Source organism: Athene noctua, chromosome 1, assembly GCF_965140245.1.
Source record: "Athene noctua chromosome 1, bAthNoc1.hap1.1, whole genome shotgun sequence".
NCBI lineage: Eukaryota > Metazoa > Chordata > Aves > Strigiformes > Strigidae > Athene > Athene noctua.
This window is the reverse complement of record NC_134037.1, coordinates 76,991,750-77,114,013: the sequence shown is the minus strand read 5'-3', so window position 1 is coordinate 77,114,013 and position 122,264 is coordinate 76,991,750. Positions and strand designations below refer to the sequence as shown.

General features: G+C 39.1%; 1 protein-coding gene across 6 annotated transcripts; it reads right to left on the bottom strand.

Annotated features, from left to right (window-relative positions):
* Positions 1–821: 821 nt before the first annotated feature.
* MAP3K4 (mitogen-activated protein kinase kinase kinase 4) lies at positions 822–99,837 on the bottom strand. 6 transcript variants are annotated; one of them, XM_074896636.1, is made up of 27 exons: positions 99,742–99,830; positions 58,180–58,370; positions 52,739–54,120; positions 48,243–48,485; positions 43,124–43,270; positions 40,405–40,562; positions 39,891–40,007; positions 39,369–39,468; positions 39,196–39,279; positions 36,736–37,002; positions 34,697–34,846; positions 33,518–33,679; positions 32,363–32,496; positions 26,919–26,997; positions 24,791–24,869; positions 22,483–22,579; positions 21,483–21,599; positions 17,210–17,310; positions 15,997–16,077; positions 14,352–14,543; positions 13,618–13,688; positions 11,242–11,358; positions 9,582–9,741; positions 3,335–3,457; positions 2,706–2,812; positions 2,320–2,499; positions 822–1,358 (listed from the first exon to the last, which is right to left on the bottom strand). In XM_074896636.1, exons 1-27 carry the CDS (start codon positions 99,783–99,785, stop codon positions 1,338–1,340), a joined length of 4,704 nt encoding a protein of 1,567 aa, XP_074752737.1. In that variant the 5' UTR covers positions 99,786–99,830; the 3' UTR covers positions 822–1,337. The 6 variants fall into 6 exon arrangements, with proteins under 6 accessions (XP_074752737.1, XP_074752739.1, XP_074752738.1 ...); XM_074896638.1 differs by having other exon boundaries at positions 24,803–24,869; positions 99,742–99,829; XM_074896637.1 differs by lacking the exon at positions 99,742–99,830 and adding an exon at positions 78,071–78,514.
* Between the last annotated feature and the right edge of the window lie 22,427 nt (positions 99,838–122,264).

The window sequence follows — 122,264 nt, the reverse complement described above, 5'->3', positions numbered from 1 at the left end:
AGATTTAAATGTCCGATGTTGTGAGACCTTCTCAACAGCTCACCCAGCTGCTATAAGCTACTCCACACCTGTAGAAAACCAAGGATTTGTGGATGAAGAGGAGACAGGACTTTAGAATAAAGCCAAATGCTAAAAGCAAATTCTCTGCTTTGTAAGTAAGTTACCCATTTTAAGGTGTAAAGTTGTAACAGAAATATGTAAACTTGTGATAACAAAGCAACAGTTTTAAGTCATCTGTTTGTAACAGCAAGTCAAACAAAATAACTAGATCAGGTGTTGCAGACTGTTTCTTTTAACTGCTAACCACTTCTAATCTGTTGCTTTTCTGAGACTGATGACAATTGAGGGTGGGGAAATCAAAGTCCAGGATCAGATATCAGTTTTAAAAAGCTGAGAGTAGGTTCTTGGTTTTGCCGAACAGAACACAAGAGTAGTCATAATCAATTCTTCTCTTGGCCGCAGAAATGGCATGCAGGTTGCTCCTTGTTCGCAGTACTCACATTCAGGAAGCAAGTTACTTCAGACCATGGCTCTATCCCTTATGTAACTAGATAGCATCAGGGAACTGCACATCACCTTCTTTCCTCAGGAGGGGATAAAGGGGGGGACCTAAATTCTGTTACCACTTGTGCAAGAAGCATCTTGTGTAACTGCCCATCTTGAACTTGACAGACACTGACTATTGCAATATAAGAGGAGCTTATTCCAGTTAGGTTATTGCTTAGCAGTCTTAAACAAGCATTGAAAAAAGTTTTAAATGCAACACAACGCCACATACTTATTTTCAGAAGAAAAACCCTTCACCAACAACTCCTAAAATAAACCATTTATTGAGAAAAAACTTTTTTTAAAATTTCATTAATCAGCCTTGTGCATAACAAATCTGAAGCTTGCCAAAAACAAATAAACAAAAAACCAGTAAAAGTTCACAGTCAGTGCACTCAACAAACAGTTTAAAAAACAAGGTCCATAACGCCTGGTAACACTACAGCATTTTTCTGAACCTAAAGAGTTCAAAAATACTACGTATTAACATTACAGTTCTCAATCAAATGAGAAACGGGAGAAAGAACAAAAAAGGTATGGTCCATATACAGTAGTAATGGCACTTTCACTGAAACATGCAGCTTCTTCCAACTTGCAGACACTGTCACATGAGCAACATGTGGCAAGTAAAACATACAGGAGCAGCAGAGAAAGTGACGCTCGTCACTTGTGCAGTCTTCGTAAGTTCAACTTTTATACTGTTTCTCAGCACAGTCTTTATGTAAATATTACATACAGTAGTGATTAAAAGATATCTTGCCAGAATAAAAAAGGCCAGAGATTGAATAACTTCATTCTTCATCTGTGCAAACCTGTGGACAGAAGGGCAATTAATTCAATTGTCTCCCTACTGCAGCAAGAAGATGACAACTGATCCATTTCTTTTGCACCTTCACTGAACATCTCTGAAGCTTTCTTCTTTCTCCCATGTTAGACAGATAAGAAATGACAAGTGTTTATATGCGAATACTGATGTTTCCACTGTCACTGTGCAACTCTCAGGTGCCTAAAGCAGCATTCTGCCTCTGAGGGATGGGATGTGGCTGCAGTTGCACTGATAGAGGGATGGGTGTGATGATCCTAAACCACTGTTACTGAACCAGAATACCAAAATGAACAACTTTATGCTGGAAAATGGGACAGAATTCAATAACCTATTGTGCTCCTACTTCAAAAAAGAAGGTACTAATACACCTAAATTTGGAGCTGTGAATATTTGCTGTTCTTATGCAAAGAATCAAACCATAGTTCATGCAAGAACTGCAGATTGTTACACCAACTGCCAGATAAACATTCAGTATGAACTTAATGGGAAGTATGAACTTCCAAAGCAGACCCTCGCACTGAAGGATGGTGGAGTTCTCAAGCATGTGCTTATTTCACATTTAATGGAGAGGACCCTTATCTCTATCCTACAGAGGTCTGTACATACGTACTCGTTAAAACTTTAGGCACAGAGCCCTTCAGATCCAATTAACTACCACAGAATTTAAGCCTGACAAGTCTTTTTAACGTAAAGATAATGCATCTCAAAACAGCAGTGAAAGTTTATTGCATGCTGCACGCCAGGTTCTTTTAGTCAAATGCTCTCTAGCAACATCACATGTGCTTTGGAAAACTTGCCAAACCTTGTATTCTGGACAGTATTGGCTTGATACCAGCCTCCCACCGTGATACAAAGCCCTGCAGCACAGCTGCAAACGATGAAGCCAACTATAAAGTCTGTTTTCGACTCGCACCTACAGTCTTTGTAGCCAAAGCCATGAGACAAACCTTGACAAAAGGGTGATCGAGGAGCTGGCTGGCCGTCCACCTCATCTTTGGGTCGCTTTCCAGGCAGTGGCAAAGGAAGTCTTTCCCTTCTGGGCTCACTTTGTCAGGAATAGGAGGTTTATGACCCATCCCCACTTTATACATGATCTGGAAGTTGTGCTCATATTCGTGCCAAGGCCTCTGCAACAGGTAACAGCATTGCAAAGCGCAAGGTTTAGAGAGCAACTTGCTATCCCACAGAGCATACGTTTCCGTACCCCAGGAAGTTAAAAACCACCCCAGTACTTGCCGACTTAAGTGTGACAAATTGCTGGGAGTGGCACCAGAATTTGCAGGGAAACTGCTAAGAAGAGTTTGCATTCATTCAGTACATGAAACGTCCTTACCTTGCCAGTGACCATCTCTATAACAACACAGCCCAGGCTCCAGATGTCTGCTGCACGTCCGTGTCCTTCTCCTTTAGCTCTAGTAATTACTTCTGGAGCCATGTACGCTTTGAAACAACACATATGATGTCATCAGTTCATACAGCAGAAGGACCAGAATACATTAAGTGATTAATAGGGCAAACCAAATGCTTTTTAATATATCTGTAATGAAGTACCACTCAGCTTTTCTTGCTATGTTTTGTCATTTGCTGGCTGCTTGTTCTCTGACACATTTGCAGCATAACTGTCTTTCAGTTTGAAAAGTGATAGTGAAAATTTTGGTACAGTAATTTTCATTTATTAAAAATAGATGAAGCAGCTGTTCAGTAAGAGCAGTACTACTGCAGAAATACAGACCCAGAAAGCATAAGCTCCAGCATCTTTATAGTTACCTGACAAATACAATTTTCTCTCTCCAGCTGTGTCATTCATTGACTGTTTGGACTTCTGGATGTAAAGCATATCTAACTAGCCAAGGTAAAATCAAGTTTCCCTAAAACACTGTTTTACTCCAAGCCCAGACTTCTGGCAGAGGTATCTTCTTTTATGTAACTAGACAAGTATCTGCCTAGCACATGCCTCCTTACCTGCAGTCCCCAGAGTACTGTTCACTTCTCCAGGCATTGTCTGCATGTTGTTTTTAAGTTTCACTGAGCAGCCAAAGTCTCCTAGTTTAATCAGTCCAGATGAGGTAAGAAAGATGTTGGCTCCTAGGAAACACAACGAAAGACAGTAACATTTGTTAAATCAGTGCTGAATTAAGGAACAAGGGCTTCTCAATATACTCTTGGAAGTTACACAGTAGATGATAATAGCTGAATTCACACTTAGATCTCTACCTGTGGATTAAACGTGGAATATGATAGCATTAGATATGTTCCCCAAAGGGTACATTACCTTTAAACAACGGGATTTTTGATGGGCTTGTATTAACACTAAATGTACTGGAAGCTGACAACAAGTGTTCAAAACACAAGGCAGTATGGCGGGCAAACTCATCAGCTTTCCATACGTGCTCGTTACGAGGAATTACTCCTCCAGGAATTTATGAATTCCAGTGCTTATCCTTGTGAGCACTGCACTGCGAAAAAACACCCATCCTTAAGGAACTTCCCAGCAGAGGCCATTGCTGCATACCTCCCACTAGCCATCTTCTCAGTTCTGCTGAGTCAAGACAGATGATATCTTACAGCTGTGTCATCACTGCCAGCTTCCAAAATGGAGCTTATAGCATTTTATTACATGTACTACCCAATGCCTGCTATTGTGCTCTGCTTCCAGAAGAATTTTTGGAGGAGGGCTACTGTTATAATAGCTGGCTACACTGCCAGTTTGCACTATAAAAAAATTTCCCTAGAATGCTTGAAAATCTCCAAGGGGAATCTGTAGTTGGCTGCAAGTACACTTGCTCCACACAACACCGCAAAATAAGCCAAGTGGTTTTGATAACCAGTGGTTTTCTTTCATTCCAACATCCTGCTGAAACACATGTTGACAGCCAACAGAAAACAGGCAGAGCAGAAGGAGCTCACTATACACGTCAGGCCAAATCCTGGATTCTGCAAGTATCGCAACAAAACCACAAGTAGGTTGCAAGAGTCACCTGGCAGAAATACAGCTTCAGCTGTGATCTCTCTAGAGGAAAGGTGAATGGTTTGCACAAAACAAAACTGCCCACCTATTTTAGGAGTAGGCAAATGCTGGGGACTTTGTTATACATAGCCTTTCCCATGTTACACAGAGGATTCTTTAAAAAACAGCTCATCTGAATACAACCTTCGAAAATTTCTCACTTTGTTCCACCTTGAACATAGGTCAGCACAGGAATTCTTGGCTGCTCCTCCTTTGTGTTATGTTCTCTCAGTTAACAACTTTTTCCAGTTAGCTTGGCTGGGCGTCCCCAAGATATTCAAGGAAAATAAAAAGAATCCTCAAAAGCTCAAGTCAAAAAAAGGCAGTGCAGGTCAATGATGCCAAAACCCTGCCCATTTCTCAAAGGGCTTTTCTCTAACTACTATGAGAAAGCGCAATTTATTTACTCCAACAGGTGTTGCACAGAACTGCACTATAAAAGGGGGAGAGAAATCATTAACAGAAATAAATTCAAACCTTTAATTACTGTAAGCCTTTTACAAGTTCTGAAAGAAGAATTAACTGCCAGTGAATACAACTTTTCCGCACATTGTGTCTGTAAGCGTTCCGCACCTGGCATTCAGGTGCCTGCACATACTCAAGATCAGAATTCTTTGGCTGGGATCTGCAGTTTGCCCCCATAGGGACAGGTGTCCTGAGTCACCCTGCAACCACAGGCACGTGTAACGGAGCTGGGTAGACCATCCTTCAGCTCCCTGAATGAAAGAATCCAGAAACACGAAAGCAGTACAAAAAGGCAGCTCGATAGGACACTAAATATGGGCAATGCATTCAAAGAGCAGCACTTACTCTATCAGCAACTTTTTCCTTTGAACTACTGCCCACAGCTTTTCTGTTTTCAAGCAATTACTTATCACATAGAAAGTAGGTGCACTTAGCCCACACAAAGAGCTTAGGGAAAACTGCCATCACTAGCCAACACTTTTACAAGGATGTTTTGGAAACCTACGTTCCAATTCCTCAAGAAAGAACATGCAGAGTTCATGGAAGGCCGAAGAGTGGTTTCTGACTACTGCAGTGGGTTGAAACTGGCAGAGCTGAAGTACAACTATATCTCTTGTGACTGAATCTAAAGATACTGTGACAGTTTGGCTTAATACAGTTCAGAACCCACTTACAAGGCCTTTCAAACTAAAGTTTGTCCCTTTTCAAAAAAAAAAAAAAAAAAAGAAAAAAAAAATTTAGCATAAATGTTACTGTGAAAGCTCCTGTGAGCCTTTGTCCTGAAAGCACCTGGAACTGTCAAATGGAACAAAGCAATGAACCAGCTTCACCACAAAGAAAGAGCACTTGAAGACTTGTGTTGCTGACATCATCTGTCAGCTGATTAAGGCTTCCGCTGATGTGCTGTCCACTGGAATCTCTGTTCTGTAAGCTGCTTGGTCTCTGCTTCAGGGACCAAGACCAAACTCTAGAAGGAGTCTTTAAAAAGGGTCTCCTTGTTAGATGAAACCTGCACAGAATCCAGCAGGACCTGGGTAAAAGAAGAGGAGACACAAGGGCACTACTTTGAAGGTACTTGATGCTTTTTACCTGTGACAGTGCTGCTACTGGGAACAGAATTCCTACCATATCTACACGGTTAATAAGCAAAAGAAGAATACCGGAGACCACGGCTAAAACGGCAAAAAGGCACAATACATCCATCTATTCCTTCTCTCCTCCTAAACATACACTATCAAAAGCATCTTTATTGGATTTACTTGGCAGAGGCAAGAGGTAGCCTGGTTCTGCACAGCCCTACTGCCATTTATACCACAAGATCTTCTGGGCAGACTGCAAACAAAGAGCAAATGTCAAAAGCCATATCCTTGCTAGAGAAAACTACAGCTATGACCTAAAGCATTTAAACTGAAGTTTCATGCCCTGTATTTCTGTGCCAAGTCAGCCACATATTAAGTGCAGTGAAAACTGCACTAGCATGATATTCCAAAGGCGCTGGTATAAATACTGTGTCTCCAAGGAGCAGTACCAAAAGCCCCACTAAACACTGTGGCATAAATCCACAAAGAGAGAGGCAGCTCGCAGACATTCCTCAGCCGGTACTTAAGCAGTGCAGCAGCCGAATTCACTCAAGAAACAAGCAGGCCAAGTGCTACCATTTGATGAGAAAAATCAGCTTTAGCATCCTCTTTTACTTTAGAAAGTGTGACACATGCTCGTATTCTCCTGTTGAACTGGCTTCTGTCTCTTGTTGAATGGCCTTCCTTCCCCTGTGCTCATCATGAAGGCAGAAATTTTGGGAGAGCTAACAACACAGTTAACAAGAGTTAAGACTTTGATGAAGACTTCCAGCCTTGAGCGTCTCATTCACAGGTTTCTGATTTACTGAAACTTCAGATACAGTTTTCAGCATTCATTCTGAAAATGCAACCTGAGCACTCTTCAGGAGTATGCCCTTCTCTCCCAGAGAGAAAGCACCAAGCACGACCTCAGTGATTAATTCTTGTCAGTGCAGCACTCGCGAGCCCACTCCTGGAGTGCTGTGTCTTGGTTTGGGGCTCCCCAATACAAGACAGACCAAGGGCATCAAGACGGTCAGAGGGCTGAGAGATGGGTTTATTTAGCTTGAAGAAGAGAAGACTGGAGGGGGAGGGGGGATTTACTGATGGGAGGATATCAAGACAACAGAAACAGATTTTTTCCTCAAAGGCACCCTGTGAAAGGATATGGAGCAATGGGCACAAATAGCAACATCTGCAAATTCCGGGGAGGTATCAGGAAAAAGTTTTTCACAATGAGGATAGGTCAGTCAGTGGGACAGGGGCCTGGAGACATGGGAATTCATAATTCAAGTGAACAAGGTCCTGAGCAGTCTGATCTAATTTGACATTTGGTCCGATACTGAGGTCAGCCCTGTTTTAAACAGAGGACTCAGAAATGCCCAGAGACTCCTTTCAGCATTACATATTCCATCATTCTCAATTATTGGGCACATTTTCCCTGAAAAAAAATGAAGTAATTGTAACTGAGGAATCTGGGCTTAGCTACAGGGGTTAAAATCCAATACCCAGGATAGAGATTAAAAAAAAAATAGTATCCCAAAAGACTTAATCACCTGCTACATACTGGACCAACTACTTTACACACTGATGCAGACTAAGCAAAACCAGCGCAGCCAAGTGTAACAACCAGCCAACAGCACTACCCTCAGTTTGCTCCCACAACCACAGTCTGAAAAAGGATTCAAGGCAGCTGTGTATTGCCTCATCTTTTACACTCACAGAACTGGATGCCATAATAGCATCTGAAGGACAACGGTGACACTAGTGGACGCTACTAACCGAAAGACTCCATTTTTGAGCACAAGGTATTTATCAGACACCAACTGTGGGACACGTATAAACAATTACTCTAAGAACTGGTTATCTGCTGCGGAAAGAAATAGATCCACAGTGATGTGCAGCAAACTGGCCACGAGAGTGTGATCTGACAGTGAGATCTGAAAGCAGTTTTAACAGTCTGAATGACATATTATCATTCTTCTCTATCAGAAGAGTACCTGACTACACAAGAGCTAAAAGTAAAACCAGTCTTCTGTACTGCTGTTAGCCTGAAAACTTGTTGATGCAATGTTAGCATAAAAGGAGACAGAGAGCAAGAGACGTCCAATGTAACATCAGGCATCCTTTATAAAAATACTCTCTGCGGTTTGTCTTTATATTCTTTCATTAAGTTTTGGGAAGGTCTATACATAGATATATCTGCAGTGACCCTCTGTTTATAACTGCTGTTATTCTCAAGGAACACCCCAACATTTGGTATGAGGAACCTGTTGCAACAGAAATGCCCTCACATAACACAGCATTATGGTTCCATTAAACAGCTCTTCTCACTTCACTGCCTTTCCCTGACGAGAGGGAGACCTATTTGGAAACATATCTGGAAATAGGCAATGACATAGAGCACCACAAAAGAAACCCCTGTCAGCCAACCTTGGATTTTGATCACAACGCGCTTCCAGGAGAGCAGAATTCAGCTAAGCAGAACCTGGATATGGAATGATCAAGTAAAGGGCAAGGGCGGGGGGGCACTGTGAAAAGCATGGAGGGAAATCCACAACTGGAGAAAAACCTTTGGTCAGGAAGGAGAACCAGAAAAGGCAAGATTGCTGGGGAACGGGAGTGAGGGAAAGTGTTTTCTAGGAAAAAAAGCCAAAACTGACTCAAGAGTGGCCTACCTGGGTGGAAGGCCTCTGGATCGTAGATAGTTCTTTTCCCAAATGAGAAGCACGAGGCCAAAGGACCAAGAGCAACTGGGAACCTCCTACACTGCTGCGGTGATTCAAAACCCTGTGAGCAAGAGGGACATAGAAACCCAGCATCGTTGGGTTGCACTGCCTTGTCATAAAATGAGCATTCGCAGGGCATATTGTGTGCATTTTTTCCCCTACCTTCTGTTAAGTTTCTGCCATAGGTGAGCAAAATATGGCAGACTAACAAAAACAAGATAACTAGACATGGAGGATGTTCTTGGAAGGCGCAGGAAAAGAAAAATGAATGTGAAATGTGGACTGACACTGGGTGCCGTAAGCAAATGCCAAAACCAACCCCCCTTCAGTTACTGGAGTTCCAAGTCTGCTCATTTTGTAAGCAAAAGCTGAACGCCAGGCATGAGTAGATAAACGTATGGCAAAAACCCCACTAGATAAGTAATTTTACCATATCCCTTTAACTTCTTTTAACAAGGCTTTTACTGCTATGTTTAATCAACCATTCATCTGAAATCTTAGAAATCTTCTGGAAAATGGGAATCAAGGAAAAGTTCTGATGAACAACTCTAGCACTGTACACTGCTTGTCAGCTCCCAGAAAACGCCACTGTTTCTTGCATAGATGAGAAAAACAGCATTACATAACTCAGTACTAGAAACAAAAGGACCAAAATTTGAGATTGGATAAATCCCCAACAATCTTAACTTCTACAGAAACTATATAAATCATGGGCAGAATTTATGAGTTTGCAATGCCAACTGTTAATACTTTTTATGTTCTGCACTTAAAAAGGAGCACGTAACTAGCCAATAACTTGTAAATTGAGAATTGGAAAATGAGTGGAAGGCGTTATACACTTAATGGCTGTAGAGATAATGTGCGCTAAATCTGCAAATACGTCCCCCATCACTCCCCATCCCCAGCTACAACACTGAAACAACAACATTACCTTTTATGGTTAACATTACCTTTAATGTCTCGATGAACAATACCATGTTCATGTAGTACATTGATAGCAATCGTGATTTGCTTTGAGTAGAGCCTAATGACATGCTCCTGAAGGCCCAGTTTTGATACCTCCTCCAGAGTGCCCTCATCACAGTACTCCATGAAGATGTACATTTCTTCCTGTTGTGGGAACCAAACCGGATTGCATTTGTTTCATTTTTTTTCTTTAAGTTTTTTCCTTTAAACACTGAATTAGGATCAAGTTTTCCTTCCATTGTTCATTTGTTTGTGACAAGAGTAATGGAAGTACCATCTAACGTTTTAATGGAAGTCCTCTTACCATGGAATAGCTAATAAATCATCTCTTCAGAACTCTATTCTCTTGGGCATGCTTCAACCTAATATACTCTCTTGCACAGCTATGGAAAATTCTCTGCTACATGTCTTACCTGCATCATTTGTATGCAACCGATACTATCTGGTGGCATAAAATCCGTTAGTTTGGCATCAACCAAAAAGTACTTTGGAAATCTTGTAGGTATATTATGCAGAAATGCAAAAAGATCCTTTGCATATTTAGAAGAAAGGTAAAATGTTTGGGGCTTGCGGGTTTTCTTTCCTCTCCCAGTTCCTGCAACATCATGTGTTGATTTCTTGGGGAGGGCAAGTTTTTTGTGGCTGGCTGTGGCTTGAAGAAGCATGCCAACTCTAACTCACTTCAAGGAGAAGTTTGGTTCTTGTTCCCTTTTTCTGTTTCCAAGCCCAGCCAATTTCAGCTAGACTTAATTAATACAAAAAGATGACAAAGACATTAAGCTCTTAGAACTAGCTTGAGAAACCAATGACCCAGTGGCACAGACACTCAAAGTTGTGTCCCCAAGTAAAGAAATGCAGACAGAAAGCAGCCTTTGTCCCCTTCCAAACCAGCAAATGGGTCAGCAGATCAACTCATTCATATTGAGCAAATCAGTGAAAAACACACACCACTTTCCAGCCAGACACCAGACATCCTGCTCCCAGCCCACCTCACTGGGTAGAGGTACAGGAATGACTCGAGACTCACAGCGGGAGGTGGGGAGGGCACATGGGAAGCAGAGAGTAATAAAAAGCTGGTTATCTCAGCATGCAATTCTGGAATCCAACTCCATAAGAAAACCAGGATTCATTAGTTCTGCTGCTCAAGCAAGAAAATTCATTTTACCTTCTGAGGAAGATGCTAGCTGAACTCCAAAAGATCTGCTTCCTTAAGATTCTTGTCTGGCATCAAGATTTAAATGCCAACACAAAATTTTTCCAGGAATCAACAAGATACTCGTACAACCTTTGCTGCTAACAGTGAAGGGTTTTAGGCTGTCTAGTCTTTATCTACATGCAAAAGTCACCATACCATATATGATATAGCTTGGTTTTAGAGCAGTTGAATAGAGTAGCAGCATGGAACAGCTCCAGCATTACTTGCTCTATTCACTTATCACAAACCTTCCCTGTTTATGTACCAGTTCCAAAATATTTCTCCAATGTTTCAGAGACCTCAACATTCAGAGGAAAAAAGACACTACAATTCAGAGACATCCAGACAATTAAGCTGAACTAGAATGTTCTCAAGTAAAACCTCCATGATCCAAAGCTTCTTAAAATCTCAGCCCTATAAGAAAGCCCCCGTAATTTAGGTTTTCTTACCCTATGGAGCTCCACACCAAAATAACGAACAAGATTAGGGTGCTTGATGCCTTCAAAAATCTTCAGTTCATCAGCTGTTTCTTTGATGGTTTTGTGATCGTTAGGTTGAAATCTTATCTGCAAGAAAGATTTTTTTCATTATTTTGCCACTATTTCAAATTACTAAGGAAGAAAAAAAAAACAAAACAAAAAACCAAACAACCCATCCCAAACCCAAACCAAGAAAACAGCTGAAAAGCTGTTCTTTTTTTTTAAAACAGCATCATCACACAAAAAGCTCCAAAATCTCTCCACCCCCAAACTTAAACAGACCAAACTATTTTTGAAAATTACATACCAATATGATGATTTATAAACTATATAAGAGCAAAATGCTGTTACTTAAATGTATAAATACACAGGTGTGCACATATTTATCTCTTCTGAGCTTGCCTTCTAGCTTAAATGTGGTAGATACACACAGTAAAGAGAATCTGAACATAACATCAGTGAGAGCTATCATTCAAGAAAGACTAGTTGCCAGGTACTTCATCAGTGGAGATTCTAAGGGATTTCTCTGAGGGGTTTCTTCATTAAGAATGAGGCAGTTCTAAGGAAAAAGTCTGGTGTGGAACAAATACAGTCATAAAGGTTTTGATGAAAGAAATATATTTTCATTAGTTCTGCTATAATATGCTGTGATGGATTTTTCATGGAGGAAAAAATTATCAAGCCTTCTGAAAAACTGATTTAAAGCTTCCATTCACATAAACAAAATTCCTAGCAAGTTATGGAAAATGGTACCTTTGCCATACTGGTAGAAAGCAGAAACTTCATTAATTGAGTACAGGACAACTGCTAGAGAAACAAATGCACGTATTTTACCTTTGGTTGCTAGGATGCTATAATTGTTTTTGTTCTGTAGAGCAATTCCAGAACACAGTTTGTACTCAAACAGTGGTAAAATTAAATAAATGGAGATTTATTTATTTATAAATGGTGACAAATGACCTTCAAGTATTTTATGTATTTCCTAATGCTTCAAAATTGCAATACTATGTATTTGTAGTGAATCTTGTTCACTATAATTTGTAGAGATTTTAACAACACTGCTTAAGACAGTAAAGTCTGAAGAAGTGTCAGGGGGAATACAATGTTTTTAGCCTGTTTAAAAATAAGTAAATAAATCTTCTCCCAAGGTACTCTCAAGGAAATCCACAAAAGCCTTTATTTGGAAGATGCAAACATTTTGCCTTTAAGCCCACAGTGGGGAGGCAGGGAATGGTTCTTCGTGAAGTAATTCTGGAAGTTAAAAATACTACAGAAGGCGGCAGCATACTGTATATTTAGCCTACTAGTGAAACAACTGTCAAACAAGGTCCATTTAACTTATCCGAACTTCTGCTTAAGAGCACACATATGCTAATGTGTAAAAAGCACCTGCATCTAGAAAGCAACTTTGAGTTCCAGAAACAGAGTGCTACTGTTGGGGGGAAAAATGTTATTTCATCGGGAGAAAAAAACCAACATAAAACCAACAACCATAAAATTTCAAGCTTTGGTATTAGTTAGTCAGTGAATGAGTATAGTAGAAATAGTTAAGCACAAGCCCAGCCTTGCTTTTCCACACCTTTGAGATCACATATGTATTCTGTGTGTGGAAAAACTCGCTCTTAAAACATAACTGGTCTAGCATCAAATGGCTGGCAGGGTAACTGTTGTGAACAGTTATTGCTTGCAGTTGTCTGAAGATGCAGAAATGCAATAAAACTAAACACAAATATTGTAAAAACCAACGTGCTGTAGGGAAGATGGATCTCTACACCTACACAGCTTTACTTACTTCTATCCTGAAAATTAAATTTTCTGTACCCACCAGGTTAGTCAACAGTTTAGTGACTCAGCCTAGCTCACTTAAACTACAGGAGAAGCTGAAAAACCTCTGATGTGATACTTCCTATCTTTTTCTCCCAAGGAATGAACTAAGAAAGGAATAAAACAAGAGATTAAATACTGCAAAGTAAAAACTTAAGTTTGTGGTACAGTCTTCGCTAAACAGAAAACTCTTTCAAAAATAATTTACGATCTCTTAATGGGAGTTCATACATACTAAGCAAGCATTCATTAAGTTCACAGCATCCCTATGAGATGAGTAAAAAAAGTATTATCCGTTTTACATACATTTAAATTGCTTTATTTAAAATAAAGCTTAAGCAACTTAAGGAGGAACATGTCATAATAGCAGATTTGGCTAGAAGAAACAACTTGTCTTTCCATCCTTTCCCAGTTAGCAACAGTGTTCAGAAATCCTTAATGCCTGCTAAGTTATGCACATTTGGATTGGAAGAAAAAAACAAACCCGAGGACAGTAGTGATTCGTGTATACAGAGTACTCACTTCCTTCATAGCCATCAGCTCTCCAGTGTCAACACTGATACAAGTATAGACCTTTCCATACTGGCCTTCACCTACATAATTAAAATAAGAACAATTACACTACCTTCAATTAGCAAAATGTACATCAACTCCATTAAGAAAACATCACTGAAAACTGAGCTTGCCAAGGTTATTTAACCTTTATGTTAATTTAAAATTTCAAGTAGCTTTTAACCTGTAACACCTAATACTATATTCATAGTCCTGAATTCAAGCTGATTAAAAGTAAAACCACAACATTAACAGGCTGACCTGAAAGAAAACTTCTCATGAATATCAGAATTTTCCCCACAAATGCCAAACTAAAGAGGAAATAATGATCATATGGGGGAAAGGACAATAATACTGGTGAATTAAACAAATCACAAAGTTTGTGCTCATTTTCATTCATATTTCTGGTTCTTCCAAAAGCACAACTCATTTTATAGTGTTAAATGCATGCAGGAATCATAGGATCATACCCAAGTAACTATCCTAATCAAATCTTTCTCCTCATTTGCTTCTTGTTATTTGACCAGCGAAAACTTTACTGAAGTTCTACATAAAGGAGAACCTAGATGCAACAGTATTTTGTATTTTAACATTCTGATTTCAGTAAAGCTTATATTATCTATGCAGAGACCCGAGATTTCAAAAGACAGTCTTCAAAAATACTAAGCTTAGTATTCTGAGAAATGAAGGTATAACGAACATACCAATTTTGTTTCCTCTCTGCCACTTGAAAGTCACTTTTCTCAAACCTACATGCATGACATTATCATAAGATTTCGGTGTGTCACAAACTTGGCCAATGATGTTCTTCCTCCTCATCTCTCTGTATCTCCTTTCTTCAAACAACTGAACGGACTTTTGAACAGCTTCAATCGGTGCTTGCTTGGAAGCAGTGTCTGAAAAGAGTGATGAACAATTTCCCTGATTGAGAAATATTCACTGCATTTTTATTTTGTGACCTTTAAGTGACCTGAGTTAGAAGACAACTATTTTGTGAGTCCAATTTAAGATGTAGGAAAAGAATAAAACAATTTAGCAATCACATACAAAATTAAAGTAAAATGAAAATACTGGTACTTTTCTCATCATCTCTTATTTGATTCAAGGAAATTAAATGTATGAAATGCAACATATTTGTTTGCATTTGGCCTGTAACTAATCACTGATAGTGGAAATGTGTTAGGGTCATTAAGAGCATCAAGGAAAGGACAGCTAAGGTTTTGTTCTACAGATACGAGAGGTTTCTTGGAAAACTCATAGCATCTGTTATTTCAAAGATTTAGAAGTATTAGATAACTCCAGCTTTCAAGTCTTATCATGAAACAGAATCCTAGTGAGTGAGGCCAGAATAAATCTCAGGGCAGCATTAATTTATCCCCTCCTTGGAAAGCACAAAAATTACACATCCCTCACTGCTGACAGACAGCAATCTAACCTGTTACTAACAGCCTCCAATAGACGGAGATACCAATACTCTCAAACAATATATTCTACTGCACCTATAATTAATATCACTTCATCTACACTGAATCTACTTCACTGTAGTTTTAAACCAAAATCTTGGTCTTATTCACAGTGGACAGTAAAATCAGTTCCCATTGCAGCAGTATTCTAGAAATTTTGAATTTTTTGCTCATTCTTCTTTTCTAGTTTAAACAAACTCAATTCCTCCAGTTTATGTTCCGATCAAAAAAATAAGACTTCTGGATTTCAGAAAACAATTTTGCTGTTCTTCTGACCCACATAATGAGAGACAAGTTTTTATGTGACAGAAAACTTCCTTCTAATGTTTCATGAGGCTTCACCCTCTCAGAATATAGGCAAGCAAGCTACATGAATATATCTGGACAGTTACTTTAAGTTTCATGAAAATAAGCAGCAGGACAGAGAGAAAGGGGCCCCATAACAGCCTTGAATTTAGGAAACAGTATAGAATCACATGCTGTTAAGACACCCAAAATAAGAAAATCCCATGCTGGGGAGAGATCTTAAGAAGTGAGGAAGTGCATCCTACTATCTTGCAATTTATAACTGGGCACTGAATAGGGACAGCAAACTTCTGCAATTCTCATAGTAATAAATGTACTTATTTTGTAGAACACTGATAGTATCTTTTAGAAACTGAAAAGATGTAACTTTTATTTTTAAGTTTAATTACTCCTACTTCAGTGAGTACACCTAGTGATTTTCTTAGCAGTACCTTCTATCTGCAATCAGGACTTTTTTTTTTTCCCCCCTTCCTATATACGAAGCTGTGAAACACCTCTTCACAATCAGCATTAAGATTCAACCATTTACTGCAGCACTAGTTTAACAGACATTACATTATAGTGACTCCTAAACACCTACCTTTGGTCTGGTTGATTAAAGTTCTGAGCTCCCAGCTCCGTCGGGATGAGCCACTTGAATCTCCTTTTGGATACGATGGTTCTAGAGAAATAATACTGTGAGCATAGAAGTGGCTTTATCTCATATTAAGGATTATGGCACTATATTCAGCAGAGGCTGAGAGTTTACATAGCAAGATTAATACACCTTACAAGTATATAAGGCAACCGTATAGCAATGCATGCTCTTGAATTCAAAAATTACTTATCTTTAGAAAGCAAATTATGAAAGCTATTCTGAAACAGGATTTAATTTACACAGGAACAGAGATCTCCTTCCACAGCTGAGGAAAGCACTTCAAGTAAGGGCACTCAGAATCAAATATGTAAGAAATCTGTAGGAAAACAATCTTCTAAGGTTCCTTAGAAAAAAGATCTGTATTCATGCCAACCTAAGCCAGTTTCCTACCCATACAGATACATAAAAAAGGGAACAAGGCAGACAATATTTTCAACATCTGCTTAGAAAAAATAACCAAAAAATTCCCCCATACCTCTAGGCATTTTAAGGCATTTCTTTCTCTGAAATCCACTTCATTTTGCAGGATGACCACAATATCAACTCTACTTTGCTTAGGATTTTGTACTTAATTTTAATTTGCACAGAACACACTATCTTAATAATCAATGTTTGAAGGTATTTGCTGTAATAAATACCACATATACAGGGGCTGGGGAAACATGAAGGAGGAGCCCTGATCAGGACATCAAGTCACACACCCTGTCCCTTCTTTCAGGATTCAAATAACAGGAAGTATTTGTAAGATGAATACTGCAGTGGTAGTTAAAAAACTGGACAGAAAACCCTTCAGCGTCCTGATGGGCCCAGTTCATACCTCATTAACAGCATTTAGAAATTTACTATTGAATGGGGTATATAATTCAGCAATCGTATTACACATTTCATTTTGAACGCTGTAACTTTGTAAGACACCAGGAAATTCCTCCAGGTACAATTCAGAAACAATATGGAAGGCAAGAGAATAGTGGGTATGTTTGAAAACAGAAGAACCTACTCTAACAATATAAGCCTAAAAGTTAAATATCTAAGATATATGAATGGGAAAAGGTGAAAAAAAGTTTTTGAAAGGGTAAGAACTGGGAACAGAGTAAAATATATAAATGAAATAAATCATCGGCACATCCAGGTCACAATCTGTTACTGTGACAATCACCTTCTCGCTCTTCAGTGGGACTGGAGTGACGACTAAGGGATCTGAACTGCAACTCAGCTGCTATTGAAGCCAGTCGATCATTTTCAGGGACACTGGAACCCCTGTTAAAGAGAGCCATTGTACTAATTAACTTAGCATTGCACTAAACTTCTAGTGACAATTTAACTGAAGTTTTAAAGAGAAAGAACCTCTGAAGCCTAGGACATGAACCATGAAAATAACATGAAAGAAAAACTGATGCTGGGTAGACTGAAAACCTTTTCTATGCTATCTTTTTCCCCAAAATGAAGACTTTTTAATATAATTTTAGCTATGCCACTCTATGAAAAAAACCCTAGGCTTCAAAAGCATGAACTACTTGAAAATGTTACTTGCCCATATCAACAGATTTGATTTTAATGGCTTGTAATATACTACTAAGACAGGCTTCTGCTGGTGCCAGGTGATTCAGCTGGGTGGTAATGTGAACCACATTATCAGATGAAGAGTGGTAAGTGAATTCATATGCTCCTAGTGGGCTGCAAGTACAATCATAGTCCATAGTCATTAAGTCAAAACTAGTGGGAAGAGCCACAAGCCATCTGACAGGAAGAACGGTGTTGAATGCCAGCAGCTTGACTGCTGGAAAAGCCCTAGCTCCTTCAGACAGCACAGAGTAGAATCAGATACTTCATAATAAGACCCAGATGAAAAAGCATGCTGAACAGAATGGGAAACAATACTGAGAGAAATGAGTCTTAAATCTGTAAGTCTTCAGGCACCTTTCTCCAGCCCAAGACATTGAACAATCCACCCATGTTTTAGAGCCATAAATTCCTCATAGAATTCTTTCTACAGTAACTCCCTTTTGGAAAAGGCTCCCTTTCAATTTTTAAGACATGGTGGGAAAAAGCTGTTACTGATGCCTCCTTTAGCATAATGCTTTAGAGGTATGAGCTAAACGTTATTGGAAAGCAGGAAACATTGTTAAATCCTTCACAGAAAGCTAACAACTACAAACAGATGAAAGATAACCTGGCATCACAGAGTGCACACACCTATTAGAGGACTTCCCTACAGCCCTGAAGTTGCTTCCAAATTGTATCCAATTATTACCTAATAATAGTTTCTTTTTTTAAAAAAAAGATACAATATGCACAATCTTGAGAAGCCAAATAGGAGAATCCTATTCCCATGCAAATGTTCTCAATACGATGTTTGCTTTGCGCTCTGTACTAGTGCCAACTACATCTTTTAAGTTTGAAGAGGAACTCAAACTGAACTAGTGAAAATCCTCAGTATTCTTCAGGAAGTTGAGATTTCAATAAACAAGTGCTGAGGTTATTCTCAGCAAATACAGAGCAACAATTCTAGATGCACAAAGACCTTAAAAACAAGCAAAGCCAAACCACCTCAAACATGAAGCAGCAGCTGAACAAAGGACCTTAAGCATCACAGCTTTAAATGTAGATGTCTAAAAATCCCTTTCAGACCCATCTTAGGCAACCAGAACTTTTATTGTTTGTGTCCAGAAAGACTGTGTGCATGTTATCAGGCAAAGAAACAGAGTAAAAGAAAAGAAGCCTTGCTAAATTTCTGCTCCAGTCCTTGTTAAATATAAAATGATGAAAAATGACCCCAGCTAGCTCAGAAACTAAACATTTATAAAGGTCATCAGTACGAATACAGTGTAAACATATAACCATGAGGAAGCTTAGTGTAAACAACCAAGTATTGCTGCTTTGGATTTTACTTTCTAGTTATATTAAACTGAATTTTATTTTTTTTTAAAGAAAAACTTCAATAGAACTATGGTGGCATTTGTGCACTACGCACTGCCTAGTACAATTGATTTATCAAGTTTCTACATTCAAGTTCCTATATTCAACATTTTATAAATATTTAATGCTTTCAATCATGTCATAAATGTCTAAAGAGTTTCTGGAAAGTGTACAAAGATTGAGCTATTCCAACAGCTGGACCCCACACTTCTTGCATACAAACCCACAGAACACTTACTTGATCCAAGAGATTCCATTTCTCTTTTGGAGCACAAATAAATGAAATCCATAATTAAGACTGCAATGTGTTAAAAAGTTTGCAACTTTCTTTTAACTATATTAAAACCAGAAATTTACTATAAATATATTACGTTGTAATATTTTGCCTTTCTCAATTAAAAAACCCCCAAACCTAAAATAGCCCAGCCTCCAAAACTCTATCTCTGCTTCAATATTTTTTTTCTTCACATTCTTCTTAGGTAATACAGGGTGTTAAACAATATCATGGGATATTTTATTAACAACCATCAGAAAAGTAAAAACTGAGAGCTCGAGAAAAATACAAGTCTTTGAATAACATGCCTAGACAATTCGACTAAAACACTGCATTCACATCTGCTTTTATGTTACAACCCATGAAAGTATTATGCATTTGATTGCAAATAAGAAGTAGAATTCTCATTCCTTTTCTTCCCAGTGACTATTTTCTTGAACTAGAAGAAACTGTCAAAATTACAACCTTCACACTTGAATCAATATTCGTGCAGGACACACATGCAGAAAATGTTAAAAGAATATACTACTGTATTCAAGTGTGTCAATCTGATAGCGGCATCGAGTGTATAAAATCACAACAAAGCCTACAAGTATTAAAAATTAGCTTCCTATCTTCCTCTTGAAAAATTAACTAACTTCAAAGATATGCCTTGGCTCAAAGCATTGTACATATTCTACACAAAAATCACCTTCATATGCTGTGTAAAGACTAATTATAAAATAAACAAGTTCTGCATCTTCAAAACCATAAATACTAATTAACCATCACCCTGTCAGCTTATAAAGCTGTCAAAACCTCTCAGTGAAAATTCTCTAGAATGTTGTTTACTTGAAAAGGGCTTTTCAAGTGCATAGTGCTACAGACTACTGCCTACTCTGTCTTTTTCAACAGGGGGCTTAAACAGAAGCATGAAGGATACATGAATAAATACATGTAGTTTTAATGACAAAAATTCAGAATTAATTTTCAACCAAAAAAAAAAAGGCCCAGACTCACAAACTGTATATCTGGAGGCTACTGTAGTGTGCAAGTCACATCATAAAAACAAACTGAAAAGACTTGCAGGAAAGATTTTTTATATAAAGTGGCAACTTACTTCCTTCCCTCTTAATGCATGCTTCTGCTCTGGATCTGGTGACAAATCTATAAGCCATGATGGTTTGCTGGCTAACAAGAAAATTATTTATTAAAAAAAAAAAATCATAATCAAGTTGTATCCAAGTTCCTTTGGTTACCATCCATCTGTTGGTGCTTCACTACCTATTCTTTCTTTTCTCTATGGCTGTGTGATACAGACAAATCATGTGTCTCCATTCATACAAATCTCTTATACAAGAAAGCTTTTGGCACTCTGTGGTAGAAATAAAAAAGATTTTTAAAACTATTTATAAACCCTAAGAATATCACTGTATGAATAACAGGATTTTCACAGTCGGGATGCAGGGAAAAAAATTCTTAAAAAAATTTAAAAACCCCAAAACAGAACATGGGAGACATGTCAATGGTCTGACTGTGGTATGGGAGGAAGGTACACCAACAGTCTGAAACATAACAGCCAAATCAGAGGCCAAAAAGCAAGAAAGATACTACCATCCGTCTGCCAAAAAATTCACTTGTGACCTCTACAAACAGGTGATACAGGAGTGGTTTCCATTACATTTTCTGATATGGGTTGGGTTTCTTTCATACTGAGTTTATTCTCCACAACCCTAAGAAGACAAAGGTGTAGCAAGAAATAAAAAAAACCCTCCTCAAATCTTACATGTTTAATTCTGTGTTTGTCACTATATAGTACTTCAAAATACTTATGGCAGAAAATAACAATCTCAAAACTCTTACGTTAACATTAAAAATAAATCCTTGAGCTTATTTGCACATTACAGTCATCTTAGTGCAAAGTGTTAGTTACCAATACTGATTATTTAGTAAAGTTATACCGATGAACTGACTGGTATAGGTTAATTTAATGGACATTTTAACTGAGAAAATTTGTAATCTATGTCAGAACTGCATGCTTTAACTACCACATTGTTCAGACATTTTAAATCTGAAAGCAGTCTTATCTGTTTCTAAGACATCAGATTTTGCTCAAGTCAAACATGAATGAAGGAGCCGTGGAAGACACGATGGGACGAAAAAGCACGGTGCAAATGATCTACTAGGATGCAAGTATGCAGAAACAGTTATATGGGTGATATAAGTAGAATGAGGCTGCTATGTCATGGAGTGGAGCTACCTGGTATCATTTGCACTGCTGACAGGTTTGGCTTGAGCTGAGTCGCTACCGATGGGAGCGGGGCGACTGACAGCAACACTGCAATGGTTCCGTGCATCACAAGGGACATTCCGCGTGCTGTGGCAAGAAGAAAAACTTCAGGAAACGGTTTAAAAAGAAAAAAAATAGGTATGGATTTGAAAGTTTATTTTAAAAGTAAAATCTTCAAGTGTGCATAATGAGGCCCGGTTAGTTTTTCAAGTACGTAAAGACTTTTATGTGGAATATTTCTGGGTCTCAGGAGCTTCAGGGGCTGTCAATATGTACAATAATAATCATCATCAAAATAAAAATCTCCAGATCTTCAGAGTAGTACTAGTTTCTGCCAACAGCTAAGCAACTTCCAAAAAAAAGTGTAGAGTTTGACACTGTGTTGTTGTTCTTCATCTGGTTTGTGTACAAATATGTATAGCAAAGTTTATTTTGAAATTTTTTAAAATGGGTTTTGCATCAATTCTCATGTCAACTCTTTCAAAGGGAAGCAAAACCATCCAATGTTTTAAGCTTCTTCACAGCAGGTTGGTAATGACGCAGAAATGCCACCATATTCCAGAATGCTACATCTTTTAAGTCTTATCTATGCTAAACTACTGAAAACACTGTCATGGGCATGTATGCAGACTTTTGAAGTGGGAAACGAGATAAGAGTCTTGTTAATGAGCAGTTTTCACTGGATTAAAGCCTGTTACACTGAAACACTGTTTTCAGGAAAAACAAAGGGGATAAGAATGACTTCAAAGTGCGAAAGCATGCACCAATAAAAACTGTAAAATAAAGAGGGGGCACAGGGAGAAAAAGAAACTATATCCTCCTTAAAAGCACACTGATAAAATCCGGATCACTAACATGCTAATTTTTTCTACCTGCTTTGCCCTCAACAGAAAAGGTGTTCCACTTACTGGCAGTCAGCATAGCCAAGAGAGGATAAACCAGTTTAGAACTCTCTACTAACTCTAAATACCTGAAGCCTTCAGGCGTGGGGATGATAAGATGAGGATTTGGTGGATCACTATGGCACCGAGGTACTTTTACAGGACGGGGACTGTTTCGATGAATAGCTGCAAACATGAAAAAGGTAGCACATTTATTCAGATGTCAGAAAAAACTGTTAGGACCAACCAATTCAAGACACAAAATTAAAACAAATTCCTATTTTACAGTGTTAAGTGGCACATACTTTCTTAACCTTTAAGAAAAATCCAAATTATTTCAATTTTAAATAAATCATTGTATGTATTAATTGATTATATTTTTCTATCATGTAAGTCACCTATAAAGTAATAAAAAATTCTCCAGAGAATTAAAAACTAGCAATTAGAAGAGGTGTACTTACTTCACTAAAACTACATCTTCATTATTTCAACCTCACAGATTAAAGATGATTTATCTTATTGTAAAATAAATATTAATAAACCAAATAATAGTTTAAAAGCAAACAGTGTTAATATGTTCCTTTTGCATCAGAATTACTTTTGTCAGACAATAACAGAAAGCAAAAGGAGCTAGGAAAAAACCCCACATATGACTGCTTTACCCATACTACTGCCCCCATGACAGTCTGCGCCAAGAAGTGGTAAAAAGGGACAGGGTCAAACCTAAATGGGCCACCTTTGTCCTCATGCCTATCTCATTCAGTGCCTGTGAGAGTAGCTTGAAGCGTCTTCCCCTTCCCTCAACCCCTCCTTAATTAGCCAGAAAAATATTGTGGCAGTCACATCAAAAGACAGCTGATTGTCCATCAAAACACAAGTCAGTACTTTCTGCCAAGCTAGGTTAATCAGTGAGCTGCATTTTTGCCTTGTTTGCACTACCAGGACAAGTAAAAGATGCCAGGGCCAAGTGTTGGTTGTCCTGTTGTAACTCACAAAGACACTAGCAGAAGACCCAGAAGGCAGAACCTAACTCACTTGGGTGGACACAGGCAGTTTCACAAAGCAGAGATGGGATTAAACACCAGGAGACCCCCCCAGCCATGTGCCTACAGGCAGCAGCATGCACACAAATGGATCCTTCCCTTTCAGAAAAGGGATAAAGATAACAGTAGGTTTAAGTCCCTCAACATGATATGCAAATGGAACTAGGAATTCTTATTTTTCTCCTGATGATGAGATAGAAAGGGCTTATCTGCAATATCTGCAGCCAGGATACAGTTTATGTTTATTTCACATGTATTAAAGTTCCAGGCTGCTGTTCAAGTCTGTACCATGTGCCTCTGTCACCTCCTCTCCATGCCTCTCAGCCAAAAGCTGCCAAGCAATTTAGTTTGTGTGACCTGTTGTGTCTGTAATAGCTTTTATAAGAGTTTCAGTACTTTAGAATCATCATGTAGTGACTTCCTTAAAATGGGCTTTCCTCTGAACAACTGTATCAAAAGTGAATATACAGGTTTACATTACAGTACAGAACTTGGCTAAAATTTGTTTTGGACTATGCTTCTTTCCAAAGGATTGGACTGACTTTCATGGTGGAAGGTTTCTCAGCTATGAAGTTTTCTCATCAAAATTATATCAAAACTGAAACTTTCCTGAAATACTGGAAAAAACTCCTCCTTGCCTGAGTCAAATTATCCTCCCTTTATGTCTTCTGCCATAAAGCCTATCCAGGAAGTAGACATCAGGGGAAAGAAAAGACGACATGGTATTCTGAACATTAAACTAGTCAATGGACTTGGGAGAAGGAAGAAAGAAACAGTGCTGAGAAAGAGATACCTGAAAGGGAAACAGCTGAGAAAACATCCTCTTCTCAAGATAAACAACAAAATACACAGACTTCACTCTAATACCGAAGATATTTTTTAGACTGTAACAAATTTTGTGATACTGGAAAACTACTTCCCCACAGCTCTGTCATCAAGCTCCCAGTAATAATTCTTCTGTACCTCAATAATGTAAGTCTGTCAAAAGTGTAAATATCTGCAGTGCCACAATGAAATGCTAGGACAGGAAATTGAAACTGCCTCCTTAAAGGTATAATTGCTTCTTTACCCAACTTTTAAAAAGTCACAATCCTTTTCCAGAAGACCTTCAAGACTTCACAGGAATTAAAGGACAAAAATCAGAGGAAAGCATCTGTAAAGCTTTTAAATCTCTTGAGTAAAACCACCATGTATTTATACTTTGTCAGGCAATAATGGGTTTCACATCAACAGTCATGAAAAGCTTAAATATACTTTTATTGGTATTTCTAGCATTTTAAAATTACTTTACAAGCAAAATTCTGTAACAGCAGCGGCAAAGCTCCAGAACAAATGCCAGTAACTTCTGCCTTACCAAGGTACAAACCTGTAACAGGACTGTGAGGTTTTCCAATAACGTGGCCAATGCACTCGTTCATCAGAGCTTGTAAACTCTTTAGAAAAGACAAACAGAAAAAGTTGTGATATTTTATGTTACAAGAGAGTTGATAGTCATATGATAAAGGTCACAGTAATTAAATGACACTAGTTAAATACGTAATTTGTCAAGTAAGCACCCCTACATTCTATCAATTATATTAAATTTCTGGATCCACATTAGGGTTTTGACTGCATTGATTTTTTTTTTTTTAAGCTAGAAAGTCTTAGTCTTGTCTTGCCTTTTGACCTGCTCAAAATTACGTAACCGTAAGAACAGAACAATGATATCTCATAAAGAACACTTCATAACATAAAGCTAGTGAAACTGAAAAATATCCACTGTTAATAAAATTAAAAATCAAGCTTTCTGGAAAAAGCTGCAAGAACCTTCTCTGCCCTCCCTCTCCTCACTCCAAGAAGAAACATCCACAGAAATTGGGTGAGTATGATGGCCTGAATCACATGCCAAAAGTCTGCAAAACAACAAAATATGAAGCACTGCATGTTACAAGAAATCCACCTTCCTTATCTACCCATGAAAGGGTATTTAATAGTTAAAACACTGAACTGGGGCTCAGGTAATTTAAGCTTAGTTACTAGGTGTACTATTCACTGTGTATGTAACCTTGGACAAGTTATTAAATCTTCCTCTTGTTCAATTCATTTTTCAGAACATCAGGGACAAAATACGTCTTCACAATAAAGAATTGAAATTGTTCTTTGGCATAGCTGCTATGAAGGCTGCTTCTATACAAGCCATTCAGACTAGTCAAAGTTTCTTCCAGAAATTCAAAAAACCAGGAACCTGAAGTAAAGACCAGGAACCTGAAGCTAAACTAACAAAAAAAGAATTATTAAATAAAATTTTAAAAATTTAAAAAGGGAGTAGCCTGGATTGGCATATTTTACCAACCCAGACTGAGACAGCATCTCAGACTTAAATCTAGGCCGTCACTATTCTATGACATTAGGTACTACCTAAAGAAGGTATTAGGATTGACATAGGCATTTCTAGGTGAAATGCTGTGACCTGTGTTACACAGGAGTCAGATAAATCAAAGTGGCTTCAAGTGATGCTCTCCAAAACTGAAGTCTAGTTTAACAAAGCAAAAATTCAGAAATGCAGTTAAGATTTTGTGTTCCCTCCTTTTTCTCCCACTTGGTCAAAGTCTGTTTTAGAAGTTTTAAAAGCCAATAAAGTTGAGGGGCTACTTTAAAGCTAAAGTACCATGTATTTCAAATACAAGCTTAAATCTGTCATTTAGGCAGATGACCCTTTTTTCAGCAACACACATATGGGACTAAAACATAACCTGAGAGCTCTTGATAAAAACACATGTGAAAAAAAAAGATTGAACTATATAATTTCTGTATTACACAAGATAAATGTGGTCAGCATTTCAAAACATGTCTTGAAATTAATAAAAATCAGAGGTGCTGACACTCACAATCTGCTATTTTGTGGCAACTCTGCTTTCACTTCTCTGTAGTACTGTACCAAGATCAGAGAAATAAATTCTCAGAATTTTGTTTCAACAGGAAAAGGAGAAAGGCAGAGCACACAAAAAAGCCAATTTTAGTCTAGTCATTTTTTCCACAGTAAAAACAAAAGAAAGATGCTTTAAAGTCTGTTTCATGTTGGCAAAATTTGAAGAAATACCTTTAAATATCTGTGATTTCATATTCATACCCATGAAATAACTCTGGGTTCTAATTAAGCTTCAGAAGCTTATATTCAGAAATTTATTATGACAACTATAAATTGTACTTCTGTAGAAAGGCTGCTTCCCAAGAGACAAAGGGAAATAAGCCTCCCAAGACAGTATCAGCAACTTGTCAGCAATTTGAAAACATTAATGCCAATGGTCACATATATACTCTATTCAGTACTCTATTCAAATCTTACAAACTGAGGAGATATCAGCATCAACAGCTATATATAACAGCAATTGTTTCAGAACAGCACCTGTATTCAAACAATGTTTTATAAAAAATATCCCTAAAACATACTGATAGCTTCACAAGCATTTAGAAATAAACAAGCAGAATAACTTATTCCATACCAAGAAGTCATCTTCTGGGAGAGCTGAGATAAATGCTGGCTCAATAGCTTGAAGAAAATCAAAACCTTGAGTTGCCCACCTATCTCAAAAAGAAAAGACAGAAAATTAACTGCTCTCAACTAAAGCCATCGTAAGAGTTTCAGCAACATCCAAGAATAGTAAGTGGCAGTTAATTATTTTTCCTCTGGAAAATATGATAAAATCTTTGTAAGAAAATGGATTAATATACAAGAGGTAAAATATTTAACTTGTATTAATACATCTGTCCAGTTAATTTCAAATAAAGTCTGATTTCAGCAAAGCCTGCCACATAAAATGAGCAGGCCATGCTATACATCTCAACCCATATACGTGCTGTCTTTGAGAACAGTTACCATCAATTCACTCATAATATGTTTCAGAGCAATAAGTCAAACCAGTATGTTCTCTGCTTAAATTCTCCTCTCTGAAACAAGATCAAAACAGTACTAATGATTTAATGACTATCTGATCAGCAATAACTGGGCATCAGTGGTTTCAGGGCCTAGACAGGTGAAGTAAAACAAAGAATCACAAAATCATCTAGGTTGGAAAAGACCTTGAAGATCATCCAGTCCAACCATTAACCTAACACTGACAGTTCCCAACTACACCAGATCCCTCAGCGCTATGTCAACTCTACTCTTAAACACCTCCAGGGATGGGGACTCCACCACCTCCCTGGGCAGCCCATTCCAACGCCTAACAACCCCTTCTGGAAAGAAATGCTTCATAATATCCAGTCTAAACCTTCCCTGGCACAACTTGAGGCCATTCCCTCTTGTCCTATCGCTTGTTACTTGGTTAAAGAGGCTCATCCCCAGGTCTCTGCAACCTCCTTTCAGGGAGCTGTAGAGGGCGATGAGGTCTCCCCTCAGCCTCCTCTTCTCCAAACTAAACACTCCCAGTTCCCTCAGCCGCTCCTCGTACGACCTGTGCTCCAGACCCTGCACCAGCTTCGTTGCCCTTCTCTGGACACGCTCGAGTCATTCAATGTCCTTTTTGTAGTGAGGGGCCCAAAACTGAACACAGGAATCGAGGGGCGGCCTCACCAGTGCCCAGTACAGGGGTAAGATCCCTTCCCTGTCCCTGCTGGCCACGCTATTGCTGACACAAGCCAGGATGCCATTGGCCTTCTTGGCCACCTGGGCACACTGCTGGCCCCTGTTCAGCCGGCTGTCAGTCAGCACCCCCAGGTCCCTCTCTGACTGGCAAAGAAGAACTTGGCTAGAGCAAGTTGTTGTCTTCAGCCACCTGCTCTTCCCCGCTGCCTCCTCTTAGACCTACTAGAATTAGCAGCTGCAACCTCCAAAATGAAAGTAGAATCATGGGATGTCCTGAGTTGGAAGAGACTCACAAGGATCATAGGAGCCCAACTCCTGACAGGGCAACCTTAAAGTTAAACCCTATATTTAAGAGCACTGTCCAAACACTTCTTGAAAAACAGGCCTGGGGCCATGACCATTTCCTTGGGGAACTTGTTCCAGAGCTTGACCACACACACTCTCAGTGAAGAGCTTTTCCCTAATATCTAATCTGAACTTCCCCTAACACACCTTTAAGCTGTTCCCTCACATCCTATCACCAGACACCAAAGAGATCAGTGCTTCCCTCTTTACTTCCTTTCATAAGGAAGTTGTAGACAGCAGTGAGGTAACTACTCAGTCTCCTCTTCTCTAAGCTGAGTAAACCTAGTATCCTCAATCACTCCACATTAGTCTTGCCCTCTAGTCCTTTCATAGTCTTTGTTGCCCTTTTTTAGACACATCGTAATATTTTTTACATCTTTCTTATATTGTGGAGCCCAAAAGTGCACATAATATTCAAAGTGAGGCTGCATCAACACTAAGTATGGTAGGACAATCACTTCTTTCAACTGTTTAGCTATACTGTACCTAATGCACCTCAGGATATGGTTGGCCCTTTTCACCACCAGGGCACAGTGTTAATTCACATAGAGCTTTCCAACAACCAGAACACAGATACCTTTCTGCAGGGCTGCACTCCAATCTCTTGGCTCCCGATCTATACATATATTCAGGATTACACCACCACAGGTGCAAAATCTGGCATTTGTCCTTGTTAAAATTCACACAGTTGGTGGTTGCCCAGCACTCATAATCTATCATGTTCTCTCTGTAAGGCCTCTGTACCCTCAAGGGAATCAACGGCTCCTCCTAATTTAGTATTGTTGGCAAACTTAGTATGTACTCAACTCCTGTGTCTAGATCATTGATAAAAACACTGAAGAGAACTGGCCCTAAAATTGAGCCCTGGGAAACACCCTAGTGACTGGCTGCCAGCCAGATGTTACCGCATTTACTCCAATTCTTTAAGCCCAACCCTTCAGCCAATTGTTCACCCATCGTATTGTGCACATGTCTAGCTGTATGCTGGACATTTTGTCCAGAAGAATATTGTAAGAGACAGTATCAAAAGCTTTGCTAAAATAGTAATTTAATAATAATTTAAAAAAAACAAACACAAAAACCAACCACATCCACTGCCTTCTCTTCACGCACAAGGTGAGTAAATTTGTCATAAGGAGCTATTTAGTTAGTAAGGCATGGCTGGCCCTCCATGAAGTCCTGTTGACTTTGATCAATGACTACATTGTCTCTTAAGTGTTTTTTCAATAACTTCTGTGTTGCAGGAGGATATTGGACCTGCACAACTCTATGACAGTTATAACAAGCAAAGTCGTTTATTTTTCTAATAGTACATACTTACACTCTCACCAAAGCTCTTACTTCATAATTAGCAAATCAGCCATTAGACAGCTATCAACCTTTTCTCCTATCAGCATAAGGCCATTCTAACATGCACTGTGCAGACCAATCAACTTCTTGTTCACATGGCGGTAACTTCTCAGAGTTTAGGACTTTTCCAGTTCAGTGTTGCAGCTGTCCTTTGTTTTTCCCTGCCACCTTGGCACAACTCAGCAGTTTCTTTTCTTTCTCCCAAGGCCTGTTTCTCATCAAAGCCTAGCTGCTTTTCAGAGGCTGTGCAGGGCCGACAGGCCGATGCCTCCCACACTCCTGGAATAATCGTCTTCATAATTTTACCAGGAACTGAAGTGAGACTGACAGGCCTATAATACCAGGGTCCTCTTTCTTGCCCGTTCTTGAAAATTTGAGTAACATTTGCTAGCTTCCAGTCAAGAGGGAACTCTCCAGATTCCCAAGACCATTCCCAAGGTCTTGCAATAACATCAGCCAATTTCTTCAGTACTTTGGAATTAATTCCATCAGGCCCCATAGACTCACATCCATTCCAAACAGCTGCAAATTTTGTGCAAGTCAGAAGTCAACTGAGAGTTTAACACTCCCCTAGTCATGGTCCTCCATCCTAAGACTCCAGGGGTCCCAGGTCCCATCATTTGTGTTAAAGACAGAGGCAAAGGAAGAATTAAATGTCTCTACTTTATCGTCATCCCTATTTGTGAGGTGACCAATCTCATCAAGTAATAGACCAATGTTGTCTTAAATCTTTATTTTGCTGTTAACATAATTAGAAAAGCCTTAAGTTGTTTTGATTTTTTGATTCGTTTTGGTTGGTTGGTTTCTTCCTTTTGTTTAAGATTAGCACACTAAGCTGACTAGGCCTATCTACACATGGTTCAGCCCACCCACTCTCTCCTCCTCTTCTTCTAGCAAGCAGAACAAGCCACCTCCAGGACAGACCTATCAGCCCTATGCTCTAAGGAAAAAAAAACCTGTCACTGATGTGTGATCCGTGCTAGCACAGGTCAATATAAGGCACCTATTTTAATGCAAAATAATTATTTTAAATTTCTGATATACCAGCTGCAAAATGCTGCAAAACCACTTAAATAAATCAAGTAATGGAATCATTCCGCTTGGACTGGTTTCCCAGTTCCTCTGTTTATGTCCTCAAAGTGATGTAACTTTGTAAGTTTTTTCATTAGTGCTCAGGAGTAGAGTTTCATAGCACCAACTGTAAGCACAATTTGAGACACCACTAGGCACAACACTACTGTCAACAGACAGAAAGTACTTTGAACTACAACAAAACACATCCACATATGCATCCATTATTGCAATCATAAAGCTGAAGAATTTTCACCAGAGCGGAAACACTTCTTCATCTGTGGCTCATATATTGCTTTTAGAAAGGACTAATAGAAGGACAGGAGGCAAAAGCTTCCATATGTACATTGTTTCTGCAACTGACAAAACAATGCTGCTTTCTCTGTAGAATACCCAAAGAATGACTGTTGCATATTCTGCAATCTTTACTGACTCCTGATCACATAGCACTTTTGTTCCAACTTAATGACCCTTATCTAAAGCCTTTTAATTGTCTGGGTCCAACAATCTCCACTTTTTCTTCCCATTTTCCCTGGTTTGAGTGAGTGATGGGGTTTTCCTGGTAGCAGGGGAGGGGGCTACAGAGGCGGCCCTCTGTGAGAAGCTTCTCAGAGCTCCCCCGGCTTGAAGTCGGACCTGCCTTTGTACTAAGGCCAGCCCAATTAGCTGCACCTCTGCAATAATGTATTTAAGAGGAACCTGTGAGGAGTTGTGGGAGTTATGAGGAGGAGTAACAAGAACATCTGTGTGAACATCGAGGTCAGTGGAAGGAAGGAGGAGGAAGGGTGGGAGGTGTGCCAGAGCAGAGATTCCCCTGCAGCCTGTGGTGAGATGGCAGGGCTACCCCCCTGCCACTCATGAAGGTCTACAGTAAAGCAGATGCCTATTTACAGCCTGTGGAGGGCCCCACACTGACCCAGATGCCTTCGCCCAAAGGAGGCTAGGACCCCAAGGGAAAAAGGCACGGCTGTTGTAGCTTCCACCCGCCCAAGATGGAAGAAGCGGCAGGACTGAGCACACTTCCCATTCCCTGCTCCCTGCACTGCTGGCAAGGAGGAGGTAGAGATACTAGGAGCAAAGCTGAGCCTGTGAAGAAGGAGAGGGAGAGGGGCAGGAGGGGAGGTGTTTTCAAGATGTGGTAATGCTTCTTATGCTTCTGCTCTGTCTGTTACCTGGTGGTGGTGGTGGTGTCTATATTAAATTTTATGTTCTCTTCTTCCTCCCCTAACGAGTCTGGTTTTTGCCTCTATCTTAAAGAATGAGATCACCCCTTCCTGTCCTAATCTCACCTTCCTGGGTCTTTTGCTTTCCTCCTTCCCAGCACTGGGGGGAAGGGGGGAGTGAGCAGCTGTGGGGTGCTCAGGGGACCTCCAAGCTCAAACCATGACAACGTTCTACAAAATCTCCTGCTAAGCAACTGGAGTGTTCATTTTGTTTCATACATTTACTATTCAAATTACTTTCAAAATTTAAAAGCCAGAAACATCAATAGTTCAGAAGAACTACTTCTAAACAATAAAGTATTATTCACAATGTGAAAAGTCCTGCATGGTCTTTAAATACAAACTACTATGGCAGTAACAAGTTGGCTGTTACCTGGGTCGAGTGCCTCGGCCACTCTCACATTTTGTGAGCACATAATTCATCCATTTTCTGGCAAAGCTGATATACTTGTCTCCAATTTTCTGCCTGAATTCTCCAGACATCAGACGAACAACTTCTTTATGGTACTGTAAGAAACTAAAGATTACTTTTCACATATTAATACTAATAACAAAAATACCATTTGCAATATCTACTAGAGTATCTGAAGGCTAACAAAACTCTACAGTGTGGTAACAGTCACATGCTATTCTTAGACACAATTACTTTATGCAAGCAGCGCATATTTATAGAAAAAATAATGAAAAAATATATGCTATAAAAAGTGTTAGAATGAGAGGCAACACTTGAGCCATATTGCATTCTTGTGAGTATACGGGCATGTGCTGATGTTTAACAGTGTACACATCATTTAAGAAACATCCTACATAAATGCTCAGTTCCATAATCAGAGATTGAACCACAAAGTAGTGTTTATTTTTAGTTATACCGCAGGTAACATTGGGGATAAAGGAGCTATGTATGTACATTTTAAAAATTAAGCAGAAATACCAGCTGTTTTTTAGAAGACTATCCTTAGAAGTAAGTCAGGGTATGATACAATCTTAGAATTTCACAAAGCTCACAGGAATCAATTAGTGAAAACAGTATACTAAAAGCATCTGAACATGCTATTTCCTCATCAGCACTCTAAGGATGGCACTCAAAAGCTGTATGCACTGCATCAAAAAACTACCATAAACTTTGAAAGAATGGCTCATATTACAGTATTATGCTATTCTAGGCGAAAACTCTGAGAAGCCGTTACACAATTACATTCAATATCAAAGGATATTTGTGATTTCATCTAAAACGCTGACAAGTAGCAGAGCCTATAAGACTACACTTGAAATCACCAAGTTCTTAAAGCTTTTTAGAGTTCCAGGTACTGCTAACTGGAGTCTGAATTTAATAGATCTAGCTGTTCTTTTTCAATCTTTTGCACATAAGATTTCTGCAGCAACACATTTTTTACAAAGTTCTGCTAGAATTCTTCATACTTCCAGAGAGTTATTGTTACCTTATTTGCACCAATGCAAAACCAAAAATTTCAATTGGTTCTTACCGAAACTACAAGACAAACGTGTCATTAAGCTTTTGTCTCCTTACCTCAAACCCAAAATTATAACCCTGAATCATAGCTTCCCGGTAGTATTGCTGCAAAGTAGCAGATTCAGATTCATCAACTTCAGCATCAAATTCAGATGTGAACATGTGATCAACTCTATCAATGGCACTGCTTATCTTATTGCATAGTTGTAATGCATCACTCTGAGTAACAACAACAAAAAGGGATGGAGGGGCATCAAATGATTATTCATATTTTACAGTTGACAAGACTAAGGCAAACATGAATCTAACAGTTACATTACTTTAAATGGAATTGTACTTTAATGTCATCACAATTCATTTAGTCTTGGGAAAAAAAAAAAAATGCTTTCCAGCAGTCGCACTAAGCAAATATTATAATTAACCGAAGTGCTATAATTAAGTTTGTGTGCTTGAGTGAGATTCACTTTAAAAACAAAGGCAACGGGGGGGCAGGGAAAAACCCCCCACAGAACCAAAACCAGATAGAGAAGAAAAGAGAAAATTAGTTTTACTGTCTATAACATGACCAAGATTTTGGTTGTATTTTCACCCTGGTGTGTGGACACAGCTTCTATTGAACTCAAAGGGAAATGTAGGGACCTGATGTTGCAACTTCAACCTAACAAAACTTTGCTATTCTGGGTACTACAAAAAACCCAAGCAAACAAAAACAACCCCACCAAAGAAAACACTTATCCAACAAAAAAAGCACCCCACAACAAAAAAAACCCTCACACCAAAAACAAGAGCAAAAAACCAGACAGATCTACCCACTTTTACATCACAAAGCAGCCATCTTCCCCAAATATGGGGGGGGAAAAAAAAAAAGTTGTGTCTTGCAGATCATAGATTTTCATGGAGTTTATTTTTATGAAATCAAACATGTTCTTTCAATTCAATAGTGCTCTCATAGTAAAATATATGTATTCTGTTGCTACTAATATTTCTATTGCATTATGGACTTGTTTCCCACTTAGCCAGTGCAAAAATGATTATACCAATATTGCTCAAAAATACACTCACAAATCCTTTGCAAAAACTGAATGAAAATTGTACTGAATGTAAAGTCCATAGAGGTTGCATAAATTACAACTGCAAAATATACCATCAGCACTGCAATCAAGACTCCTTACATATTTTTACTTATCAGTGACAAAACACCATCAATCTTGACTGAGAATCTTGAAAACTGCTTACCTTTAGCTGTTGTAGAGCTTTGGCAATGACTGGTTGGCTGGATGTCTGCTCCTGGTGCAGAGATATGAGCCCTTCAATAGACTGCTGGAAAGCTTTTCTCTGACTCACAAGGTGGGCAGATTGAATGACTACAAGGAGGAGGTTATCGACCTAGGAATACAAGATATCACTAGTTTTTATAAACAAAATCCTCTATGAAAACATGTCCATACTAACAAATTCCAACTGGTTATTTTTCAAATTCTAAAATATGAAAAACAGCTCTTGTTGCTATTCATGAAAATCTTTAATTCACATAGAGAAGCTTGATGCTGGCAACTGACCTTGATAAACTCACCTTATGAGCAGAGCTCTGTTAGGACAAATGCCACAGCAAGTTTTCAAAGAGAATATACTCCTATTTACTTCAGAAAAGGTTTGGGAAATGCTATATTAAAATTACCTTCAGAATACTTATACAAAGAAAGGGCAGCACTTAAGAAAAACAATATTTTCTCAAAGCGGATGGAGGTAACAACCATCACATAAATACACACGTTTCATCCAAGTAATGTAATATACTTCAAGACAAAAACCTATTAGTGAACAGGGAAAGTCACATATTTACCATAAAGGAATTTCTCAGATTTTGAAAACTATTAAAATGTAAGGATACGTTTTGGAAACAAGAGCTCCGATATTGCAGAAGTCTATGAAAGTACACAGTCACAGATGGTGCTGCCTTTGCTGTGGCACTATGAGTCACATACTAATCTCTATTGATTTCCAACTACAGACAATGTATCTGCAACAAGTTACTCGCAAAACAAGACCTAGTTCATCCCAATTTTCAGTATCTCATACCTAAAGAGTAGTTTCACTCTGGACATTTTTTAAATATTGATGGGATTCTTCTATTTTATTAGTATTTTTTCAGTAACACGTTTTCTCTAGTTTGCAATCAAAACATGTTCATTTAAAAACATGGGACACAATCTTTCTGAAGGACTTTTTACTTCCTAATCTTTCAATATTGGATTTTAAAAAATTAATAAACAGTGTTATACACATACAAACAAATACAGAGTGTTTTATGTGTGCTTACATGTATCTGACAGAATACCAGCTGCAAAACAAATTCCATCTTTTGTTGTTTCCATTTTCTGAATGGAATGTTAACTTTGATAGAAGTACAATGAAATTCTAAGCACTGAATGAAAGGCTGGTTTTTTATTGTTCAGTCTGGACAACAGACAAAAAAGAAGTAACATGCTTGCATGTTAAAAACAGCAGTATGTACAGGAGTGACTTTTTCAACTGCCTTTAATTGCTAGAACCCTCTGAATGCTAGAGGCCAGGCACATTGACATGGAAAGTCACTCTGTCTGTGGACAGTAGAGTCCATTTATGGTAGGGATCTGAGGAACTGCGTGACATACCAAAAGGAAAATTCATTAGGTTAACACAGGATATGAGAACAGGAGGGGCAGGGAGCTGCAGCTGGCTCAGCTGCTAAAGCGTAACAGAACTGCTGGCAGGGAACTCCTGTTGGCTTGGGATGAAGGAAAGTATGACTGAAAAGATTTCTTCCAGAAGAATTGCTGAACATCCAGTAGCTTCCACAAAAATTTAAATGTCACAATTCATCCAAGATCAAAAGTAACTGGTTTCATGCCTCAGTGTGTGGAAAGCAGAATCACCACACGTTCCTGGGAGACGGGTGACTTCTTTATAAAATGTAGTCTTTTCAACTCCTGTCCACACTTCTGATATCAAAGACACATATTGAAACTATCTCTTTATTTTAAAGTCTAACCCTGAAAAATACACATTGTAGTGATTAATCTTTTTAAGAAATGCTAAAATCCATTGAATTTAATACTTGCATTAGCACAACCAAGAACCAACCCTATCCTTGAATTTAACGTTTTATTATCTGTAAAAGGACACATACCTCACTTAACTGTCATTAAGCTGAAAGAATAAGCATTCATAGAAGTATGGAAATCACATACACAGGGTTAAAAAACAAACCAAACCAAACAACAAACCAAACCCACCTGCATGGTGCGCAGTGTATCAACAGTCTCTACATGTGGCACTACTTTGACTGGCTGACCTGTCCATGCACTCCAGCTGTCATCTAATTCATGGTCTTTATCACTGTGTTTGGTCATTAGTAAATAGGCTTCATATGCAACCTCATCTGAATCCTTTGAGCAATCCTTTCCAGCAGCTGCATTGAGGAGCTGCAAAATCACAGATTTTTCCCCTGCAATACTATTTGGTACAAATACTTGTAAACTCTCAAGTCCAGGGATTTGTACCTGTAGAAAAAAAAGAGCAACAACTGAATGAGTGAATCTTACTGTCTTCTATGATATATAAAATAGATATGTGTCATCTCATTTAAGCAAAAGGGAGAGTTTCCATCTTAAACAGCTGTACAATATAAAAATTAAAACAATACATTCAGCCATTTTTGCACTAGAAGTCAACATGCATTATAAGAAATAATTTTCTTGAAATCGGCTAGATCACAAACTTCCAGTGACATCTTTCCTTGCACCTTCAGTTGATCCTTCTACATTTTCTTCTAAAGGAATCTTATTATTAAAAGTCCACTTTCACATATACACTATGTATGCGTGTATATGTATAAAATATATATATACACACATACTGAAAAAAGTAAATCAGTCAATGCTAATTTAACACTTATGAAGCATATGTTTTTAAGACTGGAATATTAGAAGAAGAAAAATTCCTGCAGGATCTCTAAGAATCCACCTAACATTTCTCAATGGCTACAAAACATAAGAGTAAGCAAAAATATGGCTAAAAAGTATGTTATTCTATTATTCATTAAAGATTAATTAAGTCCAGTAAGTGTGTTCTCTTTTAATAAAATACTACTTATACTACTTAAAAACTACTTCTGCATTGTATCTGTCACAAGGGTAACAATACTTTAACCAAGTCAGGCATCAGAATCAGACTATGAAAACAGTAAAACAGTTGATACCTGTGATTTGACACGAGGTAACTGACTTACAGTGAAGTTTAATTCTGTCTTTTCAGAGTCTGACATCATCAAGACAAGACAAAACACTGGTCTCAACATTTTTACCATTAGGCAGCCATATTTTATAATTAAAATCATTATGATCTAAAGTCAATGTAAAAACTAGATGGTTGTTACTGAAAGCTAAAATAGTTTCCCAAAACTAATGAGCATCTGATTGAAAAGGCTGTTTAAAATTTAAACTCACTACATGATATTAGAGGGCCAATATATGAAGTGTTAATCACCAAAATGTGTGTCATTTTGAGTGGTAAAAAAAGGGGAGAGGTAATACATCTTGAGATCTTGACATCCAAATAATCTACCTAGATTATTTAACCCATGTATTTACACAGATTTTTTTAAACTCGAGATTAAAATTTTTTTTCAAAACATGTGCCTAAGAACAATGATAATATCTTTACCTGAAAGGTCTACCTAATTTAATGTTGTGTTTTAAAACAGCCAAGAGTGGATACTTGGGGAAAAATATTTTTTAAAAGTAAACATCTACTGATTTCCCTAACTATTCTCCCACTCTTTAACAATTCACAGACCAGGGTCCTGCTGAGCCAGGTGTTTCATCCCTGTATTTAACAACATTTTATGAACTTCTCTCCTATGAGCCTGTCAGTCTCCCCTTGAACCAATTTCTACTTTTAGCAATCATTTATATAAATCTAACAAGAATTTTGTCATGTAGAAGTAATTATTTCCCAAGTGGGAATTGTACACATTAACTGTACGGAAGGACAAAAAAGAACAGCAGATCCAAATAAATTTAATCTGTTGAAGTAATTGATAACTTAAATTCGTTGATCTAGAAAGTTTTAAGGAATAAAGTGCAAAACCATAAATGTGGGAATTATATCAGTATCAAAACCATAAATGTGGGTATTTATAGCACAGTAAATATCAGGTACCCAGAGTTTAACACACTTTGGCTGTACAACGGTTTTCTAGGAACGGTTATTCTGAAACAGTACACAGTCCTTGTATTTCTCACATCCTTAGTACTCACAAGGAAGCTCACTAGAGCAGAGCTCCACTATAATATTTGTTGCTTTATAAAAGCACACAAAACAGGTCCATAGTCTGATTATCCACTTAAAACACACCCATTTTCTGATTTATCTGTTTACCTCTAACTTTACAGCATTTATTTTTCATAACACTCCCTACTAAGTGTTATTTCTCCACTCTCACAAATGAGTAAGTAGTGTTGAAGCAAAAAGGCTTTTCTTAAGTCACAAAGAGAACCTTTAAGACAACAAGGAACTAGACACTGATTTCCAAAAACACAGACTAGCATTCTCACACAAATAACAGGTACAGAAAATAATGACTGACACAATTTAATATTAAACACATGACACATTAAAAAAATCAAAAGTATGCCAATATATATCCTTTGATGCTTTGCTTAGCATCTCCACTCTCATGCCTCTAAACTTACCTTCACATACTCTTTCGTTTTCAGAGCATTCAGAAGATCTCGCACAGGAGCTGACAACGCAAATTCTGCTGCTATTTCAAGGTCCTACAAGTAATGACAAAACAAAAGAACACGCTTTCAAACTAAATTTCTTTAAAGCATATAAATAAGATGAGACTCTGCTGTTAACTTACCTTTCTCAGCATTTTAGCAAAACCAAGAGCTTTGGAGGCCCTTTCTCTAGCTTCATGAAACAGCTCTTTGAGTGCTCGGCTGGTCTCTATAACAGACCTCCTGAAAAATTGGTGACAACAAAGTGACAGTGCTTTAATAAATCATGTTGCATTTATATAGCTATGAGAAAATAAGAATTATTTACATATAGGTCAATAGAAAGAACATAGAAAAGATAAATATTTACAAGCAGCTGACTGAAATAAATCGAACATGTGCAGGCACACTTTGGTAAGGATATAAAAATTGCAATTAAAGATCATTACACAAACAATCTCTCATACCCTGAACTAAAAAGAAGGTTACTAGGCTTCAAACGAACAAAATGATGGTTCATTTTGCTGAAATGTCAGCAATAAAGTATATGGAGTCTTGCATTTAGGAGGTTTTCATTCTTAGAAATCAAATGCAGTATGTATCTGTCAGGGGTATAGAAACATAAGTAAGTGTGTTTGCTATTATTAAGCCGAATGGCTTAATACCTGATTTCATCTGATGCAGTACTGTCATCGGCACTGGCCCAAAATTCATCACAACTGTCTTGTAGTCCAGAATCTAAAAATATTCCTGTAGATTTCAGCAGCATTCCTGCAATATCACTGTAGCAACAGAAATGGTGGAACTTCAGAGTCTTATTCGGGTAGCATGGCACCTTAAACTTCTTCCTACTCTGTCCACTGCAAGAGAGCCGCGTTGCCAAGTCCGCCTGCAGAAACAAGCAGCATCTTGGGGGCCCTCAGTTACTCTACGTGCACAGGGCTAGCAGGAATGGGGACTTTCCACAGAGGTAGTATTCCTGTTATAGCTAGAGTTAAGAGCATTCTGCACTTATTGCATTCTATAGCTACAGTCATTGTAATAATCCATAAATTCACAAATATTATCAGCTGCTTACAGAAGCCTCAAGAAGCCCAATCTGGGAACCCAGAACAAGTGCTAACTTGAATATGTATCTGGATACAAAATAACACCATAAGCAGAGTAATTAAAGCCTACCAGAACAGTTTTCCAGCTTGAGCTTCACCTCCTCTTATATAAGGAGTTATTTCTTTGGTGAAATTCCATTCTTCCTCCAACAGATTTTTTAAACTATGAGATGCTTGAGGTAACTGCTGTAGCATTTGGATCCAGCTTCGCATATAATCAAAGTAAACCTGTATATGGAAAGAAATAACTTAGAGAAGTTGTTACACAATGTGTAACTAAGAACTAGTAAGTTCTCAAATCAACAATCTCAATATTTTACAATTAGCAGAAAATATTTCTACAACCATTTTTGTTTACTATGACTGAAAATGAGCTACATGTCTCCACGCAGGAAGTGCAATTTATGGCTTGGGAAGTAAAAAGTACCACTGAGTATTAAACACCATGTCTCCACAATATTTTTCTGAAAATATTGGCAGTATCACCACCTTGCTTGCTGTGCTGCAATCACCATTGTATCAGTGAATACCTACAGTGGCCAGTTTTTAAAGCTGAACTACTGAAAAACAGTCTCTAAACCTTTTATTAACTGGATTACTCCAAAACATTTTATTGAACATATCCTCCTGGACATAGATAAGTGCAGTAAAGAGGCTTCTCCAATTCTACACTATACCTTGTGTTCCTTTATATCATCTTATCTCTCACCTTTATTTATTCTTCTTGTAAACCAACATAAAAATCCAGGTAAGTACAATCCTTCAAACATCTGCCCTTCAGCATAGTACTGAATGCAAAAAATCAGCTGCAATTTGTCTTAGTTCAATAATCCATAACATCAGAGAACATCCCTGCTTAGAAATGGTTAAGACACTTCCTACTGGTTTTAAGTATTTTCGGACCGCACTGTAATAATGCCGAGATCATACAACCATAGAATGGTTGGGTTGGAAGGGACCTTAAAGATCATCTAGTCCCAACCCCCCTGCCATGGGCAGGGACACCTTCCACTAGACCAGGTTGCTCAAAGCCCCGTCCAGCCTGGCCTGGACACTGCCAGGGAGGGGGCAGCCACAGCTTCTCTGGGCAACCTGTTCCAGTGTCTCACCACTCTCACAGTAAAGAACTTCTTCCTTACATCTAATGTAAATCTGCCTTCTTACAGTTTAAAACCATTACTCCCCTGTTAAAGAGTCCCTCTCCATCTTTCCTGTAGCCCCCTTTAAGTACTGGGAGGCCACTATAAGGTCTCCCCACAGCCTTCTCTTCTCCAAGTTGAACAACCTCACTCTCTCATCCTGTCCTCCTACGGAAGCTGCTACAGCCCCCGATCTTCTTTGTGGCCCTCACAGGTCCATGTCCTTCTTATGTTGTGTAGCCTAGAGCTGGACATAGTACTCTAGGTGGTGTCTCAAGACAGCAGCATAGATATGGAAAACCTTAAAACTCTACGCTGGGTTAGGTAAGTACTGTGTTTTGATAGTCTCAGGCTATTTTCTTGACTTGAATTCACCTTTCACTCTCAGTGTAATTCATCTTTCAGTACTCTTCTGAGCTACCTGGCCTGCCTATAAACGGAGTCCACAGGAAGACAAAAAGTTCTACCCCCCCACCCCTCATTAATCCTGTCTTAACCTTCTGATTTCGTATGTATTTTCCCTATCCCTGTTTTCAGTCCAGATCACCTCTTCAGCTCCCTCTGCCCAGCTGTCCCAAACTTCTGACAATCCTGATCATTCATCCAACCTTTCTCCCCTGCTCCTGGCGCTACAGTAACCTGCAACTCTGAATAGGCATGAACTGTGATTCTCTGATGTCTTGATATATTTATTCCTATTTACACAGTTTTGTTACCATTCCTTTCAAGACCTACAAAAAGCAAAATCCTTATACAATTAAAACTTCTGACAAAGTTAAAACTCTTGCCTCAAAGCACAAGAACATTACAGCTACCTAAAAAAACAGGTAAGGAATTTCAAAATGGACAAGATGAACTATATTCCTGTCATCTAGTCAGGTCACTTCTGCTGGAAGTTTCTGGAAGTTTCAGATGGAGATGAAGGCAGGGGCACAGCATAAGAAATTTTACGTAAAACAGTACATTTTCATCATAGTAGGCAATGAAAAACATGTAATAGGAAAATCCATCCATATTCAACAATAGATGGTACCAACAGCTCTGCTGACAAAACATTAGTGATGAGGTATTGAGGTGTATCTTAGGTTGTTTTTTTTTTTTCCCCCAGAATAGTGAGGAGAAAGTTCAAACTCACAAAAGAATAAAAGCCAGTCACATCCAATGGAACAGTATTTTAAACTAAATTTACTAAAGAATATTTAATTTAGTATCTTTCAGAGGCCAAGTGTTTGTCTTGAAAATACTTCTTTGTATTTAAGTCACTGCAATAATGAATACACATTAAAAATAAGGTATCATATGAAGTTAGTCAAACGATTCGATTTATATTTTTACTCAACACTAAGAGGTTAGTAAAAGTTTAAACAAAACATATGGAATTTACAGTTCTATATATGAACCATTTTATTGTAAATACACGAAATTTTACAAGTATACCTTACCGCAGCCCAGTAAACAAAAATCACTATTGCTAAAATGGCAATGGCTACTGCATTACCTTTACAAGTCTATTAAAACAATAAAATTATGTTAAAGGAGTACAACAACAAAAAATTTAGCAAGACCAACAGGGACAATCGATTTCTATTAGCAGTATTCAGATTAATATACTTACTAAACTCCAAATATTTTCTCTCTTTTGAAGCTTACCATTAACATTTTATGCAGGTCTTCTTCAAAAGAATCAATGTTGCAATCAATCTTTTGCAAGTCATCTAACACCTCCCGTAACATAAACTGGTAGTATTGCTTCATTAACAGGCCACCTTTCAGAACCTCTTTACATTCTCTCACTAGCTGCAAGAGAAAAAACGCAAAATCTGACATCAGTCAAGATACTTCTTTCAATTCCTCTGGGAAGTGAAAGCTTAATTTGCCAGTCCAGTTTGTCTAAACATGTTAGTTTATCACTACATAATTTCTACAGCTTTTAGAAATGAATACAGTTGCTCTACATATCTGCAGGAAAGATGTGATTAGTTTTCCAGGGCTATTTAATTGCCATCATGCCATCTGCCACATAACTGTAAATGAAGGCAGACATTTCAGACTTCATTCCCTGCACAGAGCCACAGCAAGCAACGTACTGCATAGCTAAAAAGTTTGAAGTGGGCAAGAGGGCTCACAATCATCAGATCACCAGTTTAAGTGGAAGCAAGTTAGGAATAATATGCAATGAGTCTGACAGATGCTTGAGACGTAAGAGAAATGTTTTACTACAGGAAATTCACTGTCTATCTATTGGCCAGGTGTCCACAACTCTCAAACCAATACCAGAATTGAAAACAGCTAGTGTTTCTTCTGTTGCTTCCCTGGGCAAGGCTAACACAAGGAAAGTTACTCTTCTCAACCACAGAAGTGGTCATTTTTGGCCAAATAGCTGTCATCCCTTCTGGAAAGCTTACAGCTTTTATTGATTTGAAGAAATATGCACAACCACAGACACAGGAGTACACAAAGAGCAAGAACAGTTTCAAACCTACAATAACAAATGCCTTTCTTTCAGAAGCCCTTCCAGTGCTAAGTGTGCATTCTCCTGAAATTATCATCAGTCTCCAGGTCTGACAATCCCTGACCTTTTCTGAGCAAAAAGAGTCTGAGAGGAAGAGAGGGGTCAATTTGGAGGGTCAGAGTGAATGGAACTGTTGGTTGGTTAATCTGCATTTTAAAATCTTCTATAATGGTTATCCTTGCAAAATAATATATCAATCTAGTGGACTCAATGTATGAGAAATTATAATGGCATGAAAGCAAAAGCCATACAATAGTGTTACTAATACAACAAGTCTTTGGATTCTTTTACAGGTGAGAACATGTTATGTCATGCTCTCGCACATGCAGGGGAAACAAGGGTAATATTCTGAACTTTGTAGTTTAAAACTTATCAAGTTAGGTGAAGAAGAAAAATAAAAGAGTCATTTTTGGTAAGGTGGAAATCCAATAATTACACATTTATATCCCTAACATGTCATACATTTAAAAGTGAATGTGTATTCTTCACTCTCCACTCAATAACATCCATTGTACTCTGTCAAACTGTTTGGGTTTTTTTGCCCTTGGATCCACAAAGAGAAACGTAACTTATTCAAAGAATTTAAAATTGGTATTTAACTACTCATTATTCAGAGAGACAGATGGGACTTGGCAATATCACTTACCCATAAAACTTTACTATATAGTACGATATATCTTAGATACAAGCAAACTTCACTTCTAAAACTTGCAAAGAGTAGCATCTGTTCATTCCAAAATAAAACTCAAAACTTCATTAAAGTTTTGGGGTGTTTTTTAAATAACACTGCTATACAGTGATGTGCAGTGCTATTCAATAACAGAATATAGGATTTACAAAAAGCCCTGTAATGCTAATCTTAAATGTCAACTTTTGGAACTGAAACACATAAAGCAAACAAAAAATATAGTCTATAATGAGCACACTCAAGAATGTGCAAATTAAACTGAAAACATTATCACTGTTCTTAGTTTGATTGGGATTTTTTTTGTTGTTTAGGGAGTTTGTGCAAAAGATTATTTTCTGCAGAGCAGGTAGGGCAGGTCATACAGCCTCTAGGTTACTGTAGTTTGGAGCAAGAAAGTTTATATTAAGTTTTCTGGGGTTTTTGGTGGTTTGTGTCCCGTTCTCCCCATCCCAAGTCCCCTGCCCCCCCATTTACTTGACCTATAAAATAACAATCTGTCACCAAACATTTAAATTTTTCCAATAACTTCCAAAATTTACACCACAGCTATTTTGAATGACCTATAACTATACCCAATATACAAAACGTGATTAAGGAAAACACAGTAACTAGTCAGTACACTGTGGACTGGCTCCAAGTGGTGTCAGTCACTTATCAGAAACCAGGTAGGAGTGACAGTTCACTTTTCAAATAAGTCAGACTACCTTAGAGTTAATGCACTCAGCATGACAATAACAGACCATAAGGAGTCTGCACATGTTGATGGCTGACATAAGGACTGTTGACCCAAAAATTCCAGGAGGTACACCACATACCATTAAAGTCATCTAGACAGAGTGTTGATCACCAGATACAGTTCTCCCCATCCAAACACACATCCTTTAGCTGGCTTCTTTAATCATTAAAACACGTGTTCAAATACTACCTGGTTAACAGGTGTGTGGATAATAGAACTGCTAATTAAGAAATCAGCACATACATCAACATAAAATATGCTATTTTGCTTCTAGCTACAGACCTAAATGGGTGCTGATGAAGAAGAAATTACTTATTCGTAAACTGCATTTCTCTATTACAGTATCCTATAATCTGGAATTAAAAATCTTTTAGAAGTATTGACCTACTTCCTCCACTGATTTTTGTAAGGAAGAAGCTTTTATGAAATAACAGTATCATCTATTACCGTTCTGAAAATACAAACCGGTATGAAAGATCCAGAAAGATCTGATAGTTATTTTGCATGGTGCTGTAAGACACTCAACACAGGTTTTAACAATCAGTGTTTAACCACCTAACAGAAATAACCCAATGTACACTCGTGCACACACATATCCCTCCACTTCTCAGCACAAATGCATAACACTTCAGAACCTTCTTGTACTGTCCAAGAACTACACTGCCATCACATAATGGCAAATTGCCATTAAAAGAGAACAGTGCTCTCTGATAACACAGGGTCATGAGCATCACAAAACCTATTGTTGGAGGTGAAAGATGGACAAGATGGCTGAAAAAGGGGAAGCTAGAGAGAAAGGATGGGAGAAAGAGCACACTGCAGGAAGCATATAATCCATGTTGGGGTTTTTTTGTCTGTATTTTTTCTTGCAAATCATTTGGGGTTTTTTTAAATTGAATTGTCTTGCTAGGAATACAAAAATTTAACCTCACCTTGGAAAAGCTGAGTATCAGTATGCCCGTTACATTCAGTGCTGCTACACATTACAAATGGTACCAAAAAGTAGGAGATACTTAAAGGTCTTAGTGCCCCAAATGACACCCACTAGGTCAACCACTATAGAAACCAAACTGGACTGTGCTACATGCAGGCAAAGAACAATTCAAGGAATTGAATTTTTACAGATTAGAGAAGAGAATATGCAAGGGGAATCTGATCACAGTTTTCCAATGCCTTAGAGGTAGTTACAGAGAAAATGGGAGTATTCCTTTCACAAAGATGGAGGCAACCCAACAAGAGGCAACAGACACAAGTTGCTTCAGATAAATTCTCTTTGGATACAAGAAAAAAATGCTTAATGGACGAAAAAAAATACATGCTGGAACAGAATGGCTGAAGAAGCAGTGGAATCTCTCTCTCACTAAAAGTATTCATGATCTGGCCTAACAAGGCTCTGGATAACCTAATACAGGGCCCAGCTTACACTGCAGAAGGTTGGATGAGAGTATCTCACACCCAGACTTTGCTGTAATTTTGTAATAGTCTATGAACTTGAAGAACAAAACAGACCCCTATCTGAGCCTGCTCAAGATTTTAGGAATTATAATTCTTCAGGAAACAAAATACATCTATTTGTGAAATATCCTCCACAGCTCCTTTGCCTGTTCAGAAATACAATGTGGGACAGCAAGCATTTGCTGAGTGGAATTCATTTTTTCGATGTAATTAGCAAGACAGTATACACCATCAAAACAGTTTGTATAAACACATTGTTTTCCAGGAAGGAAGTATCATTTTTACTTCACTCAAAGTCCACAAGGAGAATACAAAACGTAAGGGCAAAGAAATAGCTCCAGTCTCTGAGAAAAAAGGATATACTGTGCTTTACAATACAGTATGCTATCCCATAACAACAGTTATAATGATAACAAAATTGAAACTGTTGGTACAGTACTTCTGGATATAAAGGCATCCAAAATCCTAGTATACAAGGTAAAGAAAAAAGGGAGCGAGTAAGAGGAATGGGCAGGCACAGGAAGAGAGAGGACTGAAATTTATTTGGGACCATAAAGTAACTTAGCAATTGATTTTGGAGCAGCAGATAACTGGAATGTGAAATCATAATCGGCCCAAGAGCTTATTTAACTGTCTACCCTTAACAACCACCTGATAAAACCCTGATCTGGTAATGCTTGCCAAGGAGCAGGGAGATATCTTCAGACAATTTTAGTATATCCTGGATTAGACTTTGAGAAATGGCATTGATCTAAACAGCCTTCATTGTATCAGATAACCACCAGAAAATAAATCCTCATACAGCATTCTTAACCAGTGACAGGACTGACAATCTTGGGCCACTACTCACAGAAAATATCAGATATTTATATAAAACAGTATGCTGGGAAAAAAATTTTTTTTTTTTTTCATTTTGTTTTTTCCTTAATCAACTTCCACTACTTGTCCACCATGTGTTTGCAGAGGTCTTACATTTGCAAAGAAAAAAGAATCAAATCAAAGAAAAAAAAAAATCTACAGACCCTTAAAACTGGTTACACTGCCTAAAAAAATAAAAAATGGAGGAAAATGTGCTGGGCAAGGTTATATAGCTTACAATGCAAATGGAACAAATACTGTTTACCTTTGCTGGCTGATAATTCTTTAATCACCAGTTTTGATTCCTGAAAGTCTAAATCAGAGAGGTATATATGACCAAGTGTTTACTATGCAAAAACCAGATCTTCATATGAAATACAAGACTATTTATAGAAGTTATTACATAATTATACATTGTCATCTCTTAAACTAATCCTCTTTAAACAAACAATCTTATCATAACCAAATGACAAAGTAATTTCAAATAGAAAATATAAAAAAAACCCCAGTTGTCGCAAACCTGTTTAATACTCAAGAGAGATGGTTCCCCAGCAGGTCTTTGTTCCAACCTTAGCTTGAGACATTCGTGGATAACATTGAGCAGGACTCGGCAGAGGACCAAGAATGCGGGTTCAAAAGATGGTAAATCCATGGATTTCAGCTCTTCCCATGATACAGTGCTGCATTTTTGCTCACAACAGGGTGGGGAATTTAGTAACTGCACGTAATCTGAACACAACATGGGATCTGGAAATTCTGAAAACTGTAACAAGAAATAGGTATCATGAAAAGGATCTTTAAATTCTTTAGGATTTAGCATTTGTTTAAAGCAACATGCACAAAAGTTTATTTTTAAAAGGTAAGAATCTATTAACTGGCAAATCAACCACAGAAGTTTCAATTTAGTTATTTTTTAAAAAGTTAACTTTTTTTTTTTTTTTTTTTTTTTAAATTTCAGGATCACCAGGCTGAGGAAAACAATTATGGACCTTGAGAGTGAACGAAACAATCTCTTACTTTATGTTTCTGCTTTAAAGTGATTAAGACATTCATTAAAGTTGGAGATCTGCTCACTACACAGGGATAAACCGCTGTTTGGGGATAATGACAAGCATACAAGTTAAGCCTAACATAATATATAAGAACATATATTCAGGTCATTGTTAAGATGATTGAAAATTTCAAAATATGATTTAAAAAACAAATAAATCAAAAGGTCTACACTAATAACCACATCTAGAAAAACAAGTTTGCACTTGGCTGTGTCAGGTAACTAACCTCGTTTCTTTTCAGATACATAGTGCATATATTATATAAAACTCCATATTGTAAAGTAATGCAATATTCAAGAAAGTGTCACTAGCGGAATTGAACAAAACTACTGAAAAAATAACTTACAAACTTTGGTAGATGTTAAGAAATTGAAACTGAAATTTAAAAAGGAAGGTAAAATATAGAGAGATCAAGGTGTTTTTTTCAATTAATAAACTTATTTTCCATTTAAATGAAAACTGCATTTAAATGAAGTGACATTTCTAATTAGAGAAAAATAATTGAAAGTATCCAAAATAGACATACAAGATATCTAAACTATATACCTTGTGATAACATTCTAAGCAAAGCTGCATATGGAGTCACTTTAGGATTTAATTTAGGAAGAAAATATGAACTACAATATTTGTGCAGCTCTTAAAGATAACAACACACTGTACATCATCTAAGGATAAGATTTGTTTCAGATTAAGTTTGTTTTATTCTAATTCTCATTTCACAGCTCTTAACTATGACACCTGAATATCCTTTACTCATATATTAGACATAACCAGCATTTTTTAGGTTTTTCTACAGTGCCAAAGTTATATAACATCCCTTCAGAGGAGGGGAAAACATTACCAGAAATTAGATCAAATGATAAAGTTCTGGCTAGAAAGTTAAAATTTAAGCCACTCTTAAGCAGAAGATTTAAAAAAAAAAATAAAGAAATTGTTTATTCCCTTACACCTACACACACATTTTTGACATTTGTGCCTACAGTGCTGTTCAACTCTGCTTTCTCAGAAGAGCCACACAAAGTTACAACCACTGACAAAGCCAGTTTTATTAGTTTGTTGGGTTCTTTTTTATATTGTGATGTTTCTCAACTGTCACAGGGGATGGAATAGCATATTCATTACTGTCTAACACTGACACAAAACATACTATACACTGCAGATTCTTAAGTGGTTTATAAAACCACTAGCTCATTATGCAGAGATAGCAAACATGCATGAGTGGGAATTTCCTTTATACCTAGTTTAGTTGAAGTTTAATCACAACTTGATCTACAGTATAACAACTTATCTTTTTAAGATGGTATACTAACATCACCTTTTTACTCTCTTTAAAGACATGTATAGCACCAGAGCTAAAGGCTTTTATACAAAAAGTTTCATTAATAATAGATCATGAAAATACATTTCTACAGCAAAATATTTATGAAATACAATCCTCATTGTAAGTATAGCGTTGAAAAATTCAGTTCTTATAAAAATATTAAAGAACTAATTTGCGAGCAAAAATAACATAACAAAATTGAATATATGTGTTATTTAATTTTCTAACATTAAGGATAATTACATTAGGGCTTAGCATCAGACACCTAAACTTCTACTGTTCAGTTCTGACTAATCTTAACCTTCCGTAGACCCAATCTGAAATGCTTCAAGTGACTACCACATACTTGTTAAAAACCCCCAAGAAAACAAATTCCAAGCCATTTATTGAGATCATATATAAAACTCATACTCAAAAGTGCAGCCAGCTAAATAAACCAACAAGCAGGGTACACAGGCTTAAATACTGTTCTACTAACACAACTCTGATTTTGTAAACTAAAATAAGAAACATTAGCCATTTTCTTTAAAAATCAAATCATACAGCTTCTATGCAAAACAGACTCTATAGTGCCTAGAGCCTTATTAAAGTATCAGAGCCTATGATGAATGAAACTTGTACTTTACAGCTATCTGTATAAACACATGCATATATTTAAGATGAAATGAGCATTAAATTGGATACAGAAAAAGAATCCAGAAAGCATATTTTAGATGAAAGATAGTGGTTTAAAGTAACAATAGAAATAAAAGTATGTCCAGAAATTTTAAGGTGTATGTACACACATAAACACAAAGTCAAGTTACAAAAATAACAGAACTAATAATGATTAACAAAACACTAACAGCTGTGGCTGCATACAAATATCAAACTGATCTGCACTAAAAAAACCCCAAGACACTACACTCAAAGTACTGTCAGGTGCAAAGACCAAGCAATTCAAAACCATCTCTTCTATTTTAGTCTAATGTCATCTTTTGCTGCAGTAGGCACCACACTTCTTAAACAGTTTGGGATTTTTTTTGACAGCATTCTTTTCATTTGGGGGGAGGAAAGAAGTTTACAGTTTTGTAACATCCACCCTTAGTGATGAAATAATTTCTCGAAGGAGGACCATATTCCAAGGAAAATGTAATAACTACTGAAAATGAACATTCAAAGAGGTTGCAAGGGTGGAAGAAGGACAAAAGATTAACCTTACATCTTAGAGAAGTCATCCAATGCTAAATCACCAAAAAGTTTAATTCTGTGAAGCTGCAGAGAGTCTAGCTACTAGTGTTTCATTAGCTTGTTATGAGAACCCTTACGAAGTCAAAACTTTTGAGGTATTCAGCATTTTCAAAAATACATTCAAAGTAGATTTCAGTATCCCCAAATTATGATTTATTTCCTTTGGGTTTTTAAAGGTATTCCTACCTATATATTAAGCTGAACTTTCTAAGCATATATGGTTTGGGGGTACATTTGGTGACTGTAACAGGTAACTGCAAGTTTTCTTTAGGCATGACTTTAGAAATATACAAAGATTTTCTTATCGCACAACTTCCTAGAACACGAGTTGAAACCAATTAGAGAATAAATAAGTACATTAACAACAGTACAAATAAAAATTTTCTCAAAATTAAGTAACTCTATAAAGTTATTATCCTAAAAAAAATAACCTCCAAGGGAGATAAACAAGTCTTGTTCCTTTTGCAAATGTGACAGTCAACACTAAGAGATTAGTAATGTGTCAAAGACCACATGTGGTGTCCATATTAGAATGGGCATGTTGGGTAAAAAATTCCTTCCTCCAAAATCCATTGTTAGCCGCCCCCCCCCCCCCCCCCCCCCCCCCCCCCCGTGCCACTTTATGGAGGAGGGCAAGTAATCCTTACTACTAGTTCTTCCTAATATAAAAATCCCTACTAGTTGGGTAACAGTTTATATTAAGAAACAATATTCTGCCTTGAAAGAATTAGTGACCACAACTTACCATATGGAACTTCAGCTACTGTCCTTAGTTTACTGCTTATTTCAAAATATTTTTATTAACTCACAATCGTTCTTAAATTAAATAAAATGACCCAAAGAAAAAAAAAAAAACTAAGAGCCAGCTGAAGAATGCAACATGCTAACATAACTTGCTTTCACAGATCATAGGTCAAGAGAGTCCATTCATTTATCCGATCTGGCCTCAAGCATAACATGCCACCACAGTACTTTAATTTAGATGAGGAAGAACCCCAAACAACAGTGACGTTTTCATAAAGGATGTCTTGCAGAGAAATACCCAGTTTTGAAGACAAGAAAAGGAAGAAGACCACTTTCATAGCTGATTTTTCTCATGATTCAACTTTTGTGCCTAATATTCCATTGTAATTTTCCAGACTTATGGTTTTAGACATTAGAAAATGCAATGAGCACAGATTTTATCATTAAAATGTTATTTCAATTACAAACACTTGTGCTTCACACAAATTCTAATTCGGGTCAAATGACAGACTCATTTCAGTGGAAGCAGAACTGGGCTCTTAATCATAACATACACTGTTTCAAAAAGCAACCAACATTTTCCTAAGATCCCAATTCCTCCAGTTTCACTTAGAAACAATACAGCAGAGGAGGCACTCCTGTTACCCATTTACACTAGTAGCAACCTACCTCCAGCTGGTGATCACTCCTTACCAACGCCATACGGGCCCTTTGCAATGAACCATGCATTAGCTTGTGCAGTCTTAAAATTAGCTTCCTCAACCCCATTTGCTTCAGTGCTTTATCTACAAATGGCCTGTAAATAGAGGTCAAACAGTGTTGGCTGCAGCTTGCCTCAGCACTGCATTCTGGAATAACCCAAGAGGCAGAGTCATCCTCAGATTCAAGCCTATCAAGCCTCCTTGAAATATGGTCCTGAAAGTCAAAATTTGGCTTATTAGTAAAATTGTTCTTGATGGCTTGTCTAAGTTCCTCCACATTCTCCTCAGAGATTTGTTCTTCACCATCACTCTCCTCTGTGCATGTTCCTGAGGATTCCTTTACTTCTGTCTCCCTATCAACTTCTTCATCCTCTGGATCATTGTCCTTAGATGGTCGGGGAGAAGGAATTTCAAACACTGGCCAGCCAATGTCAGAAAGATTTTTGATGCCCAATACAGTTCCCATAATCCTTAGTTTTTGATTTAAGTCTTTTGTAATATTTAACCATAGACAGAGTGCCTGCACTCTGTCTTGGAAGTCCTTTGCAGCATACTTTTCATAGTCCTTTTGAAGAGCCTGCAGAGATGGATAAAGTGCTTCTATATACTCTAGCAGCTCCATTATCCGCTTTACTTGCTCAAATGAGACACGCTGGCGATGGAGGTGTTCATGGTAACTTGAGTAACCCAAAGCACTAGTTCCATGTGTTGCTTTGCAAACCCCTTCTCCTGAAGTACCATTGAGACTGGCTCCATTTTTTACACAGGAGAAGCTTCCATAGTTCACTTTGAAAGTGAGGATTTCATTGATGATATCAGGGATAGCTTGACGGGCTGCATAGAGATAGAGGTCTTGGTCATTAATGCTCCGGCCAGCATGCCAAGCTTGCAACTCCAGCCAGATCAGTTCATTGGATCGGTTCAGCCAGACAGAAGAGGTGTTTTCCTGTCCTCTTTGCTCCCTGTCCTTTTTCTTTGAGACTGAGGTAAGTTTTAACAAAAGCCGCAGGGTTTCAAAGAATTTCAAGCGGTCTGCCGGGCAATCAGTCCTAGAAGTCTGGCGTGCAGTTCTGGGTATTGGCATGGGCACTGAGACTGGAAGCTTAGCATTGCTACAGCCAAGGCTGAGGTAAGGCTTATTGAGATCAACATCTGGAATTGTTTTTTTTGGCAGAGACCCACCAACTGAGTCTAACATAAATGAGCACTGAACATTTTTCTTGTGATCTCGTTCTGTTGTCCTTAGAGTGTCTCGGATCTTTTTTCCTTGCTTATAGCTGTGCTCCTCCACATTCTCAATGGTTTTCCCATTGTCTTTATGCACAGACTGAGTCGGCACACTCATTTTTTCTGTAAGGAAAAGAAAAAAGAAAGAATGTGACTACAGCAACAAAAAAAAGCATTATTCAATCCAGCTCCTGATCACAACATTGTTTAATACCAATAAAACAAAACAGGCATGGGTAGATGTAAAATGTAATCTTGGAAGTTACCATTAATATATCTAAGTCAACAGCAGCACCAAAGGAAATTTTTTTTCTCCTCTTGATTTACCTCTTGTGGAAAGTACCTCAGAGAATTCTCATTATCCTGAGTATGTCACCTACTGAGAATTGAGAACTGAGTATTATCAAAAGGGAAAGAATGGTTTCCAAGTTCATTTTCCATACATTTGGCACACAGCCTCCCAAACAAAAACTCAAAATGCAACACAGCATTATTAAAGTTTCCAAGTCAAACAGAATTAGAGAGACTCATTACACATGCAATTTCATAAAAACTGCAGCATGTATGGATTCTGAAATATAGCTTGAATGATCCAATTCTGGCTCTTGAGGGGCTTGATCTTAGTTATGGGAATGTCTTCATAGTCTTAATACACTGCCTTAACACCAGTAGCCTACTTCCCCACTCACCTAACACAAAAACACTTGCCTTCCCCCTCACCATATAACAGCAGCCCTTTCCTGCCTAATTGTGAAACCTCCTCTTCTCTTTCTGCTCTTTCCTCAGGAACAGCAGACCTTATCACTTTCTGTAGCACTAACAAAATCACTTCAGTCTAGGCTTTGCAGATCAGGACAGGAGGAACTGCTTGGTATTAAAACGGTGGTTCTCTCATGGAATTGGTGGCAGGCAGGAGAGAAACACCTGTATGCAGACCAGCTGTGGTCCAGGATCAGCAGTTAGAACACAACAAGCTACACAATCACAAGGCCCCTACTTATTCAAGAACAGAAAAGACTTTCTGAATGGTGGCTGAATACTTTGTCTTCTTTTCATGTTCACTGTGACTCTAAGGATTATCTGCTGCACATGGCTCATTCCCCACTCTAGAGGCAGTAATTTCCTTAAGAGTCTTTGCAACTGTACTCCTCACTATTACATCCATTAGTACCAGAAATACTAATAAGCTTATATGCAAAACAGACCTGCTTGATGGAAGAATATTACCTTTCTATATATAGAAAAACCATGATAAAGATTCGGTGTACTTTTGGGTGCCAAAAACGGGAATAGCTATTGCTCAACATTTCAGAACACTGAGCACTTCGTGTTCAATGATCCCTGACTTCAACTGCACCTCGAATTCTCAAAAATTTGCAAACCACAACCCAGAATGAGTATCAAAGTTATAAGTGTATGAGCTCCTATTATGAATTTTATTTCAGTGTTGTAATAAGCTTAAAATAATTTGTAAAACAAGTTCAGCTGTACTAGTAAATTATGATTTACAATTACCTTTAGTGCTACATAGGGCAGATAGATTTCATGACTAAGCAATGATCGATTGCTGAGAGGGGGCACATGGTAGAGTCTGAGATATCAAACAGCTCATTTAAAAAAAGACAAAAGGAACTTGAGGAACTTGATGGGGGTAAGTAAGTGGGGTGAACAGAGGCTCTCCTTCAAGTATGAAGTTACAGAAGTTTGATACTACAAAGCAGACAGGGGCACTTTTTTGCATAGTCCAAGAAGCTACCACTTCAGTAAGTAAGCAAGCATCGCTGGACTGACATTCCATACCCTTTGAGTCAAAAAAACAGTCAGGAGATACACATATGTCTTAGGAACAACTCTGAAATGCATTTAGCTTAGAAAACATGAATCCCATGGGTCCTGGACTACAGGAGAGACGGTTCAGAAACAAGTTTAAACAGATTATTGAATCAATTTAGTTTTTGATACTAAATGCAAGTTATAAGAAACTTGGCATGACAGAAACTAAACAAACATTGGAGATGAAAGTAAGCAAGCTCCTAAAGCCCAAAATTGTTGCAGTTGTCTAAATAAAGGGAAGATACATTTCATCTGCATTATATGTAAATGTCTGAAGAGTTATTTCAAGTTTACTTTTTAAACCAATTAGTTACATCAAACTAACCCCTGAATGAATTATCTTACCGAAGTAAAACTAATTCAATCTCAGTAACTGCATGTGCATACATTCAGAGTTAATCACTAAGTCCACTTCAAAGTTGTTGGCTTTGGGGCGGGGTTTTTTGTTTTGTTTCCCCCCTACCACCAATACAGAACAAATATTCCAAGATAGTACATATAGGCAAAGTTAAACAAAATGAACTATGGGCTTTCCAGAAAGAGATATTTTACACAATATACCACTATCCAATTCATTTAAAAACCCCACACCATATTTTAAAGATTCACTTACCGCAATCAAGAACAGGATATTTTTATTCCAGAAGTAAAAAACATTCCCCTCACAAGCAGAGAGAGAGAAAGACCTCACTCCAAAACTCATAATGTATTAGCAAGGATAAACAACAGCTCCTCATTTCTCATACAGGTATCAATACTTAGTATGTGCTCAGCACCAAATGGTCACCATGAAATACCATGCATTATAGTTGTTTAGTATCACAATTTCTCTGTTTAAAAACTAATTTTTTTTAAAGCACAGAAACAAACAAGAAAAATCACAGAAAGCAAGGAAAATTAATACATAACTACCATATACAGACTTAATAAGGTTAATGCTGCATTAAAATAAGTTTAACTTAGCCAAAAGGCACAATTAAAAGCAGTAAAAGCAGCTTAATAATTCCCATGCCTACACAGCTAGCTGGCAAGTATAAGGAGATTTCTCTCCAATTTAGCTCATGGAAGAGGTCTTTTGGCAAATGTTCTCTTTGCAGTGACATTATTCAGAGGCTGTATGAAACCAAAAGCTTTGGAAGATGCTTGGATGGGCCCTCCTTTTATTATGAACTTGCACTCCACAACTCTATGCAACTGAGGAACAGACTGTATTCCCTTACTCATGCTAAACCATTTACTTTCTTCTCTCCTACACTTTACCTTTAAAATGTAATCCCTTCAAGTAAATGTACTCTGTGACAACCTCTCCTGTTTCCTGCTACACAATTTTTAAAAATTGCTTCCAAAATATTAACTGGCAATAGTCAAGCTGCCATAACAACTCTGGCAAATGATCTTGTCTGAGTTGTTTGGGGTTTTTTTTAAGCAAGGAAGCAAAGTAAAACAACAAAAAACACCAAAACAAAAAATCTCCAAACCTAGATATATTCTGTATGAAAATACTGAACATACAATCTTAAAAAAAGGGCTTTTTTGCATCCATCAGAAGCTCAACAAAAAATTGCACATTTTTTCTTGGAAGAGCAGCTTGGAAAGATATAGCTACTGCATTTTTTTTTAAATTATCTGTTCAACAAGCAATTACCATATTCTATATCTGCTCAAAAATAAAGAAAGAAGAGCTTAAAATTTGTATTTTCACCTAAAAATGTTTTATTCAGTATTAGATATCATTACTTAGCAACATTAGGAAAAAACATATGTCAAGTATCTTCTTTTTTCCCAGTCATGACTTTATGACTAAAGCATCAACAGAAGTAAGTAGTGGTAACCATAATTTAATTGCTTCAGTGACACTGAAGAGTAAAGAATAATCGCTAAAAAGTCTATTTTTCTATAAAACAGATTGTGAAGTGCTTCAGAACATGAAATTTGGGCAGAGAAGCAACTCCTACATTACTAGAGACCATAGAATCGTGGAAAAAAAATGATTGGAAAATGAAGGTAATTTTTTCCAACCTCCTACTCAAAGCAGGGTTTATTTCAAAACTAGTTTGGTCTGCTCATGATGTTATCCAGTTGTGTTCTGGAAATCTCCAAAGACGGAGATTCAACAGCCCAACAACCTCTGTGGCAAACTGTTCACTGACCACTCTCATGGTAAAATTTTTCTTCTAATACACAAAAGACTTTTCCCTTGTCACAACTTATGACAGCTGCCTCCTGGCCTTTCACTGCATCTCAGTATCTGGCTCCATCTTCTTTACATCTCCTCTATCAAGTAATGATGGGCTACTACTATGATTTTTATGGTCATTTTAGGAAAATAAAACAAAACACCACACCCACCTTTCAAGGTGGAGCGGCTAGCAGGTCTCCCAACGTTATTTTTCTGATGCTTTGTTGACATACGCTTCATCTGGCGGGGTGTACTAGGAGGAGAAGTTCCATAAAAAGTATCAGCACTTGCTTCATCTGATAATTCCTCAGGGTCAGATTCAGAGATCTTGCAAGTAGCATCTTCTGATGTGCACTCTTTCCTGTAGAGAACGAGTTAAACCATGATGTTAAAGATAAATAATTTTTACTCTGTTTAGAAAGCTAATCCATCGATAAATCCCAACCAATCAAGCTTTTGTATTTTCCTGCCACAGATGTGTATATTTATCCCAAGTTTTTTCACACCCATAATGGCAATTTTTCCATCAAGCAAAGCATAAGCAACATACAAGAAAGAGGATGTACATACAGCCAGAGTGTCACTAGGAGAATACAGCGTAAACATACGTGTATATGTAATATATTTGTTTCTGAGAAAACTTGTGGCAAGCCTAAACTAAGAGGTACATGAAAAAAACACAGGTCCAGAAATACAAACATAATGCAAGATAGTTGATCTAATCAGCAGCAGAGACAATACCAGAGGTTTTCCCTTCCATCCTCCACCTCCTAACTTGTGCATAACCATGAAGGTAACTTCTAAGTTCATTGACAAGGCTCTCCACCTTTCACAAAATTTTTATCTAGCATAGGAGACCTCCATGTATTTTATGTATTTCCCACTGATTTTAAGTTCAGAACTTTGTTTTTTAGTACCAAAAGAAAACAGGGTCTCCATAGTAAATTTTTAGAGTCAATTACTTTGGTGCTTTGGAAAAAATACTGGTAACACTTAAAAAGAAGTCAGAACTCGTGCAAACACAAAATTAAGATAATGTATATATGTTCTTCAAACCCCAAATCAGCTTAGGCACTGGATGCTGTATCACTGAATTCAACAGAAAGCATGTATCTTTGCAGGATTAGTACCTGGGTCAGCACAGAGCCCAGCAAGATAGCTTTCCAACCCCAAGTACAACCCTTCACTGTTATTACGTCTAGCAGTATCTGCAAACATTGTAGTGTAGCATTACATACAGCATTAGAAAACATTTCATTATTTTAAAAATGTTGACTTGTCTTTGTCATTTTCCAAAGCTCTAAACTATTTTAATTTAAACTGGTCAAAGATAAAACTACAGAATAATATTTGTTTCCCTCAGTGAGGTATAGGCCTTTTCCAAAAAAAAAACCAAACCAAAACAACTGCATGGTACTACACAGATAACCCTAGCAATGGCACAACTCCATTGCAGAACAAGACAAAGTTCAGACTGCTATGATTTTGGTCTCCCTTTCTCCCCAGCCAAAAACTCCTATAGCCTTTCTTTTGAGTCTGTTCTAGCACTCATACAACTGCCCACTAAGCCAAGACCAGGAGCTGATCTATTTGTAAACTCACATGGGAAGGAAAAAGAAAGAAAAAAACCCAACAAAAACCAACCATTGGTTTTCATGTGTAATCTCTGGGCAAGCTCAAAGACATCTTCAGCTTCATCTCATAAGAGGTCAGATGTAAAACAGTTATGATGGAGGGCATGCATGCACTGTTATATTAGGGCTTGCTTTAAAAATAAAATATGACAAATACAATAAATAAGTAATCGTATCAGATACCCTTTCCTTCCTCTGAGACACTTGCTCTGTCCCACTAAATAGATTACTTCAGTAGAGTGGCAGTTGAGCACAATACCATGAATAGCTGGATCTCCTCTGCATGATCAAGTGACACACAGCAACAAAATTACTCTCAGACTGTGAACAACCAAACTTCAGTATATTTTAAGCTGCTGACATACTAGAAAATTTTAAATTCACACATAAACTCTTTTAAGACAATTTTTGAACTGTATCATTGCCCTACCAATAACGTATCATTTGAGTTCTTCACAATACTAAAAAAGTCCCACAAAATTATGAAATCCTCTGGTCAATTAAGGTTTCAGGGGAAAGTAGATGGCAGCAGGACAGGCTTTTAACTTGTCTCACTATCCCTATATACCCATCTGATGCTTATCTACCCAGGGTAAATAGAGAGAAGGGAGAAAAAGGGAAGGAGGACACCAAGGCCGAAACAAGTCCCTAACTTATTTCCGCCTTAGATGGACAGGCTGGAGCTCTAAGTGACACCAAGACCTCTGACTTCTCCCAGACTATAGGAACCATTATCCCAGCACAGTCCTCTCATTCCCACCACTCCTCACTGCTGCCATACATGCAACTCTCTTGCTTTATCACACATCTAGTAGAAGAACATCTACCACTCTAGCTTGGAGGAGTGAAAAAAATGCAATTTGCCTCCATCCCCTCAAATATTTTATGTCTGAAGTAGGCATGCAAATAACACAATCTCCACCCTGGTAAAAGACATGGAGGCAAAGAAACACTCAACCTAAATCAGAAAGTGCAAGACTAGCATTAGTACATGGTAACTTCAATTTCACTTGAATCACAGAGGACATTTTACTTGCTACTATTTTTGAGGCAGACAAGGAATGTTGCTCATGCTCTAATGGAGTGAGTCTGAGCATCTACAAGAAGAAATATGCCAGAATATTGACAGCTAGTAAAACAGCAGAAAGACTAACAAAAAGATCAGATAATGTACTTTTTCTTTGCCTTTAGCTATAAACAGAAACAAATCCCTTAACATGCAGAACAGTTATGTTCTCTGCAAAGCCATGGAAACATTTAGTGTCCGAAATTACTATTCTCACATTACAGCTTTGAGAAGGTGGCAGGCAAGTTCACCAACTATTGTACATAAACATTAGAGGCTATCTAAGAAAAACGACTCAGGTGGTACCTTAGCACCACCTGTAGTCAAAGGAGAACCCTACGGTGAATTTGGCCATGACAACAACCACACAAAATCACCAATACATTTAGCCTAGTTTCCTTGACTTGGGAAAACATGCTGTTTGTCTGCCTTCTAAAAATCTGATTTAATTAACCACTATTAGCCAAATATAACATAGAAGACTTAAATTGTTCCTACAGATCTTGTGAAAACAAGTGGATAAATAAGAGAAAAGGATCTTGTAAATGCAGAACTGGGAAAGCAGAACACACCAGAAAAATTGTATTCCTGAGAACTCCTGCAAACAGCCCTACCAAAGAAAAACTTAAGGCAGAGCACACCCTTCTCATTTTGCCAAAGACAAAACAAGCACAAGAGACTAAACCACATGAAACGAAGTCATTAGTTCCAGTGCTTATGGAACTATTTATTTTTTCAGTGATCTCACTGGCCTGGCAAGGATGAGGGTGGGGTGCTGATACTCTTGTTGGGCCTAGCTGAGTGGATCCTGCAGCATTCATATTAGGTCTCACTTCCAAGTCAGTTTTAAACCAGGACAAGTTACATTATAAAAGGCCAGTGAAAACACTATTTTCATAGAATTGTAGAACGGTTTAAGTTGGAAGGGACCTTAAAGATCATCTAGTCCCAACCCCCCTGCCATGGGCAGGGACACCTAACACCAGACCAGGTTGCTCAAAGCCCCGTCCAGCCTGGCCTGAACACTGCCAGGGAGGGGGCAGCCACAACTGCTCTGGGTAACCTGTTCCAGTGTCTCACCACCCTCACAGTAAAGAACTTCTTCCTTACATCTAATGTAAATCTGCCTTCTTACAGTTTAAAACCATTACTCCTCATTCTATCACTATACTCCCTGTTAAAGAGTCCTTCTCCATCTTTCCTGTAGCCCCCTTTCAGTACTAGAAAGCCACTGTAAGGTCTCCCCAGAGCCTTGTCTTCTCCAAGCTGAACAACCCCAACTCTTCCAGCCTGTCCCAGCTCCCTGATCATCTTCATGGGCCTCCTCTGGACCCGCTCAAGCAGGTCCATGTGCTTCTTATGTTGGGAGCCCCAGAGCTGGACAGGACTCCAGGCGGCATCTCACAAGAGCGGAGTCAAGAGAGAGAATCCCCTCCCTTGACCTGCTGGCTACACTCCTCTTGATGCAGCCCAGGATACGGTTGACGTTCTGGGCTGCAAGTGCACATTGATGGCTCATAGTCAGTTTTCCATCCACCAATACCCCCAAGTCCTTCTCTGCTGGGCTGCTCTCAATCCACTCATCACCCAGCCTGTATTTGTGCTTTGGACTGCCCTGACCCATGTGCAGGACCTTGCACTTGGACTCGTTGATCTTCATAAGGTTTGCAGGGACCCAGCTCTCAAGCCTGTCCAGGTCCCTCTGGATGGCACATCCCTTCCCTCCAGCGTGTCAACCACACCACACAGCTTGGTGTCATCGGCAAACTTGCTGAGGGTGCACTCAGTCCCACTGTCCATGTCACCAACACAGATGTGAAACAGCACCGGCGCCAACATCAACCCCTGAGGAACGCCACTCGTCACTGGTGTCCACTTGGACATCGAGGTTTTGAGTGCAATTCTTTGAGTGCAACCATCCAGCTAATTCCTTACCTACCACATGGTCCATTCATCAAATCCACATCTCTCCAATTTAGAGACAAGGATTTTGTGGGGAACAGCGTCAAATGCTTTGCACAAGTCCAGGTAGATGACGACAGTTGCTCTTCCCTTATCCACCAGTGCTGTAAGCCCATCGTTCAATGCCACCAAATTAATCAGGCATGATTTGCACCTAGTGAAGCCATGCTGGCTGTCACTAGTCACCCTCCTTGTTTTCCATGTGCCCTAGCATACTTTTGAGGAGGATTTGCTCCATGATCTTGCTGGGCACAGAGGCGAGACTGACTGGCCTACAGTTCCCCGGGGTCTTCCTTTTTAAAAATTTGGGCTCTGTTTCACCTTTTCCAGACAGCGGGAACTTCACTGGACTTCTCAAATAGCATGGACAGTGGCTTGTCCACTTCAACTTCCAGTTCCCTCAGGACCTGTAGACGCATCTCATTCCATGCACCTTCAGGTTCCCTAGATGGTCTCAAACCCAATCTCCTTCTACACTGGGCAGTTCGTTCTCCCAGTCCCCATCCTTAACTTCCCCAGCTTGGGCAGTGTGGCTGGAGCCCTTGACAGTCAAGACTGAGGCAAAAAGCTTGTTGAGTACCTCAGTCTTCTCCATATCCTGGATGACCAAGTCTCCCTTTTCCTTCCAGAGAGGGCCCACATTTTTCCAAGTCTTCTTTTTATCACTGAGGTACGTGTAAAAGCTTTTTTTGTTGCCTTGACATCCCTGGACAGACTTAATTCCATCGGGGCTTTGGCCTTCCTAACCTGATCCCTGGCTACATAGACAGTTTTTCTGTATTCCTCCCAGGCTACCTGTCCTTGCTTCTACCCTCTGTAGGCTTCTTTTTTATGTTTGAATCAGCTTGTCCAGGAGCTCCTTGTTCATCTATGCAGGCCTCTTGGCGGCCTTACCTGATTTCTTCTTTGTCGGGATGCATCGCTCCTGAGCTTGGAGATGATCTCTGAACATCAAATCAACTTTCTTGGGCCCCTCTCACCTCCAGTGCTTTATCCCATGTTGCTGGGCCAAGTAGATCCCTGAAGAGGCCAAAAGTCTGCTTTCCTGAAGTCCACGTTTTCCTCTTGTTTTTAAGTGAGTAACCTCTTCTAAGAGTATAACAATCAAACCTCTTCACCAGTCTGACTGAACAGATTAAAGACCATAAGCTGGTTCTTTCCTCAACAGTCACTACTTTATTTGTTTCTTGCTATGCCTGATGAGAGGGCATGAAGTCTGAAAGGATTCAAAACACCCTCCAATCTCACACCTGATTAATATACATACCTATACTGTGGGATCCAGTATGACTTACTTAACATTCAGATACTATTCTTTTTTCTGGGTAATTAGTAAGCTGATGATTTGTTAAAAAACATAGCAGATTTATCACAAAACATGCAGCACTAGAAGTCACATTACAAAAGAGCAATCATGCTCTACAGAACCAGTTTTGTTAGCAGCTGACATGATAACTGGAGCTGGCTGATTTGCTTAAAGGCAGGCATAGGTTGCAACTCAAGGTTAGAAATTCAGCATACTCAGTTTAGGGTTTGTGTGCAAAGACCATAATCTCAACTCGGAGTTCAAATCAATGACACTGAACACAAAGATCCAGTTTGACCAGTGAAAACCTTATTGTACAACAACACACTAGATATTTAGAGTCTGAACTAAAGCAACTACATCAGCTTAGTCATGCCAGTATCGATTTTTCTCATCCACACAACACCAGACATATATGATCAGCAAGAACCCTCTGGTATTAAAAGCAGTTATAGTTTTAACAGATTACTGACACAGCATTTGTAACATTTTTGTGCTATTTACTTCTATGAACTAACCAAAGACTAAATCTGCAATCCTGTAAAATGCACTGCTGGCAAACCTAAATCAGATTATAGTATTGGTTATTACACAGAATTATTGGTTCCTAAATACTGTTGCAAGTAGAGTTGGGAAACATTAGTCAAAGCTAATTTATTGTTTGCTACAAAGAACTGAAGGTTTTCTCCCCCACAGCCAGTGAAAATGATCCTAATCTTAATTAGGCATACACCCAAAAAGTGAAAGAAGTTTGACAACTGAAGCTCCTATTTGTCAAGGACACTTTAAACACAACAGTTACAAAGAAAACCGGAAGTGCATAGTTTTCACATCAGTCTGTTAACAGGCTGGTCCCAGCTTCAATTTTAATGAACAGAATGGTTCTCATCATTTTTTTTCCCTAGGAATATAGAAAAGGCTGTAGCCAGGATTCATCAATCAGGAATACTGGGGAAGCTGCAAGAGCAGTATGGTAAAAAAAACCCCAACAACAACTACAAAAAACAACTAAACACCTTGACACCTCTGAAATGCAACAAAAAACTAAATAACCAAGACTGCTTTCAACAACTACTTTATGTTACACCAGGGTGCACCTCAATCAGAATCTGAAGAGACAGAATACAGAACTTCTTCAATTTTTTTTTTTTAACAGAGTCAAAATGTTGGCAATGTATCTACAATTCCAGTTCAGTCATGAAAACAGAGATACATCTTCTAGATTTTCAAAGGCCTGCAAACAAAAATAGGAGAGAGGGAAAACAGATATAAAATTTGAAGCAGCAGGACAGGAAGCAAAAAGTCTGGCAATTGTTGCTGTTTATAAAAGCCATGAGCCTTTAGAAAAATATAGTCATTTATCATTAAAAAAAAGTGAATGCACAAAAAGACCACTGAAGATCACATGGGGACATGTTAAAATTAAGTAGGCTAACACTAAAGAGTATGATTTTTAACCAGTATAAATTTTTTGCACTTTACTGAAGCATTATTCAAACTCTCAAAGTTTGTAACAACCAATAATAAGAGGTCGTGCTAAAAATTGAGAGCTATGTGGAGAAAACATTTTTTTAATCTTCCCTTTATATCAGCTACCCTTGATCCTCATAAGCAGGAGTTCAAATGTATCAGGCTCTTACATAATTAACTCAGGTTCGGCCACTGCCTATCATCCCACGTGCAGCTTAAAAGCTTGCTGAGAATCAGAGCAGTAGAGGTCAACTGATCGGACTAGAAGCGCAGAGCAATACATTTGAGTTATGCAATTACAATGCAGTAGCCAGGATAATCACTCACCACTATACTTACCAAGCTGCACCCTCCACAGGCTGCTGTCGTAAACAGCTTCCTGCAGTTTCAAAGACATCACACCATTCACATATCAGTAACGTTCTTTCTCAACTCTTCCGATGGCGTCCTGCCATTCCCATACAGGGAGCTGCAAGGTCTGTACAAGGTCCACCACCGAATTACCAAGTACTTGTTCTTGACACTCAGTGCCTTTGTTTTAAAGGCAAAGTATCTATTTTTTAACTTATGTTCCTTAACAGGGATTCAGCTTGATAATTAAAGGATGTAGGAAGACAAAGCTTCATTAGCCTGTTCTTCATGATGTACACTGTCAATCAGCTAAGGTAGCAGAAAACACAGGCACTACATGTTGCCAATCAAGTCTTTTCAAAGCTAAGGGAGCTCTCCCTAAATGTAGTTGCAACCACTCTATTTCAAAGATAAACAATATCCTGACAACAACATAATTGCAAATTGTTATCGTCCCACTGCTGGCAATGCAAAAAGCAAATAGGATTTTTAGGTCACCATCTCTGCATCTGTTAAAACTGCAAAACAAATCCAGTTAAGAGCTGCTAAACACCACACACAACACAACTCTGGAATCAGCAGCTCTATGAAGCAGTACTGGGTTTTATCTGTATAGCACAGAACATGACAGTACTCCTGGACCAATAGCACTAGGAAGGACCTTCATTAATCAACCTGTAGCATTTTGGGAAATTCTGACTGAGGATGAGACAACCTAGTCAGGAAAACAAGATAAAATGAACTGAAGTTCTGCTCAAGTACAGGACTGCTATCTGGTAAACTCCTAGTGTATGTATGTTCCAACATTATGAATGCATCACACACTCCTATTTTTTAATCACCTTTAAAAGATTCCCCATTCCGAGGGAAGCTATAAGCTTAAATAAGTGGGCTTGGTTCTGAAAAGTTCCCGATCTGAAAGCAGAAAGGACTATAAATCCAATTTTGTATACAGTCTTCTCTTAGAAGGACCTGCTACATATTTGAATACTAAAAGTAAATGCTTGCAGCTGTTGCACTCAAAGCAGTTACTACAAACTGCTGTAAGGGCAGTAAAAGAAACAGTAACAAAAAAACTTGAAGGAAGGACTACAAGTGCAATTCCAAGGAAGCCTTCAGTAAAAAGCAAGAAAAAAATCTTGTGGGTTTTTTGGTGTGGTTTTTTTTTTTTTTTTTTTTTTTTTACAGAGCAGCAGGAATTTCCTCAAAGTTTGTGCAAATAAATCTGTATTTTTTTGCTAAATACACTCTGCGTAAATCTGTCACAGTGCTGGGGGGTGGGGGGTGGAGGTGCAAAATAGCCTGGTTAGCAAGATACAAAAATTCTGTGACTAGTGTGGACATTTAAATGATGTACATGTCACACATTCCTATTGTGACTCTACCTCCAGAGACACTAACAAAAAAAATCGTTCACATTAAAACCTAATGTGAACGAATCCTCCTTGGGGCTATCACAAGTCAAATGAGGCACATGGTTGGGAAAAGCCAGCATGGATTCACAAGGGGAAATTGTGCTTGATAAACCAGATCGCGTTCTACAACCAAGTAACCTCCTGAGTTGATGTGTGGCGAGCAGTGGACATTGCCTACCTGGATTTCTCCAAAGCTTTCAATATGATTCCCCACAGCCTCCTCACTGATACATCACAGAATGGACAAGTGGTCTGTGCAATGGGTAGGGAACTGGCTGACAGGTCGCACCCAGAGGGTGGTGGGAAATAGCTCCTTTTCAAACTGACAACCTGTCAGGATTGGGATCCCCAGGGAGCAATGCTGGGCCTAACACTGTTAAGTGATCTGGATGATGGGATCAAGTGTATCCAACAAAGTTTGCTGGCATGTGGGGAAGTTCGCCAACTGAGTGGGGAAGTGGACACCTTGGAACAGAGAGCCACCCTGCAGGAAGACCTGGAGAATCTGAAAGAGTGGGCTAACAAGAACTTTACAAAGTTCAACAAGGACAAGTGCAAGGTCTTGCACCTGGGAAAACATAATCCAGGAGTGCAGCACAGGCTGCAGAACAGCGTGCTGCTGCGGCAAAGAAAGCCAAGAAGATACTGGATTGCATCAACAAGGGTATCACCAGCAGAGATGAAGAAGCCATTACCCCACTCTACTCAGTGCTTGTCAGGCCACACCTGGAACGCTGTGTTCAGTTTTAGTCCACGCTATACAAAAAAGATGTGAACAGGCTGGAGAGGGTCCAGAAGAGAGCCACAGAGATGATCAAAGGACTGGGAAGCCTGCCATAAAAGGAAAGGCTGAGAGAATTGGGTTTGTTCAGCCCTGAGAAAAGAAGGCTTAGGGGGAAACCTTATCATCATGTTCCAGTATTTAAAGGGTGGCTACAAGGCAGACTCCCTTTTTACAAGAAGTCACAGGGAAAAGACGAGGGCTAACAGGTACAAGTTACTCCTGGGGAGATTCCGACTGGACACAAGAGAAGAATTTTTCACCATGAGAACCATCAGCCACTGGAATAATCTCCCAGGAAGTGGTGGATTCCCCAACACTGGACACACTTAAGATTCAGCTGGAGAGGGTACTGGGCCACATTGCCTAGACCATGATTTTGCCAAGAAAGGTTGGACCAGGTGATCCTTGAGGTCCCTTCCACCCTGGTATTCTATGATTCTAATACTGACATAGAGTAATGGAGATACTTGACCTTGTATTCACATTTGAATCTCATATGCCTCATCTTAGCATTTCTGAACAGTCAATGTTAAATCTTGGTTCCCAGTAACTTCTAATTGCTGCCAACATATTAATAGCTCTTACTGTTACACACTTGGTAATATACTTGGTAAGATTTTTAACAATACAATTGAATTTGACTTGAAACTAAAGTCATGCCTGGCTTTAACTTGGGCAAATTATAGGAAAACACCAAGTTTTTGGTGTTTGTGGTTTGTTTTTTTTTTTTTTAACAGGAATCACTATCACAAAGATAAGGTACAGATATAGTCCTTAAAGTTTTTCTGGTGTAAAAAAACTTACAAGAACAGAAAAGTCTTTAAATTATGAAGGGTGAATGCAAAAAGCACTGAGACTCCTCTATTAAGACCTAGATCACCTGTCTCCTGAGAAAAAACAAACAAACAAACAAACAAAACCTTTGTTACTTTTAGAAAATACCACTGCTCAGCAAATGAATACCCATGGTTTTCGGTAAGGAATTGGAAGGAGTATCCATTACCTGTCTGTCGCCTTCCAAAATTTGAGAGAGAACAAGAGCACACAGACCTATGCCACATCCCACCAGTAGAACAAAAAGCACTGAAAGCAACTTTGAGCTGGAGGGGAGAGCAGTAACAAAGTCTTTGGTGTTCCAAGCTTTCTGCTCACGAGGATCTTGTAGACATCACATTACTCTAGAAAAAAGGCATCTGAATAACTTAATTTACAATAAAACCTGGCAGAAAAACACCTAACAGCAATCTCACAGTGGCAAAGGGGAACTTCAGAATATCATCTCTTATGACATGAAGGCTGTTATCAAAAAAGGCAGGGAAGAAGGACAAAATAAAAACATTCTCTAAAGCCCTTGCAACTCTTCCTTCAGTTGGTAAGTAAAAAGAGTAATTACTAACTCCTTTCACTTCTCAGTACCTGTTTTTCAAGCGTGTGTTTCAAACTCAATCTGTGTATCCCTATGATCACCCTTACATCTGCACTATTCTTGCTTTCTACAGGTGGCTAATCCTATCTAGTTAAAGGCATCCATTTCCCATCTCTTCGGAAAGCTAAAATATAAATATTTATGAGGGTCACATTCAATCTCTCATCGATTTCTCTATTATGTAAGGCACACCAATGTCAAGCCTAAAATGAATGGGAAAAAAAACAACTTGAAACTTATCTTAAAATTAGAAGAAAGTTTGAAGGAGACAGAGATGCTAAATGACTGGAAGTAACCTGGGGAAATGAAAAAATATTTTGTCATGGTGTCATCTTAAAACAACATCCTAAGGCAAAAGTCTAGTGCTTTTCTGTACTCACTAATATTACAAAATAATGTTTTAAAGAAGAAATAGCATCGGCACAACAACTTCAGTTTTAAGGAATTTTCAAATTCAGCTGTACATAGCTACATTTTTCCTCCCAGAGGAATGAGAAGACAGTATATGTGAATAGTTGTCTAATAGTCTAGAAATGAAAAACCATCTTGCTGGGGAAAAGTGGCACCTGGAGGGTGGTGTTACTTACGAGATAATTTTACCATTTACTGCTGATGCTAACTGAAAAAAGCACTTGCATTTTTCAGCAAGTAAGTCTGCAGATGCAAATTTTACAGATTCTAAGTTTTCATTAGAACGGGTTACAGCAGAGAAGGTTTTATGAGCACAAAAAACATTAAGTAATATTAAAAAACTTTTAAAATCAAGTATAAAATGTAATGAAGTTTATTCACACAATTTTCTACTGGGATGAAGTAAAGAGCCTCAGAAATTACCAAGCCTATAGTTCAGCTGACAGCAAAAAGGGAACCTGTTCCAGTGCACCTTTTGTATCCCAGGTTGCACATCCCTGCCCTGTCTGCATAGACACCAACAATCATGTGAACTCTGTCACCAACTTGATGGGGAAAAGAAACAAATTAATTTTTTGGTGCATCAGTTACCCACCAGGTCAATAAGCTGAAGTGAAAACTCTACAGACATGTGACTGCTAGAACCAGAAAGAATGTAGTGGAGGATCTCGGCCTCCTCTTGGGGAGAGACCAGGTGGAAGAAAGCAACCTGATGCTCCAACACATTAAGTGTAATGTGAAGTTGTACCCTCAGTCACTCTCTTCTGGCTACAGCTGAAGCAACTGATAAGATGCCTGTCCTTTCTGCTTCCCACTGACACTTTGTCAGAAGTGATCAGCCCCCAAGACACACAGGTATAACTGAAAGTACAGACCCTAGTTCTTCACTCATCCTGCCAAAACAATCCAATTTAGCTGGAATGTCTTTGTTAGCAAGATTTTTGCAACTTCAACCACTTTCATTTTGATTAGGCAACCAAATGTACTTCATGTTACGCTAGCAAGTTTCACATGGCAGATATTCCTAGTTGAGGGGAGGGAGAGAGGGACGTTAGGATATGAGAATAATAATTTCTATTCTGGGACAGCTGCAAAACTAACATAGTATTTTTAATTCAGCAATTATTAAAGCAAAGTAATTGGGCAGGCAGATGCTTAAGGTAATACTTGTATTACTATCAAGAATTGCTTGAATTCTATAATTCCAGTATCTTATCTACAAATTAACCTGTGAACAAGGGTTCATCAACATAGAAATAATTACAGAAACACTAAAACTTCATTAGTAAATAAGCAGAATGTAATAGTAGCCCTGTAATAGCCACACTTTGTTCACTATTTGCACCTTCTTTATCTTTGAAGACTAACCTGTAGCATGGCTGCACAAATGCAAACACGAAATACTGCTAGGAAGCCCTGACCTACATCTTGCCACCTCCTTGCAAACTATGTGTTTACTCTACAACAGTTCTGCTAACAGTTAAGCACCAAGTACAATAAATCCCAGGTCAGCTGAGGCCTGAGAGCAGTACAAAGTAAGTATTTCTGCTGCAAGATGAACAGTGGTTTGTAGCAAGACTTCACTGTGACAGAACAACCACACTTTCTGTAGAAATCCACAAGGAAAAGAAGTCATTATTGGGAAAAAGACTAAGGTAAAGTTTAGAGCTAAACAGTTAATCTTTTACTAATTCCCAATGACATGTCTTCCCCCTTGGTTACTCTCAAGCTGTTTAACTAGAGCAGAAGGACCCAGCAAGTGTGAACACACTTCATTTCTACAGTAGACCTCAAGCACATGTCTGTAGACAGTTCCCCCCATTACAAAGTTTCTTACAACACTACTGTACTGATGAACAACATTTATTTTAAGAGAGAATTTCAAACAAAATCTTCTGTTTCTCAAGATCTGGAAACTATCACAGTCAGTTTTATAAATTACTAATACTTTAACACTTCTTCCAAAGTTCTCCTATATTCTTGTGCAGAAGTTTTAAAATACTTGATTATTTAGGACAGAAAGACCTAAGAGTCACAGAAAAATGTAGCAGCCTATTGAAACAGCAGAGAGGTGTTGAAGCACCTTTTGACTATAAAAATATGGTAAACTTCAAAACCACAGAAATTGTCAAACGCGTTAAAAATAAAGCAAAATGCAAATGAGTATTCATATCTTTTTATTGTAAGCAAAGGTAAGAGCTATTAAGACCTATTTAAATGACTTTTCTCCTACAAGTTACACCAACTAGAAATAAGTGTAAAAAAAATAAAACAGAGTTTTTATAACAGTTTTGGCAGTTCTTCATGTTCTCATCTCAGAAAAAATAATAATCAGAACCTCCTGTTATTTTTTACTAATAAATCTGGAAACAGAGAAAGGTTAATTAATTTTTCCATCTTGGATTATTGTAAATTTTCATGCAAATTTGGATTATGACATAACAGCATTTACAGAATCTGCATGTACATTAATCTCTGAGCTTTTTTTCCCCTGATTCACAAATAGATTTTTTGATTAAAACTATGCCGTATGTTATTTCAATAAGAAAGAACAATGGGCCTATTTAATTCTGACATTGTCTATAACATGTAAAAAAGTGTGAAAATGTTGATGGATTTGTCAGGTTTCCCCATCCACATTTAAGCCTACCAGGTGAAGCTGCAAATGGATCAAAGGTTAGAACTGTAGAAACAGGAGCTAAGAGAGCTTTACCCAGCCCAGCTAGTATCCAGCTCTCTTCAATGTCTCAGAACAAATAATGTCAAAATATTAATTGGTTTCAGTCACCATGCTTCATCCTTAGTGCTACTTTTTCAATCGCAACTATATCATAACTCATCTTTGGGAAAAAATAGTTTTTCAAACTGAAATTTTCAAGAACAGGACTTTTTTTTTTTTAAATTAGAAGCTCTGAAAAACATTTTCATCACTGAAGTAAAGATAGTTGATCGTTTCATTGCATAGTATAAATCCAAAGAGTAAGCGCTGCAGTTCAATTCTTGGCACCTGCATGATTCAGATCCCCAGGACTCAAGCTACACAGCCCAAAAAAGTACTTCATTAAGAAGTACTTATGAAAAATCTACACTAGCAAATCTGGATGATTTTCAGGAAAATTTAAGCCACACCAAGAAGAGTTACATACTACTGGGAAAAGAGATACTATGACAGAAAGCATTAAGCTGCTAGGCTTAACTATAAATATATCATATATAACACTGATAAATTGGGAGAGACACAGATCTAGGATAAAAGGTAACACTGATAAATTGGGAGAGACACAGATCTAGGATAAAAGGTAACAAGATCTGTAACTGCTATTCTTCCCCTACTCTCCCATGCAGAAATTGTACTCTTGTCAGAAAGTTCCATTGCTAGGTAAGAAAAAGCTACCAATTGGTTTTCATCCCAAAGTTTCAGTTCATCTTTTAGATGAAGTCGAAATCTACAAGTACCCTGAAGGTGAAGCTAAATATTTTTTAGTGGAAGCTGGTGCTTAAGCACTGAGTGCTGGACTACTAGTCCATGACCTTTGGAAAACCCAGGCAATGCAGTGGAGCTGTGGTACTCTGCACTATTTGGAGCATCCCAAATACTCAACGGACATACCCATGGAGAGTTCTACAGTGCAGCCAAGAAGTAACAGAGGTATATGTAACTGTGGCCTTGTTATCACTTACTGGATGGATGTCTCATAGCCAAAATGGTAAAAACCTTTACAAATACAGCTCTGAGAGAAGCCATCAGCAAGTAAACCAGCAGCACACATAAGCCAAGGGCAGAAAAAATCATACATGTCTACCACATTAGAAAGCAACACATGGCAGTCAATACCATTAAATGTTAGCAGGACACAGATGGGACAGAATTAATTTCCTCCTTCTACCCTGTGACAGCAGAAGACATTCATCAGAGCAATAAAGTTATATCCCATCTTGTCTGGATCCAGAATAAACTTGATCAAGGTTCATGGCACACTGATGTGATTTTACATAGAAGGTTCCTGGACTGGACAAGTGTGAACATTTCACAAACTCAAACTCGAGTGTTAAGAACAAACATACTGGTTTAGCTTCAAGTCTGCAGTTTGACAAGGACGAGCGTGGCACAATTATCAGCTCTTTAAATGAATAAACTTCTATTTTTAAAAATTAAAATATTGTTAATAGTTTACAGGCTAAACATAGCATCAACACAGTTAACAGTTGATAGCAGAAGAAAACTTAAGGGAAGTAATAGCCCTGCAAACAGAAATGGCATATACAACAGTAAATCCAACCACACAGGTAAAGAAATAACAGCCGAGATACCTGTATTTTCCTATGCTGACAGAGATCAACATACTACTTGACTAGCACCAGGTAGTATAAAAAAATGTCTTCTAAATCTATTTTAGATGCAGTTTAAAAGAACCGTTTGTATATAATTTAAGAAATGTGGTTGTCAAGGAAGACAAATCTTTATAAGCCTCTAAAAATCCAAGTTCGCTCCCTAAAATAAAAGTTACTGCATATCCCTTATCCTTTCCTTTAAATTCAGTAGATCTGTTTTTCATCACAGCACAGTTTGCATTCCACAAGGGCCAATATCACTATCTTACATAATAGTAAAACTAACCTTGACACAGACAGCACTAATTAACAGACATAAAAACAACTCAAGCAGCCACACAAGGCAGACTAATCCTTGCTGCTACAAATGCCAAAGACAACTAACACTTCATGTGTGTTTGTGCGTAGGTGGCGCAATCAGTCATTCATCCCGATCTTGCACATGTAAACAAGAAAATGCAATACATGAAGAATAGAGATTACATCTTACCTCATTTAAATGCATGAAAAAAAACCCAACAACAAAAAAGATGGTAAAACTCTATACACTTAAATAATTTTTCCCACTGAAGCTATAATTCTGAATTAATAAAATAATTTTAAACTCTTTCACTGCTTATACACTATCAGTCATACAGATAATTTGACAAACAGAAAAATAGATTGAGCACAATTCATGACATGACCTCAGGCTTCAAGCAACTGATGCTGCAGACTGACAGCCCAGTTCATTGTCATCATAGAGCCAACAAATCTGATAGACAGACCACTGAAAAATTCCCCTGCACAGAGGAAGCCTCCACATCATTCACAGTTCTGTCCTGCTTTATTCACAGCCTTGCTTCTTCCCTCAACCCTTGCACTGGATGTATGCCAGGAGAAAGAGGGCCACAAGCATCAAGGCATAAATTAGAGTAGCCCTATGGCTCTTCATGCCTTTGCAGTGCCACCAAAACTGGCATCCCAACAAAGGAAATGCTTAAGGCCTCATTTTTCTCTATAGTGGATTTTATGTCAGAAAATTATTGGGAAAGCCTAAAATTTGGCTCAGAAAATTTAAAGCTTAAAGGCCATAACCAAGAAGCACCAAACATGAACACGTTTTAATTATGGTGTTAAATTATCTAAATGGTAACATCTTGAAAACTATGTTTCCTTTGTTACAAGGATAAGATACTTAAATGTGAATTCTTCCCCAAACTTTTAAGTAGTATCTTTTCACTTATCCACAACCACTGCAGGATGCCAGTGTCCAACTGCAATCCTATCTCAAAAGCAGTATCTGCCCATATGTTCCCTGAGCATTTTTCAGTTTACAGCTGCCTCCCCTCTCTCCACCCTGAAGCATATATTTCAACAAAGAAAAGGAAGACCTGGAAAACCAGTCTGCTTTTGGAGAGAGAGTCTCAATTAAATGCTTTGGACTAACGACTGTGTAATTCAAAAAAAGTCATGAATATACCATATGTTTGTCTTCGATTTACAAAATATACTGTCACATATTTCTTCTGCAAAGACACAGAATCCTTACACAAACAGCTTTCCAACCCATAAGGCAGTCTCATGACAATAAATCAATAAACTGTTTTTTAAACAAAAGTAGGTATATTGCTAATGAGTACTTCTCCAACAGAAGTAAACTTAACTTAAAAGAATACATTATACCAGTGCACTTCAGTACTAGTGAGAACACTTTATGACAAGAACACATTCATACTCTACAAACAGAATTAAAAGCTATTTGCCACCAAATGGATTTCAAATTGCCAAGCGTGCACACAGACCCATCGATTTCAACAAGATTCTGACCTCACAGCCACAAGACTGAACATCTAATAACTCCAAAACTTAAATCAATTTTAATCATGTTGAAAATGCTTCACTCTACTCTTGCATTACTTTCAAGAAAAATCAAGTACCAGGTAAAGCCAGAGGAGCAGTTCTGTTCTAAAGCAGATGTGAAGTTGATACATACATGTGAAGTTCGACATAGCACTTAGGGATCTGGTGTAGTTGGGAACTGTCAATGTTACATAAATGGCTGGACTGGATGATCTTCAAGGTCTTTTCCAACCTAGACAATTCTGTGATTCTGTGATACACAAAGTACACACAGAAGTGAATCACAGTGGAGTACATACATTACCCTACACAAATTAAGGCTACCTAATTGTTTTGAGACATCTCCTTCCCACCCACCAGCTCACTCTGAAATAACTAATTCAATTTTCATTTGCTGGGTAAAGTTGCCACCGCACTATCCACACCCACATCCGACTCATATAAACTGTCTTTTAATAAGCAGAATCCAGCAGAGGTCAGAAATGGCCCTAGACAGGAAATGCCTGGGTGTTTTCCATTCAGGCACTGCAGATTACTTTTCTACACGAAGACAGCCCAGGTCTAGGGTCATGCTGTTGTACAAACTTAATTTTAAATCGTCTTCTGCTTAACCTGCACTATTACTCTTTGAAGAGACTGCAAAAGGGAACTTGGAAGCTTACGAATTCAGTTGCCCTACTGGCATTTGTGTTTCATAATATTTCTGTTAAATCTAATTAACTGTTATATACCTTCTGGTTTTGGTATTCTCATGACGTAAGAAAAACAAATCATTAAAATACATTAATGAAAATTCAAACCAGACATTGTTCAACACCATAGCCTCGATCCAAGCTGGAGTGCATCACCACTTCCCTTTTATTACATCAGTACAAAACAGCAACATGCAATATCCAAGACTGATCTCAGGAACGTGACAGCACGAAGCTTTTTTTGCACAGCACACCTGGAATACAATGTGCCTGACTACTGCCTTACAGTACTAATTGATCGTACAAGCATTTTAAAAAACGTTTCTTAAATGCCTGCTAGTGAGAAGTGAAGTGCATCAACAGGATGTTATTTTAAAAGGAGAAATAATTGCCAGGGAATTAATAACTTGGACTTATGCAACACTTCTACAGCCAGTTGGAAACACTAAACCATGAAGTAATTTGCATCCCCATCTCTCAGCAGGGCACAGATGGAGACTTGCAAAAAGCCAATCTGCAGGTCAGCACATTCAGGAGGTAACAGCAGTTGCAAAAAGCTTCAGGCATAACGCTAACCCTCTTTGTGGAAGATTTTTTTTTTTTTTCAAACTGCATCTTCTGACAAATATGGATTGCAACGTTGCCAGGAGCGATACTCCAAGATCCTGCTGTTTCATCGGCACGCCAGGGAGAGCCCAACTACCTGGTTTTAATCGCGGCTTCTATAAACACGAGAGACCCTCCTAGAAGGTGGTGTTTCCATCGCTGCTCTTCGCAAGTCAAGGCGCACAGCCCACCCTCTGTCAGCCTCGCGGGGGGCGCCGACAGCTACTCCCCCTCCTCTCCGCACTCCCCTTCACCACCGGCGCCGGCCCCAGCTGCCGGTAAAAGTTTTGCTCCCGGCGCCAGCCCTGCGAGTGCCCCACAACCACCCGTCTGCTCCTGCTGCTCAACTGGGGGGGAAGGAAACGGCTTGTTTTTAATTGCAAAGCGCCCACAAAACACTGCCTTACCCACCGCAGCCACTAGAGATTCCTTATCGAGGCGCTTTCTCACTCGGTGGGCGCTTTATAAAAGCGCTGAGGTAGCAACAGCAGCAGCCGGAGTTTTTGCATCGCCAAAGGACCGGAGGGGGGGGAGCGGAGGGAAGGAGGGTGGTTTTAAAAACGCACCCCCGGCAACGCAGCGCTCGGGCTGCCCTGCCCGGCCGTGCCCCGGCGGCCAGGGGCCAGGCAGGCTGCGCGGCGGGGCGGCTGCCGCTCGCAACCCCCGGCTCGGTGGCGGCCCCGGCTCGGCGCCACAATCTGGCAGCGGGCGGTCTGCGCCGCTCCCCGCGCACAGCCCCCTGTTTGGCAGCGCCGGGTACTGACCTCCCCGGCGGCGGCGGCGGCGGCTCCTCCATGGCGGCGGCGGGGGACACCAGCGCGGCGACGTCTCTCACGCACGCACCGAGGCCGGCATGGCGGCGGATCGCGGTGCACGGCCCGGCCCGGCCCGCTGCGGCGCCGAGGGTGCAGCGAGGAGAGGGAGGGGGGTCTCTACCCGGCTGCAGGAATCCGGCCGCGCAGAGCCGCCCGCGCGGCCGCCATCTTGGGAACAGCCTCCGAGGGCCGCGGAGCCGGGAGCATCGCTACGGCGCGCGAGGAGGGACCGGCCCAGCCAGAGGCGCGCGCTCCGCCGCGGCGGGACGGGCGGGCGGGGAGCGGCGCCTCCGGGCGTGGGCTCCCCCCGCCGCGCGCGCGGCCGCCCCTCACCCGCGCGACGGGGACGGGGCGCGCGGCGAAACTGCCGCGCTTCGCCTCCGGGGACGCGGGGGGTGTTTCCCCGCGGTTCTCCGGGAGGGGCCGCCGCCCGGGAGGGGCCGCGTTTATTCCGGCGCCAGGCGGTGATGGAGGCGCGGCGGGAGCTGCCGCCCCGCCAGCTGGCGCCCGCCTGCCTCCACACCCGTGACAGAGCTTTGGCCGTTAGCGACTGCCACTCGCTGCGGGTGCCGGGGTCTCACAACTTGAAAGTTTCCACAACGTTAGCAGCCAGAGGGAGAAGAAAGACCTAATTTCTGAGAGGAAGATGGTTAGTTCGGCAGGTACCAGCTCCCTGCAGCCCACCGGCGTGCTGAGGGTGGAGCTACCACGGATTTCAACTAGCTCGAAGGCATGAAAAGGCCCTCGAGTCCTCTTTGAGAGGGTACATGGAAGAGTTCCCAGGGGTGCTCACAGCTGTACAGGCAAAACAACAACAGAAAATGTAGGCATCATTTATTCTGCTGCTTGCCGAGTAACTTGTTTCATTTAATAAACCTGGTCTCTGAATCCTCCAGCAGCGCTGGTTATCGGCCTTGAACAGAGAACTGGAGCCACATTATCCATTTGGAAATACAGGGAGGAAAAAATGTAATTTCCTGAACTATAGCTTGGCTGGAATACCAACGTTAACGCCCTTTAAAGGCAGAAAAGCGCCATGAGTTATTTAATTGTCACGGTTGGTGAGAGTGAGCCTCATCTTTTGTTTTACAGGACTGGAAGTACAGCAGCAAACCCTGGCATCAGTAATGTGTATACAAACAGTATATTCTGAAGAGTGAAATTTGAACTTGGACTGGAATCAATACTAGATTCTCCTTTATGTGCAGTTCCTTCATTAAATTAACTGCACAAGAAACTTACACAGATTTCTTGCCTGATACTAAAGTTCAGTCCAAGTTTAAGAAACAAAGTTTCTTACAAATGGATTTTAACAGGCCTCTTGAAATAAGAGAATTTTTTTAAAGCTGAAATGCAGAAGATACTTCCACTATACATTTTATAATTTTAACAAATACATGCATTAAAATGGGGGACCAGATGAGTAACATTATGCAGGAAGTCAGTTCCTCATTTTCTATAGGTCAAGAAAAATAACTGGATCATCATGACCCTGATGGTCATGACATTTAAATATCAAGACATTCAGCATTTATGTGCAAAATTATTAATTGAGATTGCCTCATATAATGGAAAAAAAGCAGTATTTAGCATGTTAACGATTCTTGGTCAAATACTTGAGCCCAAACCCAAAAAGCAGTTCTAAAAGCAGCTATAATACATTCCTACTGATCTGTCATGGTGAACAAAACCTGGAAACTATAAATGAAGAAAGTCAACATTAGAAATTCTGAAGCATTAACCTAATAAATTACTTGTCGTCTCCATAAAAACATAAATTCTCTAAATCTAAAGCCAAGCTCCTTATTTCACAATCAACACTTTTTTTAGTACGATTGCAAATAACAATGTCATTAATGAAGTAATTGCATAGCAATGGCTTTTAGCATTCTTTTCAGCTATGTTATGGACCACTGTCTGACACCATCTCTTCAGCTATTTGCAGGGCAGAGAAGTATTTATGTTTAGCAATCACGGCAAAATTTTGCAGCTTCTTCAATCAAAACAGTCAGTGCAGTGGTATGCCAGAAGCACAGAGTTTTCATTAACAAGGAAAAATCAAAAGCCCATACTGCTTTTTGCCACAGATGTGATGGCATGATGGCATAGATGCACCAACATCCCAGGGGCCTTTGGCAAAGGAGGAAATGGGGAGTGCCCACTGCCACTACTTTCTGTACATAATAAGATGATTTACAGAAGCAAATTGGAGTTCACTGCAGCCTCTTAAACAAAGAGGTCCAGAATAAACTTCCCTGCATGCCTCTTCCCCTTTCTCTTTAGGGCAACCCAGCATATTGAGTTGCATCACATTCTTGTGGTATACCATCAAGAATATGCTAAAACTACAGATAACTGGCCAAGCAAAGCAAGGCTGTAAGTTTGATACAACGGCACTTATTTGTCTGCAAAAGGCCATAGTGAGCAACATAACTTCTGGCATCAAGGAGAAAACTGTAAGAGGAGAGGTTTATGAATGGCCTGCAGAGAACTTGGAAGGAAAGAAAAAGAGATGCAGGAATATATGGAGCTGGTAGTGCAGGAAACAGTGGATGATGTAAGACTATCAGAGCCTATATAGAGATAATATTTAGCAAAGACAAAATGTAAAGAAGTTACGGAGGTCTTACAAAAATTAATACACACAAAATTCTTATAATTAGTTCTGGCTTCTTTCAAGGAATGTCTTTTGATTTCAAAGACTCCCTGTCCACCAAGTTGTAAGTCTAAATATATCAACTTTGCACAGGTGCATGGAAATTGGTAAATGAAATTGTTCACTCTGGTTCCACTACTGGAACAGAAGATGGCACAAAATTAAAACAGATATGACAATAAACTGTGTCTTAATCTGTCAGAAAATTGAGTTAAAATATTAGTAATATTAATGCATTTTATTGTCTGATGTGGCAAAATCATGACCCCAAAATTCTAGGTTTTAAAAAAACCCAGGCAACTGTCAAAGTAGACAAACTTACTTCAGTTTAACTTCAGTTTTCTGACATTTTAAAATGAATTTTCTTCTTTTTTTCCAGCAACCATGTGGGTTTATATTTTTAGCAGATACTGTGATTTCTTAGGAATTGCTTTTTATTCCAGCAGCATGCCTTTTATTTCATAAGCAGTCCTAGAACTTGCAATACAAGTTTAATGGCAATAGCATCCTAGAAACAAAAATAGATCTTTCAAATAGCTTTTTAAAATTTCTACTGAAACTATCCTTTCACTTTCCATCTTTTCCTGGGGCATAGATCCTGGTATTCCTTTCTCCTCATTTTATCACAAGTATTAGACAGGATTGTACGTGCAGCTGTGCTTTTGACATTTGTGAGTTCTACAGCTCTTTTCTATATACAAAAGATACTGATGAAGAAAAAGAAAGATTGGGTCTATATAGGTAATTAAATATAAGAATGTCTTCCAAAATTTTTCTCCCAGTACCTGTCACAAGGCCAAACTTTTATTTCATGTTACAAATGTTATGCAGAATAAGGCACATCTTGTTCTTTTTTTAAACACAGTTAATGAAATGTAGTAATCGTATGGCTCTTCACTGTGAACTACATGCAAAAATTAAATTCTCTACAAAAACAGCTTTGTAGATTTAGGTTTTCCTTCCAATAAATTATTTATTTTAATTCCACTAAAAGCTGTTTAAAAGTAAAAGCAGAGTTAATTAGATATAGTCCCCTTTTCAGCAGTAGACACTGGAAAGCAGCCTGTTAGGTATAGTTAGTCTAGATCTAGTTAAATGTCCGGAAGATAGAATTTTCATTTTTTTCTTGGTCACAGATTAAAAGTGCTCCTCTGCAATGCAATGAAGAGTAAAACATGAACAATACCTGCATTTAATATCTAGAAGACAATCTGACACCATTTCTTTCTTATGTAGATATTGCAACTAGATATTCCAGAGTCAGAATAAAATACCAAGATGTATTTCTACCTGGAAATATGCAGATTCTTCCATCTACAGTTTTGTTGCTTTCACAGAAGATCGGGTTGGGGTTTTTTTTTAAAGAAACTGAACTCGGTTTTCAGTGTCGTATAATTTGAGCTTTGCTGCAATTGATTCGAAGTGTGAACCTCTGAAAGAAATTAAGGGAGTCACGCTGTATATACCCCTGTTCAATCATCCGTTACCACTGTGATTCATTCACTTCAGAAGCTCGCACGATAGCTGCCAAAGCTTGTTCAGCAGCATGGTTTAACACCCATGCTATAATAGGAGCCAGCTAGCTTGACGGAGGTAGAGTATTTCTGTCTGAACACTGTCATCTCACATGCTGCATGTCAGATCACACAGGGCTTGATATCATTAACTCATCACTATTAAAGGAGCATTTGTTAATAAGAGTACCATGAGGTCAGAAACATTCCTGGGATTATTGTCTTGTCACTTCAACTGGGTTGGGGTTTTTTTTTGGTGCTTCCTGTCCTAAAAAGCAACTGTATGTAACACTGCCTCTGCCATTATTAAAATGGCATGACCCACATAAGAGAACTATAAACCTCAGTTGTGCTTAAAGCAGTGTGATTTTACTGTGTAAAGCTGGTCTTTGGGCTTAGTGTCTGTAAAGCTGGGCATAGCTAAAACCGCTGGCTGGTATTCAAATGTACCTAGGCACTGGACATAGAAATGATTGTCCTTATAAAGAGACTGAAAATGTTTCTGAGTCAACACATGTAACTGTGGCTGCAGTAGCTTACATCTTCCCAAGAACTGACTTTGGACCTGTGAAAATAAACTGCACTGAATTTAGTGCTACTTGAACTTGATTATCAACAACAGAGTAAGCTTTCTTAAAGCTGGCTTGGCTCCTGCTAAATCACACTGTAATTTTTTCCCCAACTGTATAATAGACACACTCAGTGACCAGCCATGGGACATTTATAAACAAGCTCAAGATTGTTGCAGTGCTTGTTTGCATTTGTCTTCAGTATAGTAATTTCATGTTCAAAGAAGCTCCACTGAAGAATTGGGGCCCATCCTCTGAAACCATGTTTGTAGACCCAGAGCATATCCATCTGTTTGCTGTGTGTGCCTGCCAGTGCAATTTAGTGCACTACTGCGTGCAATTTTCCATGTTTTCTAGCATATTTCAAGTTTGAAAACTTGCTTACATTAAAAGTTTTAAAGTGATGCTATTTATTTTCATCAGCCCAGAAACAAAAAAAAAAAAGTTCCAGACTCTATCTGTTAAAATGTCTGGTTGTGCATCTGAGATTCCTTCTATATCGGCCTTACAGCAGCTGCATTATCCCAGCAGAAAACAGCTGTCAGATCTGTATCAAACTTCCCTGCCTAGGGATACCTTCTCCAGCTCCTGTCCATCTCTCCTCCTTCCAACAGCATTCTCTACAAAGTGAGAATAGTCACAGAAGAGCAGTGTAGCTGGCAGATTCCTTTACCCCAGCAGTTCCTGGCTGTTGCATCAGCTGTATGGAGTTATAAACAGCCATGAGAAAATTCTAATCTTCATTTAATGTTAATCCCTGCAAACATTTATATACACATCAGTTCACTTATATAATGGGTATGCTGAAATCAATGGAACAACCCTGGGAGAACAGTTACTCATATATAAATGTTTGTAGGATTCATTTCCTCCTTTTGCTCTGAATCATCTGGAATAATTTAGCACCCACAGCTTCACAAGGTGAGTTTTGTAATCATGTTGATAGTTTGCTTCTGGTGAACAGCAGTAGGAACTAAGTTATACTCTACTTGTTGCAATGCCCTCCTAACAAGAGGATAGCAAGATAGTAACTCAGTCAGCAGCTCCCAGTTGTCTCCAACTCTGCAGTGCTCCAGGTTTTATCTTACATCTTCATTTCTGTCCACTTCATTACTTAAAAAAAAGCTGTTACCTCACTGTGAACAGAACTATTTTCATCCTTCTAAATACTTTCACAGTTCCTACAGTATAAAACATTCTAAAGAGATAATAACCTGCCATTTGATATTATTTCAATGCATTCTGAGTTTTTTATTCTCACTTGAGTCTTATTGGCCCTCATCATTATTTCTATAATTGTTTTGCATTTCCTCTTCTTCACAGGTACTGCTTATTTTAAGACACATCCGTGCTAGGAAACATAGCACGCAGAACTTGAAATAACTGTTGAATGATGTGAGCTAATCTGCTTTCCTGGAAGCACCAGTCTCTCTAGCTACAGCCAGCTGAGGAATCCTTTTTATGACCCTTGTATTAGGGAGCTGAGATCCATGTGACATCCTCTGCCGAGCGGCTACACAAGAGGTAGCCCTCCATGCATTTAGCACTTCTATGAGGCAGTTCAGAAGAAGTCATAAATGTTAGTTATGAATGACACTGCTTCTGAAACCTTCCTAATCAAGAATAATGGAGAACCATAAAGGACGGTGCTGGAATTTCTGGAAGAGCCATGAAAAGCTGGACAGCAAAGCTTAATAGCTCCTTTCCCCACTTTTCATTCTTTTCTCCTCTATCTCAGCCAAGCAAAACTTGTATATTTTATAGGACTTTAGTCTTTTTTCCCTACCCAATTTGTATGATGGAGTTCACACATGCTTCTGCAAAGAATCAGAGCACCACAGATCTGCAGGTATCAGGCAGCATTTGACTGCTCTGCTTAGTACCTTCCACTGAGATGAGAGAACCCCAGGGTCTCCAGGTGTATTACGAATACATACTGATTGTTGCCCAGGTGATAAATTGTAAAGCAATATATATGCCTGTTGGTTTGCTTGACTGAGATGGGTTTCTCAGCCCTTTTTTACTGACTTTTTCTCTTGCTAGCTTAAAGTACCTCTCTGCTCTTATCTCATTAGCTAGGAGACTTTCTGAAGTTGTTTAGGGAGGCTTGTGTCTTTTTGGGACTGAGAAGACCAAGTAGCAGGTAAAGTGGATGATCTAACCATTCCTATTATCCCAGAAGCATAGGAGAGTGGATTAAGTAAAAGAAAAGGGATAATCACAGTGATGTCAACTCTCTTATTTGTAAGATCCATAACACATGCAGGCTCTCTCTAAGAGTTTCAGAATTTATTCAGCGTGGCCTTCATGCATTTGTGAGTAAAAAATGATGCTGTATCAAACATATTTGTGCTCATCACCTTTCTGAAGCCCACCTTCAAGTATTCTACATTTTGACCTCTCCTAAGGATGGATATAGGTTCAAATAACATGGGTCAGAATCAAAAAGCAATACCAAGCTGACTCTCAGAACCATGACCATGATACTTCAGTTACTGAAGCATCGTGTGACTTCTGACTTCAGAATTCCCATATTTTCATCTTTAAATTCACAACTGTAGTATTTCAGCACTGGCATTTATGTGTTTCATCTTTTGAATTAGACAGCAAAACAAAAAACCCAATCATTTAACTAGGTACTCTATGAAGATGAAGTATCAACATTTACCATGGAAATAAAGGGATAAAATATTCCAGAACAAATGTTTTTGGTACAGAGACAGGAAATCAGATTGTTGTTTGTTGGATGTTTTTTTTTTTTTTCCTGTGGCTGCAGAATCTTCTTATGCAGCTCTACAGAAGTTTATAGTTGCAATGAGCATAAATCTTACCCCAGTTACACCTTTTTCTAACATCCTCCTTCCTCTCCTCCATTTGCCTGAATAATGCTACATCCATCCATCACAGCTGCAGAGGCTACACAGAACCAGCAGAACTACCTCTGTAGGTGACTTGAAAAAGTTTTTCCTTTGCCATTGGATGCCCTGTGAAGTTTTATATATCCCTGGTAAACCTATTATCCCACACATGGCATAGCAGTTCCTTGGTTTTTAGTTGTTGACAGGAAAATATGTTACAGATAAATGAAAAATAATCTACTTTTACTATGTTTGCTAACATGATTTAGATTTACCCATGTAACCATGACGTTTTTGAAAAAGAAAAAGAAATTTTGGGAAAATTTGAAAAATATTGTTAGGTTTTATTTTAGTGTAAGCATTTTTTATTACTGTAGCAACGGCCTTAGTGAAAGTGCGAGAGGGTGCATCATTTTGCTTTTTTTCCTAGGCTCATAATTTTCCAAAAAAACTTCACAATGAACTGATACTTTCCAGATTCAGACTCCATCCAAGAAAGAGTTTTGTCAAAATTTGGACAAAATACATTTAACAATTTTGAATCCCATTCATGTTCTTTCATTCCCAACAACAACAACAAAAAAGACTGTTTTCCTTCTTTTTTCCTACAAATTAAAATTCACAAAACCCCAGTGAAGTGGCATCAAAATCGTTCAGATGAAGAGCATCTGAAGAAAATTGTTTGCTAATATAACCATGCATACATAGGTAATCCATGTAAAAATTCACCTCAGTCTAAGGCCAGTGCAGTTAGTGCTCTGCAATCGCTACCACTCAGGGAGGAGCAGAATATCAGGGAACTAATTATTTCTAGTGCATCTGTCAAAGGAAAGTTCAGTAGCAGAATCTGAGACAGCAGTGTCTGTTAACAAGCGTTAGATGTTTATATTGTTCTGGATTAAAAGATGAAGATAAATTTCTTATTATCTTTATGGGTACACAGTCTCATCAATATATGACAATGGTATCACTGATACCATGACTGTGTTTTACTTGAGATAAAACCCAAAGTGATTGTCACTGATTTTTAACCAATTAAGATATTAAAATACTATGTAACCTAAACATAGCTTGTACTATGTAACCTAAACATAGCTTGTAACTCTATTCTGTTTTTCTTAGCACTGCGAATGCTTTTGAAAATGCTTTTCTTTAAAAAAAAGATGGTTGCCAGCAGCATCTTTGGGTAGATTTCACTGTGACTGTAAGGATACAATGAGCATTGCTTTTTAAGAGTAGCTTTTTTAACTCTAAATTGCACTCTAAAGCCATTCAGTTCCATAGCAGTTGCTCTCAGCTGTGGTGCTAATCAGAAATACAAGCAAAGGTGTCAACATTTTGTTAGTTCTTGTTCCTGTCCAGGAAAGATAGAATAAGATAGTGTGTTGGTGAATGGGATGACCTTGTTGAAGCAGAGGATCTGTCACTTCCCAGTTCCTCCTCTCTTACAGGCTGAATGATATGGCATGTTTGAGCCCTGTTTCTGCTGTTTAGCTATAGATAGTCTGAAAGTTTGAGGGATAAATTTTCTTCACCCTTAATCCCATCAGAGACACCAGTCAATTAGCCCTACTACTTACCCTTGACATGAAGGCACTAACATAAAATATACCGAATTTGGTTAAAAGACTCCAGCTTTCTAACCACACATGGATATCACAGCATGCAGAGCTAGGGAAGAAAGCACTTTTGTGCAGATTCAGCACCCAGTTTTCAAGAGGGCAAGCACACATTATTCTTCAGTAGTACTGGAGAAAGACTCCAGTCCCACTGGAGTACTACTACTGCAGAAGGAGAGCTCGCTTGTTCATCTGTTGGAAGCATTTAGTATGGGTCAGTTACAAAACACTTCACATGTTGCATAACTGTAACTAGCCTGAGATGAGATCACAGAGTGATTTCTCTTCTAACTAACCCTTTAGATGGACATTTGAACTACAGCCCATCTGTCTGAGCTGGTCTCTTGTGGTCTTCATCAGGCATAAATGACTACTCACAGAATGAGAAGATATGTATTCTATAAGCTGTGGAAGATTACTCTAATACATCCTATATTTCTAAAGGGACAGTTAAGGTTGATATAAGAACAGTACTGCCCAGGGTGCTAGGTCATCTTGTCTAGACTGTGCTTTTGCCAGAAAAGGTTGGACCAGATAATCCTTGATGTCCCTTCCAACCTGGTATTCTATGATTCTGATTCTTATCTGGATTTAAAATTTCAAGAATAACACTTCAGTTAAATTTTTTGCATTAAAATGTAGTACTTGCATATTTATAAAACACCACCAAATGACAGCTGAGTTCTGAGCTCCCCAGCACAAAAAAGACATGGACATGTTGGAGTGAGTCCAGCAAAGGACCACAAAGGTAATGAAGGGTGTGGAGCATCTGGGATCTGAGGAGAGGCTGAGAGGGCTGGGACTTCAGCCCGGAGAAGGTAAGGCTCAGGAAGGATCTTACCCATGGGTATAAATACATGATGGGGGGAGTGTAAAGAAGATGGAGCCAGGCTCTTCCCAGTGGTGTCCAATGAAAGGACAAGAGGCAATGGAAACAAACTAAACTACAGGAAATTCTGTTTAGACATCAGAATAACTTTTCTTACCATGAGGGTTGTCAAACAATGGCATAGGTTGCTCAGGGAGGTTGTGGAGTCTCCATTCCTGGAGATATTCAAAACCCAACTGGTTGTGGCCCTCAGCAACCTGCTCCTGCTTACCCTGCTTTAACCAGAGCGTTGGGATGAGGTGACCTCCAGGGGAACTTCAGCCATTCTGTAATTGATCTCATAAATACAAGTATTTGAATTACAAGCAATCTCAAATACAGAAAGTTCAGTAGGAAATACTATTTAAAAGCACACAGCACCACAAAACTTTAAAAAAAAAGTTTTACCAAAACTTTTGGTATTATTTATCACTTTGTCACAAATTGTGTTTTTTTAAACCATGGATTTTGAATAAAGAGCAATTGAAGATAAAAATTAAACTATTCTAAAATATGTCATTCACACTGCTGTTAAGCACCCACTTCTGCATATCAAATTGTAACTTCCTGTCAGAAGAAGATGCACAAATACTGTTTATATGGATATAAGGACAGCTTTGCAAGTGTTTTCTCCTTTCCAAAGCTGTGTCATTTCTCACTAATGAAGTTTTATAGCCAGGCTTGACCATACAGCCTTTTTCTTATACTTGGGCTGTAGGTTATTTGTTTTGAGAAACTCCTAAAGAGCAATTAACATTAACAATGTCTTGCTTTTGTACTTCAAGTGATACAAAATCCTGATATTCAAATTGTATAAATTATAAACCATTGCATTTTACAAAGCCTGTCATTATTTGAATGTGGTCAACTTTACTGCTCTGCAAATGTGACACCCTTATTCATTTGTACCAAGTCAGATTCAGAAAATCTTAGACTCCTCTGATTTCAACAGGTATTTCCCTGTGTGAGGTTTGCCCAACCAAGAGAAGAATTGGCTCTGTGCTACTCCCCATCATGGCACTGTACCTCAGCTGAGCTTTCTGATATATTTTAATTACTGTACTGCCTGTATTTGAAAATAGCCTGTAAGCATGTTTAATGTGCCAAGTACCTATAATCTATTTATATTGCCAATATTTTTCAGAGTTACATTTCATGCTACATTTATTACAGCTATTCTAAATCTCCTTGTTGTATCCACAACAGCCTGCCAACCAGGGTGTTGAATTTAACTGTGAATGGATCTCTCTCCCTGAAGTAACTGGCTCACATAGACTTCAGAAAGGGATGTTCTGCCTGCCTCATCACTTGTCTAAAGAGGGTAAGGGCAGAGCTATCAAAATTACTCTCTGATGTAATGCAGTGAGTATGAGTCTCCTAGAAAGCTGCAAGTTATAGGTGTCACAGTCATGCTTGTAGGGTTATCATTAGAGAGTCCAATTTCCTGTGAACTGTATGGTCAAATGATTTTTATTTTAATTTAAAAGATTTCTGCTTGAGAAAGCAGTTACAAGCAACCAGCTTTTAAATATGCCATTGATTGTCTTTCCTATTTGATCATAAGCATTTTGGTCCACAGCTCAGTGACTAAAGTGCACTGACAAGTTTTCTTCATTTTATACTAACTGCATTTTTTGATGCAAACCAGAAGTGAATCTGATTACCATCCTGACGTTCAGAGCCTTATATTTATGCATAAATATTAAGATTCAACATAAACCAGTTGTGCTCATATTGGTCGTCAGAGTCCCATAAGCTCATTGTGAAAATGTGGCTATTTGCATATTTAAAAAATCTGAAAGGTATTATTTAAAAGTACAGTGTCTGTATTCAAAGCTACATAAAGGATCAGCCAGTTTACCTACATGATGTTACAAACCAAGTCTGCTAGGTTTTCTAACTGCCTCTTTTTAACATACTTAATTTTTTTTTTTTTAATTTTAATTTAGAAATATAAGATTGCTGCTGTATGATATGGAGGGAATTAAGAAATATCCTTAGATAAATACAATTACAGCCATGACAGGGCACACCCAGATGTGATATTTAATGTCAGATTCTGTTAGTAATCGTAGTTATATACAGTAGATATAGAAAGGATGGAACAGCAGAAACAAGATGTTGTAGGTACTGCCTTTCTAGTGTAACTTGAGCCTTATACTAACCTGGTTTAAGTATTCATTTAAAAGTGGTTGACTGCACTGAATTTAGCTTTTTTTTTTTTTTTCAAAATAAGAAGTCTGCCTTGAAAATAACTAATTGAGGTTTAGTTTATGTCATTTATGATGATGAGTTTATGAATCGTGTTTCTCACCTCTGTATATTGCTTGATTTTTCTGCTTCCGCATGCTTAGATTACATGGCTTGTTGTTCCAAAGCATTCTCACCCAGAGTGAGCTTCCTTTCTGTATGATCTGTCTAGCTGAAAAAGGTTTTCTTGGTATATAAGGTTTTCTTGGTGTACTTATATTGAGAAAAAGTGGCAGAACTATAAATACAGCTCCAGCACTGCTTGTAAGTGTAATTGAATCTCTTCCCATTGCAGCATAAAACTATAATAAAGTGTGCATTTTTTACCAGTATAACTAAATCAATAATAGAGCTGCTACTGGCATACATCAGAGACACCCATCATCAGCTTACTGTGAAAGCCTCATTTATTGTACATACAAATAGGAAAAAAAATTATTCTAATCAAGACCCAATTCAGTGCCAGAAAGATGAACAACTTTTTTTTTTTTTTTTTTTTTTTTTTGCCAAGGGCAAGGATCTGTCTAAGGAACAGGCTGCACAGTTTAGCTGTTGAAAGCTCATCCAGCTGCATGCTCCCCATCTGCCAAATATATTATCAGAGCAGTACCCAGATTCCTTAGCTATAAACAAAAGCCTGGATGTTCTTTTTAGTGCCACCAGAAACCCCTGATATTCAAGGTTCATATTTCTTTAAAGTGATAGATAAGGAAAGAAATTTTTCCAGCCCCCTAGCCACCATCCATGTAAGATAACTGATACTAACATTTTTCAGCCTAGTTCACCATCTTTAAACCAAACTGACCCGTTTAGCATTTTCTGTGTAAAATGCAAAGGCACAGAGGGATTTGCAATGTTTAGTATCTCCGAACACATTTGCAAGGGTATGTAGTTATGCGTTTAATTTGCATTAGGTAGGGCTAAACCTTAAAGAAAACACTGGCAAAATGAGAGACCTGCAAATTCAGCAGTGACCTGAGAAATCCCTGTGGCTTTGCAGGAGGATGAGGTCACAGCAGAAGGCCAGACATGTCCTAGGCCAGCTCATTTTTGCTGCAGGCCGGCTTGCTCCTGGTCTGCGAAGTGCTGACCTGCCACGAGCCTGAAGAGGAATTGGGCTGCAGAGCTTCTGCTTGTCTCTCCCTTGCCTGAGGGCTTCATCCCCTTACCTCCACGGGTAGTGGCAGAGTGCATGGCCCATACTGACTTGAGTTTCAGGTTATTGTGGTGTGAGTCATAATCGTGTTACATGTTGCATGATATCTGCAAGGGTAGGGGTACAAACAGTGTGACCAAGGAGGTGCTTTGCCTCTTGGTTGGATGTCAACACTCAGCCACAGGAAGAAAACCCAGAAGGAATTGTTCAGGGACTCCAGTTCTTTCCTCCCAGCTCTCTAGTACACTTAGAGGAGTATTCAAGTTACACCTGTTTAGGGAAGGTGTAACCTCTGACTTGGGCTGCCTAGCTGGCTCAACAAGCATGAACGGGTCAGGGTGATGCAAGCCCTGCCCGTGCCCTTCCCTGTCAGACTATTTGTTCCCTCATATGTATCAAGCAGACTCTGAAGTTTTTAAGCCCAATATGGGGGGAGGGTTAAAGAGACACACAGCCATCTTTGAGAGCTACAGACAAAAGTAACCTGGCATTATTACATTAATTTTACAGAAATACATTTAGTTAACATATTTAGGCAAAAGGATGCCCTTCTAAGGCAAAACATGGCGTTGATGAGAGCAAACAGAAGATAGAACAGGTATTCGTTGAACAGTTAGTGAACTGATAATCAGATATTACAGTGCTAGGACAAGTTTGTTAATTTTCAGCAAACACCAGTCGAGGGTCTTGCAATAGAAAAGGATGCTAAAAGTATTTTATAGAAGGGAAGCTTGCTAATCTGTACGATTGAAAAGGCCAGTATATTCCCTGTGTATGAATTTGGTTTTGAGGTATTTCCAGGAAAAAGACAATAGTGAATAAAGGGTGCTTCATCCACAAAAATATTTTCAAGTGCTCATAGAAATGAAACAGTCACCAGCTCTTATGACACTGATTGCTTAAAAATGGATCCTTTCAAGAGAAGGAGGACAATAAACCATTCTTGCAGGAAGTCTCAGTTGCTAGCAACATACGCCAAGTTTAAAATTTGCTGGCGAGTAGGAGCTGAGGATGTACTAAATCACATTGGGCTTAAGGTTACAACTGGACACATAATATCTTATTTTAATTTCACTGGACAAAGTTAGACCCTTGTTCTGCTTATAAGCTGCTTTTTTAAATTGCAAAACAAAAAAACTCTCCCAAATGCATCACGAATTGGAATTACTTGTACAAAACATTCAGTCAAACAAGTTTAAGCTAATGCCTATTGCAAGTATTCCTCAGAGTATTGGACATTTGTGCCACGATATTTGTGTGCTGTGTGACATTCATGACATATTTATGCTGCATGAGCAAGTGCCTCACTCAGAAGGTCGCTGCTGTTCTGCCGCAAGTTGATTAATGTCACCCCTGTACAGGGATGCACTGTGCTCCCCTTGTATCAAAGCTCTTGAAAACCAGAGAAGGTGAGAGACAGATGGTACCTCAGTCCTCTGCTGGCTTGTCCATTCACTGGTGACATTTCCATTTTTGATTAAAGAAATTTCAGCTACCAATATAACAGACACTTTGGCAGATAAGCAAAGAAAGTCTTTTGTCTCAGAGCATTAGAAAGAATCTTTTTTAAGTCACAGCTCCAGGAACAATGTGAATTAAAGGCAAATATGAACTCAGATTAATCTTCTATTTTCAGTTTTGAAGCAAAGTGCTTGAAGACATGATCCAGAAATATCCTAAAGCTTCAGTAAGCAAAACAAACAGCAAATAAAAAAGGTTCTACATACTTAGGCCAGCCTTCTTGTTCTGGGGACCTGAATCATGACTTCTGAATGCTTGGGTTAGCAATTCTGTATTCAGCAGTGACCAGAATGTTCAAAAATAACTTCTCACTATTTGTGCAGCTATATTTATGCTTGGTAAAAGCCATGCTAAGCTGCTAAAAAAAGAAACCCAGACCTTGGCAATTAGCAGGGCATGTCCACAAAGATCAATATGCAATTGCGTCTTGAATCTGAAATTCTCTACTACTGCCTCTCCACAGTGACAGACTGACAGGAGCTGCTCTGAGGCACTCTGCTACCACTTGTCCTTTAAGTGTGATGCATAAAGCAACAGTATTCAAATTGATTAACTTCCAAAAGGGCAGGTTCAGCAGGCAAAAATTTTATCTCCTTTTAAAGTGCAAAAAACCTGTGATCTCATAAGCTACATATTGGGAAAACTGTGGAAGCGTTCCTGACTGAATGCAGACAAGCCTTAACTAATTACCTGTATTTCCTGCTCTTGTCTGTCCTGGTCTGATCTACTTGTTGATCCTATCCACTAACACATGTCTTATCTTTAGACAGTGGTTCTTTGGGACAGAAACCATCACTTTCCACTTTTTTTTAAGACAACATTGGATAATCTGGCTGGACTTTCTCACTTGCTATATTGTAAGTGTTAAATAAATAACCATTTTTTGTCAATTCCTGGTCTCAGTATTGTGTCCAAAGCTATAATAGGAAGCAAATGAAGTACTGGTAATCAATTTGTTTGGAGCTCTATCTGTGAGAGTTCCTCATTCCAGAATACAGGGTTTGAAAGCTGATATCTGGAGTGATACTGATAAATCGTCTTCTCTATCATACCTTCTAACATATATATGTACTTTAGGTACAAAACAAGACTATTGTGTTAAAAATGTGTCCCTCCTGTTCTGTGTTGCCAGTCTCCACCCTATTGAAGCTCCTTAAAACTCTTCCAGTCCAAATCCCAAATATGGGTAAGTACCATAATGTGCCAAATCTGAACCTGGCCAACCCTTACTCAGAGGAGCAACAAGCCTCTCTCACCCTCGTGGGGCTTGTGCAAGCACCAGCCAGCCACAGCTGCACCTCCTCAGGGCACCAGCTGCTCCCTCTGCGCTAGCCTGGGAGAGCAGGGCAGGCCACAGGTGGGTCTCCCATTGTATTGGTCAGGACAAAAAAACCCCTCTAACCCCAAAACAAAGAAAATACTGTAAAAAGAGAACGTGCACTGCTCCAAGCAGAACAGGGAGCTCTTGTGGGAGACTCTTTTTCTCTAAAATAAAACACCAATACTGCAATACACTGTCCTGTATGCAAGCCAGTGCCTGCACTATTGCCTTGAAGATACTGTGATGGAAATTTCTCCATGTCTCATTTTGATTTTCAAGTGACTTATTCTGCCTAGAATTCCTGTACGTCCTTGCTTTCTAAAACTTGTATCTTCCCGTCTCTGTGGTGCAAAATTGTAAGTTGTGTTGTTTGAGCTATTTATTGCTACCTGTACATTTTTTATCTGTACATACCTGTATGAATATGTTACATATACTTTAGTGGGACATGTTTGTAAAATGTACTGGCATATGCAACTGTGCCAATAAATCTAAATATTAACAGGTTTAAAACTGTGCCAGAGGTGTTTGGGGTGACTCTATTGTAGCTAGCCATGTTTTGATTGCTCCTGCATGGCATATTCTTGCATATTATTCAACAGAGCTTAACTTAATTTTTCATTAAATGTGTAAAAGAAGGACATGGAAACATCCTTGATTTTTGTCCCTCTAGTGTCCTTCAGGAATAAGCTGCCATCATTCTGGATTATATGGGAGATGGGATCTTAGAATCACTCCATTTTACACCATTAGTGTATCCGTGAGAGGTTAGGACACATTGCCAAGTAATTTATCCAGTTAGTCTTAGAAATTACGATTATGTATAAGATGAAAAAATATGCAGTGAACTATGCAAATAAACATGCAGTGTGACCTGCCACAGCAGTCCTTCTGCATCAGTTCCTCTGAAGATCTTCTGTCACCTGAGAAGCTGTACTTCCTCCCCACCTTCCACCTTCCCTCATGGACAGCAAGCTGCCTCAGCAGCAAGATGCTGAAAAGCAAGCAGGCCAAAGCCCCACAAGAAACAGAAGGGAATTTCTGTACTTCTACAGGTTTTAGCTCCGTAGAAGTAAAATCCTGCTCCTCAGTCAACATTCACACCAGCTACCTGGGGAATGACCCTTTCAAGACTACCTATAAAAACAATAGTAAGAATTTTTTCAGCTGAGTGAGTTCTTTCAGCCTGTTGCTGATATATATATCTATATATATATATCTTTTTATGCATGTAATTATTGCAAAATAGATACAAAAAATTGCAAAATACTTGTTCTTTATTGCTATTTGCATATTCTTTAGCTTTGTCATTTTACAAAAAAGCAAAAACATTTTATTAATGGTAACTGCTATTATGCTACTCTGTTGCCTAATGAAATGCTTTAGAGTGAAATGCAGAACCCACGTGCTCTTCCAAAGGATTTAAAAAATGTGATTATAATAACACACAGTCTGTTTGTCAGTCCAACTTCCAACCCTGTACCCAGCAGGAAAAGTCACAGTGAACGTAAGCATGGAAAAAAATATGTAAAAGGTCCTTGCTACTATTACATTTGTGCATCTGTAGGGACAAGGATGACAGCCAAGGGCTCTGAACACTCAATTTCTCCTTTGAGAAAAACTGTGTTCATAGTTTTTTCTCTACAAAGACGCCTCTGAGCTTGGATTCTTTCATATGGTGCTGAATGCCAGCTTGTTCCGCAAAGAAAAGGAAGGGATTTTAAAGGACATGATGCTAAAAGGACTTCTTCTGGACAGATGGGCACTTATAACAAAAGAAAGTTTGCATTATATAGAGAGGCAGAACTTCTTACTTCTTCATTTTATTTATGTTAAATAATTTCCTTTGCTTGTAATGCTCTTCTTGTGTCCTAAGTGACTCCTCTACCTGTGAAACTAAATTCTCAGCTACTAGTATGGCAGGAGCAGGGCCTTGTAAAAATCCTATGACCCAGGTTTGGGTTTTTTTCCTACACTAAGACCGTATCACCCAGAGAGAGACTGGCTGAATGCACAGAAACCTTCTCTGCAGTTCTTGATGTTTGTGAATTATTTGCACTAATTATTTTTACTGCCTGGGTTAGACCTCTTGGTTCCCTGCCGCTTTGTTCTTCACTGCTTAGCCCTGGGGAGGAACGTCCTGAGGCAGACCCGGCACCAGCAGCACAGAGTGAATGAAAGGCTTTTCTTCCCCATCAGTGAAACAGATGGGCTTATTGGTTCAGCTCATCCACCAAACTTCCCCTGCGCTGGCTAGTCAGAGCAGGCTGGCAGGCTCCGAGAGCTGCAGCTTTGCACTCAGGCCAGGAGAAGTTGCACCTTTTCCCATTTCCATCTAAATGCTTCAAACGGCAAGGCCAAGTCATTTTCCTCAGACCCTATTGCAAGCCAAATAAAAGCTAGGCTTGCTGTGTGTTTGCTTGTCTCTCTCCAGGGAATGATTTACTGGCTGACTCGTTCATGGGCAGCAGCTCTCCTGGGTGGAGGGAGCCAGCTGGGGCACCCCAGCCAGATGGACACCCCATGGGTGGCTGGGTCTTGCATTCACAAGATGTGCTCGGGGGGAAGCTGAGGGACCAGTGTCAGCAGGACAATGGAGTAAAGACAATTTACAGAAAGGAGACTGCTTCTTCCCACGCTGGTCTGTAGCCGGGGACTCCATAGCCAGCGGCAAAGCCAGGCAAAGGTGACTCACTGAGGTGACTCAGAGGTGACCTGTGATGGAACTTGCCTCTGACAGTACTGCTCTTCTGACCAGAGTTATTATGGATGACCAGCTGAGAAGAACAGCTGCTGTGGGGCATTCCTCAGTACTGATGGGAGCTGTGGGGTTGGGGAGACTTCACCTCCCTTGCCCTTTGGCACGCACCGCCCCGCTGTCTGCTAGAGAGCACCTCTGGCAGCAGGTTTCTCTAGCCAAGCCCTCAGGTTTTGTACATGCAGAGCGCTCACAGATCTGCTGCTGTTATGCAGCAGGAGGTGTGGGAGCTCACGCGAACCTGCAAGAGAACAAGCACCTGCAGCAGAGGTGTGGGAAGCAGTCGCACCTCTGGCCATCAGTGGGTGGCCTTATCCCTGTCAGCCTGTTAGTCACACAGCTGGGTATGTACTGCAGCCACTGACTGCAGCTGTAGTCATGTCTGCTACCACCCCAAGTCATACCACTCAGTCTCTTCTGCTGCCTTAGTCATTTCAGTTTGCTTTGTAAAGGGAAGTCAGGTGAACTCTTATGATGAGCTGGATTAAAAGATTATCATCCCAGCTGTTTGCTGCTGCTTCACTGCTCCAGTGTTTTTACTGTGCAGCTCTTCCATTCTGTGAAATTGTATGAATAAAAAACCAAACCAACCTGTTAATGGAAGAATATTGAGAGATGGGTTAATGGTGTGAGTAGTCTGGGGCATAATCTGGTCTCAGGGACAGCTGAAACATTTTCAAATCTAAATTTGCAATCTAAATCAGGTTTTATTTGGAAAGAGCTATAATGGCTTAAAATGTTACCATTTCCTAGCTGTCCCTTGCAGTGTAGTGTTTTTCTGTAGGCAACTACTGCCCATCTAGCTGAGCTTCACTCACAGGTTGCTTGCCTGTACACAAGGGAGTCAGTTTAGCCTGAGCAACAGCAGATAGGGTCTTTTAAATTCAGCCAAGAAACTTTGCCCAGAGGCTGGCATGTAGGGCTCAGATGATGTGCTCTTTTAGGAGGGTGATCCCTCAGAGCAGACAGCTGAAAAGAAATGATCAAATGTAGGCAATAGTATCTTAAAGCACCAATGCTGTTTGTATTCTGAAGGTTAAGCCATCCTGTCTGGTGCTTTAAATTCCAGATTATCTGAACTTTCTATGTACTTGTAAAAGGAATATTTAATAATTAATCAAAGTACTTTTACAGAAGTAAAATATATTTTGAGTATTTTGTGGATATAGAGTGATATTTTTTTATGTTTTTCTTCATATGTCTCTGAAAATTTCAAATTTGTGTGTATTGGATGTATAACTCAGAAAAGCTGCAGGACAACGTCATATTGCATTTATTTGCCAGCAAAATCCTCTAAAAATACAGAAATTATCTAAATTGAAACTGCACTGAGATAAATTTGATGATTTGCTAACTTTATGTAAGTAACTCAAATATTATACAGCAATAATGTGTAAGTACTTTGGTCAATTTTTCTAGGATGCAGAGGGCATTCTGAAATTTTCAGATGACCCAGTCTTGATTGATTGTTCTTATCCGTAGGATAACAAATACACATCCCAAACACCAGGGAAAGAAAAAAAGAAGAGAGAAGCAAAATTTTTGTCTGACTTCCCGTAAGAAACAGCTCCCAATTTAGCTTAAAGCACCTCTGGAAATGTACCAAACCTTTGGGGCTTCACAGATTAGGAAAGCATGAACAACCAGAAAATCAAATTTCTTGACCAGAAAAGGAGAGCTCTCTTTCTCCTGAAAACTTAGACGTTCTTTTATTTAAACTCAGTCCTACAGTGATGTGGACAAAATCATAAGGGCTAGGGATTTAAAATACTGGCTCCCCCACATGTTCAGTAGGAACATGCCTTGAGGCTCACCAGTAACTCACATAGCCATAACCCTGAGCAGGTAATCAATGCTCTTCATTTTTAAAGCTGTTAACAGGCACAAACTCACTACCCAGAAATCAAGGAAGAAGATAGGCACGTGTTGTCACCCTCATTTGACTCACAAGGAGCGTAAGCACTGCTTTACCCTAAGTGGGTCATCAGGTGCTGGGGTTAGGCATGCAGGACTCTGGGATGCCACCCCCAGCCAGCGGTGGCCACCCCACAGGGTCACCTGGGCCAGGGGTGCCTGCAGCAGGCAGCAGCTCCTCTCATCCTCCTCTGTGCTCTTCCACCAGAGGTGGAGAGGGAGGTGGTGTGGTGTTGTAAGAGATGTTATGTGAGAAAACAGGACAGATTTTTGCAATAAGCATACATGACCGAGGGTTTTGGACTTGCCACTTTCTTGCTCCCTAATCTTGGTCAAGATTTTTTTATTCTTTGCAGCTCCGTCTTACTTCCAAGGACCTTTCTCCTGTCCTGTTCAGCTGTATGGCACCAAGCCCCGGGTCCCAATCTCTGCCAGGACAACTCATAGCAATACTAATCAGGATGATAGTCATGAAAAATAAGAAACAATTATTTTAAATATGGCATGTTGTATAACAACAAAAAAAGAAGACCTACCAATCAAGCAAAAAACCCAGGCAAGACTGGAACCCGAAGAAAACAAAACACAATAGTTGAAAGAAAGCTCCACTACTTACTGCATATATAATGGTCTCTTCCAGAATTGTGCTGTGCTGAACATATACTGGGGTCCAGTGACTTGGGTGGAGTGGCAGCGGGTAAGAAACAAGCTGCAGAGGCAGCAGGAACAGACTTAAAGGTCACCAAGCTCATTCACTTTGGAAAACAAGTGAACACTGCGATACTGTGAACAACACTGTGCCTACTGTCTATTACACCACTCCCTGTGACTGTTATCCTACTCCTTTTTCGCTGTCATTACAATATATTTCTCAGTGGAGAACTGTGAAACATCAAATATCAGAGGAAAAAATGCAGAGCAGCAAAGGAAAGATCTTGCATATGTGTCCATGGTGGAAGGGTGATGTGTAGGTATTCACACTTCATGGAGACCATGACTTGCTGCTGGCTCCGTATAACAGGTCAGCCTGAGAATGTATAAAGAGTTGGGTATTGACATTTCTTTTACTACCCAATAAAATACATTTAAAATGGAAGCCATGTGTCTGATTTTCCATTTGCTTGTCTTAAAAATACTAATTTCCTTTTATGTTCCCTACACTCGTTTTCCTCCGAGGTCCTATAACTCAGTTCTAAGGCATGCACACCAGATACCAAAAGGCTTGACAGAAAGTGCATGGAGGCTGTTGGAAGTAGTTCCTTGCCACTGCCTTCAGGTGTTTGGTCAAATAACTCAGCAAGAGAAAGGGAGTCCCTACCCCAGCTCCTCCCAGGGTGTCCAGGGCAGCTACAGGCACCACAGACCAAGTGGGAAACCTGTCAAGATGAGCCAAGGGCTAGGGGACTCTCCCAAGAGCACTTTTGGATGGAAGAGGGGTTACTGCTTAGGGGGTATGGGAGTTATGATGGGGTGCAGGGGAAGAACATCTTAGAAATGTACAGCACTTATTTTGGGATGTTTAGGAGAGGAAACAAAGGCAGAGAATGGGAGGTTTTAACATCATCTGGGGAGGAACAAGTGTGGGAAAACAGAGGAAAAGGGGATAAGAGGGGCTGATAGGGTGTAAATGATTGGGTGGTCAGTACACTTGCCTAGACACGCTCTGCACCGGATCAGTGCTGTGTATCCCGTCTTCCCATTAAACTCCATTTATTTTTTTCTGGGTGAGGGAGTCTCTATTCTGTGTACATGTGTCTGTATGGAGATTGCAGCAAATGGAGTGAGACCATGGGTCACAGTGGCAGGCAGAGAGAGCAGCATGTGTATATTGTGTGTGAGTGTGTATGTCACTGTGTAGCCACCAGTGAGTATCAAGACTGACTTGCAAGTAAGGTAGAGGCTTGGGAGCTAGTTATCAAAGCAGCCATAAACCTGGCCCAGTTGCTGGAGAGATCAGAGAGGCTGAGAGCTGGTTACTGGGAAGACAAGGAGGTCTTCTTGTCGCCTGGCTGGCCATGTGTGCATGTGTAAACGTGTATGTGGTTTTGTGCATGTTGGGCATACGTGCTTAGCCTCGCTACAGGAGGGAACATTGAGCTGCAGCAGCTCTGTCAGGCTAATGGATTTGGCAACTCCTAACAAAAAGTATACATATATGTGTTCAAAGTCAAAACAAAGCTAAATAATATTTCCTATTAATATCTTGGTCTGAATCTTCATCTTTCCCTGTTGTGTGCCTCATCATATACTTCACATTTTTATTTTTCTGCAGTTATTGTGATATTTATAGAGTCAGATTTTTGCAAGCAAGTTTTAAGAATTCATAAAATTAGTTTGAGATCCTCAAATACACATCCTTTCATTACATCCACTGTTTTCTTTCCCTAAAATGTGTTTGCAGATCAAATAAAATGCTAAGGCACCTTTTCTAATTGATCGGTACTAAGGTCTTCTAGTTCAAAGTAGTGTGAAAGGTTGATTATTGGCCTGCTTTTTTCATGCATTTCATAGCATTTTCATAGATTTGACTCTCATTGCCCTTTTGTTGCCAATGTCTGTGTCATTGCTTTCCTAATTACTTAGTCTTTTTCCACTTTTTATTTCATGTCATCTCTTATTTTCTCACCTATATTTAATGAAGCGAAAATCTAGCAATACACTTACTAGGGTCAAACTTTAGCACCCTCAAGAGTGGCATGAATTCAAGGCAAAGCTGTTCTGAGCAGTTCTCATTTCAATAATCAATTACTTTCCTAGGGAGAGAAAGAAAGAGCCAGTGATTTAGTTGTCTGGCTCCCAAGCTGCAAGATACAAGACCTTGAACTTTCTTACCTTTACTCGGACCTTCCTTGCCATTGTTACTCAGTTTATTGTTGCAGACTGTTTCAAATTAGCAAGACACTGTTTGTGTTATGAGAGCAATCCAGCTCTGGAAATAATGGCTAAAGTTGTCTGCAATGTTTCTGTGACTTTGCAAATGAAAACAGGTGGAAGTCTGTCTCTGGGTATCATGTTTAAATTCTCCATTGCAGAGCTCTCCTCTCTTTCCATCAGCACTGACATTTCAATCTTGAATCACTTCTGCTTTTCCTTTCTGGTTCTTTTAATCATTTCAGCAAGGCAGAAAGAAGTTTCCATATAAATTTCGCTCAGTGCAATGGGCAAGGAAATAGCAAAGAAGTTGTGAGTTAAGTCAGTTAATAACCAAATACCTCCTGCCTACATGTGACAGTGTGGTTACTAGGACGCTTATCATTTTGGAACTTGTGCTGTTATGTCTTTTTTTCAAATAAAATGTCATAAGCAGCACTCTTCCAGAACAGTAGTTTTGAAGAAAATTTGTAGAGATACGTAGTAAGATCAAAGAGTGGACAGGATCAGCAAAAATTTGGTCTTGCTTTTAAAAGCAAGGCCTACTTTAGCTTCCATCATTCTGGCTGATCTGGAGACCAAGGCAAATTCAGTTGAAAAAAATGTTGCAGTACTATCTTCTGCCCAAATGGAAGTATGATTTCAGATCATATGTCTATACTCACACTATATGACTTTTTGCTGCCTAAGGACAAAAAACTGTCTCCCACGTTCTTATATAATGCTCAGTTAATTGCAACCACAGTATAATATTTTGTAAATTGGAAGCAGACCAATTAGAAGGTACATGCATTTTATTCCTCTTTTTGCTTTTCCCTCAGGAAGTGAAAGTAATTTGTGGAGAAGGATGAGATTTTCTTTGCTGTTACACATTCTTGACCTGTGATTTTCAGTCCTCACTGTCTTCAGTGATAAACAACAAATACAGTGAGCATGATAAAGTGATATAGGTGAAAAAAGGGCCTGTCGAAATGTAAGAATATCAGTGGAAGCTGGCCATATCTATGTTAATGCCATACCTGTGCAGCCTTAAGCTGCGAGATCTCCTGCTTCCTTGAAAGATCTTCCTTATAGACTTCACATGCTGCCTGCTACAGAAAAGGCCTGAACATGTGTGTATGTGTGTATATGTGTGTGTATGTGTGCACTTCCAACAGAAAAAAAATGTACTTTGAGTTTTTTATTTTTGTGCTCAGACTTAATTGCTGGAAGAGGTATTGTGAGAATTTCAGAAAGATGTATGTCGTTTCTCAGTAAGTATCCTATACGTAGATTAAAAGCATAGATAGAAAGGGCAATTGACATATCTTATTTGTGAAGTCTGACCCAAGACATTTTTAAACACAAATAAACTGAATTTCTTCACAAAAAAGACTATTAATAATACACTATATGTTTTAATATTAGTATATATATTCTCAATAGCTGCAGTGTACACTGTTATTCTAAGGAAACAAATGATGGATGATAATGTCTAAGAGATCTCCATGGACTAACTTGAGTTTTACAAGTGTGCATGAGTTTAGACTTGGATGCCATACCTTAACAGGTATTTTCTTCAGAAATAGAGCAGACTCATAATAATGCTTTAGTAGAAGTGTAAAATAAGTTACATTACTATGAACTGAGAATATTGATACAGCACTGCAAATAGACCAGGTATTATTCAGTTTCTTTTCTTTACACTTGTAAATTTTAAAGTCTGCTCAGCTGTCTGAACCATAATGTTGAGGATGATTATTTTGACTCCACTGAAGTCTGTGACAACTCCCACTTCGATGATATCATTTGCACATACACATTGAATGAAATATAGTAGTAATTTGTTTATTTGCCTGTTTAGCATTTTTATTTTGGTTTGTGCAGAAGAAAGAAATTCTTCTGAGTTAATGATATGACAATAAAAACTAAATAATAAGAAGAATAAAGTGATGAGTGATAAATTTAACATGGAAATACCAAAAAACCTCTTTTGATGATATGAACATAGCTGTAATATGGAAAATGAGGAAACTTTGTCAAAGTATGTATGAGGGCCACTAGCATGTAAAACTGCATAAGTGAATGCTCTATCAATTGCACATCCTGACTTTTGAGTGGCAAAGCTCCTTAGATATTACAATCATCATAAGTAATAATCTGTACCACAGTACCTCAAAGGTCATCACAAAAAAAAAAAAAAAAAATCACAGGCATTCACTGTCCTGTTTCAAGAAAATATCAAAATGCTGAAACTTTAGTAGCTTCTGGGGCTCTTCATAGTCAGCTGGGTGACTCCTGCCTAGAATGTGAAAGCTCTCTACACTCCTATAAAGTCTTCTTCCCCAGAGCCTTTTCCTTTTCCAGGCAAGGGAAAATACTTCATTTTTCTCTCAGCTAAATTCTGCCACCTGATTGTCAGTATTTCTCCCCTCATAACTTAATGAAATGGTTGAAGCGTTAGGCTACCTACATATGAGAAAGAAGAAACATCAATGAAAATAGAAACGTAGCACAAAGAAGAGTCTGTTGTTATATATAAAAGCTTGAATTATGGCAGAAGAGACTGCCTGACTATCTTGGCCAAAGAAAGGATGTGTGGTCACAGCCCCCTGACCACAAGGATCTTGATGCCAAGTCAGTTATCTCATGTAGTCTCTCAGCAGCAAAAAAAGAGTAAATAAAAAGTCCCAAAGATTCTCTGTTTTTCACATCCCATTAACAGTGAGCATGTAAAAGCGGAAGGAGAACTTGCTCAACATATTCTTGAGAACACATGAAAGTGAAGCAAGCTCTCTTTCAATGGGACCATGTATGCTGTAGGTGGATTTATCTGATCAAATGCAGAGATCTACAGTGTAGATGTCTCCTGCCAGGCTCATCACACTAAATTCCTTTAGTAGTCAATGAGAGAGATGAGAATTCCCAGGATGTGGCTCATCTCAAAGTAGACATATTATGTTTAGTCAGACAAACTGTTTCCAAATACCTATCTTTCAATTGATTGGAAAGGAAATCTGAGGGGTGAGTAATTCATCACAGACTGGTTAGAAATCAGTATTTACCCAGTATCTTAACTTTATCTTAAGTTAGGCAAGTTGAATTCCACTCTGCATTTTTCTAGTAGGAGCAGGACACCGAAAGATTTGTGTGTATATTCCCCAGGAATGGTGCTGCCATTTTACCTGACTCTATGCTGGGGCTCAGGAAATACGTACTGAGTTTCAGAAGATACCTCTATTAATCTGCCTTTTTAAGAGTTCCTGAATTCTCCTCTTCATTTGCATTGTTTATCCCCTGTAGGCTTCATTATTTGAACTTGGTGACTACAATAAAAAAATTACCTTATTTCGGCTGTCTTTTCCAAAGCTCAAGTCCATAGGATGCACCTTATTTTTCTGCTAATTTTATTTTCCTGATATCCAGTAATGCCATAAATGCTTGAATATCTAAAATATTTGAGAATATGGTATATTCTCAGTGAAGAAGAGAGAAAACATTAAAATGGCAAAATTAGCTTGTAAGGTAAGATATTTGCATTATCAAAGAACTAGAAAACATAAAGCTGGGCTTCTTGAAACCTGTTCATGAAGATTGAAGTCTTATTCAGATGTTCAAACTGAAGTTTGAACTTCAAACTGGAACAGGAAAATGAGACATGGGAAAGTGGCCTAAGACACAGTGACATTTGTTTTGGAGCTTGTGGTTCCATCCTTGTTCCAAGTGCCAGATGACACATATTCCTGGACATACAGGATTACAGAGAGTTGAGGTACAAGGTACTAGACAGTTTCAGAGAAAACTAGGTTATCTCTTCTACCCTTCTGTCCTACAACAGTGTGACTTTTTCTACATCAGTCCTATGAGAGGTTTGTCTAATATGTCCTTAAGATTTCTTTTCAATTGATCTATTCTAGAACTTTCTGGTTATGCCATGGCAGATTGTTCATGTCTGTTTTAAGTCTTTCAGACTTAAATTTAAACTTAGCCATCATGAGTCCAGAGCCTCTTACACACCTGAAAGTTTCTATTGTGTCTACCTATCCACTGCCACAGAACTGCAAGTTTTCTCTTGATGCAAGAACTACCTGTATCTTGCAGGCTTTCTTCACAAATGATATTTCAAGCTAACTGACCATTCTCAGTGTCCTCTCTCAATCCGTCTTTGGAAATGCTGTGCTAAAACGTCACAATTTTGGCACTAAGCCTTCTTTGGCTGTGAACAACTGGAATGCTTGGTGTCTTTTGCACACACTTGCTATATAGCTATTTTCCACTCCATTTTGCATAATATTTTGACTGGACAAAATTAAGGTCTTACACTGACCTTTATTCCTGACTCTTCCTACAGTTTGTCAAGATGATATGGAATGCTACTTCCTTCCTGTCCTCGAGTGTACCTGAACACAGTCAGGCTTTGGGTCAATGTTAATTATTCCATTATACAGCTGACCCATGGAGACTCTAAGTGCTAGAGAGCCTGGCTGGTAAAGAAATTTGTCCTCTGAAGTCAAATCCCAGGACTGTTGGGCATTTTGCAGTGTTTTCAGTCCTTCCTTCTTGAAAACTGGTTGCATAACAACTATACATTGTCAAGCCAAAGGACAATTGAAACTTACATACTGCTTTTTCTCCCTCTCCTCAGCTTTTTTCCCCATCCATGTTGAGTCTGGCTTTCAGGTGGCACCTATCTCCCTAGACTAAACCATCTCTTGTCTGTCTGTGGCGCTAGGAACTTCCACAAGTGGAAAGTCAGTTTTAATAAGCCGCTGAGACTCCAGGCAGAGCCTGCCTCTAGGGAGACTGTGCACCTCTAGTCTTTGCCAGGTGCTTTCCTATAGTTTTCAGTGCAAGCAAACTTCTGTTAGGAGATCATATTAAAGTTAGAGAGAATTCACTCTAAATTCTGTGAAATGTCACAGTCTTTTAAATGATAGCTCATCCAACTCCTTCCCAATTTACATCAGTCCTTGCTTTCATGTTTTTACAAGAGCGGTAAGAACAGCCTTCCTGGTTGGAGTAGTATGTAGGAGATAAGCTTTCAACATACATAATATTACAGTGAACTTTGACAATTCTTTATGTGTGATGGCATGGTACAACTCTCTAATTGCAGGGAACTAGATTGAAGGTCCTTTCAGTCCTGTATTCCTTATCTTGAAGGTAACCTTTACATAGCACAGCCAATTGGAGTTGAACATGCAGAGTCCAGGATTTTGCCCAGAGACATTGTCCATGATTTTCAGTAATATTATCTCCATCTTTAGTTAAACAAAATGAGGCATAGCAATTTCAGAATAACAGCATGTTTAGTAAGACAAGAGCACCTTCATCTTTCCCACCACCCAGTACAAACGTTTAAATATTATTTTGTAACATCTTACATTCCAGGTCATGTTTGGATATTAAAAAATGGAAGTTGGAACTGAAGAAATTATTAACTTCATTTACTGCATTGTTTACTGTTGCACAACTCCAGTGGGAATCGATAACACTTTATACACTCACACACGTAGTGTCCAGCCCCAGCTGGCAGGCCAAAATGGGGATTAGCAAAACTGTTTTTCTCTTGCATTTCTATGCTCCAGTAAGATTTCTTTGTCTTACATTTGAATTAGTAAAGTTAAAAGCGAATAGTTTCAAGATCACATTTGCGAAGTCAGGTTGTGATTTTTAGATATGTTGACCAACTGTCACAGTTACTGCAAGAACATCAGAGTCATGGTAGCTGAGGATTGCAGAAAATCAAGTACCTTTATTAACGTGTCCAACTATTATCTGAAAATGGTGATATGTATATTTAAAGCATAAATTTTAGTAACTTTGTTCCACGTTAAAGGCCTATATCATATTAACAGAATCTGTAGCTCTCATCTTTGAGAAATATTTTTTGTAGGGGCTGGCACAGGCATAAAAACGGGTGCCACACTCCTAACAAGCTGCTGCAAGATTCTGTACAATTTAGGGATGGGCTTAAGATACAGAACCTAAGTACCACACTTGAGTGGTGCTTGAGTATCAGGTTTGAGAAATTAAGCTGCAATCGAGCTGGTGTGAAAATGGCGGGCTAGAGAAAGTGCTAGAGAAGCTGCTACATTTGGATACCTTGTTATGCAGGGTCACTTGCCCAGTTATAGCTTTATAATTACTTTTGGGCAAAGGATATAGGCTGGACAAGGATGTCTTTCTGGTTTTCTTAGAATTAGACTTTTTAAAGTCTTTAAAAAAAAAAAAAAAAAAAAAAGCCCTTATTTCATTTCAGCTAAAACATCTATTAAATTCTATTGAAATGTGGAACTGGTCCTGTATCTGCTTATTGCCTCTGTTACTGTGAAATATTTCACCATTTAGCAATCCTAATTTTAATCCTTCTTTTCTGAAATCCAAACTTTTAAAAAGCAGCATGAGCAAAGGCACAGAACATTCACTCTTTATGACTGCATGTTGATGAGGCTTTCTTATTGCATATAAAAATAGGAGCAAAGTAGGCTTTTAACAGATTAAAATATAATTTCCAGTTGCCTAGATGCTGCAGGATTTGTTTTTCAAGGAAATCTAAGTGTATTTACAAAATGCTAAGCAATATGGTAAACTTTTAAAAAGATTTATGTTGCTTTTTAGCTTATCTGTAAAAGCTTTGGGCATTTGGCATAAACATTTCAGTGAACACAGTACACAATCGGCTTCCCTTAACATCAGAGATGTTAGTGTCTTTTCATTTAGACAACATATAAACCTATTTTATCGGTGTAGCTGCATTTTTAAGATACAGTAACAAGCACGTGAATATATTTTGCTCAATTCTGTAGTAATTCAAAAATACCATATAACAAATATATAGAAAAATGATAAAATATAGCAGGAATGTGCTGTGTGTACATTGGGTTATTAAGAAAGAGTTATTTTATCAGATCATCCTTATTACTTCCAGGTAATGCAGTATTGTGTCTCTTAAATACTTTTGATTAAACCGGTTTAATTTCTAAGAGACACGTCTGCAAAGCAAATAGATAAGTTTATTTTTATGGTTGCCCTGATCAATTTTGCTGTGCTATTCCTGTGTTTATAACAGGATGGGCTTCAAATGATGATGATGCATATTGCTTATGTTTTGAAATCAGTTTTTAAATTTTTATTTTGAAGTTCTTGTCAGACAGTTTAAGCCACATTTTCCTTTCCTTGCTGCTGCTTAGAGATTCAGTTAAGTCCCACTCCCACTTGAGTATGCATCCCACCCAAATTCTCTTCTGTTCAGCCAGAACCAACTAGAATGCACATTTCTTTATGAGCAAAAATGAATGAGTAGATGAACTGGAACCATTTTGAACACAAGGAATTTGGGATTAGAGATGTAAAGAGTCACAGATGTCTCACAAATTCATTGCTTTATAATCCTGTAAGGGAGTGTTAGATAAGTGAAGTATTCTGTCTCACTGTCTATGTACTTCAGGGTCCTTCTTGCTATCACATTTGATTAATTCATATCTTCACAGATGTGTATGCTCATGACTCCTCTATGAACAAGGCATTTACAAGATAAGGAACTAAAATGCAAGGAAACTACAAGTGAGATCTAAAATGGAATAGTGTGAAGTTTCAGAGCATGGATTGGGAAAACCCCTCTGCCTTGCACTAAGCTAATATTTGTCTTCAGAAGCAATACTCTGTACAGCTGAAGGCTCTGTCTTTGCTTTCTTCTGTGTTCCTCATTATCTATTCCAACAACAGTACCCTGTACCACTCCCAGAAGAATCAGCTTTATTCAGTTTTCCACCATTAATACAAATGACAGAAATAGCATTTCAAAGCAAATGCTACATGGGAGGCTGGAGATAAAGTCACACACTGTCAGAAAACTATAGCAGAATAGCTTGAACAAAATGACCTATTGCTCTTCATATGATATCCCCTCCCAGTTTCAACAGGGCCTTCCTGTTGAAAACAGGACACCGTTAATGGGGTTCCTTGTATAAATACTCTGTTAATATATTTTATTTTATTGATAGTGGAATAACATGCATGTTTGTGTAGGACTGTGGCTTGAAATTTGATAAATATAACAAGTGCAGAACGTCAGTTAGGTAAGACATATGTAAGGTGATACTGAATCATCAGCAGTGTATTTTGTTTCAGTTTATCTTCTAGAGTGCAAGAAAAGAAAGGGGAGAGTTACAGAGGAATAAAAGATGGAACTCAGAAGGGGTTGCTATGCCAGAAGTGGGTGGGTAGCACACTCCACACATCAAAGTTTTGTCTTGTCATGTTCGTCTAAATATTATGAATGATGCTTTCGGAACTATCCATTAATAGTGTGCTTTAAGCAGGTCTATGCCACAGATTATCAAAGACTGTTACTTATTGCTGAGGTTAATTTTTAATGAAAAGCTTCCTCCACATATTGCTCACTCTGATTTTATCTCTTACCAGAAAAATAAGACAGATATGCTTTTAAGACACTGTGTGATTTGTCCCATTTTCATTAAAATGTTATCATATGCTTCCAGTTTTTGTGGCCTTTGTTCAAGAAAAATACTCACTTGGAAAAAAATGACACAATGAAAATTTCATCCTTAACTTACATAGGGTCACGATTTTGTTGTATAGGTAAGAGATAGTACATGAAAAACGAAACTGAAATAGTATCATTATATTGATGAGCCTTTTAACTGTTAATATGTTATTGCTATTATATGAGAAGCATGCAAGAAGGTCTATCTGCTCTTCAGATTTATCCACAGGTGTGACATTTGTGTTACTGGAAACCCTCTGTTGTTTAGTCATGTCATCTCTCTGTATTTTTAAAGCAAATGTCACATTTATGTTAACCTCTTTTAATCCATTTAGGTTAGAAACAATAGATATGATAATAAAAGTCAAGTAGATCAGCTGCATGAAAATATAGAGTACTGTTGCCCTTTGAGACTAATGAATTTTCTGTAGACTATGGATATGAGGCTGGTGGTTCTTCGGGGCATTCCAGTGGAGATAGAGAGACTTTTTATGATAGCTTATTTTACAGAAAAATATTCAGGCAGAGACATCAGATCTACAAGAGGAGTATCCATTTTCTTGGCTTTCGGGTTGCATGAGCTGAGCCACAAACAGGAAAAAGGAATCCTGACGGGAATGAAAATAGACCATGAAGTTTCACAACTGATCCTGCTACCGGATTAGACTATGTGGCATCCCAGAGTGTAAAGGACGGAGTATTTTCTTCTATTTTCCTGACTATGTTCTCTACCATGATTTTTATTTTCTTTTGTAATATATGTTTAAGTATGAGAGAATATTCAGATTATTCTGTGTTTATTTTGAATTAGGGGTTTGCTTTAAATGTCAGTTTAGTGCATATTTATTGATAAGGTTGAATTTGTTCATATGGACTTCTGGCATAAACCAACCACTTGATAACCTCATAGAATCACAGAATCACAGGATGGTTTGGGTTGGAAGGAACCTTAAAGATCACCTAGTTCCAACACCTTCCACTAGATCAGGTTGCTCAAAGCCCCGTCCAGCCTGGACTTGAACACTGCCAGGGAGGGGGCAGCCACCACTTCTCTGGGCAACCTGTTCCAGTGCCTCATCACCCTCACAGTAAAGAATTTCTTCCTTACATCTAATGTAAATCTGCCGTCTTTCAGTTTAAAACCATTACTCTTCATTCTATCACTATACTCCCTGATAAAGAGTCCTTCTCCATCTTTCCTGTAGCCCCCTTTAAGTACTGGAAAGCCACTATAAAACCCCCCGAGGCTTTCTCTTTTCCAGGTTGAACAACCCCAATGCTCTCATCAGCCTGTCCTCATAGGAGAGGTGCTCCAGCCCCCTGATCACTTTCATGGCCCTTCTCTGGACCTGCTTGAGCAAGTTTATGTCCTTCTTATGTTGGGAGCCCCAGAGCTGAACACAGGACTCCTGATGGGGTCTCCTGGGAGCAGAGTAGAGGGAGAGAATCCCCTCTCTCAACCTGCTGGCCACATTCCTCTTGATGCAGCCCAGGATACGGTCGACTTTCTGGGCTGCAAGCACACATTGCTGGCTCATAGTCAGTTTTCCATCCACTAATACCCCCAAGTCCTTCTCTGCTGGGCTGCTCTCAATCCACTCATCGCCCAGCCTGTATTTGTGCTTTGGACTGCCCTGACCCATGTGCAGGACCTTGCACTTGGACTCGTTGATCTTCATAAGGTTTGCAGGGACCCAGCTCTCAAGCCTGTCCAGGCCCCTCTGGATGGCACATCCCTTCCCTCCAGCGTGTCAACCACACCACACAGCTTGGTGTCATTGGCAAATTTGCTGAGGGTGCACTCAGTCCCACTGTCCATGTCACCAACAAAGATGTGAAACAGCACCGGCGCCAACATCAACCCCTGAGGAACGCCACTCATGACTGATCTCCACTTGGACATCGAGGTTTTGAGTGCAATTCTTTGAGTGCAACCATCCAGCTAATTCCTTACCTACCACATGGTCCATTCATCAAATCCACATCTCTCCAATTTAGAGACAAGGATTTTGTGGGGAACAGCGTCAAATGCTTTGCACAAGTCCAGGTAGATGACGACAGTTGCTCTTCCCTTATCCACCAGTGCTGTAAGCCCATCGTTCAATGCCACCAAATTTGTCAGGCACGATTTGTCATGGACCTTAGTGAAGCCATGTTGGCTATCACCAGTCACCTCCTTATTTTCCATGTGCCCTAACATACTGTCCATGAGGATCCACTCCATGATCTTGCTGGGCACAGAGGCGAGACTGACTGGCCTGTAGTTTCCTGGGTCTTCTTTATTTCCCTTTTTACAAATGGGGGTTATGTTTCCTCTTTTCCAATCTGTGGGAAGGAACTTCACCAGTCTTCCATGATGGATGATGAATAGTGGCTTAGCAACTTCATCTTCCAGTTCCTCAAGGACCTGTAGATGCATCTTGTCAGGTCCCATGAACTTGTGCCCCTTCAGGTTCCTTAGATGGTCTCAAATGCGATCTTCTCCTACACTGAGCAGTTCTTCTTTCTCCCAGTCCCTGCCTTTACCTTCTGCATCTTGGGCAGTGTGGCTGGAGCACTTGCTGGTGAAGACTGAGGCAAAAAAGTTGTTGAGTACTTCAGCCTTCTCCATATCCTGGATAACCAGGTCTCCTATCTCCTTCTGGAGAGGGCCCACATTTTTCCTAGTCTTCCTTTTATCACCGATGTACCTATAGAAGCTTTTCTTGTTGCCCTTGAACTCCCTGGCCAGATTTCATTCTGTCAGGGATTTGGTTGTCCTAACCTGATCCCTGGCTGCTCAGACAATTTCTCTGTATTACTTCCACCCTCTGTAGGCTTCCTTTTTGTGTTTGTGTTTGTCCAAGATCTCCTTGTTCATCCTGGTGTTTTTGCATGTCTTCCTCTTCGTTGGGATGCATTGTTCCTGAGCTTGGAGGAGGTGATTCTTGAATAATAACCAGCTTTCTTGGGTCCTTTTTTCCTCCAGAGCTTTATCCCACGTTACTCTGCCAAGCAGATCCTTCAGGAGGCCAAAGTCTGCTCTCCTGAAGTCCAGGGTAGCAAGCTTGCTGTGCACCCTCCTCACTGCCTTAAGGATCTTGAACTCCACCATTTCATGGTCACTGCAGCCAAGGCTGCCATTGAGCTTCACATTCACCACCAGCCCCTCCTTGTTGGTGGAACAAGGTCCAGCAGAGCACTTCTCCCTGTTGGGTCCTCTATCACTTGGAAAAGGAAGTTATCATCAATGCATCCCAGGAACCTCATAGATTGCTTATGCACTGCAGAAGTCCAAATTCTGTGCTTAGAAGAATGGACTTTGGTTTGCCTTCTCCTTTGTGTAGTGCTCTTCTACTTCTCTGTACCCTTCAGTGCTTCTCCTCATACCTTATTCTTGTCTCTTATGCTCACTTTTTCCCGCTCTCTCCAACTTTGCTCTTCCAGATGACTTTTCTTATTTTTCTTTCGAGTACTGCTGCTCTTTCAACCTAGCAACACTACACTCTTGAACCTGTGTCCTGGTTCAGCTAGGATAGGGTTAAGTTTTCCCCAGCAGAAAGGGGGAAGGGATCTCCAGCTGGGTTATTCATACCATGCTGATGTCAGGTCCAGGCGTGGGAGCATGGGAACTTTTTCCTTTGTGGCTTTGGTGGCGGGGAGCATCACGAGCGAGCTGTCTGTAAGAGCGAGCTGTCTGTAACCATTATGGTATCTCTCTGTATATCTTTTGTCTTGTTCACTGTTACTGCTGTTTATTGTTGTTATCATTGCTACTGTTGTTGTTCAGATTGCTTATCACACTGTTGTATTAAATTTCTTCTTATTTTAACCCGGGGTTTGTGCCTCACTTCCAGCCTGACCAGCTGAGGGTGGGGGAGGGGCAACGGCAACGTGGTCTCCGGTCCCGGCAGGGCTTAAACCAACACAACCTGGTGGAGTGGGATCGTGTTCACCTTGCTCATGTTTCTGCCTGATTGCTGTTAAAAGGAAGTGCAGAACAGGCTTCAGAAGTCTAATATGTTTGAAAATGTATTATCAAGGTAAAATCCTCCCCACAAAAGTCAGATTATGTCTCTCCATAACTGGTCCAGTGTAAAAGGTGGTTGAGACTCGTCAGCATTTTGAATATGAGCCAGTCTTAGTGGACTAGTCAGCTGCCTGTACACATACCATATAGTAGGCATATTTTACTGCAAGTATAAAGAAGACTACTTGAAGCATCAAAAACTAATGATATAAAGACCAGCTAAAGAATGTTTATTACAGGGTTTGTTGATCACTTCCAAACCAGTAATTTATTGAAATAATGTCTCTAGTGTGAATGAATAGCAACATGGGATGATGTTTTATCTGTGATGTTGACTCTCCAGTAAATAAAACTAATATTAAACAAATCAGGATAACACTTGATACCTTCATATAACAGCTGGTTTCAGATTTCCAGAATGTTGTAATTTTCAATCTGTATTTCTTTTTTGGATATAAATTATTGTAGGAACCCAGATGGTAAGAAGAGGGTCTGGTGCTGTGCCTCCAACACTATGATGTGATGGTGGTATTATGGCATTCCTCAGTGTCCAGAAACATCATCAAAACACTCTGAGAAAATGGGGGGGATAGAGCTCTGCCAGGGATTCTCAAGCTTTCCTTCACCACAGACCTTCTTTAAGTACCTTTTGTGGCTGCGGACCACCAAGACTTAATTCAAGATTTAAAGCACTAGCCTGCATCAATTTTCTCATGAAAGGTCTTCAAATTTGGAGAGAAGGGGAAATAAATTAATCTGTTAATGCACACTCATATTTATTGCAATGATTCCATATGAATTTAAAATAATAGCATCAATGCTCTTCTTGCTCAAATGGCCCATTTTATGGTATTTTAACATCCTAATTCTGAATTTTATGCCAATTTTCACATTAAAATATGATTAAAAGTTTTTACAATTCTTCTCACCTCCCCCCTTTTTTGTCTGGGTTCAGACACCATATATTTTTGTTGATGTGTCCAGGGCCACCACTTGGAGGATCAGACTTCTGCTCCATTGTGGCCCTAAAGAGGGCAATTGGGTTAAGAAAACATCTTTAAGAGAAAAATTGCCTAGTTAAAGTGGATCCCACCAGCCGTATTAGCACCAAATATACTAGTGTGTCAGAGCAGGTGGGGCAGGGCCGGGGGTGGTGGTGGGGGTGTGGGGGTGGCGCTTTGAGTATGAGAGGAGCATTGAGGGAAGGGGGCTCTGAGAAAAGGAGTCATGGTACTTGCCATGAGCCAGACCAAATGTTTCCAAAAGATGGATGTTACCCACCCCTGCTTTAAGCCTTCACAGACTGCCTGTGAGGACATCGTGGCCCCCCAGGGGTCCACGAACCACAGGTTGAGAAACACTGAGCTATGCTACAGAAACACAGAATACAATGGAAGTGGCCATTTGTGTTGTAAAAATCTCTACCAAAACTCTGGTCAGTACCATTGATTGTTTATTGATATTGTGTTCATGCTGCAAAGCTTCTTCAGTCATGGGTAGAAAGTAAGGCCTTTTGATCACAGGGGAACTGATGCTGAAGGTTTTAAATCTGCTGATTGTCAAATTAGAGCATTCTAGTTTCCTGTTTATATGTAAGTAAATATAAGAACATATCAGAAACAAACACAAGTAAAGATGTGTGGTAAAAATCAAAATACTGGGCACCACATCTCATTGCATGTATTGACAGGGTAGGAGGAAAGTGAAAATAAGAATGAAAGAAAAACATAAAGGATAGCAATACATTTTTTTAAAAATCTGAACATTAATCTCCTAAATCTAACTCATTAAAAATGACATTTGAAGATATTTTAGAGCTGTATGTGAAGGTTTTTCTTCCCTAATACAAACAAATGCACTGTGCAGAAGTGAAATTGAAATGCAAGTGCTCTTACAAAGTACCATCTGTTGCATGAAATCATTCCAGACACCCTTACAAATGCCTTCTGGTCTTTATTCCCAAACATTCCTGTGACTGCTTACTAATCTGTCTGATTTTTCTAACTCACTTTTACCTATTTCCTGAAGGTTGTGGGATTTTTTTTAATTTTTTAAACACATAAATGAAATTAAGGGACTGATTTCTGCTGTTCATTACAGATGCTGATATGTCAATGCAGTCTTCAAGTCCAGAGGAGTGCTATCGAGAGAGAGACTTAGATTACCATGGAACAGTTTCTTTTACTATCACAGCAAAGAAATGCCAAGCCTGGAGCTTGGTGATGTCACATTGTCACAACAGAACAGCAAGGGATTTCTTGAATGTGTATGTTTATTTTGCATTTTTTTGTGTTATGTTAGCCTGTTGCTTTTGCTTTCCACACAGTTGCCTTACAGTACTTAAAAGTACAAGGAAATGTGCTTGATTTAAAAAAAAAAAAAAAATCATGTGTCCAAACATTAAAAATGGCCCTTTAATAATTTTTTGAAAAAAATCAAATTGTGGACTAAATGTAAATGAAGAGGGTCCCTTTAAATTGCCCTTAAAAAATTTAAGAGTTGTCATTACTCTTCAAGAACATATTGAAGAACAGCCATTCAGACATATGGCAAAATAGCTGTCTGCTTTCCAAAACTGTCTTTTTATAAATATTTGAGAGAGCTGCAATAGCCTTTAATGTACTTTAGAGAGTAATAGATGGAAGAATTTAACAACTTGACATTTATCAGTGGCCTAGACTGTGTTTTATATGGCAAAGCAATGACAGTGGCTAGCAAGCCTACCCTTAGTTGTAAACTGGAATGGAAATTATAAGACTAATATAATTAATTTAACTGACTCCTGTTCTTTTCTCATCTGTCATTTTCCCCCAAATCCTTCCAGTGTATTGTTACTTCTTCCCACATAGATCTCTGTTCAAATCTGCCAACAGCTCCTCTCTTATTTTTTGTTCCTTCCCAAAACACACTTTTTTGATCAACATTTTTTTTCGTGTGTGAAATGTTTCTGTTTGTGAAACTGTCGGAGATTTTGTCACTGTGCTGATTCAAGACAGAGAAATTAACTGAGTTCTTTAAAATTCTCAGGGAGAATAAGACCATTCCCCTCACTGTCCCATCCAGCCTTCACGTGCAAACACTTATGTGGGAAAATGCTCACTGAATTCAGTGGAACTACTGCTAGATAGGAATCCCTACTCAAATTCGCATGCATATGAATTCATGAGTTCTTGGACCTAAAAATTATAAGGGACTCGTGTATTGTTTTCTCAATTTCTGACAACGAAAAAAATGATCTTTTAGATTTTATGGTAAGCTCCTACTTATGAAGATATGTTCAATTCAAATGCGAATTAAAAAAAAAAAAAGGTATTTTCTGCCGTTGCATATGTGTTCTAATGAATGCCAGTAAAGAAGAATACTATGTCATCAGGCATTACTCAGCCAGTCAGAACATTTGTACAGCCTGTATTCAAGACTCTACAAACACAGCTAGGTTTTATGAAAAATTAAATGGACAGTTACGCTGCTTTCTGAGAAAATCCCTAGACCCTGTCAGCCCCCAAACTATGTCTTGGCACTATGTGAGACCATGCTAGCCAGCATGGGCCAGAGCTATGCCAGGGAATATGCTAACAATTGATCTGCTTGCACCATCATGGGATAATGTGCAAGACCAGGCTCTGGCCATGTTTAGTTTACTAGTATAGATGTAGTCTTTGTGCCCTCTTCAACAGGCAATGCACATTCTGATACTGAAATCATTACCAGTCAGGCTGGAAGGACTAGGATCACTGCAAGAGCATTCCAGCATTGAAGAGTGAAGGCAATGAAAAGACTAAATGTATTTACCCAGAGAGTTAGTAGTACATACAGCTCTGGGCATGGACACAGATCACCCTCTGAGATGGGTTGTAGATGTAGTTGCTGGGGTGAAGACAGTCTTTTGTGCATACATGAGTCAGCATCATCCAGGCACCATGGCAGTTCTCACTAAAGGTCTGGCAAGAGAGGCAGATGACTTAGGACTGGGGAGTATGCCAGGGCAAGGGAGATGTCACAAGGCACAACCGCAGCTTAATAAAATGAAGACAAATTCAGAGACAAACAGAAACCCTTACCCTTCCTCAAGTTCACAGGAGCAAAACTCTCAATGAAGGGCAGGGGGAAGAGGAAGGTAAAATTGCCTGGAAAAGGACAATGCAGGTGACAAACCATTCTCTTTGAGTACTGCAGTGGAAGAAAGTTCTGAAACTTAGTCTTTGTTATGCACATGTATTTATGTGTGTAATTATTTATGACTGTCCACTTAGACAATACATTGCACTACTGAAAAGTGTGAGGGAATACAGACTGTGCTATGGTCATTGTTGCCCTTTGGAGGATGCATCCCCCTGCCCATCAAACACACTCATCTTTGGCACTTGTGTCAGACTCTGACAGAACTTGCAGAAAGTGGATTCGACTGTAATGTCGGTAGATGGTGAGATAACAAATGCACTAAAAATAATTTAGGAAAGATTTAGGTCCAATTTCCAGCTAATATAGTGAACTGAGATTAAATTAAAAGTTTCAAACATATTCCTAATCTAACACTATTTTCATAATATAAACAGCCAGTATGCTTCCCTTGCAATGAAATCCTCCGTCCTTCAACTCTGTAGCATGAAGTTCTTCATCCTAACCCACTGACTATACCTATCTTTTTCTATCTTATTGTAAGCGCCTGTAGAAAGTACATTGCTCTTATAAGTTTATTTTTCTAGCTCTTTGGTCCTGTCAATATATTCACTGATTTTCTGTATTATTGTTTATTCATTTATTTCAAGTTTCTGCTTGATTCTCTAAGCAAATCAAAATTCTTTGTTAGTTTTTGTCGTTCAGTTCTTAGATTATTCTTCAGGTGATATATGCTCTATTCTCCATCTAAAATGTAAGAGCTGAAAGGTACACATTGTCTTGTCCTTCCTTTTCTAGCACTCGGACTACATGACTACACAACACACTATGTCATTCTTTTTTTCTGTTAACTGATCAGGAAGACAGCCTGTAGAAAAGGACGACCCCATTACAGCTTCTGACTCCTAAATGATGTAAAAGATCTTTCCAAAAACGAATTAGCCATTGCTAATCAAATATAACCCCAGAGACACGGTGAGGACTCAGTAGCCAGCATCCCTTATGCTCCACCAGTGATCCTGGGCAGACCACTTGGATGCATAGAAGTCCAGCACCAAAGATGCTTGAGTGCATATGGGTGTAGGAGTGTGAGCAAATAAACTTTATGAGAGAATGAGTTTGAATGGGTAAAATCAACTGCTTTAGACATTTGGTAAAAGAAATCACTTTCTCCTTCCATGAGTTTTGTTACATTGATTTCTTGCAGGGCAGATTACAATGCAGTGGAACAATAGCTCATGTCAGCACCTGAGCTGCTGCAGAGGACTCACTAACTCCTGTTGAACACCACACTAGTGCTGCTACACCACCTCAGGAGAGGAGCCAGTATCTTCTGTGGATTTCAGTAACCATGAAACATAATACATGAACATACAATCTCAGACAAGCTCAGGAGTGTTTGTGCCAGACGCTGTTAAGGGTAATTACTTTAGCTGCTGTATCTTGTTGATGTGGCTACCCTGCTTTTTACTCCAGAGTAGAGTTAAAAGCTCTCTTGGGTGAATCATATACCTGGTAGAGACAGGTAGAGGGAGGACAGGGATGACTGAAAGTGAAGAAAAGCAGTCTGACTTATTACATGCTGTTTGCAGAAATAACACCTCACATTGTTTTATAAAAATATGAAAAGTAATGAAATTAAATGAGGAATGAAATTACATGAAATAAAAGGCCAGTAATAGCTCCTGGTTGCCTCTAGAGCTTTTATGCCTCTATAGCATACAAATTTATGACAAATTTATGACAATGGTGTAACAGATAGGGAGAAGTCTTCCCTAGACAAACTTCAGGTTATGTTATTTATTTGCCTTTGTATAGCTGTGGTGATATATTTGTTCCACTTCTGTGCCTCCTTTTTGTACATTGCTTATTACTGATGTACTATCACTAGCATGTTTACATTCTTTCTTCTTCAGGGAGACAGTGGAGAACCTTTAGTTTGTCTTGTCGAAGAGAATTTTGTCTAATATGGACTCACCTCTTGGAGTCCTGGTTGTGCCCTGATTAAGAAACTTTCTGTGTCACTGTTTCTAGTTACAGTTCTTGGATTAAGTAGGTGATGGGAGCCAGTTGATCCTGGGAAGTGACTGCCCTCTCCTGGAAAGTAGTATATACATTTGAAATATGAGCTTCCAAGTGCTACATTAAAATCATATTAAATTTTAATAATAAAAATTAAATATAATCCATTATAAATTACTGTAAACTAACACTTTAATAAGTAGCCAAACTGATGGCTTTTTCCACTCTTTCAGTATGCTGTGTATTTCAGTGCATTCTACAGTAAAAACAGGTGAAACACCCATTCCAAACATCTTGTTCTCCATGTGGCTGAATCTCATGACTACTTCTAGCTGTCCTAGAGGTTTTATTGTTCTAGGTCTTTTGTGCTCTCAACATTTTCACTGACCTCCTGCAGTATTAGTGTCCATACTTCCAGCTTTCTCTCAGGGCCTCCCATAGGTCATGAAGATATCAGGCTGAATTGTGGGAGACAGAGATTCCTCATAGGTGGGCTTTGGACTGTGAATACATTTCAGACAGCAGTATGTGTCTCTGGAATTTACCCAACAGCCATCATGGCCATTGCCAAACATGATGATTATTTTCTCCTCCAGATGCTATGCAGGCAGAAGAAAAGAGTCAGCACCCTTCTGTTTTAGAGGCTGACATTAGGCAGGATTTTCACAGGGTCTGGTTTGGTGGAAATGGAAGAGATTTTTTCTTCATTTTTCTGTATGACAAATTCAGAACAGTTAGAGTCTCAGCACTGGAGTACACATGGTGCAGCAACATATCAAACTGCCAGCTCAAAAACTTCTCCGTTGGACAGATTGATAGAAGTCTTCAGTGCTCTTCAGCACTGTTGTTGACAACTGATTACAGTGCAAAGTAAAAATGACATCAGATCTTTAATACCCACTTTGTCTCAGAGTGTAAACATCATAGGTAGGATTTAAGTGCCCAAAAGTAGATGGCTAGGGTCATTTAGAAATCTTCAGGTTCTTGAGACATGTGGATGGGGCTGGCAGAAATGTTACAGGATATGAAGGAGATCCAGTCCTTTCTGAAGTGTCAGCTGAGTCCCCAGAGGATTCCTTAGGGAGGCTAAAATGTTATTCGATGCTTTGATTAAACAAGTCCCAGCCTAGCTGTAATTCTTCTGTCCTGTTTAGAAAGAATTTATATCACAGTGAGCCATATAAGAAGCAGCTGAGGGAACTGGGGGTGTTTAGTCTGGAGAAGAGGAGGCTGAGGGGAGACCTCATCGCCCTCTACAGCTCCCTGAAAGGAGGTTGCAGAGAGCTGGGGATGAGTCTCTTTAACCAAGTAACAAGTGATAGGACAAGAGGGAATGGCCTCAGGTTGCGTCAGGGAAGATTTAGATTAGATATTAGGAAGTATTTCTTTCCAGAAGGGGTTGTTAGGCATTGGAATGGGCTGCCCGGGGAGGTGGTGGAGTCCCCATCCCTGGAGGGGTTTAAGAGTAGAATCAACATAGCACTGAGGGATCAGGTGTAGCTGGGAACTGTAAGTGTTAGGTTAATGGTTGGACTGGATGATCTTCAGGGTCTTTTCCAACCTAGACGATTCTGTGATTCTGTAATAAAGGTTTTTCCTGTTAGCTATTAAGATATGTAAATATGCTTTA

Excerpts from the sequence above, each read along its gene's own strand:
- MAP3K4 (XM_074896636.1), bottom strand. The coding sequence starts at position 99,785 with ATGTTCAGCACAGCACAATTCTGGAAGAGACCATTATATATGCA. Across the intron at positions 37,003-39,195 it reads AAACGAAAGAGTATGTGAAG|GTACAAATCCCTGGACTTGA; the intron begins GTAAGTTTAGAG and ends TTTTTTCTACAG. Across the intron at positions 26,998-32,362 it reads GGCCGAGGCACTCGACCCAG|GTGGGCAACTCAAGGTTTTG; the intron begins GTAACAGCCAAC and ends TTTTTGAGATAG.